Genomic DNA, 144179 nt, shown 5'->3' on the forward strand with positions numbered 1-144179 from the left:
AAGAACAAAAATATAAAAACTAAACATTACATAACAATTCAACCAAAAAATAAATAATTTTTCATAGTTTTAATAAAACCTGACTTGGAAAAAACTCTCTCGCTGATTGTATATGTTGGAGAAATCGAAAATAAAGCATGATAAAGAATATCCAATATATCAGATCTTTTTTTAATTTTCTCTAAGCATATAAAATCTTCCATTATACCATTGGAGTAGACCTTTATGGTTTTTTTAGATTTTGAATAATTGCGATAAGTTCTTACAAAAGACCCGTTTCAGTAATGTTTCCAGTTTCGTTTATTATCATGTCAGTTGTTATAGTCACTAAACATGTTTCATGGATGTTCAATTAAATATGTAATTCTACTTTGCCTTTTGTATTTGAATTAAAACGAAAAAAAAAATACAACAAATTTTTAAATGGCAAAAAAAAAAAAATTCGGTTAATCGACACAAATTAAACGGTTTATTTGTTATATGAAAATCGGCAATTTTGAATTATTCGAACAGTTAAAATTAATCGGTTAAGCGATTAATGGTTAATCGATTGAATACCCTAATACCAGTAATTACAATCGAATTAGGTGATAGTACGTGGAATCGACGATATTCGATTGGCAACAAATTCGGTAGCCACTACGAATCTGTTTTCTCTATCACAATATTATGAGTGTCAAAAACGACTTAAATGTGAAAAAATTCACATTTATTTTATATGTTCTACAATTGCGTTGAAAATACTCGTTATACGCCATCCAAAGGTCGTTCAAGTGATACTATATTATTTCATTGGTTTAGTATTATTATATTTTATATTTAATCTGTATAATTTCTATTTTAAAATATTGGATCTACACCGAGGCTATTGAGTTCAGTATTGTTTGTGAATGCAAAACCAAAAGATTATCGGTTAAGATCACAACGGTTTTCTCATTAACATTTTACTTATTTATTTAATTGCATGAGTAATTTTTTACAATAACTCTACACATTCCCATATAAATATGTAAAAGAAACCAGTGTTTAGCTACAATTTGACCAAACACTGATAATAGTTGTTCTAAAGGTCAGTTTATTTGATAATCCCTATTCGATTGTGTCTCTATCGCATTGCATTCATATAAGTATGTATTATATTGATGAGAATATTTATTAATATGTACGTACATATATATTAGGGTATCCAAATTCTTAGCTTTTTCTTTTATTCGGTTAAAATAAATATTTCGAATGAATATAATATGTATGCTTTGGAGTCTAAAAAATTTAAAACAAAAAAAAGCAAATCAGATTCAATATCTAAAAAAATGATCGCATTCAACTACTATGAATGTTACGTTCATGTCAGATTCGAATATTATACCACTTATAAAAGTAAAGGCCTAAAGGCTGCTTTAGTCGACCGTTGATGGAATGTAATCGCTATATTGACTTAACGTAAGACTTTAGTGCGATCATAGAATATTAAAAATGTGTACATAGTACAAATTGGACATAGAATGGTTGCTGTTCTGGTGTTACAAACAGTCCTTACATTATCAACTATCAATACAAAAGAGGGGTAGCTATCTTTTGGTATTCAAAAGCAGATGGAACTTTTGAAATACAAACAGAGCATAATATAACAAAGTCATGTATCAAAAGTGGTGTAAGTTGAATATACCACTAAATACATATGTATGTAGATTCGGGTTACACCACTTTTACACTGATAGCCTCATATATAAATAAGTGCAATATTGTTATTTTTGTACACAATTTTAAATTTATTTACAATAGAACTTGACAATAAAGATTGTTGTTTTGACGACCTTGGTAGGGTAGAACATGTATTCCAATTAGCCAATTGTCTAAAATGAATTTTTAGTGATATTCTTAGAATATTACAGAATAATTTAAATATTTATATTTGTAACACTCAAATATTATATATCCGAATCTATCTTAAATAAATGGTCATTTATTATTTTATTTTTAAATACCGAAATTCCTAAAACGCGGGAAATGTGTCCACTGTGATAGTAAAAAATCTTTTTATCTAAGTTACATATAGGAGTATACAAATATGTAGCTTTCTCGAGAATCGGTGATTTGCTTTTTTAGAATTTTTTTTTTCAAAATTGGACAAGTTTGGATAGAGCTGGGGTGGGGCTACGGCGACTTAATTAAGTTCTCTTTCCGGATTATGTATAAATTATAGGTATATAGTCCAAAAGAAAATTTGTTTAGAAGAAAAAATAAAGGAACTTTTTTGTGAAAAACGTCAACAATTTTTATTTATCACCCCTTAAATTATATCAAAATCTAAGATTATTTTGATTTTTTAAACTAAAATTAAGTTTAAAGCTTCCAGTTCGTTCAGAATTGTCTGTGTTGAGAAAAACATCCAAATGGACATAAATGGTCGGTTTTTCGGTGCTACCGAAATTTTTCATGTTGAATTCAAAATTTTAATTCTACTAAAGTCTATAGTTGTGAGAACAAAAAATATAAATTATTAATCGGTGACGCCTACTTTCATATGGGCGTGACTTTAGATTTGCATATGAGTAGGTGAGATGCAAAACTCGTTCGTTACATAAATTAAAATTGGACAAGTTTGGATAGAGCTGGGGTGGGGCTACGGCGACTTAATTAAGTTCTCTTTCCGGATTATGTATAAATTATGTTCATGTTGAATTCAAAATTTTAATTCTACTAAAGTCTATAGTTGTGAGAACAAAAAATATAAATTATTAATCGGTGATGCCTACTTTCATATGGGCGTGACTTTAGATTTGCATATGAGTAGGTGAGATGCAAAACTCGTTCGTTACATAAATTAAAAAAAAATTGAGATAACTATTGATTCTGCAAGTCCTTCTTTATGTTTCAGTTTATTTAATTTTTTCAACTGTGGAGTTTTAGTCAAGAATGGAGTAACATCTAAGAATTTAAAACATGTTTTTCGTGTCTTTCCAAAATTCGGATTATGTGTAATGAGTGAGTTTTGCATTTCACCTACTCATATATTTTTGTTAATATCTCGAATACTAAGTTATGTACATAGACAATATAGATATTTCTGATATCTTTCCAACAATGTATAATCCAATCTAGAAATTTTTACGGATATATATATACCGTTATTTCGAAAATGGAGGAGGTTGCACAATATATATTAACGTAACTCAAAAACGGTTTAGCTTATTGAATAAGCAATAAAATTTCCTTTAAGTAAAGCTTAATCTGCTCAGTCTTTTTAGAAATATACATTTTTTTTGGTAACATTTTCCAAATTTGTATGCCATTTTAAAAAACAAAAAATTCGAAATTTTCATAAATTATTATTTTTTTTTTGCCAAAAAATATTATAACGACTGCGCAGATTAAGTAAAAGTTTTGCGGAATTTCGGATTTTTTTTAGTTTCTTCAATAAGCTAAACCGTTTTTGAGTTACGCGAATATATATTGTGCAACCTCCTCCATTTTCGAAATAACGGTATATCTCGAAGACAAGAGCTAACCTAGAAAAACGGTTAGCACCACTGGATTCAGCGTACTCGAATTAGTTTAACCCGCCGGGTGCCCCGCTTGACAGAAAAAAAGTATCAATTTCGTGCATAGTGTAATTAATATGTTTTTACCATAATGTAAAGACAATTTTCTGATCGAGTAAATTTCAAAGTAGCATGGAAGCATATACGTCACATACAGCAACTTTGCATTATTTTAATCAATAATGGGTTAAATATTGGCTTATTATATTAATATTTAATATACATATATAGTAAATACATACATACTTATTGTATATTTATTGTAGTTGATAACAGATTCATAGGAATCAATAACATTACAAGTCGTTCAACTAATCAGTCATTTTTCATAATTTTTCGCAAACAGTTCGTATAAATTTAATTGGTCATGATAAACGGAAATCTGTATTCGTTTTACTTATATGTTTTGCTATTAGTTCTCTTACCAATTGTTGTGGTCCTAAAGGAGGACGACGGCAGAGATATATTTATATCTAACACAATACCCAAACATTCTCTATTGAATTTACGAAATGATAAAAGCGATCAAATGGAGTTGCAGGACGTAAATAATTTCATGGAAGAGTCTGATAATCGAAAGTATACATTGGCAGAGACACTACGAAGAACATTCAATGAATTTGAGGCATTATTCGAAAATATTGTAGATATTGTAGCAAAAAATGTACCAAAAATAGCACGAGATACCGAAATTTTTTTAGCCAAACTGTCGAATCGCACTGTGGATGCATTGAATATTTTTAGCAATAAAATATTAAACGAGGGCGATGATCTGCTCAACGATATGTTTTATAACATTGAACGTCAGTTGGATGCGGTGAGGATTGAATTTCAGAATTTAGCCATAAGTGTTGATGAACACTTCAATTGGGCAGTTACACAACTTAATCAGACTCTAATAAACAACACCGAAGAATATGATTGGTGGACCGCGCATATTAAACACAAATTACGCACCGTCAATGATACCAAATTGTACCAAGAGGGTTGTAAAGCCATTGACGAGTTCATAACCAACAGCACCAAGGAACTACACAATTGCTGTAAAATCACCATGAAGCCAATGCGATCATTATGTAAATCAGCTAGTTCCTTGATCACCGAGGCTTTACATACTATTGTGGACGCAATCGACAGAATGCAAGCTTGCCTGGAGGAGAAAAGATCGTATTTGGATTATATGTTACCTTGTATACATTTGGCATACGATGAAATAAGCAGTTTAGTTTCCCGAGCCGCACAAATTACTCACCAAGTGAATAACATGCTACCAATGAAAATTATTTATACTCGAAGCTGTTTTGCTATTGTTATGGTGGATATGAATGTTCGGCGAAATAATCTAGAATCTGACTTGTTTTCCAATTAATAATAGAAGAACTCTTTATATAACACTTAATTTTTGATTCGGGCTCAATGTATTTACAAAAAAAAATATTCTTATTCAAATCCATTTTGCTTTCGCATGGATTCTAAAAGATTCGAAGTCTCGGCGACAAACTTCATATTGTTTATATAACAGTGAATCCGGAAGAATGCTCTAAAATATGCTTTAAAAGTTCAGTGCAAACCGAAAAATAGACAGCAATATACATAATTTATAAAACAAATTATTGATTTATTAACAAATTGATACAATTCAATTTATAAATAAAATATGATAAATATTATGTAATATATAAATAAGAAAAAAATAAAGCTATTTAATATACACTTTAATGTATGTACGTAGAGAGGGCCAATTTTTTTCTCGACCAAGCTGTTGTCAAAATCGTAATCTACGACGAATTCTAAGAAGGTTTACCCATGGTTTGGGTTTAAAATCAAAATCGAGTTTCCCGTTTTTAACGAGAAATTTTTCATTTCGTATTTTTTAAATATGCTAAAATATTATTAAGTCTTCTAAGAAACTTTACAAAAGTGATAATGTTTGGGCTTGCTCGGAAAGAAAGGCAGAAAATATGAACTCGAGGATGGTTGAAGAATCTCATATCGTGGTTGTGCGAGAACCTAAAACCGAGCTTTTGGGTCAAAATGAGAGATATGAAAAAAAGTTGCAAATTAGTCTGTAACTTCTAAGCCCATAATCCCATTTTAATAAAATTTCCCACGACTATAGAGGAGGTGTTGCTGAGTTTATGTTTTGAATTTGGACTTTCAACTCTAAGGTGGGGCCTCAAATTGGGATGTCTCGAGTATATGAAAAATAAAAAATGATGCCAAATTTTTGTTCTCGATTTAAAAGATTTGTATATATGTAGAATCTATATTCTCCATTTGAAAAGATTCGTATTTTCTGCCTTTCTTTCCTTTCGAACTTTCTTAGAAGACTCAATAAAATTTCAGCATATTTGGGCAAACCTTCTGAGAATTCATCGTAGAGTAGGATTTTGACAACCGTTTGGTGAATTTTTTTAATACATACAAATTGAGCCACTCTAATGTACAGTCAATATTTACTTATTTTCCTAAAATTTTATATTGGACCTATTTTTATGCAAATTAAGAAAATTCCAAACTTTGAAGTCAGTGGTTATTCCAGTTTTTTAGAAAAACACCATCGGCGGAATATGTATACAAAATATTTCAAACTTCTTACACATAAATGGAGTGTGAATGCCGTATTGTATCACGTTTGTTTGATTTTTCTTGGTTCCTCTGTTTTTATTTGCTGCACATCTCGCAAACAAGAAGTTGCGATTTCCCTCTAATTTTTGCAATTCTGCACAAAGGACTGTGCAACTTACATATAATTCCAACAGCTGAGTATACAGCATTAGGAAAAGAGGCCAGCAAGTAGTTGGATATTACATTGTCAAAATACGCAAAATATAATTTTTGAAGCTTCACAATTTCCAGAAAACTCAGGATCACGGGAGCTTTAAAAAACTCCTAATTGGTCTTATTTTGGCAAAGGCATCCACCGAAATTCAAAAATTGTCCAGGCTTTTGGCACTATTGGAACACCTAGATTTAGCTACTAACTCCAATAGTTTTAAATATCAAAAATTCAATGAAACGTCACAACTATTGAACTGTGCACATACTGTCCAAACCGTTATTTTGTTTTGCTTACTCATTCGTATTCATCAGTATAAGTTCCATAATTTCTTCATCAAAAAATAAGTGAAACAGCTCCAAAGGCTACTTACTATCTCATGATCTGTTCAAATAAACCGTTATCATTGCAATAACGTACATAAGTTGATTCTGCTTTTGATGACAAAAATGTATGTAAACGCTTGTTCATAAACCACACTAAAAGATATACGTTTTTCGCCAATGGTAATTATAATCACCACCACAATATTCACCCTTATTCTATTTGGCGCCGTCGACATCGTCGTTAATATTAAGTGAAAAAATAGTATATATTTCGTCGATATCGATAACAAATTTATACTTTCATAAGTCGGGTTAAAGTACAAATCGCTGTCAAAAGTTTCCAATTGTTATCGATATCGGCGAAACATATACCATTTTTTGACTCAATATTGACGACGATGTCGACGACGAAAAATAGAATAAGGGTACATTAATTGTAGTGAATAGGGCTCAAATGAGAAAAGTAAACATTTAATTTTATAAATATGAACATAGTTGTTAGATTTTATAGGATTTTGGTTACTTTATTTCCATGTATTTTGATGACCTTTATTTGCTAATTTCTAAAATCCCCAATATAAATAGTTTATGTTGCTAAAGGAACTAAAATGAGTATATAATAATGAAATAAGATCCCAAATAATTGATAAACTAAATTATATTGAATAAAAAACTTTTTATTTATCAGTTATGAATAGTAAAAGTGATGGTAATAATCAAAACCACGATGAACCAATTGATTATGAATAAAATACGTATTCATAACCAAAAATAAAAATATTCCAAATGAGAATTTACACACAAAAAGTTAGAATCCGATTGTTCACAGCATAGAATAAACGCATAGAACGGAAGAGGGAGGAAAAAATTACTCTATTTTCACACATACGGGTGATACAAAAACAAAATACATGCAATACATTCTCATGAATTAGGTTTATGAAAACAGACTTAGGTTTTTGACTCTCAGTTACCTATCCAGTTGTTGTCTATGGTCAACAGTTTACAATTTGTTATGTCATTTTATTTTAATTTTGTTTTATGGAAAATATTCGAGTTTCAAACCCTTTTCCCAGTATTCCTCATACAAATTGCTTACGTTTCTGAACGCTTCGTTTACAACTCAAATCTGCAGACATTTTTTAATAAAAAATCATGTTTTAAAAATGTACCAAACTGTTTATCCGAAAGAACCAGTGTTTACAATTTTATCAAAATTGGTTCTATAGTTTTTTAGTTTTCCCATTAATATAATATTTTATTTAAATTGATATTTTAGTAAAATTAACCTTAAAAACTAAAAAAATTATAATATGGTGATTTTCCAAGAATAAAAATATAAAATTTGAATTAATGTAAAAAACAGTTAAAGATATCACAAAAAATTTGGAATCAATATAAACTCAAATGTATTTAAATCAATGGCATTAGAATTGTTGAAATTTTTTATTTTAAAATACCGATATTCCTAAAACGGGAAAAATGTGTTCCAAAAACAGAGTTTTTTTTAGAAAAGTATCTACTGTGACGTTATTTACCGTGTGATAGTAAAAAAACTTAGTAAGTATTTAAGAAACATATGGGGTCATACAGATATGGGGTTTTTTCGTGGATCGGTGCTTTGTCTTTTTAGTATTTTTTACTCAAACCGAATTTTTTTTTAAATTGGCCAAGTTTGGAGTGGTCTGGGGGGTGATATGTCCTCTTAAGTGATCCAAATTTTTCTTTACACGCTTTTGCATTAAGTTATCTTTCCGGATCATATAAAAATTCTATATAGTCCCGAAGAAATTTTTTTTCTACAAAAGAAAAAATATATGGGCTTTTTTGGGAAAAAACTTAAAAAATACGGCCCTTTTCAAAAGTTCTAAATTTGGATGCGTATAACTTTTTATAGGGAAGAGATAACTGTTAGCAAGTTCTTTTTATTTTATTTAGAATTTTATCGCCAATATAGCTTATATTTTAAAAATACATTTCGACCCTCGGCCCGCCATATCTTAAAAACCATAAAAAAGATCGAGCAAAATTTAAAAAAAAAAATCAATAAACCTGAATATCTCTTCAACTAATAGAGATAATCTACACTTGAAAGCGTATTTTTGGATCTTCTTAAGGATTATTAATATTCCAAATTTATATAAAAATTTTGAGACCCGAGGTGACCAACTTTGAGGGGCTACGTACTGGCCCCCATTAGCGCTAGGAAGGTGAACAAGCGTAGATCAACTCGAAAATACCTCAGCCCAATAGTTCCCAAGATACCGAATTATTTCCAAAAAAAAAGTTTCTAAACCACTGTGCGCTGGGGGAGAAAATTCTAAAAAGTGTGTTAATGTTTTGTTAAGAAATAAATTTCCCTTATAAATTGGTATACATTTTTATAAGCTTTCATATCAAAATAAGCAATGAAAAACGACTAAAATTAAAAAAGTTGATAAATTTTGTTTTTTTTTAGATATTCTTAACAAAAACAATACTTATAACTTACAAATACATACATATATCAAAAAAATGCACGTCATTTTAAAGCATAATCAGCTTTCATTCCAAACCCGTTAAATTTTAAGTCGGACAAAAACTGACTGAGTTACGTTACAGGTCGATAAGTTGACGAGCGTCACTGAAGACGGTTTTTTAAGAATAACATCTGAGTTTCTGAAATTTTTTGACAGAATTTGTAATGTACTCTGCAAGACCTAGGTCGTTTTCCAAGTTCTTTTCCATCGTAGCACCGTGTATAGAGGTTAGTCAGAGGATACGAAATGGTTAGATGTTGAATAAATCATTACTGGTGCTAGAGATGTGCGATCCCGTGATTTTTGAAGAACGTCGTTCTCAGTGAATCTGATTTATAAATCACTGTTCTTTTAAACAGTGACTGTGACCACGTTTTGTCTATGTTAAGCAAAATAACAATTATGTTAAGTAGAATACATTATTGTATTATTTGCCTGCTAAAAAACATAGGAAAATAACACACAGACAAAACAGATTCGTAGTAGCAACCTAATTTGTTACCAACGAATGATTCTGCCTTAGTGACCGAATTTTACAGTTGTGGCTACAAAATTTTAGAAGTGGTAACAAAAGTTTGGTTGCTTCAACCGAATTTCTTCTTTATCAACTGATAATGTGTTGCTACAAACGAAAAATTCAATGTGTGCAACCGAATCATTCGATTGGCAACAAATTCAGTTGCTATTACGAATCAGTTTTCTCTGTGCAGAATTAAACATAAACAAAACAAAATTTTAAGAGAACTAACTGATCTGTTAGTTAACATTTTATTTTATACACTGTGTTGGAGATATATAAAATTATGCGCCTAAAAATAGGCAGTAACTGTTACCAGTGAATGTTGCCAAATATAAAAAAGAACGACATTCAACAGTTTGTTGAAATTAGAGATGCCAAATGGGGAATCCCTTTTTCCAAATCCATTTTTTAATAAATAAATAGGGGAAATTGTCATTTTTGTATGCCTTTTTCATTAATTTTGACATTCTACATGCCCGAATATCGCAAAGTGATGTTCAGCAAAGTTTTTAAGCTCAATTCCTGCTACAATATAGTTAATTAGCGGTATTTTTGGTTTTCCTTGAGTGGGGCTCTAGAAAATCAATTCTTCACCTTTTTTTGTAAGTTATCTAACAAAACTCAATTTAAATCCTCTTCAAATGAAATTGATTTAATCTCAGATGAGGAGCTCGAACAAAATGAAAATATGTTCCTTGAGTGGGGCTCTAGAAAATCAAGTCTTCACCTTTTTTGTAAGTTATCTAACAAAACTCAATTTAAATACTATTCAAATGAAATTGATTTTATCTCAGATGAGGAGCTCGAACAAAATGAAAATATTTCGATTGCTAAAAGGCTAGAAGATATTGGCCCATAATCATAGTCAAACACAAAATTCGGTTCTTTTTAAAAACAACTTTAAAATAAAAACCAGCTTTTAATTATTTTGCATAATTAAAGTATTGTTACGAAATTGTACTTGAATTCAAATATAACGATTTTAAGGGCTGATTTAAAAGTAGCATAATGCTTTCAAATAACAGTGCTGTAATAGCAAACTGTAACATATCTGTGGGCATTATTAAATAAAAGCTTTCAGTTGACCATTGATCGTAAGTTGGCAATGCTGTTTGAATTCGAATATTCAGTTAAAGAACATTGTAGAAAGTACACCACAGATGGCGTATTATCTAGAATATTCGAACTTTGACAGTTAAAGAGCAATCTAGAGTGCAGATGGCAGTGTTATAAATAGTGGCAGAGGTTGCAGTCGTTAGTCAGTTTATCAGAGACGCTATTTGAATAAACATCAATTGAATGCCTTAAAGTGTGTTCTGTATTTTTCAAGTGAATTCGTATACATTATAACTTGTGTCTGTATTTCTGAGAATTTATAAACGTGTATAAAAAAAAACATTGAGTGACTATTTAATTCTGTTGTTGTACATTTTAAATAAATAAAGAGTTGTTACAATTTTCAAACTACTAAACGGCTTTTATTTGCAATCAAAAGTATCCGGTTTATTTAAAGGAAATAAACTAAAGTTTTGAAAAGGTTAAAACGTAACAGTATGTTTTAAATTGAACCGACTTTAACTGGGTGCCACCGCAATTGTAGAAAATGTTTTCATACAATATACAACAAAATACAGACAAGTGGCAACGCTGAACAGCTGACATACACAATTAAAAAAATAAAAACAAAAAAGTAAACAATAAAAGTAACCGGGACAACTAAAGAAAACATGTTGTTTGTTGTGGAAAAATGAAATATTAATATCAAAATTAGAATATTTTGGTACCAATTTTATTAATTACAAAATCTCTACCAATATCTTGAACATTAAAATTGTTTTTACTTTCTGCAGAACTTTTTTACTTGGTGCAGAACAGATGATGCTATTGTTAAACGAGTTAATAACTGCTTCAGCTAGTTTTATATTTAGAGTCGACTTCAGCGTCAGAAGTACATTTTAACTTGTCTATGATATACCTAAAGTCCACGCTTAAGTAAAGTCGAGTTTAATTCTCTAAAAGTATTCTTTATTTCTGACTATGATTATGGGCCATTATTAATAAATGTAAAAAACCCAAATAACAATAACGAAACCAAATTATAATGTAGATTTGCAACTTGCAAAAGAAATATATAATTTTATTTCTGAAGGAACAAGAGGAAAATATTTGCAAATTTGTTATAAGTATTTGCGTACGGGTTTGCCAACGTGAAAGATGGAATGTGAAAGATGTTTTTCGGCAGCATCATATGTCGGAAACAAAATTCGTTACAGAATGGCTGATGAAACCATAGATGCAATAATATTCTTAAGAAGCTATTTAAAATAACACTATTTTTTTTTTTAATAAGCTACTGTTTTTCACCATTGTACATTAGGCCGGGTCGATTTGTATGGAGGATCAAAAAGTAATAAATCGTATAGCAGAAACGCAATCTACGGAAAATGCTAAGAAAGTTTCCTCAATCTATCTTGCGCCTTTCGTCTTTTATTCAATAAAAAAAAATATTAAAAAAAAATTATATTGAAATATCATTGGATAAAAGACGAAATGCGCTAGATAGGATTTGATTTTAGACCTATGGTTTCTTGGGGAGAATTTCATAGAATTTTCCGTAGATTGCGTTTCTTCAATACGATTTTTCGTGAAAAAAATCTACCCACCCTAATGTACTTTATTGTTATTTCTTCTTATATAATGCACTCATGCAAGTATTTTATGCTTTTTACCCCCAGTAACACGAAGTCTAGTTATGCCTTAACTAATAGATGTACTGTCGGTTAAAATAATTTTTGTATGAACATTGTCAGTATAACTATTAGTTAAAACATAACCAGACTTCGTGTTACTGGGGGTTAGTGTCTAATAAAAATTAATTGCTAAATAAAAAATTTACTTTCAAATGTAAAGACATAATTATGTACGTTTATTTCTCATAATTTTCGGGATTTTAGTTTAATAATTTTCGGGATTTATATCACAGGTATAGAAATATCGCTCATCTCTAACTGGTGCTCATCTCTAACCTATCTGTTAAAATTGCAATATATTATCATGAAATGGAGGTGTGATGAAGGATTTACACTCAAGTTCTTCTGAAAAGTGTGCTCAAATGCTATGCATTCGTGAAGTCTACGAAAAGTTGACTGTTGTTCAAAGTCTTCGAAATTTATTGTCCAATTTATCATCTTCATTGAAACACTACCAAAAATACGAAACAAAAATTTGTATCATAGTTATTTTTAATGCCAACCGCCACGGTGCACAGTGTCAGATTTTGTCAGATTTAATAACAGTAATAAAGACTTTTTAAGAAATAAGTGAGAATAAGTTTTCCGGGGCGGTTCATGTAAAGCATTTTATTGTAAATATACATATCTGGAAAGTTTTTTGCATACACCATACATATTTTTTAAAAGTTCTGCAAGATAGTTTTCAGGGTTAAAGTTGCTTTTCAAGGTTATGTTTAAGGGTTAACGTTTTCCGATTTTAGTAAAACTTTCAGACTATATTAAAAATTATATGGACTATGGAATATTCTGAATAGGTTTTACTTAAAATTCAAAACAGAAAGAAAATTGGTATCATTTGCAAAAATATGGCCAAATAATTAGTTTTTCTCGAAAATCGCAAAATTTAAATCGCAGGTACGGAAAAGAAATAGTAGATATGTTCATACTTTTTTCATATTTTTATTCCCTATTAAATTCTCAATAAATTCCAATGTGATGATTAAAAAATTCTGAAATTTGCTTAACAAAATTTTTAAAAAATTGAGTTTTGAAACTGCAGTTAAAAAAATTTATTTTCATACCTGCGAATAGGTCAACGGTATTCTACGAAGACAAAAACTCATATACAAGTAAATATCGCACACCCAGTTAAAAAGTATAATAAAAACCTAATGGCTAAATTTTTACAAAAACTGAAAAAAATTATTTTTTCCCCTTGTAAAAGTACGTCAAAGCTTCAGCGTCGTTGCGCCACCAGTTAACGTTATCCTATCATCTTAATATTTTACACAACTTGTTTCTATAATATATAGAACAATTCTAGAGGGAGACGGTAAAAATTCTCAATTTTATTTTTTTGGAGCACTCTACTCTGCATATTTTTTCTTGCTAGTAGTAAGTTACTACTATATGACGGTGGTCGTTGCAATTGTCCGATTTCGACCAATTTTTCATGATAATAACGTGTTCAAAAATTCGTAGCTTTACCTTTACTCCACATGTTTGATTTATTTTTTTCTTACTTTTTATAATAAACTAACCTTGATTAAAGTAAAAATGCAATTGTTTTGATTTTAAACTTATACACAAAAAAGCGTGGCTGAAAGGGTTAAATATTGGCACATTACTCGGTGTTTATAAATTTAAAAATTCAAATCCAATCACAAAATTCATAAAGTCAATTGAATATTTTATTGAAATGGGACCTATCACAAAAATCACAAAATCAAACAACAAAATTTGTAAATATTTTATTGAAAAAAAAAAATTTTTTTTCTTATTAAAATATTTTAACTATCAATGAAACATTTATATGAAATTCCACATAAAATCAAACAATATTTTTAATAAAACCATAGAAACAAATAATTGGTTTTGACTAGATATTCAAACAATATTTTTTATTAAATCAATTAAAATATTAATAACATTTAAATTCAAAATCAATAAATATTTTAATTATATATTATAATATAATATTATAAACAATATTTTCTATATAAAATACTGTTATTCACAATATTTTCTAAAGAAAAACACTGTTATACACAATAGTTTATAAAGAAAATACTTTATACACAGATATCCCACTCACATCCCACTAAGCGACCTAAAATATCTTAAAGGAAAGGAAATTGTATGTCTTGAGCTACAAAATATTTATCTATTCAAAAGGGTATTCAAGGAAAATATCTAAGCTTTTGTTTGAGCTAAAAAAAAAATTAAAAAAGGGTCCATTTTGAAAAAAAGTCAACAAAGTTTTTGATTTTGCAAAAATGGTCAAAAAGTTTATGTTTTGAGTTACAAAACATTTATTTTGATAGATACCGAACTCGCATCCTACTAAGCGACCAAATAGGTCTTCAAGGAAAATATCTAAGCTTTATTTTAAAAAAAGCCCATTTTTAAAAAAAGTAAAAAAGTTTTTGATTTCGGAAAAAAATTATTAAATTTTTTTTATTTTTTTTTCGAAAGATTGAAGAAAGAGCTAACTAAACTATTTGGGACACATGTTGCTATAAATAATAGGTAATATGTTACAAAAGAAAAAACACATGCTTGGCAAAATGTCAAATTTTGACACCCTCTAACTCAGTTCTCGACCGATCTTGTTGAAAAATTGTGTCTGAATTACTATCCAAAAGAACTAACCTTGGTGCAAATTTCCCGATCGGAAGTCATCGATTTGAAAAGTTGGTTCACTTGAAATATTGTTTACTAGCTGACCCGGTGCGCTTCGCCACCCCAATTAGAAGAATGAAATAGTACTATTAAGTCTCCCTTTGTGAATCTAATTGTAAATATCTAATTTCATATTTCTGGGTCCATTATTATAGAAAATGCAAAAGAAAGTTACCATTCAGAATCATGTGTGCTTAATTTTAAATTTTTAGGTTTATTATTATAAAATATTCAAAAAGTACCATTGGAATAAAGAAATAGTACCGCCGATTATCACTTTTGAATTCGTATTCACTAAACCATAACCAAGTTTGAATTTTAAATTTGTATAGCATTTTCTACATTATTAACTAATTTTGTTTCTAAAACACTTAATGTTTAATAAATTATCACAAAACCGAAACCGATCGGTTTTTAATTTTTTAAAACCGAAACCGCGGTTTTTGAAATTCTTCGGTTTTTTGGAAAATCTAGGTCCATTATTATAGAAAATTGAATTTTCACTCACTTAGGACCATAGACGCCTAATTTATGTCCATTATTACAGAAAATTCAAAAACTACCATTAGAATATATAAAAAGTACCAAAAAGCCCCCACTTGTGGTTTCCCACTCACTCGGGTCCATATAAGCTTAATTTCATGCCTTTAGCTTCATTGGTGAAGAAATTACAAAAAGTACCATTCGAATAAAGAAAAAGTACCAAAAAGTCTCCTCCTAGAATTCTCACTCACTTAGAAACATATACGCTTAATTTCATGATTCTAAGTCCATTGTTACAGAAAATTTAAAAAAAGTACCATTATAATAAAGAAAAAGTACCACGAAGTATCCGCTTGAATTTTCACTCACTTAGGACCATATATGCTTAATTTCAAAACTCTAGGTCCAATAATACAGAAAATTCAAAAAGTACCATTAGAATTTAGAAAAAGTACCAAAAAGCAGCCACCTGTGGATTCCCACACACTCGGGCCCATGTAAGCTTTATTTCATGTTTCTAGGTTCATTGGTGAAGAAATTACAAAAAGTACCATTCGAATAAAGAAAAAGTACCAAAAAGTCTCCCCCTAGAATTCTCATTCACTTAGGACCATATATGCTTAATTTCATGTTTGTTATAGAAAATTAAAAAAGTACCATTAGAAGAATAAAAAAGTACCTATAGTTCAGTTCTCAGATTTTGGTACCTAAATATTATCCCCTATTTTTAATACTAACTTCACTCAGATACATATCAGCTAACTTTAATGACGAGAAGTGAAATAATTTAAAATATTAAAAAAGTACCAATTTCCCTTTTCTTAATTGAACACCCCTCAAGTTTGAAATTTAAAAATATTCCATTTTGCCTAAATTGTTTATGCTACAGACATGTCTCAAAAGAATAAAATCTGTGTTAATGTGCCCAAGAAAAATATGTTTTAAAAAAAGTACCAAACTGTTTACCCGGATTTCGCCCAATATCCTTGGCACTCGAGTTCCTAATAACACCCTGTTAGTTAATTTTTGTATGAATCCAGGAACCAATGTTAAAGAAATTATCAAAATTGGCTTAATAATTTCAAATAAAATGTATTTTCCCGATTTTATCCCCTTTTTGGTACCTTTTTTATCCCCTTGCGGTGGTAAAATTTTATTCAAATAAATTTCTGCATCGTGGTGGGAGCTCATAATAAAATATTCGTATTTCTATGTCAAATTATAGAAAAACATATTTTATGAAAAAGTACCAAAAATAAACTCGGGTTCGAATTTCCAAAAAGTACCAAACTTATATTTTTTATTTTTTGATGAGTAAAGAATACGATTTAAAATTTGTTTCCATGTTTATTGGTTTAAAAGATACATAGGGTGCCAAAAAAGTACCAAAATACAGTTTTTACCCTTTTCTCCCCCAAAAAGTACGAAACACCTGTCAGCTTATTTTTTAAATGTAGTAACATGCCATTTTAAGTTTTTTTTGTATCTTTATTAGATTTGAAGATATAAGGTTACCGAATTTACCCGTTTTTACCCTTTTTACCCCTAACCCAAAAATCCCTTCTTAGTGGATGGTTTTGGAGAGGGAGGAACCCACAGTTAAAATTTCATGATTCTACCTTCAGTCGTTTGGGCTGTGGGATGATGAATCAGTCAGTCAGTAACGTTACTCTTTTATATATATAGATTATTAATTGGAAAATCATTCTAACTCTATTTGGAATAACATTATAAACTATTTGTTGATTGTTTCTTTGAGATATTTTTCTTAAAATCTTTGTTTATATAAACTGTTTTTTTAATTTTAACATTAAAATAAATATATTCATGTTTTTGATTATTCCAAATCGAATAAAACATATCTTTTTTCCACGACTACTCGAATAATTTGTATTCGAATGACAACCCTCAGTATTTATACACTGAGTTCTTTATTCTTTGCTCAATATGTATGTATGTATCAATAACATTGGCCCATAATCATAGTCAGAAATAAAGTATATTTTAATAGAAATAAAGTCGTCTTTACTTAAGAGTGGACTTTAGGTCTACCATAGACAAGTTAAAGTATATTTTTGACGTTAAAGTCAACTGTAAATATAAAACAAGCTGAAGCTGTTATTAACTCATTTAACAACAGATCAGCTGTTCTTCGCCATGTAAAACACTTCTGCAAAAAGTAAAAAAATTAAGTTACAAAAATTTGGCAGAGATTTTGCAATTATTGAACAGTTATCAATAAAATTAGTACCAAAATATTCTAAATATGATATTAATCTTATCTTTTCCATTTTTCCACCACAAAAAACTTTTTTTCTTTAGTTGTCCCGGTTACTTTTATTGTTTACCTTTTTTGGTTTTTGTTTTAATTTTCTATGTCAGCTGTTCAGCGGTGCCACTTGTCTGTATTTTGATGTATATTTGACTATAGTTTAATTTTGACTATAGTTGGGAAATAATATAAAGCGGGTTTTTAATTTAAAGTTGTTTTTAAAAAGAACCGACTTTAGTGTTTGACTATGATTATGGGCCATTATCTTTATTAAAAAAATGTTAAAATACAACTTGCTTTACATTCAACAAATTTACAGTATGGAATTTCGTTAAACTTGATTTGAATATGGGAAATAAAAACATGTTTTTAAGCTGCTCATCATTTGAATATCTGGAAATCCATACGGTATACATTTGTCATACAATGCGTTGTGATTGGTGCCATCTTGCTGACGACGGCGACGACTGGAACGATCATTTGTTACTCGTCCACGTTTTATTTTTATATCGAAATACTGTTGTAATTCATCAAGTTTTGCAAACAGTTTTTCAAAATCAGATTCGGGTTTGCGTAGAAATTGACATCTCGTTTCGTAGTTGCCAAAAATGAAACAATTGTACAGACGTTGTATACGAAACTCTAGCTGACGCATGATGTATTTGGTCGATGTTTCAGTAGTGGCATAAACATCGTATGCCACTTGAAGATCGCTACTGACCGAACACTTGAAAATGTGTGCCGACCATTGTTGCAGGAAATCCATGTAGGTATTGCAGCACCATTCATCTGATTTAAAATTCCATGTGCGCAATGTGTCCCTCTGAATGTCGGCATAGCGTAAAAAAGTTATCTGAATCGATCGCAAAGTATCTACAATATATTCAAGAGCTTCATCGATAATTTCCGAAAACATGACGTGAAAAAACTCCATTTCGGCAAAATAATCCGTTAAACGCATTTTCATAGCGGTGGGCAGGAAACGTTTAGCGGATGGAACTTGTCGTAATTTAAGCAACAAAGAGTGACTCTCATTCTTGGACGTCTCGAAAAGATGCTCAGCTATTTGTGCAAAGCGTCCGGCTGTTTCAGATGAGTGTTGAAAGTAATCGGCCAGATCATTTAGTTTCCCCAGTTGATATCGATTCATTTCAATGTCTATTGGTTTAGCCACAACCGTATTTAAAATTGATGACGTGGACAGATTTCTCTGCAAATTTTCTAAAAAATTATGAAGCAAACTCTGCAAATCATTTTTTGCAAAATCACCCGATTCTACGGCTGCATAAAATCCTAACGATATATGTTCACCACTTATCACATGGGATGGAGCGCCCAAAAGAATGGGCGCCCTTATAGCGTTGGAAGCAACCATTTGTCCATTGGTTTGTATAATAAACGCAACGCATAAAATCAGTTGGAAATTGTAATTTTTTCGAATCATCAATCAGTAGTGCAATAACTTTCAAATATAATTTTTCACAATCTTACTATTTGGTGACAAAAATCAAACTGAAAACATTTTTTCTGTTCACACTGGCGACCATCGAAACGATCGTCATCAACATGTTGCCCAAAATAATTCTCTTCGAATTCTAAAATTAGATTTGTTTTTCATTTAGTTTTTTTATTAAATGTGTTCGGTGGTCTCTTTTTCTGGTTTCCAGTTGGAAAATTCTTTTGTTTAGTTCTGCTCAAAATAAACAACGATTAAATACAATTACGAATATTTATTATAAATACAATATATATATACATACATACATACATTCATATAAACATACATTTCGTCACCTAAAATGCCAAAGGGCCTAAATGGGACAAAAAACTAAATGTGTTGTGAAATGTGTTGTGTTGTGGTTACAAATATTATTTTCATTCTTTAATAAAATCGTTGTTTTAAAATATAGAAAGCTAAAAATTTGTGGAGACTTGTGCCTTGATGCGCTGTACCATTATCCATTAAAAACTCAATTTTGAATTTTTTGGTTGTTACGCGCTTTTGCATTTCAGGTAATTTGCATACAGTGATGGCTATAATAATAGTTGATATAATTGAAAACATTGTAATAAAAATAATTCTTCTGAAGTGAAAGCGCATGAGTTTGTGGTTTTAATATGCGAATAAAAATAAATCAATTGATCATTTAGTTCTAAATATGTATGTATGTATATTAAAGTCTTTGCATCAGTTGAGAGTAGATATTATTAGAGTTATTAATAATTATTTAATAGCTTTATATAAGTTTGAAGAAATACATTTTGATAAAATATTTAAATGATCGTTTTTTAAATTCCAAACTTATTTTAATTTAGATTTGAAAGTTTAAAACAATAACAATATATATACATATAAGCCTTACTGAGAGAGATTTGTAGGAGAGTAATTATTTTTAATATGTCATACTATCCAGAACTTTGAATTAATATAATTTGAGATTAATGCAGCCATTCATTCCAAATATCCATTCCCAACATTTAATTATTTAGCTTCATTCAATGGCTTTTATTTAAATAGAATTCATTCATAGTTGAATTAATTTATAATGGAATTAACTCATAACAGAATTCATTCAACCTTTAAAATAAATTGTTAATAATACAAATCTAATATAAATTGAATTATCTACTTACCTAGTAATCCAGCAAGTAATATTGAAGCTAAGTAATACTTATTTTTGTTCGCGATTTGAAAAAATACATGCTCACAAATGTATGTAGCTAAAAAAAAAATTGCCTCGTGTGAGAATCGAACCAACAAGATTGTTTTTTGTATTTGAAAGTCTAGCTGCTTACTCACTGCTCCATGTTTCAGTTATTTTATCGTAAATTAACAATGATTTTAACATAAACATATAAATTAATATAATTGGGGTATTCACATGGTCTGCTATTAGTAATATTGTCATAATGTCCTAATATATTATAATAGTTGTTGTTGTGTTTTAAACAAAAAAAGTATTATTTTATGACAAAACAATAAACATAGTTCAAATAGTGTTTTTAGTTTAGAACTTTTTTGTTTGAAACACAACAAAAATTTGTTATACTCTCCACCACCACAAGTGGTGAATGAGGGTATATATAAGATTGTCATTCCGTGTGTAACATTGAGAAATATTCATCTGAGACCCAATATACATATATTATTGATCCTTATGAAATTCTAAGTCGATTGAGCCATGTCCGTCTGTGTAAAACACGATCACGTCTAAAGTAGACAAACAAAATTGGTAGGCTTGCAAAAAAACTGTTTACTGTTGTCCTAAACAGTTTGGTATTGAAAATCAGCAAAATCGGTTAAGTAGAACCAGAGTTATGAACCAAAATGTGCGACAACATAAAAAAATGGATAATTTTCACATATTTTTGGTTATTTGTGTAAATATATTGCAGATAATTCCATAAAACTTTACACACATTATTTTTATGATAAAAGGACTAACTCTGGTGAAAATTATAATAATCGGTCCATGATTTCTCCTAGCCCCACAACACCCCACAAATTTTTTGTGGATCGGAACATATTTGACCATAGCTCCCATATAAAGTTCACTTCCAAAAATCACTTAAATAAGCATAAATGTCTTATAAATATAGCAATTAAGTTTAAATTCGTCATAAATAGTCCCCATATATGTATACCAAAATCGCTGTAACTAATTCTATGAAGATCGGCCTATAATTGGTTATAGCTCCCATATAAGAACCACTTCCTACATAAATATCTAAAAAATATCAATATCAAAACAAAATTTTACACAGATCCGTAATTTATATTTAGAAATCATACTACAAAATTTTGCAAATATCGGTCCATATTTGACCATAGCTCCCATATAAGGTCCACTTCCGAAAATCAGTTAAGTACTCATAAATCTCTTATAAATACCTTTATCACTCTAAAATTCGACACAAATAATACTCATATACATGGAAATCACTGTACCAAAATTGGCCGATAACACAGTGCAACAGTGAAAAAAACACAAGATCATGACAGTATAGGACTCTACTACCAAAGGATAATAAAACCCTATAGTTTTGGTGACCGATTTTTTTTTATGGGCCCCCAAAGTTTCTGAAAATCAATGAGGCCTCTAAAAAAGGTGTCATCAGTTTTTGGTTAACAGCTAATTCAGACTTTGTGATAAGGCTTAACTTTATATGGCAATAATATAGCTAAGAGTCTGCCAAATAAATTTTGTTAAATTTTTTTTCCAAAAAATAGCTTTTTCGTGAGCTTTCGTTGAAAAAATATGGGAAGAAACATTTTTTTTTACTTTTTTTAGAATAACTTCCAGGGTCTATTAATTTTTCACTAACAATATTTATCAAAGTTGTAGCTACGGTAAAGTTGAACAACTCTTGTGAACATATCAATGCATTCTGAATGTGTCTAGTCACTCTACATAGCACATAAAGATCACTTTGTACCTTAACAATTTTCGTTTTTCCTATTTTTTGACGCTAAAACAAAGATTTTTTTGTAAAAAATATAGATAGACCTTAAGAAGGTCTACAAAAAATATGGTTTTATCTGTAGTTATCTCTTTTAGTTCAAGAGATATTTAGGTTTAATATTTTTTTTAAATTTTGCCCGATCTTTTTTTCGTATTTTATATTTGATGGGCCTACGAAAGGTCGAAATTTGTTTTTTTATATATGACGTATATTTGCGATAAAATTCTAAAGATAATAAAACAAATCTGATAACAATTATTTCGTCCCTATAAAAAGTTACACGCATCCAAAGTAAAAGCATCTTTTTATATATTTCAACTTTGTATGAGTTTGTTTTTTACCAATATCACCAACCAATTTATGTTTAGAACAAAGCATAAAAGAAAATATGAAAAATTTAAATACAACAACAACTATACCAGTTTTAAAAACACAGACAAATACTGTTAATAAACAAGCTTGTGATCCACTAACAAAAAATAGTGAGAGTTTGAATATTTTTAACACTAAACAAACCACAATTAATAATGATGGTACACTGAAGGGCGCTATACCAAAAAAAAGATAAGTACATTGAAATCACCAGTACTACCAGGTATGCTTAGATATGTAAGTACTAGCTGACCCGGTGCGCTTCGCCACCCCAAGTAGAAGAAAGAAATAGTACTATCAAGTCTCACTTTGTGAATCTAATTGTAAATGTCTAATTTCATATTTCTGGGTATATTATTATAGAAAATGCAAAATATGTTCCTAATTTTAAATTTTTAGGTTTATTATTATAAAATATTCAAAGAGTACCATTGCAATAAGGAAATATTACCATTGATTATCACTTTTAAATTCGCATTCACTAAACCATAACCCGTCAAGTTTGAAATTTAGATTTGTATATCATTTCCTATATTATCAAATAATTATGTTTCTATAATACTTAATATTTAATAAATTATCACAAAACCGAAACCGATCGGTTTTTAATTTTTTAAAACCGAAACCGCGTTTTTGAAATTCTTCGATTTTTTGGAAACTCTAGGTCCATTATTATAGGAAATTCAAAAAAGTACCCATGAGAATAAAGATAAAGTACCACGAAGTATGCCTTTGAATTTTCACTCACTTGGGATCATATACGCCTAATTTCATATTTCTATGTCCATTATTACAAAAAATTCAAAAAGTACCATTAGAATATATAAAAAGTACCAAAAATTCCCCACTTGTGGTTTCCCACTCACTCGGGTCCATATAAGCTTAATTTCATGGCTTTAGGTTCATTGTTGAAGAAATTACAAAAAGTACCATTCGAATAAAGAAAAAGTACCAAAAAGTCTCCCCCTAGAATTCTCACTCACTTAGGACCATATATGCTTAATTTCATGTCTCTAAGTAAATTGTTATAGAAAATTCAAAAAAGTACCATTAGAATATAGAAAAAGTACCAAAAAGCCCACACTTGTGGTTTCCCACTCACTCGGTTCCATATAAGCTTTAGTTTATGTTTCTAGGTTCATTGGTGAAGAAATTACAAAAAGTACCATTCCAATAAAGAAAAAGTACCAAGAAGTCTCCCCCTAGAATTCCCACTCACTTAGGACCATATATGCTTAATTTCATGTTTCTAAGTTCATTGTTATAGAAAATTCAAAAAAGTACCATCAGAATAAACAAATAGTACCAAAAAGTCTCCCCCTAGAATTCTCACTCACTTAGGACCATATATGCTTAACTTCATATTTCTATGTCCATTATTACAGAAAATTCAAAAAGTACCATTAGAATATAGAAAAAGTACCAAAAAGCAGTCACTTGTAGATTCCCACTCATTCCGGGCCATATAAGCTTAATTTCATGTTTTTAGGTTCATTGGTGAAGAAATTACAAAAAGTACCATTAGAATATAGAAAACGTACCAAAAAGCCCACACTTGTGGTTTCCCACTCACTCGGTTCCATATAAGCTTTATTTCATGTTTCTAGGTTCATTGGCGAAGAAATTACAAAAAGTACCAATCGAATAAAGAAAAAGTACCAAAAAGTCTCCCCTAGAATTCTCACTCACTTAGGACCATATATGCTTAATTTCATGTTTCTAAGTTCATTGGTATAGAAAATTCAAAAAAGTACCATTAGAATAAAGAAAAAATACCAAAAAGTCTCCCCCTAGAATTCTCACTCACCTAGGACCATATATGCTTAATTTCATGTTTCTAAGTCCATAGTTATATAAAATTCAAAAAAGTACCATTAGAATATAGAAAAAGTACCAAAAAACCCACACTTGTGGTTTCCCACTCACTCGGTTTATATATAAGCTTTATTTAATGTTTCTAGGTTCATTGGTGAAGAAATTACAAAAAGTACCATTCCAATAAAGAAAAAGTACCAAAAAGTCTCCCCCTAGAATTCTCACTCACTTAGGACCATATATGTTTAATTTCATGTTTATAAGTCCATTGTTATAGAAATTTCAAAAAAGTACCATTAGAAGAACAAAAAAGTACCTATAGTTCAGTTCACACATTTTGGTACCTAAATCTTATCCCCTATTCCTAACACTAACTTCACTAAGATGCATATCAGCTAACTTTATAATGTCTATAAGTGTAATAATTAAAATATTAAAAAAGTACCATTAGGAAAGAAGTACCAATTTCCCTTTTCCTCCTTGAACACCCCTAAAGCTTGAAATTTAAAAATACTGGTAAAATTTTTTTCAAATAAATTTCTGTATCGTGGTGGGAGCCCATAATAAAATATTCATATGTCTATGTCAAATTATAGAAAAAAATATTTTATGAAAAAGTACCAAAAATAAACACAATTTTTATCCCTTAAGGGTTCGAATTTCCAAAAAGTACCAAACTTATATTTTTTATTTTTTGATAAGTAAAGAATACTATTTATAATTTGTTTCTATGTTTATTGGTTTAAAAGATACATAGGGTGCCAAAAAAGTACCAAAATACAGTTTTTACCCGTTTTCTCCCCTAAAATGTTCGAATTTCGAAAAAGTAAGAAACACCTGTCAGCTTATTTTTTAGATGAAGTAACATGCAATTTTAAGTTTTTTTGTATCTTTATTAGTTTTGAAGATATAAGGTTACCGAATTTACCCGTTTTTACCCTTTTTTGCCCCCTAAACGTTCGAATTTCCAAAAATCCCTTCTTATCGGATTGTTTTGGGGAGGGATGAACCCACAGTTAAAATTTCGTGATTCTAGCTTCAGCCGTTTGGGCTGTGCGATGATGAATCAGTCAGTCAGTCAGTCAGTAACGTTACTCTTTTATATATATAGATTAATAAAAGAAATTTAAGTCCCCAAAATAATGGAACGTCTGTCAAGAAACAGAAGATAGTTGATAATCCATTGATAGGCAATCGTTTCGCACTCTTGAGCGAGGATAATAATAAGAGTATAAAAGATGGTGCTTACGAAAAGAAATCATTAAAGCCACCACCAATATATCTGCGTGAGTCCAGCTCGAATAACATTTGTTGAACTCATTGGAAAAAATAATTTCCATATTGTTCCAATAAGAAAAGGCGGTGTGCAAGAGACGAAAATAGTCGTATACACTGAGGATTTTTATAGAAAAATCTCTCAATACTTGAATGATAATAAAAGGAATTTTTATACCTATCAACTGAAAAGTAGTAAAGGGTTGACAGTTGTCATTAAGGGCATAGAGTCCAGTGTTGAGACTAATGATATCAAGGAGGCCCTGCAAGAATTGGGCTACGAAGTAAGAGCTGTAGTTAATATATTTAACAAAGATAAAATTCCTCAGCCAATGTTTAGAGTCGAGTTGGAGCCAGAAAAAAATAAATTGAGGGGAAATGAAACTCACCCAATTTACTCAACACGATATCTGTTAAATCGTAGAATAACCATTGAGGAGCCTCTTAAAAGAAATCGTCCTGTCCAATGTGGCAATTGTCAAGAGTTTGGACATACTAAAAATTATTGTAACTTGCGAACAGTGTGTGTGGCATGCGGAGACCTTCATTCTTCATCACAATGTGATATCCTAAAGAATGGTCTCAGAAGAAAATGTGGTAACTGTGGTGGCGATCATTCAGCCAACTACCGCGGGTGCCCAGTTTATAAGGAGTTATTGAACAGATTGAGAGAGAGGCAAAAGCTAATAAGAGGGAAAACATCTGAAGTACCAGCCTACAAATTTGAAAACACCTATCCACCAGTCAATTCTGAGGTTCCGCTATTGAACAAGCAAGCAGCCTCAATAAAATTAAATTCACAATCCATTCAAATTGATCAGCCTAAGAATGTAGCAGGTTCCCCAAAATACGGGAGAGTTGGAAGCACTTATGCAAGCGCTTACCCAGAATATTACCTCTGTTAATCAAAATATGACAAATTTTATGTCATCCATGCAAAACACAATACAAGAGCTTTTAAGAGCGCAGAACCAAATGATACAAATCCTCTTAACAAAAAAATGAGTTATTTGAGACTATGTTTCTGGAATGCAAACGGTTTAAACCAACACAAATCAGAGATATCCCACTTCATGCAGAATAAAAACATCGACGTGCTATTGGTTTCGGAAACTCATCTTACCAATAGGTATAACTTTTATATTTCGGGTTATACATTCTACTGTACAAATCATCCTGATGGTAAGGCACATGGCGGCACTGGTATTTTAATTAGAAATCGTTTAAAACATTATCCCCTAGATGAATTCTCAAAAGACTATATGCAGGCAACATCCATTCATTTGGAAAGCTTTGCTGGAGATTTAAATATAAGCGCGATCTATTGCCCACCACGCTTTTCAATGACCAAGGAGAAGTTTGAAGAATTCTTTAGCACGCTAGGAGGTCGCTTTCTGGCATGTGGCGACTATAATGCCAAACACACTTACTGGGGCTCTCGACTAATGAATCCCAGAGGTAGACAGCTTTATAAAGCATTAGTTGATCGCAACAATGGCCTGGATATTGTGTCCCCTGGACAACCAACATACTGGCCTGCTGATCCTAAAAAAATTCCTGATCTCATAGACTTTGCCATAACAAAAAATATTAATCGAAATTCAATATCTACAGAAATGTCATATGATTTATTTTCTGATCATTCCCCAATTATAGTTTCTTATTACGGGAGGACTAACATTTCAAAATTTCATACTGAAACATATTACTTTAAAACAAATTGGCTTAAATATAAGAAATATATAAGCAGTCATATCCACACAGATCTTTGTATTCAGTGTGAGGAAGATGTAGATAAAAGTGTCAATGACTTTACGTCATTAATTGTATCGGCTCTAAATCATTCAAAGAGTCAAATATTTCCTAAAACTGATATGCAAATTTCCAACTCAGATATTGAAGGACTTCTTTTAGAAAAGAGAAAACTCAGAAGAGAATGGCAACAAAGTAGATCACCTGCTGCAAAGCAGAGGCTGTCTGCTGCTAGTAAAAATATGAAAAAAGCCCTTCAATTAGAGGAGGATCGCAGAAATAGAAATTACATTCAAAGTTTAACAAATACCAAACACACAAATTTTTCCCTTTGGAAGGCAACGAAAAATATCAAGCCACCGGTAGAGGGGCAAAGCCCTTTAAGGAAAGCTGACGGCACCTGGGCTCGCAGCACGGAGGAAAAGGCTAAAATATTTGCCGATCACTTAAGTACAGTCTTTCAACCAAACTCGCCAACTACTGTTTTTGAACTTGTAGAGCCACCTGTGTCAACATTATCTAATGATGACATATTAGATATAAGCCCAGAAGACATTAACGAAGTAATCAAGGATAATATAATATTAAAAAAATCACCTGGAAATGATTCTGTTACACCTACTATGATTAAAAACCTACCGAGTGTGGCAATAATTGTGCTGTCTACAATATTTAATGCGATCTTTAAACATGGAGTTTTTCCGACAAATTGGAAAACTTCTCAGATAATAATGATACCAAAGCCAGGTAAGGACTTGACCGTACCATCCTCCTATAGACCAATAAGCTTGCTTCCTTGCTTATCGAAACTGTTCGAAAAAGTGTTCCAAAAGAAAATCATACCATTATTACATGAGCAAAATATAATCCCAGTTCATCAATTTGGTTTCCGGGAACGCCACTGAACAATAGAACAAGTTAATCGTATAACCGGAGAGATAAGAAAATCCTTTGAATTAAAGAAATATTGTTCAGCTATATTTTTGGATGTCGCTCAAGCCTTCGACAAAGTATGGCACAAAGGACTGGTATATAAAATAAAATGTTTGCTGCCACCATCTACTCATAAACTGTTGGAATCTTATCTATCGGACCGTATATTTACAGTTAAGTACAATGATTACGTGACAAGAGAATATAGGATTGGAGCAGGAGTACCACAAGGAAGTGTTCTTGGACCTACCCTCTATTTGATTTACACCTCTGATTTGCCTACGAGCGATGAATTGACCATTTCTACATTTGCTAATGACACCGCAATTATTAGCTCGCATGAAAACCCATATATAGCATCTAGTGTACTAGATGGCTACTTAAGATGTGTTGAAACATGGTTAAACAAATGGAGAATACGTGTAAATGAGTTAAAAAGCAAACATGTTACGTTCACACTGAGGAGGGGATGCTGTCCACCTGTCACACTTAACAATGTTAATATACCTCAGTCCGATTATGTTACATACCTTGGTATTCACTTAGATAGAAGACTTACATGGCGCCGTCATATGAAACCAAGAGACTTCACATGAAGTTAAAAGCATCTAGCCTTCACTGGTTAATAAGTGACCAATCAAAGTTAAGCCTGGACTATAAAGTCACCCTGTATAAAATCATTTTAAAACCAATTTGGACATATGGAATGCAATTGTGGGGAACGGCCAGTAATTCCAGTATTGAGCTTATACAGAGGGCCCAGTCGAAAATTCTTAGGACCATGACGGGTGCACCATGGTACATAAGAAATGAAAACATCCACAGGGACTTGGAAGTCCAGATCAAGGCTTTGTAGAGGAGATCTACCACCCCGCTAAGATGTGGTCCATCCATCAAACAATGCTCTCTTTAGAGAGCAATTAGTTTTAATTTTAGTTATAAGAATTAATCACTTATTGTTAGGCCTAATGATATAGGCAGATTCAATAAATAAATAAAAAGTTAAAAAAAAAAAAAATATTTTTTCTTTTATAAAAAACTAATTATCTTCGGGACTATATAAATTTTTTTATGATCTGGAAAGAGAACTTAATGCAAAAACGTATAAAGTAAAATTTGACTAACTTAAGCGGACATTGTACCCCCCAGCCCTATCAAAACTTGGGCAATTTTGAAAAAAAAAATTAGGTTTGAGTAAAAAATTCTAATACAGAACGTTTTTACTATCATGCTGTAAATAACGTCAAAGTGGGCTATTATCTAAAAAAAACTTTGTTTTTGGAACAAATTTTCGCCGTTTTAGGAATTTCGGTGTTTAAAAACAAAGAATGGCAACATTAGTGATGCCATTGACTTAAGAATATTTAGATCTATATTACTTCCAAATTTTATTGTGATGTCTGTAACTGTTCAAATTTTACATTAATTCAAAGTTTTTATTTTTCTTGATGGAAAATCACCATTTTAAAATATTGTTAGTTTTTAAGGTAAATGACGTCCGAAAAATCACAAAATTAATTCATTTCACTAAAATGTCAATCTTTAAGTCATAAAGTTTCCACCGATATCAAAAACTTATATAAAAAGCTTATATTTACACTTCAGAAGTTCCACAAACCTTGCCCACTTTCAAAAATTTTAAAGTTTTTTTATATCTTGCATCAAGCTGGTCTTGCGTGATCAAGATTGTATAAAGTGATGCGCCCGGATCATACCGACAATGATTTGCCCATTCTTCGTTATTCCAGCACAATAGAGAAGTATACACTCGAACATACATTTTTAACAAAAAAATTTTGTTTCAGAGTCAAAAAATAGTAAAAAACTAAAATGTTTAAGCTACAAAGTGATTTTTGAAAGCTAACAATTGTTATATTATTTAAGTTGTTAAACCATCATATTTAGGTGGAGGGTATTTAAGATTCGGCACGGCCGAATATAGTATTCTTACTGTTTAAACTATCATAATATATTAGGACATTATGACAATTTGACCAAATAGTAGACTGCGTGAATACCCCAAATATGAAAAAATGAATGACTTTAACACTAACGTCTAGTTTTTCAGTCAAACACACTAGAAGCTGAGCTAAATGCGAAGTAGATAAATTGCTGGGTAACGACCGCTCATTACAAAGTAATGTATGATTTAACTAGTTGCCATTACTAAAATTCACAAAATTTTTTTGGGATCATAACCAACGCATTTATTTTCGTATATTTTCTATTTGTTTACATGTACCTACATGGTGTATGTTGTTAATAATTATGGTGACCCTAATATTATGGTTACACCTGACAACATAATCTAATGTCCGAGCACACGGCCAAAATAAATAATAATTTTGGCAACAAATTTAATTTAATTTGCAATTGCACATGTTTTTAATATTTGTAACGTCCAAATTGTTAGTCTTAACAATTACTTTATAGTAGGTACACTTCCGGAAATCACTCACGAAAATATTGTAAATTATTAAAATTAAAAAAAAATGATTTTACTCATTTTCCCCATGTAAGGAAATCATTCACGAAAATATAGTAAACTAGTTGAGCATTTACTAATGTTAGTTCTTCAAGTTTCTCCAACCCACATACACCTGCCTGTTATGTGGGTTGCATATTTTAGGGAGCTTTTTTATTACAGTTGACTGGACTCAACAAAAAAAATTTCGATTTTTACCCGGAATTTTTTAATTCTTTTTTTCTATACAAACCATCTCCTGACAATTTCGAATCGAATAAAAAAAATCAGCCAAATCGCTCCAGCCGTTCTCACGTGATGACAATACATACATGGACCATTTCATTTTTATATACATATATAGATAGAAGAAGATTATTAAAATTAAAAAATTAAATTTGCTATCACTAAATATACATTTGTACATTAGGGAAGATTCTACGAAGAATTCTAAGAAACTTTGCCCTCGAAATCATGAGTCTAAAATTAATTTTGAATATGCGGAAATTCAAGAATATGTTGTAAGTGCATCAAGAGTTTGTAAAAACAGTACTACTGTACTGAATACTGTACTGATACAGCAAATTCACATATAAATAAAATTCAAGAAATAACTAAGAGCTAGTTTCTTACTTGTCAGTTAAACTCAGCTTAACAAGCTGTTATATTAAACTTAAAAATTGCGGGATTTTCAAAACTTACGCTGGACAAACTATCCACAACAATCTTAACATGAGCGGAGTTCACTATTAAGTTCGAATGGTCTTGCATCATTGCAAATGCAAAATTTTAAAGTTTTTTTTATGTATTTTGTTATTGGATTACGGTAAAATTTTGCATTTACAATGATACTGTATTTTTCCCAAATTGTAAATTTACGCAATAAATGTGTAAATCTTATAAGAGAGTTAAATTAAAGAAAATTTCATCCTGTATAAAAAATACGTAACATGTTTTGTTCGTTTGTTTGTTACTTTAACTTGATTTGGAAATTTTCCATACAAAAAATAAAAAAGAAATATTGGAAAATATTAGGAGCCAAAATAACTGCACATCTTTTGAGGCCAAGAACGAATCAAGCCAATATCGGATACTCTGTTCCAAATTGAAGCGTATTGCAGAGAGAACGTTCTGCTTCAATCGAAACAAATAGAAGTCGGACGGGGCAACTATAAAGCGGATGAAGCTAAACTTCCCAACCATTTTAAGTGGTTTTTAACAGGTACTGCAGCATTTCAGACATAAAAAATTGTCTTTCAACGTGTTTCTGCTTCAATTCGTATTTCCCAGCTTTTGGATGAATCCTGCTTCCTGCTAACGTTTTGAAATTGCTGACTGAGTAGCTCCCAATGATTTCACCAGCTCTTGTTGAGTTTTATAACTATATTCATTGAGTAACGTCTCCAATTCTTGGGTATTTCAGTCACGGACAACCAGCCAGAAGATGGACATAATGATTTTTAATTATTCTGAGTCGATTGATCATTAAGAAATAACTGGTTAAGTATACGAACTCTTTTCTGAACAAATATTTGCTCACGGGAAATACATACATATCAGTTCCACTTTATTGTTTGTTTTTTTTTTTATACATTTTCAACATAATTATGTTCTTTAAAACTAGATATGAAGTAGTTATTAGATTTGGAAAATCCAAAAAAGCGGGAATTACGAATCCCGAGCGGTACGCGGGATTTCATGGCTAAAAGCGAAACAATGCAAAATTTTTCATATATATATGGCAATACTTAAAATTTTATAAGAAAAAGCAACCGCGTATATAACTTTTTTTGTAAATTTTAACTTTGTAAAAGAAAAAGTGACATTAATGTATATAAAATGTATATTAAAAATTATATTGATGTTAATAAAGCAAATCAAAACAAAGAGTTGCTGTGTTGAATTGTTTATTTTATTTTTCATCTGTTTGTGCTTTGGCATTTTATACTTAGGTTTAACTCACCAATGATGCTCAGTTAAGCCTAGTACTCTGTTCATATTTGCGAAAAATTATGGTATTTTCATGCGAAAAATTTTACATGCTGTTTGACAGCTGTTGGTTTTAATGTCGTGCGTAAGAAGTGCTGCGTATGTTATTTCGTGTGGAAAAATAAGGTTGCCAGATTTATTTCACATGTTTTCCACAATAAAAACAGAGTACTAAACATAGATTATAAATGTGTTCACGTACTTTCCAGTAAAAATTATCCAGTAACTTTAAATTAGAGCGTAAATATACATTTACTCTCAATTTAAAAAAATATCCAAAAAATACGCGAACAACAATTTGTAAAAAAGTTGTATTTTATTATAAATCAATTTAAACGTTTTTTTGTGTTATTTTACTTCTTTTCTTTGCAAGACTTGTAAATTGTGTTAATTTTCAACTTTTTTGTTATGTTTACATTTGCAACAATTTGTTTTAAACATATTTTTCATGTTGATATTTTTTACTGGACAAAAAATGTCCAGTAAGAAATATCATGTTCTCTATCTACGAACTGTCATTTTTAACACTCTCTTTCTCTCTAGTTACAAGTTTTTAAAAGTAAACGAACGGAATCCCGTAACTTCCAGTGATAATTTGTACAAATTATTACAAATTATCAAGTACGCGAACACAACTTTTAATAAACAATAAGTGAGAAACACTATTTTTAGTTTAATTTGGGTTTAAACGAAGAAACTAGCTCTATGTTCTCCTTAATCAAATTAATAGAAATTTGAAGCCGATTAAACATTGAATTGATATATTATAGTAAAAAAGTCCTGAATAATTATCCTTGTCCACAATACTTACCTGTTTATATACATTTTCACTAACATTCAGTGATGAACTATGTACTTGCAAAGCACTACTTAATTTTTTTAAATTACGCAAGGTCAAAATCCATGGAGGAATTGTTCACAGAATATCATTATTGACGAAAACACCCATTCAGGAGCTAAAGAATTAGACATAAGTTTATTCAAAAGCATATCAGCAACACATACATATGCATAAATAAAATATAATTCTTTTAAGATGAAGGTTTATCATCTAGTTTAGCTACAGTTGAGATGTCTAAAGTTTTCCTTATTAAAAAAATGTAATGTTAAAAATAACGATAAATAAAAATTTACTTTGTTCTAATTTATTTCTAGTACACAACAATCATGATAAAAATATTATTTTGTCTTTAAAATACAATGGAAAATCATTTGCATGGCCATCATGGACAAATGGGGGAATTGCAAAATCAGGATGGCTCGGCATCAATTTGTCAAGCGGTTGGTAACAGCAATAGTTCATCAAAAATAATGTCGAATACGAGCATTATCGACAAAAATTGTTCACATCAAAAAGAACAGTGTCAAGATCAAAAGCACTTTCAGTTGTGCGCCAATATGCCCGTTAGTGATTCCAAAGTTGAAAGTCTATGCCGAAGAACACCTGAATCAATTGATAACAACACAAGATCAATGCAAGCAAGTGGGGGTGAAGTTGACGATACATCAGCCTACGTTGAACATGATAATTATGATGACAGAAATACTGTAGTGAAACAATTACGAAATGGTTGTGATAAAAATTCTTTTGACCAAAAACAAGACATTTACATTCCTTCTGGCCAATTAGAAGGCATTAAGCTAAATCAGACATCTACAGATGACATCTTAAAAGAAAATATGCTTGAGAAGTCTAGAACCAACATTAAAGATTCTGTTCCGTCTGGCTATAGAACAATTTGCACATCTACAACTACTTCTTCCGCTGTGATTCCTTCAGCTGGCCAAAACACTACCAAAGCGAGAGATATAGATGAATGTAAATCGGAAAAAGACAACAAAGAGCCATGCATTAAGCAAAGGCTGGATGAAAGCGCAGCTCTTCAGAGCGTAAGAGGAGCAAAAAGAGGTAAAACTATAGCACATTATATAACTAATAAAAACACCGATGCCGTTCATGTGTCTAACTGTAGTACTAGTACGGCAGCAATCAATAATCAAATGACATTTAAACATGCATGTCAATCCCCATATATAACCGTACTACCTTTGCATGCTTGCAATACATTTAACCATTTTCATCAGAACCACCTTCACATCCACCACCATCACAACCATAATAATTACCAATCTGAAAGTGAAAATTTTGCTAACGAATTAACCAATGCTTTGTCCTCTCGATTGCTTTTTCAAATAACAAATAACTCCTCCTATTGCACTAATTCAGCTTCAAAGAGCCAAAGTAAAAGACAGTTCTCATTTTTAAAATCCCAATCGCTTGAAATTGTACAAGATTCACCATCCATTCTTTATCCTGAAACAGACGATGATGATGAGCATATATTTTTTCAACTGCCAGAAATTGATGGGGATGATCTACAATATAAACAACACATGGTCAGCGATCAATCCAAAGATCAACGACCGAAAAGCCCACAATTATCAAATCTTGAAGATGACCTCGGTACTTATTCGAGGACAACAAATGCTGACGACATTGATCAAGCTTCCCAGAATGTAGATGAAAGGATTGAAGATGAAGGTCTTGTGGTTACTAGATCATTGTCATTATCATCACAAAAGACTGGAGTAGTTTTTAAAACACAATCCCTCGAATCTCGACCCATATATCCGAATGTTCCATATAGTCCATATGCTAGTCCGTATAGTAGTCCTAGATCAAATAGGCGAAGACCACCATTACGTGAATCAAGGCGTATTTCAATTGAGCAAAGCGGCAGTTTTCTTCAATTGAATCAATACAAATTAATGGATCAAATAGGACAGGTAAGTAAACAAGATATTTTTAAATAAATTAATTGTTTAATGTGCTAAAACCTTTACTTTTTCAAATAAATTATTATTAAAATTTAAATGTATTATTGCTGAGATAACTAGTTCCGATGCTCATTTTGCTGGTTGTTTATGCCAATTTTTTTTACGAAAACCAGAAATCTGTATATTGGGGATTTCATGTCAAGTTAACCAACTTTTTAAATCGATGTCTTCTGATCGGAATGAAATTTGCACAATTTTTCAATAAGAACTGTGGAGAACTCTTTTAGTTAGAGTTTTCAAAATTTTACATTTTGGCCAAGCAGTTGTTTTGTCTCATCCATGTAACTTATTACCTATTGTTCTTAGCAAAATGTGTCCCAAATAGTTTAGATAGCTATTTCTTCAATCTTTCAAAAAAAATTGTTAACAAAAATAAAAAAATTGGTATTTTGAATTTTAAAAGGTGGCTGTTTTGTTAATGGGTGAGATGTATAAAAATTAAAAAATTACCATAATTATGATTCATACCTGTCTAGAGTATCCAAAACCGAAAACCGGTCAACCGGTTTTTTGACAAACCGGTTTTTGTAAGACGGTTAACCGGTTTTAATGAAATATATTTTCTTAAGTTCATTCAAACATATTTATGAAAAATAGTTTTTACTTTTAATCTATTTTCAGTAGAAAAATTCAAAATTTAGAAATTAGTAACAAACTTTTTCATCCAATATCCCTAAACACAGATCGATAAATATATCTTAAGATTTCTTTTAATTTTTTAAATTGTATTACTATAATTGTTTCAGATGATGTAGCAGGCTACCTTTCTCAGGATATGCAAGGAAACCTGTTAATAAAGAATGGAACAAACTCATTTAAAAATATTGAACTATAAGTATTTCCTGATAATTAAACCAAATTAAAATTTATTTTTTTAATTTAAAAAAAATAATTGTAAGTTTTTTGTAACAAAGACTTATGTAGTTGTTTTCAAATATCTGATAAAAGTATGGAGTACTAGCTGACTCGGTTGGAAAGAAAGAAATAGTACTATTAAGTCTCCCTTAAGGGGGGGTCAGACGGCATGTATTGCTTGTGTTTTGTGCCATGTATTGGGACATTTTTCCACGTGTAAACATATACATACCGTGTGATCCATATGAAACTTTGTGTATGTAAAATACATGTGTATTACTCGTGACATTTTTGAAATTAGAGCATGTTCTATTTTCGTGTGTATAACAGTGTTGTATTTTGAAATACAACACTGTGTGAGTGCAAAATAAAAAAAACAAAACAAAAAAGAGTAAAGAAAAATCATAACAAAATAAGTTTCATTGCATTGAATATATTTATTGTTATTTAAAAATATTTTAAATAAATATATTGTTAAAAAGAATAAACATATAAACTAATAGAGGTTATGTCACATGCAATTACATATGTACGTTTGAACGTGGAAATTATGAATCGTATGTATAACGTGCATTTTGACATACACATGGAATTCCATATGTATCGAATACTTGTCCCAATACACAAGCAATACATGCCGTCTGACCCCCCTATTAGTGAATTAATACTAATTCAGGATGACATGTCTCTAGTTTCATGTTCATTGATTCATTGTAATGTGGATTCTTGCTCATTCGAAACGTATTATTGAATAAAAAAATTACCATAAAGACCCACATTTTGTATTCCTAATCAGTATCATGATTCTGGGTCCATTATTACAAAAAATTATAAGGAAAGGTACAACTAAAGTCTCCTTTTGTGAACTTTAACTCATTTTGAAGATGGAAAAAGTACACCTTAGTTTGGTTTAGTTCTCCTTTTTATACCCTTCACCTTCGTGAGAAGGGTATATGTATATAAGTTTGTCATTCCGTTTGTAATTTCTACATTTTTCATTTCCGATCCTATAAAGTATATATATTCTGGATCCTTATAGATAGCGGAGTCAATTAAGCCATGTCCGTCTATCTGTTGAAATCAATTTTCTGAAGACCCCATATATGTATCTTCTGGATCCAAATCTTCAATAATTCTGTCAGACATGCTTTCGAGCAGTCATCCATAATGTTTTTAAAAGTGCACATCAAATGCCAACAAATGTCTTTAGAATAACGGTACATATGGATACACCACTTGTTCCCTTACTTTGTATATCAGACTGTAAAAAAAGTTTTTTTTACAATAAATTTAACTTATGTGCTGTTTTTCTATAGCGAACGAGTATTTTGAGTGCAAATTTAACATGTTTTGTTATTGTAACAAAAACAAAATAGTTTAAAATTACTACTATATTAGTCAAAAAATTGCTAATTATTTCATAATTTTACATGAAAACTGCAACAAATATTTAACAAAATAATATTTCATTATATATGTACATACTAAAAATATAAATACTATTTACGAATGCCATATATGCACAAGCTTCATGGTAGAAATATTTGTCGCAGTTTTTCCAAAAATATTTTGCCTTACAAAATATTTTACGTTGCTAGAAGACAAAATGAAAATTTTTAATTTTTAAAACATTTGCTGCCTAAATATATGTATATTTTTGGTTAGCAAAAACAAATGAAATTGCTTGTGTATAATTAGAGTGGTCAAACCAGTTTTCGAATTATTCGAAAAACCGGGTTTTTTCCAATTTTCCGGTTTTTATAAAAGGACGGTTTTCGAGTTATTCGACAAACCGGGTTTTTTGTCTCGAATTATTCGACAAAATCGAATAATTTTTTTATTTATTTTAATATTATGCGATTACTTTTAAGAATTAACAAGTTATACATCAAGATCAAGGCGGAATCGCAAAGTAGGTCTGGGCTGATTAACAACTCGTGTATCATTGTCATTATTTCTTAAGGCTCGTGTTCATATCGAGCCCTTAGCGCCAAATTATCGTAAGCGACAAAACACAAATTTTACAGGAGAAGGTTTTTTCGATTATTTTGAAATTTATACATAAAATTAAAAATGTTATGATGCGATATAATATAATTTCGTTCAAGCTATTTGTCTATTTTTCAAAAATATTTATAACTTTTGACAATTAAAAATTCATGGAATACTTTATTGAAAAAGATGACAAAAAATGTTTTTTATTGAATTTTTGCATAGATACAAATTTTTCGAATTGAAATAAAATTGTTATTTATGAATAGGTTTTAATGAAATTTCACAGTTATGTAAAATTTTCTATTTTAAATGGAAAAATAAAAACGAATTTTGAAATTTATTATCAGCAATCTCGCAATTCCCAAAAAATTGTTGATAAATCCCAAACATGGAAATTTTTAGTTTTTTGGCTATAATATCCATACCAGGGTCTGAGTTATTGGAACCCTTTACAGAATAATTAAAAGCATATTAGGCCATCTAAAATCGGTTACTATATTCTGATATCGAATATGCGATTTGAGAATTGTTGCCCAAAATTTAAATTTTACATAAAAAATAGGTGTTTTTTGAATGGTCCTGGTCCCCACGGTAAGAAATTTTTTTATTTTTTTACCAATTAAAATATTTTATTAAAACTTAGCTTTCAGAATTTCCTCTTAGAATTTTTTTGCGATAACTTAAAAAGAAAAAAAGTTCTTTTTTCACAAAAAATTAGCAAAAAATTGGCTTTTTAAAATTTTTTAAATTATAATGCATATAACGTTGGACTTAGTCATTATTTTTAAACACTTCTTTTTCTATTTGACACATACATATGTTGTTAGTCTAATAAAGGAAAACTGGAGAAAATCGGAAAATATTTGGATACGCTGTTATCAAAAAACTGGAGTAGGCTGGGTAAAACTGTTGAAAATTTAATTTTCAAATGCGAATATCTCCTAAGCTATAGGTTTTATATGTGTAATTTTTTGAAATCGGTACTCAAACGAAGAAATAGGATCATTTTAAATATGTAATATACCCGAGGTGTCCTACTTTGAGGACCCTTGGTCGCGGCACTGGTGGGCCCATGAGGTCCACGTTCAGAACTTAAACACGAGAACACTTCTTTGCTCATGTGAAATTTCATTCAAACCAATCTAGCCATTTAGAAGTTACAGATTTATTTCCCTCTTTTTTTTCTATACCACTATGTGTCGCTTACGATAAAATTCGTTTACTGTAAAATGTAAACATTGACTTACGATAAAATCTTACAACCTATAATTTTGAAGTTGTTAACAATTTTGATATTCTGAGAACGCTAAAACATCAGTCGGTCCATAATATTTTAATTTTTGCAATAAAAAAAAGTTTTGAAAATGTCTCTTACGATAATTTGGCGCAAGGGCTCGATATTATTTCATTCGACAATTTTGCGTCTAGTTCTGGCGCGTGTGATGTAGCTTCGTATAACTTATCCTGCTCTACGTAGTTCACATCAACCGCGTGTCTTTTAATTTTTATAAAACAACTGAGTTAGGACTTTGACAGGAGAGTTATCTATATTATTTTAAAAAATACAACTAACTATTAGTATTATATAAAAGTATGTATTGTTACGTTTTAACCTTTTCAAAACGCTGGTTTATTTCCTTTAAATAAAGCGGATACTTTTGATTGCAAATAAAAGCCGTTTAGTAGTTTGAAAATTGTAACAACTCTTTATTTCTTTAAAATGTACAACAACAACAGAATTAAATAGCCACTCAATGTTTTTTTTATACACGTTTATAAATTCTCAGAATTACAGACACAATTTATAATGTACACGAATTTACTTGAAAAAAACACAACACACTTTAAGGCACTTAGATGATGTTTCTTCGAAAAGCGTCTCTGATCAACTCTCTAACGACTGCAACCTCTGCCACTATTTATAACACTGCATTACCATCTAGAAAGCTCTTTAACTGTCAAAGTTCGAATATTCTAGATCATACGCCATCTGTGGTGTACTTTCTACAATGTTCTTTAACTGATTATTCGAACTCGAATACAGCGTTGCCAACTTACAATCAAATCAACTGAAAGCTTTTATTTAACAATGCCCACAGATATGTTACAGTTTTACAGCACTGTTACTTGAAAGCATTATGCTACTTTTAAATCAGCCGTTAAAATCGTTATATTTGAATTCAAGTACAATTTCGTAACAGTATTAATATTACCCAGCAAAAACTTTGCTTACCTAGTAAGCCAGCAAGTATAATTGGAGCAAAGCGATAACTACTTATTATTTGACTGAAACACTACTTACCGTTGTTCGAGATTTTTAAAAAATTCAGGGGTCAAGCTTACAAATTACTTACAATCAGTTGAGAAATAAGTAGTAAATTCACAACAAGAATATGTAGCTAAAAAAAAACACAAAAAATATTGCCTTGTGTGGGAATCGAACAGTCACATTATTTGCTTGTGTTTGATAGTCAAGCTGTTAACTCACTGCTCCATGTACGAGTTATTTTATTGTAAGTTAACAATAGTTTTAACATCAACATATAAATGAATATGATATGAACAAAAAAATTAATGGCTTTGACAGGTGGCGAACCACTAACCTCCCGTTTTCCAGTCAAACACACTAGATAGCTGTGCTAAATGCAAAAGTTCTTTACCAGCCTGCATAAAAATAAGTACTTATTCTAGTAAATAAAATAATGTGCTGGGTAACCACCACTCCTTACAAAAGAATGCATGAAATAACTAGTGGTCATTACAAAAATTCACAAAATTTTTCCTGGGTATATTAATATATGAGCAGCCGCAGAACAAAAGGTACTTTTGTGAAAATTTAAAAATATTGGGAAATTGATTTTTTCTACAAGATTGCAACCCAAATATTACCAAAAAATCAATTTGTAAAAAAAATCGAAAAAGTACTTTTTGTTCTGCGGCTCCTCATATATCCTTTCTTTGGATTTAACATTCTGAGTAATTCGTATGTCAAAAATTTGGAATAAATTTAAAGTTATGTTAAGAAATTTAAGTTATGTTAAATTAATTTTTAAAAGATTTAATTAGTTTTAATAAAAAAAAATTATTTAAGTATAATTTATACCTCAATTCATAAAGTGAAAAAAAGCTAAAAACCGGTTATTCGAACCGGTTTTTGATAGAAAAAACCGAAAACCGGGTTTCAAAAATTACGCATTTTCGAATTACCGGTTTTTTGTATATGTCGAATATTTGATCACTCTATGTATAATATACAAAAAATTTACTACAAAAAAGTCATACATGCAAACAAATTGCAGCGTGAAAACCATAAACTGCAAACGATATGCGCAGTAAAAAATTCAAACAATGAAAATATGGAAGATGCTAAATGTAAAATACGAAATTGTGCAAAGTTCAAAATGTTTAAAGCAAAAATGTTTATTTATAAAATATTTCCGCCAAGGCGTATTAACAAGGTGAGTGCGTCCCGGCAACAAATACAACAATGCAAAAACAACAGGCAATTTGCTTTTGTTAAAATGTACGTTAAATGTCAAAATCAAGGCGAATTAAAATATTACTATGTTATTTACAATAACAAATGTAAACATAAACAATGTTTGACATATAGTGTACATAAAACCACAGAGAATTAAGAAACAGCTGTTTTTATGCACTCACCTTGTTAATACGCCTTGATTTCCGCCACATACATATATGGAAACATTTCGCCGCATATAGTCACTGAGTAGAAAAATGTGAAAAAAACTATGAAGTTGATTTCGGTGTACAAAATAAAAAATTGTATTGAAATTTGTGTTAATAAAGAATTTTAAGATTGTGGACAAAGGATAGCGTAGGATTTATTATTAATTTTTTTGATTGAAATACGAATTCAAATCTATACGGAGTCCAGAAAAATTAGTGAACTTATATTTTATTGCACTAAAATTCTTTATTAACACACATTTCAATACAATTTTTTATTTTGTACACCCAAATCAACTTTTAGTTTTTTTCACATTTTTCTACTCAGTGACTATATGCGGCGAAATATTTCCATATATGGGGCGGAAATATTTTATAAATAAATATTTTCGCTTTAAACATTTTTAACTTTGCACAATTTCGTATTTTACATTTAGCATCTTCCATATTTTCATTGTTTGAATTTTTCACTGCGCATATCGTTTGCAGTTTATGGTTTTCACGCTGCAATTTGGTTGCATGTACAGTAACCCAATAAAGTCTACATACAGGAATTCAAATTAAATTTCTTTCGTTAAAAGCTGTATTTCTAAGTTAAAAGTAATGAAATATATTTGTTAAAAAAATAAATTTACACTAAAAAAAAATTAAAACGACATTACTTATGTCGGGTTGAGCAACTATCCTATCCTATCACGTCCAAAATTTCACCGTTATTAGAATTTTTGATTCTGATTCAAATAACGAAATTTTTTTGGTTTTTTGGGCTTTAAGGTTTAAAATATTATGAAACTTAATAGCCCCGCCCACCCTAAAGTAGGCGTGAAATTTTTCGTAATTTTACTCAGAATCAATAACTCTAATAACGGTGAACTTTTGGGCGTTATTTGATTTTTTTTTTGCTAAAATCGACATAAGACAGTTATTATTATATACCTCATAAAAAAACTAAAACAACTGCTTTAAATTAAAGTAACATAATAATTTTTCCTGTATGTAGACTTTCTTGGGCTACTGTATGATGTTTTTGTAGTAAATTTTTTGTATATTATACACAAGCAATTTCATTTGTTTTTGCTAACCAAAAATATACATACATATATTTAGGCAGCAAATGTTTTAAAAATGAAAAATTTTCATTTTGTCTTCTAGCTGCAGGGCAGTGTTGCCAGGAGCTGGCGAAAAAAGAAGCTATAAACCGCTTTAGAAAAAAAGCTAAAATATTATAAATTAAGAATTTTGGTTTATATTTATTTTTAAATAAAAAATTAGAAAATATGTTCATAAAATTCATCTGCTTTACTTAAAGGAAGTACTAAAAAGTTAAATACTAGATTAACCATGTCAGAAAATGGACATTGTTGGTTCTATATTTGTCCATTTGTAGTTTAATATATTCTGCCCCTGAGCCTTAAGCTTCGTAATTTTATTAGCACTTTAATTTTTCACTATCAATATGACATAATATATTTTTTTTGGTTTTACTACTTTATTATCAACGGGAAAAAAATTGATTTTGCGTAGAGTTTTCATATGGTAATCTTTGTCGCAATTGCTCAATTAGTAGTCATAATCTTCACTAATTAAAACGTTCTTTATTTTATCTCTCATTCATCAAACTAGTATGAAAAATGTGTCAAAAACATTAAACAATTTTCAATTGGCGACGATAATGGATCAAATTCCTTGAATTTTAAATCAGAAAACAGCAAATGATTTATTTACTTTTTGTACTTTGTGCAATACTGGTTTTAAAAAAAGATGGTACGCCAAATTATTATCAGTGTATTAATTACTTAAAAGTTTGGCTTTTTAGAATTGCTGGTTTGACGAAATTAAAACAAAATGGGTTTTAACTCGAAGCATAGATCCACAAGACGTTTAACGGCTATTGATCGCCATCGAGTATCACAAGCCTTCAAGAGTTTGTGGGGCTCTTGTCCATTATATAATGATGAATATAATGTGTAATAACAATTTTGTCTTGAAAGAGAATTTGCTAGACATTTAAGCTTTCAGATATAAAATACTCTACTTCATTTTGAACCACTTGATATTGGCAATTGTTATTTGTTCTTTTAATACTGCACAATTCTTGAGTATGTTGAAAAGCTAAATGAAAATCAGTAATGAATTAAAATGAAAATGGTTCACAAATATAAATTTAGCCTTTTTATTTACTCTTTAGTCTCGAAATGTTTAGCCTTTTTTAATTTCAAAAAAGGCTATTTTGAAATTAAGAAAAGGCTAGAAAAAAGCCACGAAGCTAAAACCAAAATTTCGAGGCTAAAGAGTAAATAAAAAGGCTAAATTTAGCCTCAAAAAGGCTAAACTGGCAACACTGCTGCAGGGTAAAATATTTTGTAAGGCAAAATATTTGTTTCTACCATGAAGCTTGTGCATATATGGCATTGGTTTATAGTTTTATATTTTCAGTATTTGTGCACATTAATATGAAAACGATTCATATTTATTGCACAGTCGGTAGTCAAATGTAAAAAAGTTTAACTAATAGAAAAACAGCACATTAATTATTCTATTTATGTCACACAAATCATAAAAGTTTTGGGACAATTCGGGATAATAAATTAAACTTGAATGTTCTCACTTGCTTTAAACTTTGCTCCGCTAACGAATTAGCGGGTTAAAATCTAGTATATGTTCACATTTGCAGAGTTAATCATCTCAAACGTGATTAAGCTCTAATCACTTCAAAATCTAGATGATTATCCATACATTTAAATGATTTGTTAATCACATCAAATTGACATGAATAAAACTTAATCGCCTCAAACCGACTATGATGTAGCATCGGCCACCTTTTAGTGTAGTACCGATAAATAAATTTTGACAGAAGTTTTTTTTTTTTTAAAAAACCTTAAGTAATTCATCAATGTTCACAATTTCATAATTAAAAAGTTTAAAATAATCTGCTGATATCTTTAATAAAGTATTTATTTTCATATTTAATGCCTTAAAGAAATATAAATTTGTTTTGTTGTTTTTTATTTGTCAACTTAATCATCTCAAATGTAATGTGAACGGCTTTGATTAACTTAATCAAAATAGTATTAATAGCAATAAAAGGCTTAGTTACGATAAACTCTATGGGCACTGCTACACGTTCAATATATATTGTGATATTTGGATCGCGATCCATTGTAATGGATCACGCAAAATTAGGTTATTCTGCGATTTGGATCGCGATCCATCAATACTACATGCAATAAATATCGCGATATTGGATCGCGGTTAATATATATTGCACGTGTAGCAGTTCCCTATGAGAATTAACCTTATAAGCATTGTACCAAGGCGAATTCATATAAGGTATACTCGTCCTTACAACAATACAAAAACAACATACATTTTGTTTTTGCTTTTTACCCAATCTGTCAAAAAACACAAGTAAGGCGAATTCAATATTAAAGTGGAATTTAACAACAAGCTATTGTAATATGTATATTTATTGCTTAATTTCATGTGGAGAATGTTAAACTGTTCGATGATAAGCTCAAACGCATGGAGAAAGATAAGAAATTAATAAGAAAAAAGTGGACGCATTAAAAACACACAAATACAAACACACACATGTATATGGCGCGCACCAAGGTATATTAATTATAAGGTAGTGTCATCGGCGAATTCAGAATACCGAGTGAATTGGTTATATTTTTTTTATATGTAGTTTGACATTGTGCCTGCATTTGAAGGTGAATTGGCTGTCAGGGAAAAATGTCAAAAACAGCTCACAAATAAATCAAAGCGAATTTTTGTTAAACTAAAAATGTTTAAAAATTTGAATCTGTTTGTAATTTAATTTGATATTCTTAAAAATAAAACTAATCTCGTGTAGTATTATTATTGTTTTTAAAACATAAACGAATTTAACAGCAAAACAAAGTTTGACATTTACAAAATGTAAACAAAGTTTGACATTTATACTGCACAACGGCGAAAAATTAACATAGTAGCAAAAAACGATCAGCTGTTCTGATAACACTTCCTTATAATTAATATACCTTGGCGCGCACCAACACAAACACAAACTTTGACAGTTTGGATAAAACAGCTGGGCTAATGAGGACACCTTATATGAATTCGCCTTGCATTGTACAAGATATTCAAGTTTAACAAAAAAAACAACAACACTGATTTTAGTTTTCCTTACATTCCATTCTACACTATGTCGACTTTTATCCAACTCTAAATGAACCTGTAAGGGATAAACAAAAAAGAATAAAAGCATAATAAAAAACACAATAGCGTTATTCACAATTTTGTGGAAATGGTCCAGCATCATTGCAAATGCAAAATTTTACAGTAATCCAATAACAAAATACACACAAAAACAAAAAACAATTTCGCATTTGCAATCACAAAGTATACAGAGGTCAAATTTGACAGTTCAAAAACACCAAAATCAGCATTTTGCATATAAGTGCACAAAACTTGTGTTTTGAATATTTATTTACCAAACTCCATATAAATTCGTTAATTTAAGTGCATTGTTCATACCTGCACCACAAAGTATACAGAGGCGACACGGCAAAAAAATATATTTGTCTCTTTCGCTCGAAACAATTTCAACTGGTTTGGTTTTGTGCTTATTTATATAGTTGTTTGTTTTAACGCACTGTCTGTATTAAACCGCAAATTTGTTTTCTCTTTCTATCGAAACAATTTCAAAAAAGCTGATTTTAGTGTTTTTGAAATGTCAAATTTGACACCTCTGTATACTTTGTGCCTGCACATTTAAGATAAGTGCATAGTACTTTTGGAAGCTATAACTGGTTTTCATGAAAAAAATTTATTTAGCTGCCTAATACAAAATTAAATCAAAACTAATAAGAAAAATACGATTTTGAATGAAAAAATATGTTGTACACTTCTTAATAATTTTAAAAGTAGCTAAAATATCAATTTGACGTTATTTTTAGACGGAAAAATCACAAAGCTTCGTGTAAATTATTTGCCGTTAGCTGCTTTTTTGGGCAGTAAACTGTAAATGCACTTACCAGCATCAATGAGCAGGTAAGTGCATTGAGGTTAACTGTATTTTTAACTTACCTGCACAAAATATCGTGCAAAGTGAAGGTTAGTGTGTCCAAAAAAAGTTTTTTTTCCACTACAAGTCGCAATTACAAAGATAAAATTTGCTACAAGCTTTTCTATTGCCACATGGAAGAAGCATATTGAATTTGGTTGGAATCGGTCCATTATTTCTACTAACCCCCATACGATTGCCCTATCTAAAAATAGATAAGCTCTCATAAATATCTTAGTTATAAAGATATCTAAACCAAATTGAGCACAAATAAGTTTTATATAAGCTAAACTCGCGCCTATCAAATTTTGTGACGATCCACTGTGGGAGATATCAACAATTTAGTGGCGCAAAATAAAAAAAAAAACTTTGGCATATTTGATTTATTGTTATGTAGTTTCAATCTATAGTTGTTGCTGTACTTAAAAATACTTAATATTTATTAATAGCTTCAGTGGTTTGGTATTGGCAACTATTTAAATGTAAAAAATTTTTCAGAAATTTTTTTTATGAAGAATTGTTTTCAAAGTTGTTATTAAGCAGGATTGGCGAATGCTATCTTTAAGTTGTATTTTTACTTTTTTTTATGTAGATGGAATATGAGGCTTGATAAATCAGAAAAATAAAAATATATTTTCCGCTGTTTGTGATAACCAATAGCCATATTCTAATAGAATTTAATTTTTTTACTTTTTGAATTTTCGGAAGGTTGCCAGTTACTAATGCTGTGAGATGCAGTCCTAATATTTTTACCAATATCAAGGCTATATTATAGACTACATATGGTGAAAAATTCAGCTGCGAAAAAGTGCGAGGTGAATTTATATAATTTTTTTAAGAAATTATTATCGTTGGGACGATGTAAAATCTCGTACTAAATTTGTTCCTTATTTCTCAAGATTGTATATAAGAAGTGCTATTGGTAATTACATTATATAAAAATGAAATTTATGTAATTCTAACTACTTACAAGTTGCTAAAAACAAATGCCCATATACCAAATTTGACATAAAATTATGAGTCCTTTTAAATATGGTAGTGCTTTATTTAGATTAAAAATATAACATTTGCAAAGCGTTTTATGTCAATATTAATATATTTGTTTTAACGCTGTGTTATATCCACATTGTCCAGAACTTCATCTGCAAGCTATAAAAAAGTGGAACCGTTATCGAAAGATGTTATGCTACTTTTGTTGGATTCATTACTTCCTAGTGATTCATCAGACTCCAGTTTTTTGATGACAGCGGGTCCAAATATTTCCCGATTTTCTCCATTCCGATTTTGGTTGTTGCACAGTGTAATTGTTATTCGTTTTTAAAAATAAACTTATTAATAAAACTAAAAAAAGTTTAATTTTATATGAATATTTCGACCTATGCCGGCAATAGGGTAAATGTCCAAAATCTATAGATTTAAATAGTTACTTGCTATAAATAAAATTACTTATAAAATTTAATTTTTTTGAAAAATATATTAAAATAATTTCATAAAATTGAAAATATTATAGAATTTCTTCCGAGGTAGTGTAGTTTAGCAGCCTCTCACGCTCATTCTACTGAAGTAGCAGCACCCATTTTGCATTACTTTATTAGCTTACCCCCTTGCCTGCAATACTTCCATATAAATGAAATTAATTTGGCCAAGCGTTTAGAAGATACTAATTTAGTTCCACTAAATTAGGGTTTTCTCCCACTGTGCGATCGGTCCATAATTAGTCATATCTCTCTTAAAAATATTCGTATTCAAATAAAATTCAATCCAAATATGTTATATGTATACAAAAGTCATGTCACCAAATTGTATAACGATTGGTCCATAATTAGACATAGCTCCCATACAAAGCCCACTTCCGAAAATCATTTTAACGAGCACAAATATCTTAAAAATGTTGGTACATTTTAATAGAAAACTGTTAAAAGAAAATTGTTATCCCTAAATTATTAAGAATTAATAGATCTTTCAAACTGCAATGTTAGTTTTTTTAATTTTCATAAAAATGTTTAAAGTTATAAAGCCTTATTTACAAAATTTATGGAAAAATTTCGAAAAATTGTATTAATGAGCCAATTAATTGCAAAAACTAAAAATGTTTGCACACAAAAATAAAGCATGGACATTTTTCTTTTAAACTGTGCCCTCAAAAGTAATGAAAATAGTGGGTCTTGACAGAGTTATGAAGAAAACTCAAAAAGAGGCCGACAAACCCGATTTTGTCCAAAAAATCTCAAAAATATTCTACGCTATAAGCTTTCAAATTATGCTTGAGCCCCAACAAAATTTTTTTTGGGACACCCTAGTGCAGGTAAGTCAAAATTACTGTACAACAAAAAACAGACAAGTGGCAACGCTGAACAGCTGACAAACAAAATTAAAAAAAAAACCCCGAAAAAAGTAAACAATAAAAGTAACCGGGACATCTAAAGAAAGTTGTTTGTTGTGGAAAAATGGAAGAGATAATATTAATATCATAATTACGATATTTTGGTACTAATTTTATTGATAACTGTTCAATAATTGCAAAATCTAACAATATCTAACAATATCTTGTAACTTAAACATTTTTTACTTTGTGACGAACTTTCTTACTCGGCGAAGAACAGCTGATGCTGTTGTTAAACGAGTTAAAAACAACTTCAGCTAGTTTTATATTTATAGTCGACTTCAGCGTCAGAAGCATAGGGTAACATAGAGACGAGACGGAATTGTCAAAAACCTAAGTCTGTTGTCAAAAACCTATCTCTTGCAACAACAAAATACATGCTAGTCAATGCATTTTGTTGTTGTATCACAAATATTATTTGTTGTATTTTTGTTTGACAAATCGGAGTGTCTGGTCTCTATGTTTAATTCTCTATGGTCAGAAGTATACTTTAACTTGTCTATGATAGACCTAAAGTCCACTCTTAAGTAAAGTCGAGTTTAATTCTCTTAAAATGTACTTAATTTTTGACTATGATTATGGGCCATTATGTTTTTGTTATCGTGTTTCGCGCTAAAACATAAAACCAAAAGAAAACCATAAAAACGCGCTAAAAAATAACCACAAAACAAACCAGTTCAAATTGTTTCGAGCGAAAGATACAAATATATTTTTTTGCCGTGTCGCCTCTGTATACTTTGTGTTTGCAACAGGCCCAACTATAATATTCATAAGCTAGCTTAAGGTAATGTCAAAACCAAACGAAAAGTCTGTCAAATGCTTAAGGAAAATGGTGTATTCAAAACTATTTAGACCCATTTGAACATTTATGTGCAACTTGCAATTAAAAAACAAAAATATACAACAAAGCATTTTAAAAAGATCTGGAGGAAAGGTATTATAATATCCAGAACAGATGCTTTCTGTCACAGATTGACTAAATGGTGTCAACATCGACAGGTCCCCTTAATATAAAGTGTTAGAACTAGAATCTGCCTCTATCACTTTGGAACTAGTTGCATGATACGTTTTGTGTTCCCTTCCGCCTAGCCAAGCTAAACACGAAAATGTCCTTACTTTCCTCGCCTATGAAAATATTAACATTAAAAAATTATGAAATTAAGCTCCTGTCTATACCTGATAAATTTTTATCATGATATACTTCAAAATGGTTGTCAAGATAAAAAATTATCTGGTTCTTCGTTATGACAAAATTGTTAGTGCTTTTGCTCAGACAACTTTGTCTTGACAACAAACGTCATTAATTGCTATGATAAATATTTGTCAAGTATAGACAGGGGGTTATCATTAGATATCTCAACAAATTATACTTTTAATTTATTAATTTGTTTACACCAAATAGCCAACAGAATTATGATTACTATGTGACACAGCTGTAAATGGATCAATCTTTTTTGATTTTAATTCGTTACGAATTAGCTAAATTTTGAATTAATTCTTTTCACAACAAAAAAGAATTGAATGAAATTTGAATCAATTCAAACGAATTTCAATTCATTTCCAATTCAAATGAATTTATAAAAATGAGTTGCAATTCGTTTCCAATTCTAATGAATTTGTAGAATTCATTTCTAATTCAAATGAATTTGTCAAAGTGAATTACAATTCATTTCCAATTCGTTTGAATTGAATTGATTTTTAATTAATTCAAATGAATTAGAACAATGAATTGCAATTCAAACGAATGAAATTAAAAATGAGTTGCAATTAGAGTTTTTCACGGGAATTCCCGAAACGATAAATCCCGGGAATTCCGCAATATGTTCAATCCCGAAATCCCGGGAAATTGTGCGATATTTCCCGGGAATTATTTTCCTTTTAAGCTTTTTTTATACCCTTTACCTTCGTGAGAAGGGTATACATATATAAGTTTGTCATTCCGTTTGTAATTTGCACAATATAATTTTCCGACCCTATAAAGTATATATATTCTGGATCCTTATAGATAGCGGAGTCGATTAAGCCATGTCCGTCTGTCTGTCTGTTGAAATCAATTTTCTGAAGGCCCCAGATATCTCCAGGATCCAAATCTTCAACAATTCTGTCAGACATACTTTCGAGAATTTTGCTATTTAAAATCAGCAAAATCGGTCCATAAATAACGGAGATATGAGCAAAAATCCGAGACAACCTCTGAAAATTTCATCAAAAAACACAATGTATTGCATGCTTTGACAAAAAAGCAACAAAACGTATGTTTGGATGTGCATGCTTTTTTTTTTTTTTTTTTGTGTTTTGTTTCTTTTGACGTTGTTGTTGTTTTTTATACAACTAAACGTATGTTTTGTTGTGTGTTGGTTTTTTTGCTTTGCGTATGTGGTTTTGTTTTGACAAAAAAGCAACAAAACGTATGTTTGGATGTGCATGCTTTGCGTATTTTGTTTTTCTTTTGTGTTTTGTTTCTTTTGGCGTTGTTGTTGTTTTTTATACAATTAAACGTATGTTTGGATGTGTGTTGGTTTCATTGCCTTGCGTATTTTGTTTTTGTTTTTTCTCTTGGTGTTTTGTTTCGTTTGGCGTTGTTGTTGTTTTTTGTGTTCTTGATAAATTTAGGATGCTGTACGCTGAAAGTGGGCAATGTACATACATATGTATGTATATACTAATTATTATAAAAAATAATAATGCATCCACAACAAAGGTGATGGTGATATAAGATTCGGCATAGCCGAATATAGCACTCTTACTTGTTTAACTTGATTTTCTCTAAAAGAAGCTTAAATCTTCAAAACAAATGCAGAAGATTCATACAAGAAAAAAGATTAAACCCAAATAGACCAGTAACAAATTCATTATTCAAAATATTCCAAAAACTCTTGAATGTTCACAGCTGTAACAGAAATCCGATCAAAAGTGGAATTATTTTAGTATTTAGCTTTTTCACAAAAACTAAAATTTTAGGAATAAAACCACCTTCCGTGGAATTCAATTTTGTTTAATATTACTGGATTTTCCTCAAAATATTTATTTTTTGCGATTTAACAGAAATAATTGGAATCTAACGAAGGTAAAACAAAATTTAATGGAAATTGAAGCCATGCCGATACAAATGACAAATGGTGCCAAGTTTGTGTATAACGAAAATTAGAAATCGTTTCAGTTTATCTTTTTATATTAAATTTTTATTTGTATCCAATTACATTTTTTAGATTTTTAACGAAGTCTACATTCTTAAAATTAAATAATTTGTTCTAGGCGGGAATTTTGAAATTTTTGAAGTTTGAAAATGAATCCCGATTTCCCGGGAAATGTAAAAGTGCGGGAAATGAAAAACTCTAGTTGCAATCAATCAAATTCAAAGCAGATCTCTAGGGGGAATTAAAAATTCTATATTTCTCCTACCAAAATGAAAACGTGGTGTTCAGAGTTTGTTTCTTCAAGAAGAACTGATTTTTATTTTGAAATACGCTGAACGACTAAACTTTCATTTGAATTAGAAACGAATTCTACAAATTCATTTGAATTAGAAACGAATTGCAATTCAGTTTTACCAAATTCATTTGAATTGACTCAAATTTCATTCAATTCGTTTTTTGTGTGAATGATTCGCGAATTAATTCAAAAATTAATGATTGATTTGAAGCTCTGCTGTGTGAATATTACAAAATCGAATTTCCATGGGTTCAAAAGTTATGGCTATTTTAGTACATTTATAGTCTAGTTAAATAAGGGTTTTAATGCGGAATGAAGTAAAAATTGGAATAATATACCTTCCTCATACTGTTCTAAATGTGATGATAAAATAAGTTAAGCGAAATATTGGATCTCAAAGGTCACATATAAATGGATATATTATTTTGCATACTACGCGATTAGAACTACATTTTGGTTAAAGATCACACAATTAACCGTGTTCGATTTATAACCAATATTTATTCCTTTGCAATGGATTTTTCTAACCTCAAAATATTGAATATTAATAAAGCATGTTTGAACATTTATTCACTATTTCAGGGTTAACGTTGTCCGATTTTGGTAAAACATTCGGGGTATATTTAAAATTATCTGCGATATCGGTTAATAGCAATTATAATATTCATATTAGTTAGTATTAAAAAAAATATTTAGAAATATATTACATTAATTGTTTAAATCTATTCATTAATTAAGAATTTTGAGTAACAAATCACGGAAATTATTTGTTTATAAATACACTGTTTGCCAAAGAATGTTGGATCATGTAACTTTAATTTGATTGGCTCTACAACATGTTGTTGGTTTCGGCAAACATAAGAAATGTTTTCCCAACTCTTCGATCTTGTGTACTCCTTTCGGAGTATAATGCCGAATATATTCATGTCGTCTTCCACTTGGTCTTCGGTCATCCCTGCCTACGCCTTCTGTGTTAGTTTGTTGTCTTAAACATTTATAGTTGATACGTTCTGGTACATTCCACTGCTATGTGCAATAGGCTGTCCCGTCTTTGGATGAGAAACATGTTTTTTCGAGCTACACTTTCACAAGAGGTATCAAAATTTGCGTAATTTTACACAGATTACGGTAAAAGTAAAAAAACATCGAATTACATGCCATCTTGAGGGCTCTACTTTTGAAAACGTTTTTACAAACCTGAACCGTAGGCTTAAAAAAAACGAGATACAATTTTTTTTATTTATATATTTTATACTTGCAATTAATGTACAATAAAATAAAACTTATAATAAATGACTAACCGTAATAATTGGTATATAATTTGAAAGTGAATGTTTTGGGACAGGAACAATTTTTTTCCGGATTTTTTTTTTTATAAAAAAATCGTTATACACCGGTACGTTATAAACGAACTCCACTGTATCTAGCAAATTTATAGAGTCGTTTTTATATATAGTCGTGGCATATTTATAATATGTGTCGAATTTAAGGATAGCGAAATATAATCATGAAAATAACTACTTTTCAAAACTTTGAAGATCGGTAGAGCCCTAAAGATATAGTTTCATTTTATTTTTAAAATCATGTTGGTAATCTACGATCAATTACGCAAATTTTAGGAGGTCTTGCGTTAGCGAAATCAAAAAAAAATCTCGGGACAACCTAATGTGCAATCCTACGTAATGCTCTTAAATACGTTAATGTCAGCATATCGGTCATACAACTCACGGTTCAATCGACGTATGTATATTTGGCAGCATGATCCTTGTCTTTATTTCGAAGCACAGCCAATGAAGATAATTTTGTCCGCTTATACTTGTAGCTGCCAGCCTATTTCTTTTTTCGTCCAGATTGTAAAGACCAACCGATCTGATCTGAGCTGACTGAAATACATACATTAAATTCGATTTTTAAAGTTTTGGAAATCCCCTTATTTAAAAAATGTGTTAGGTTAGGTTACGTGGGTTGCTCGCAATTTAGTGAGTTCACTCGGAGGCCTTGTGGCCCATTGTGATACCCTTAGAAATACTATTCCTTATGCTGAAAATTCGTACATAAAATGAAAAATGTGTTTGTATCCTCCAAATTAATTTCTTTTTGTATTTAATTTTATTTCAATGTATATTTTCTCATGATCTCGTTTTGTAATGATTTTTAATCAATAATTTTTGTTTTGTATTTTAATAATGAAAATAATAATAAAAGAATTTCACAATCGCTAACGTGAACAATTTCACTAACATGAACTGCCTTGGTTTTAATTAGTTCACGTTGCCGCGAGTGCAGTGTACATTCTTACCACTTAGGTTTTTGACAACTGATTTAGATCTTTGACAGGAGAGTTTCCGATCTACATACATACACACAGTTACTAAAGTATAAGTACGATTGACTTTTTGGGACTTTTTTTAAAAAATCTATATATTTAAAAATACAAGGCTTGACTTATTCATTCACTCACTCACTCACTCACTCCCTCATGACTGATGAGTCAGTGAATGAGTGAGTGAGTGAATGACTTCGTTAGGCCTTGTATTTTTAAATATATAGATTTTTTATAAAAAGTCAAAAAAAGTCGATCATATACGTATACTTTAGTAACTGTGTGTATGTGTATTTATCTATGTACCTAACTCTAAACAAACATGTTTCGTTTAAAAAGTACATAACTCAACAATGCGAATGCAGCATTTTTATTTTTATAATTTAATTACTTACATTTTATATGCAATTTCAAAATATAGATTATGTATATGAAATAAGTATTTTCATTATAGGGTTCATATGGTCTTGTTAAATTGGCTTACTCCGAGGAAGATTCAACTCACTATGCAATGAAAATACTTTCAAAACGTCGTTTACTTCGTCAAGCTGGTCTTATGAAACGAGGTCCAAAAAAAAGTACATCGCCATTAGATCGAGTTTATCGTGAAATTGCCGTCTTAAAGAAACTAGATCATCCGAATGTAGTTAAACTTGTTGAAGTGCTTGATGACCCCGTGGAGGATTCTCTTTACATGGTTTTTGAATTGGTTAAACAAGGCGAGGTATTGAGTGTTCCCACCAAAAATCCACTAAGTGAAGAAAGAGCTTGGAGTGTATTTCGTGATACCTTATTGGGTTTAGAGTATCGTAAGTATTTTCTTTCACCTTTATTTTCAAAACATGCTTATTATATATGTACATTAGTCTTATTTTATCCTTTAGTAGCTAAAACTAAATTATGCACAATTTGAGGTCAATCGGATAGCGAGAACCAGTGCCGGAAGTGGAATGAAAGTTGTAAAATTGGGTAAATAATGATACTTTTTTAAATTCTTAAAAAGTTAGCTATAAAACATTTAAATTAAATCTTAAATATCTTTCTAACTAGGTATAAAACATTAAAATCAAATTTAAAAAAATAACCGAGTTATTAACATTTTCCCACACAAACTGTATTGCATTGTTGTTTTTTACATGTAAAAGTGTGTAAACAACTATTTTCTACACAGAAATGCAGGTATATATGTATAATATACGTAAACTAAAAGTGTTTGCTTAATATATAATATAGTATGCTAAAATGTGTATAACTTGGATATTTTTTATTCGACATTCATGTTTTATACTTTGTTAGAAAAATAAGATTTATTTCAATTGTTAAACAATCAACATTTCTACAGACTTTCAATCGATTTTCGGCAAGGGTTTTCCTTATCCGACTGTCATGAAATTCTGCATAATAATGGCATTATCTTTTGTGGCCTTTTACACTTTATTTTGCCTTTTACACTTGCTTGTATTTTTTTTTTCAAATAAAAACCTAAAATACCTACATGCAGTAGCAACCAAAAAACACAAGTTCTAGTAAAAAAATTAATAAAAACTCGGTGTCAATCAATTACTACTACTACCACATTCACATTTTAGTAACAGTAGTTGTAGTAGTAGCAATAAATGACAAATCAAAAAGTAGCATAGTAATTTGTTTTGTATTGCTACCCTAAAAGAAAAAATTTTTTAAAGTAGCAGAGTCATTTTTTTCTATTACTTCTTCTACTTTTAAAATTTAGTAGTAATATAAGTAGCAGTTGACGTAGTAGAAGAAGTAGCAGTTAAGTATTAGTAGATGTAGCAGTTAACCCATTTCGCTCCGCTGTTCGATTTTTCGAACAGTAAAAATAACATTTTTCAAAAAAAATTTTATATGTCAAAAAGGTGGAATTTCTGAAAAATTTTGGTATGAATGTTAAGTCTCATCTTTTAGCTAATAAAAAAACTATATCCCGACGTGACCATCCCTCTCCCCCTCGTTGCTAGGGGCAAATTTCTACAAATACATTAAATTAAAAACAGTGTCTAAAAATACACATTTTTTTAAATTAATTTTTAAAAATAGTAAAAAAAAATAAAACTAAAATAATAAACATGAGGAATTATTGCCAACATATGTAACTGTTTCATAAAACATAAAAACCATGATTTACATGCAAATGAGGAACATCACATATGTGGAAACTTAAATTTTGAACTGGCTTTTCTGGGAAAACGAAAAATCGGAAAATTTTTTAGACCAGATATTTGCAATCACGGGGTCATAATTACCCTAAAAAAGTAATTTTTTTTTTAAAAATAAATAAAAATTTTATCTCGGAGCGAAATGGTTTAAGTAGCAGTTGAAGTAGCAATAAAAGCAGCAGATTTTAGACCTATGGTTTCTTGATGAAACTTTCTTAGAATTTTCCGTAGATTGCGTTTCTGCTATACGATTTTTAACTTTTGGATCGTCAATACAAATCGACCCAGCCTAATGCACATAGTTACCATCGTTTTACTCACATATTGTTTCAAAGCGTTGCCGTAATATTTATTTGAAATAAATCGAATTCTAAGAAAACAGATTTACTACTTTTTCCACAAAATGTTACCCCTAAAGAGAAAACTAAAAAATACCCACAAAAATTAATTCTATCATTTAATAATTTACATTGTTAAAACAGTTAAATGTACGAAAATTCATTTATAATTATGTAGAACATAAATATTTCCCATGCAAATTATATGGCAACGCACAGTGGTTTAGAAACTTTTTTTTTGGAAATAATTCGGTATCTCGGGAACTATTGGAGATATTATTACAAAATTTCACATGGTTAGAGCTGAGGTGTTTTTGAGTTGAATTACATTTGTTCAGCTTCCTAGGGGTAATACGGGCCAGTTTGTACCCACTCAAAGTTGGTCACCTCGGGTCTCAAAATTTTTAAAAAAATCCCCAAAAATATGATCCGAATGAGCTGAAATTTAAAATATAAATAGTCCTTGAGAAGATCTACAAAAAATACGCTTACATGTGTAGGTTATCTCCTTCAGTTGAAGAGATATTTAGGTTTATTTATTTTTTTTTTAATTTTGCTCGATTTATTATTTTTTTTTGGATATGGCTGCCCTACGGAGGGTCGAATTTTTTTTCAAAATATCAGCTATATTGGCAATAAAATTCTAAATAAAATAAAATAAACGTGGTAACAGTTATCTCGCCCGTGTAAAAAGTTACACGCATCCAAAGTTGGAACATGTAAAATGGGCCTAATTTTTTACGATTTTTCCTAAAAAAGTCCCTATATTTTTTCTTTTGTAGAAACAAATTTTCTTTGGGACTATATACAATTTTTATATGTTCCGGAAAGAAAACTTAATGCAAAAGCATGTAAAGTAAAATTGGGCTCACTTAAGCGGACACAGTATCCCCCAGACCTATCCAAACTTGGACAATTTAAAAAAAAATATTTAGGTTTCAGTAAAAAATTCTAAAAAGGCAAAGCACCGATCCTCGAAAAAATACAAATTTGTCAAAGCGGGCAAGGTTTGTGGAACTTCTGAGGAGTAAATAAATTATATAAGTATTTGATACTGTTGAAAACATTATGACCTGAGGATTGATATTTTAGTAAAATTAAATAATTTTATAAAATTTTGGGACTTCATTTACCTTAAAAACTAAAAAAACTTTCATATGGTGATTTTCCACGAATAAAAATATAAAATTTGATTTAATGTAAAATTTTAACGGTTAAAGATATCATAACAAAATTGGGAACTAATTTAGATCCAGATGTACTTAAATTAATGACATTATAATTTTTGACATTTTTTATTTTCAAATACCGAAATTCCTAAAACGGGGAAAATGTGTTCCAAAAACTGAGTTTTTTTAGAAAAGTGCCTACTGTGACGCTATTTACCGTGTGATAGTAAAACAACTTTCTAAGTATTTAAACAACATATAGGGTTATACAAATACGGAACTTTTTCGAGGATCGGTGCTTTGCCTTTTTAGAATTTTTTACTGAAACCTAAATATTTTTTTTAAAATTGTCCAAGTTTGGATAGGTCTGAGCCCAATTTTACTTTACATGCTTTTGCATTAAGTTTTCTTTCCGGAACATATAAAAATTGTATATAAGGAGTGAGATCGAAAAATTCTTAACACACGTTTTTCATTACATTTTTTAACCCAAGTATTATTTGAATTTTTTTTTGATCAAGTTACCTTTGAAAAACATGTCAGTTATTATGTGTAATGTCAATTATATTAATTTTTTTGTTAATCTGATTAAAATGAGTGACCAGAAAAAAGTGCGTACTGAAATTATTAAATATTTTCAACAAAACCCAACTTGGTCTTACAAAAAGTTGGCCAAGCATACAAAGGTCTGCCGTCAAACTGTTTCCAATGTTATTAAACAGTACCGGGAGAACTTGTCAGTTAATAGAAAACCTGGTTCAGGTAGAAGGAATGGTCCACATGATGTTTCTAAAGCCAAAAAAATAGAACGCATTTTCAAAAGAGCTCCCAACACATCCGGTAGGAAAGCAGCCCGGTTAGCTCAGTGCTCGGACTATTTGGTACGAAAAGTTAAAGCTAATGCAGGTTTAAAAACATACAAGGCTCAAAAAGTTCCTGACAGGAACGCTACTAAAAATTTAGAGGCCAAAAACAGAGCACGGAAATTGAAGTCAAGTTTTATAAAAAAATATTCTTGCTGCATAATGGATGACGAAACGTATGTTCTGGCAGATTTTTCGCAACTTCCAGGTCAAAAATTTTATGTTGCTGATGCTCGAGGGAATGTTGAAGAAAAGTTTAGGACCCAAAAGCAGACAAAATTTCCCAGAAAGTTCTTGGTATGGCAAGCAATATGCAGTTGCGGCAAAAGAAGCCACTCATTTGTTACAACGGGCTCTATAAATACCGAAATTTACATCAAGGAATGTTTACAAAAAAGGCTGCTTCCATTCATAAGACTTCATAATGTGTCCACTTATTTTTGGCCTGACTTGGCATCCTGTCACTATGGCAAACAAGCCCTTGAGTGGTACAAGAACAATAATGTGGTATTTGTACCAAGAGAGGCAAATCCTCCAAACTGCCCGGAGCTAAGGCCAGTGGAGAGATATTGGGCTCTTGTTAAAAGAGAATTGAAGAGTACAAAAAAGGTGTCCAAAAGTGTGGTAGATTTTAAACGGAGATGGACTACATGTTCGAGCAAAGTGACAGAAAGCACTATAAAAACGTTAATGGAAGGGTTTCCGAAAAAGGTTCAAAATTTCATCACTAGTGATTAAAACTATAAAAATAATTTTTTTTGTAAATTGTAATAATAATTTCAATCAAATAAAAAAAAATTAAAGCTGTAAGTTTAGTGGTTTCTTTTTTATAAACATATATGTATGTTAAGAATTTTTCGATCTCACTCCTTAGTCCCAAAGAAAATTTGTTTCTACAAAAGAAAAAATATAGGGACTTTTTTAGGAAAAATCGTAAAAAATTAGGCCCATTTTACATGTTCCAACTTTGGATGCGTGTAACTTTTTACACGGACGAGATAACTGTTGCCAAGTTTATTTTATTTTATTTAGAATTTTATTGCCAATATAGCTAATATTTTGAAAAAAAAATCGACCCTCCGTAGGGCCGCCATATCTAAAAAACAAAAAAAAATCGAGCAAAATTAAAAAAAAAAAAATAAACCTAAATATCTCTTCAACTGAAGGAGATAACCTACACATGTAAGAGTAGATCTTCTCAAGGACTATTTATATTTTAAATTTCAGTTCATTCGGATCATAAATGAATTTTTGGGGATTTTTTTAAAAATTTTGAGACCCGAGGTGACCAACTTTGAGGGGGCACAAACTGGCCCGTATTACCCCTAGGAAGCTGAACAAATGTAATTCAGCTCAAAAACACCTCAGCTCTAACCATGTGAAATTTTGTAATAATATCTCCAATAGTTCCCGAGATACCGAATTATTTCCAAAAAAAAAAGTTTCTAAACCACTGTGCAACGTATGAAATAAGTTGTTTATGTATTTTATACAAACAAAAACCCGGTCATTCTGTTATCAACACGAACATCTGAAACGAATAAAAACGAATTATTATTTTAAACCCATGGTAGGCGTTCATATTGTTCAGGTTACGATGATTTTCGTCAAACAACCCGAATGTGAACAAAAGAGCGTAATAGAGCATAAAAACACACACATTTCATTCAGTTGCTTGATGTTGTAGATATTTTATTTTTTACCCAAAAAAGCACACAAATTAAATGCCTCTTTTTGCCTACCAATGTTTTAAATACTTTCAAAACAACAACAATACACAGTGTTTATTTATTGTATTTTTGGTATTATAGCTGAAGATTTTCTTTTTTGACTTCTTCTATTGCTACCTCAACTGCTACTTCAATTACTACTTAACTGCTACTTCTTTTACTACATCAACTGCTACTATAAACCTTACTGATACTTCTAAATAATATTAATCAAAACTCTATGTAGAGCAGTAGCAATGATTTGTATTTTAATGCTACTACTCCATTTAAAATTTTTGCTTTATTACTACTGCTCTGTTTAGAGTTTTATTTTTTGAAGGTAGCAGCAGTATTAGAAAAAACAAGAAAACGAAAATAGATAAATGCTACCGCTACTGAACATTTTTTGAAGCATTAGTTTTTGCAATAGTTAAAAAACTTTTGTTAAAGTAGCTTTTTAAACACTGGTTTCACTTCCAATTTTATCAAATGGTTAGAAATGCAGCACTGTTTAAACAGCTGTTCTTGATATTCTTTTGAAAATAACTATGTTAAAAAAATTGTTCGTTTGTGTTAATGAAATAATTTTGTTATTTGTATAAATACTAGGGTATTCGAATTATTCGATTTTTCTCTTGTTCGAATAAAACGAATAATTCGAATAAGAGATTTTAACTTGTTCGAATAATTCGATCACTCGTTTAAAATTAATCGAATTATTCGAATAATTTAATTTTTTTTAAAAAAGTAAAGAATGAAGTTTTGATGTAGGTTTTTTAATATTATATTGTTAAAGAAAAACAAAAAATAACGTTAAGGTTAATTCAAGTATTGATAATGTTAAAAAACATTCGAAAATAAAGTCCATCATTAAATTTTCAACAGAAATATTCTGATCAGATTTCCTCCAGAACAATCTACAAATGAATTGACTAGCAAACACTTTAGATTCCTTTTTGGAGCTATGTTTTAAACAATTTGAACTAGTTGGACATGATCCTGAATTCAAATATAATATAGAACTTTAAGAACTTTTTTATATCTTTCATTAATTCGGGGTTTAAATTGAGTAACTAATTCTTTAGTAAAATAATTATTCACTATTTCTAAATTATTTATGTATAACAAATTGTATTATACATCAAGCTCTATTAACGTTGCCGAATCTTTGCTTAATAAAGTGGTCCTGGGGAATTACACAATAAAGGGAATCTGTCCAAAGTTTGATATCATTGTCAGTGAAAGTGGCTAATTTGAAGTCAGTATTTACAAATACGCAAAAAGTTTATTACCAAGATGTTCAACGATGTTCAAAGTCATGTATAAGACGAACTCCATGCTTTTCTTGCAACAAAACGTTAGTTTGCAATTTTTGTGTTTATCATTCGATTTATTGAGAATTTTTCAACACTTACGTACGCGGTTAATAACATCATTTATATACATATATTTTAAGATCATGGCCTTCATCTATATGAATGTAATCATTATAAATGTCATCCTCAATATCACTTTCGACGACTGTTTCAAAATCACATTCAACTCCACTTTAGTCTAAGTTAATATTTTAATTATTAATTTCGATTCTTCTAATATTTCGCCAGCTAAATAACAAATATTTTATTCCGTAACTTTTATTTTCATTGGTTCAAGTCCTAAGTTAAAAATGTTGAATGATTTGTTTTTAGAATTGTAATTTCTTGCAGTAATATTTATATATTTATAGTGAAATAGTGATCGAAAGTCGAAATAAAAATTTTTTAATATTTTTTTTCCGAAATCAAAAACTTTTTTGACTTTTAAAAAAAAAAAATGAAATTATCTTAAAGGAATGGATCGGTACCGTGAAATAGCTCCCAAATGAAATAACTCCCAATGAAATAACTCCCTATGAAATAATTCCCATCAAAAATGAAATAATTCCAAAACTTGAAAAATGAAATAACTATCAAAGGGTAAAATGAAATTACTCCCAATAATCGGCGGTTTCGTAATTTTAAAAATATTACTCCCAAAAAAGCGAAATAACTCCCAATAGAAATGAAATAATTCCCAATCCGAAGCAATTTATTTATATAATCTTAGAAAGGGAACTTCAAAACTGAAATTATTCTTAGCTTACCAAACATTTTTTGCATTGTGGGCCTATGTTGTAGCGCAGAGTTTTACTCCTCTGGGATGTGTCAAAAACTGTCTTCACTCAGAAAATTTGTTTTGCAGAAAAAGGTTTTCTCCTCCGGGGTGTATCAAAATCTGGCTTCGCTCAGAAAAGATTTCTTTCATTGCAGAAAGGTTTTATGATATTTCAGAATGCTGATTTTCATTTCGCACCAGATTAAGAAATCGTTGCAAGCTATATAACATTCTTAGAAAAAAAAATATCAGTATATTTGAGAACCAGGTTTAAAGGACTATAACAGGAAAATGGATAGGCCCATAAATATAAGATATACATTTAATAAAAGCCTATATCAATGTTTATCTATGTTTTGAAGTATGAATTTCTATATGGTAAAACCATTGAGAAAACAGTAAAATATTAAAAAAAATTAACGAAAATATGATTCAAAATTTGTTGAACTTCTGGCGCTTCTGTCGAGAAAACGAAATGTCCAATTGAAAAACCCATTTGTATTGGAGGAGAGCAGATTGTCAGCTTCCGAAAAAACTTAGTTTTTCCAAATTCTGAGATACCGATTTTCATAATTTTGTCCACCTAGATTTTGATTTGGAACCACACGCAATACAGTGAAAAAACTCCTAATTTCCAAAATAAAATGAAATAAAACCCAACAAAAATTTCATTGGGAGTTATTGCATTATGAAATAACTCCCAACAAAAAATTATGAAATGAAATAAGTCCTAAGTTGTATGAAAAATTTGTTGGGTGTTATTTCATTTGGGAGTTATTTCACGGTACCGAATGGATCTAAATCTAAAAATTTTAAAAAAGGGCACATTTGAAAAAAAAGTTCGATTTTGCAAAAAAAAAAAATTAAAAAATTTTATGTTTTGAGTTACACAATATTTATTTTGATAGATATCCCACTCGCATCCCACTAAAAATATTAAATTTTTTTATTTTTTTAAAAAAAAAAATTTTCAAAAGATTGAAGAAAGAGCTAAACTATTTGGGACATATTATACTAAGAACAATAGGTAATAAGTTACAAGGATAAGAAAAAACACCTGCTTGGTCAAAATGTAAAATTTTGACATCCTCTCATAGAGTTTTCGACCAATCTTGTTGAAAAAATGTGTCTGAGTTACTATCCAATAGAACTAACCTTGGAGCAAATTCCATCCCGATCGGAAGATATCGATTTCAAAAGTTTGTTCACTTGACATGAAAATAGTTTTATAAATAGCATGTTCAAGTAATTCGAACACCAATCCATCACAATATCAGCTAACTACGCATCATGGTAACGAAATAGATCCTTCAAAGTTTTGCGTATTATTATAAGAATAATGTTTCAGACAAAGATTGAATAATCTCGCAATTTTAGTTATATAGATACTCAAACACTTGTATAGAAGTGTTTTCGAGTTCAAGTTTTGAAGTTGGACCTCATGGGGCTACCAGGAGCGCGACCATGGGTCTTCAAAGTAGGACACCTCGGGTATGTTACATTTTTAAAACGATCCTATTTCTTACATGTACCGATTTCATATATAGAATCTCCACGTCGCACTATAGGTTAAACGGCTACCAAAACTGTTCTTAAGTCCAATTTTTCAAATGCAAATATTGCACTTTTTTTAATGCCATTTTGTAACCAATACTCCAAATTAACTAAGTCAGCTTTCTGTTTTTGGTAAATATTAAATTCTGTTTGACAACACGCAGTCAAATACATTGCATTGTAATCACTTAATAAATTTTGTTGAAAAGCCTGTATTACTTTCAAACTTTCAATTGCATGTTTAAATAATTTCGCGAGTTATAAAGAAGAAAGTGAAAATGGATAACAATAAATTAAGAAAGTAAGTAAGGTTTTTTGTTAAAAAATGTGATAAAATTGTTTAACTTGGTTGAAATAAATCCACTTTTTTAACATAACCATAAAAGTGCTGCGACTGTTTTCAAAATGTAACTTCGTGGAAGCTTTTAAAATGTCGGCAACGTTCGGCAGATTAAATGCAATCAGAAATGAATATATTGAAATGTTATAAACCAATTTTCATTTACATTTAATAGCCATTTTTAGCCGTTTTCGAATAATACTATATTTTTTAGGTTATTATATATTTTCAGATGAAGTGGAGAAGCGTTTGTGCAGATGTTTCTAATGTCCAAGAATATTAGTCTAAGACCCACCTTTATATGGTACATATAATTTTTTTCGGCCCAAGGACGAAGCCTATTTATATTGGCTGAAATCGGTCCATTATATAACCTAGCCCGTAATTGCACTTTATCGGTCATAAATGTTTAATTTATATAGGTATCTACACAAAATTTGCTCCAAATAAGTTTTATATATACGGAATTCATGTCACCTAATTTTATGATGATCGGTCCTTAATTAGTCATAGATCCCGCTTCCGAAAATCACTTTAACGTGCATAAATCTATTAAAATTTTTGGTATACACATAAAATTCAACAGAAAATTCAAGTCCCATAAAGAAATTAATCACTCGACCTAATTTGACCCACTTCCGAAAATCACTCACGAATATAAATTATTGAAATTTTAAAAGCAAATGAGACTCTTACCAAAGTTTCGTTGCAATCTATTTTACTGCATATTGCTGAAAAAATGTTTGAGATGCAAAAAGACGCTGTAATATTACAGCAAAAACTTCGCTTACAAAGGCTACAATGTCTTTTTAATAATGTCTTTTTTAATAACTTACTTTTTAAGTAGTAAAGTCTAAAAAAACAAAATAAACAAACAAAACAAAAAAACTGTTACTTTTTTTCAATTTGCCCATTTTTTTTATTGCATGTTTATTTTTAGAAAAACAGAAAAGAATATTGCATTACTGTGTGAAAACCATTATTTGATGTACAATGAAATAACTAAGCAGTGGTGTAGTGAGCACAACGGCAGACTACCAAACAGAAGGTTGCAGGTTCAAATCGGGTCTGCGACTTATTTTTTTTATTTTTATTTTTTTGTGTAAATAAAAATTCTATAAATAACTCTACTAACAAAACAACTTATTTCCGGCCAAAATATAAAGGATTACTTTTGGGACATCGCGAACAAAAATAATGACTTCTTACAGTAGAAAAATAAGTAGTTGAATCGTCAAATTCCCCTTATTTTTCGGCTTATTTGTAAGAAAAGTTTTTGCTGGGATGTAAGCGGAGAAGACAGATTTTTTAAGCTCCGAATTAATATTAAGCTGTACCTCAAATCCATTAATTTCCACATCATTTTTATATAGGCGCTTACAAAAGCGGAAAAGTTCCACGCTTCCACCTAAAGTAATTCAACTATTATGTTGCAGTGAACCCATGGAAGAATTTCACTATACCCACCAAGACGATGATATTAATGAAAGCTAAGAGGACCTTTTTGATTTAAATTTACAATATGAATTAGATTTAAGCAATTACTAAAAGTTTTAGTATAATTAAAATAAATTAATGTATTAATTTTGCATTAATGATTGCAAAAGGGTTAATTTTTGGTCGTTAGTGGGTTAAATTCCATTTTTTTAATAGAATTATTCTTACTTATGAAATTCTTTAAAGTTTTGGTTTGAATACCATGATTTTGTAGTCGTTATAAATTTTGCACAGAAAAAGTTGTCATTTAACCTATAATGCGTCGCACAGTGTTTTGATTTCATATAACGATTGGCCAAAAATAGAAGGAGTTGTCGTACAGATACAAAATTTGACACACTTACTTGACCTGATAAAAGACAAATCCAAAGTTTGAAAAAAATCGGAGCAAGGATTCGTGTCCTTCTCATATATCCTGAAAATTAAAAATACTAAAAAATTTTAAAGAATGAATTAAAATCTTGTACAATAATTTTCTAGAACATTTTTAACGTTTTGACCAAATTTGGTTGAATTTGGAGTAAGGATTCGTGTCCATTCCATATATCCTGAAAATTAAAAATACTATCAAATTTAAAAAAGGAAATCAAAATTTTGCACAATATATTTTCTGGAACATTTTTAACGTTTTGAACAAATTCGGAGGATCAAAAATGTCCTTTTTCAAAAATGAAAAAAAAAATTACAAAAACTTAAATTTTCATAACGTAGTTTTGTAATTGAAACACTTATAACATTCCCAATATGTCAATAAAATATTGTTTCCGAATGGGAGGAAGGACATACCCATACTTATTATTTACATAAATGGATTAACCTCCATAAAAATAAGGTTTTTTTACGTTAATATTATCCGGAATAAATTTTTTTTTAGCTTTTAAAATTAATTAATAAGACTTCATGAATAGAACTCACTACTTTTCACATCATATTATATTGCCTATCAGAGAGATCTATGTCTATATAGAGCTAATGCTTATTCCACCGATAACTTGTTAACTGTTTGTGCATCAGATCTTTTTTGTGCTACTTTATATATAGTCTTCTTTTCACTCGCCTTCTTTTCATGCGCTGTGATGCTTCTTCATAACTTAATTTGGGTCGACCTGTTTGTTTGTAATTGGAACCTATACCAAACGCCTACTCAAACTAGATTTGTACAAGTTAAATTAAAATAACTCACAGCACAAGCTTCTTCATTAAATAAGTCAGTATCTAGCCAATCACTCGACTCAGCTTCAAATCAGCTTCTTGTACGCGAGTGTTTCTTCCAATATTTGTTGAAAAATGTAAATATATTTTCTGCTCCTCAGAATACAAAACATAATTCCCTTTAGAAACAATTTGCATATATTGTTTAATTCATCACAGTACTTGTTTTATTTTGTTTTACCTTTACACAGAAGTCGGAAATATCACGAAACTGAAGGGATGTTGACACTAAAAAACATTTACCAAAAAAATTGGGGCAAGTAGGGGCAGCTGAATTTTATATATGTCATAATACATACTTGTGGCAATAACATAGAAATTCATAAAAAAGCATGTTGCCTACATAATAACATTTTTATGAATGTAAATAACAGTGCTAGGTAAATTCTCAGCGAGTTGTTAAGTTTTCCCTAATTTATTTGACACGTAAAAAACATAAGGTAGACATATTATATATCAATGGATAGAGGATTTTGTCTACTTTTCAAAAATTTTCAAATGCGAATATCTCCTAGCTATAAGAGATAATTGATAGCTACGAGGAGGTTTTATGTAGTGCTCGACGAGGAGATTCTGTATGTGTAATTTTTTTTTTTAATTCGGAACACAAACGAAGAAATAGGATCATTTTAAAAATTGAACATACCCGAGGTGTCTTACTTTGGTCCCGCTCCTGGTGGGGTCATGAGGTCCAAATTCAAAACTTAAACTCGACTACACTTCCTCTTTGCGCATGTGAAATTTCATTCAAATCGGCGTAAGGGTTTAGAAGTTACAGATATATTTCCCTCTTTTTTTTATTCTCATACCACTGTGCATCGTTTAATCGACTCAGAAAGTGATTCTAAGTCTACCGATCGACTTAGAATCACTTTCGACTAATATTTTTGGGCGTTACAAACATCTGCACAAACGCATAATTCCCTCACCACTATGGTGGTGTAGGGTATAATTAAGAAGCAAACGTTTTGAATAACTATGTATGTACCTGTTCTATTTTCAGTACATTACCAGCGAATCATTCATGCCGATATAAAGCCGGGAAATTTGTTATTAACCGAATGTGGTCGAGTGAAAATAGCCGATTTAGGTGTTTGCAATGAATTCATTGGAGAGGATGCTACAATGACTAATGGTTCAACAGCTGGTACACCAGCATTTAGAGCTCCAGAATCATTAAACGTGGGACAGGTAAAAATCTACTACAATATTTATCCATTGTATACACACATCCACACATATTTTTTTAACTTTGCACATCCATCCATACATACGTAAATATACATTTTAAAAATGCAATGTTATTTTTACTTTCCACTAACAAAATATACAGAATACAAAATACATATGTGAATACCGCTACTGTGTTGAAAAAGTGATGCAATGTTTATAAGGATTTTAGAAAACTGTCAATAGATTTTCTGAACATTTTAGAAATTTAAAACAGTTTTTTGTTTCATACATAGAGTTGTCAAATATTCGACATATTCAAAAAACCGGTTTTCGAATAATTCGAAAAAGCACAATTTTTAAAAACCGGTTTTTACCTAAATTCGGTTTCTGATAGAAAAAACCGGATCGAATAACCGGTTTTTAGCCTTTTTTGTCAATTTAAGAATTTAGGTATAAATTAAGCTTAATTTTTTTTATATTAATTTAACATATAATTTAAATTTACACATTAACTGTTAAAATTTCATTGTATAAAAGATTTAATTCAATATTTTTGAAAAGTTATCCAAATAATTAAAATCTAGTTTTAAGTAGCTAGTTCTTGCAATATTAGTTCTTTTGTATGGATTTTGAACTTCTTTTAATGTTAAACTGAACTGAGGTTCAATATATGATTTGAACTTTCATTTAGTTCTGACCAAAAAGTCTATTAATTAAAAAATGTTACTACATACTGTATAACATGGTGAATTTAGGTGACGTTAAAAAGCCAGATTATTTCAGAATTATTGGGTCGCTAGTCTGTTCCAGAAATGCTGTTTTTTTTACAGTGGGTCAAAGTTTTAATTTTTTGATCGAAAGTAGCATTATACTAACTGAAAAAATGTTGTAAGTTAATATCTGAAAGAATTCTTATTCTCAGAGTTATATTGTAGAATTTTATTAGGGGTCCTTTCTACAAAAAATGATCTACTAAACATGCCCTTTCAGAATTATAGGGTGGCTAGTCTTTTTCAAAAATGCTGTTGGACAGAGTTATTAAAAGTAATCATATAAAATCTAAAAATAACCTTTAACTGTCGAGGTGAAATTTTGTGACATAGTTAATGTCGTGGTGGTAAATTTTACCCCTCTTAATTTTACTAACAAAAATTTAGTAAAAAATATTTTTTTATAATTATTTGCTTAGAAGATAAAGGTTTTAAGACAAAAAATGTGATAAACATTAGAAATCTCGAAAAAAAACACCAACCACTCTTCCGTGTTGAACTTGAACCCGGTGTCTTAAATCTGAAAAAAAATGAAACACATCCCATATATAACCTGAAGTATTTATTTCATCGTAAAATTACGGTAGAAGAGCCACATAAACGATGATATGGACATACCAAGGCATATTGCAAATTGCCACCCGTATGTGTTATTTGTGGAGAGTTGCATAACACATCCCAATGTAACAAATCCAAGGATGATCCTAAAATGAAAAAATGCAGCAATTGCGGAGGTAACCACACAGCGAACTACAGGGGTTGTCCTGCCTACTCAATTGTTAAAAAATCACAAAGCCATGAACCGAAGATTTTCCCCGCTCAGCTATTAAATAACATCAATTTAAACTACCCCCCGTTACAACAGACATATGACAACAAAGAAACATATGCAAATGTACTAAGAAACAACCAAACTCAGACGCAAATCCGTCAACCACAAAACCAAAATATGAACCCAGAGGTAAGAGAGCAAACGCCAATTTTCAATTTTACCAGACTAGAATCTACAATAGAAACTCTTGTGCAATAGGTAAATAACTTTACAAACTCAATGAGTAACATGATGCAAGAAATGCTTAAGATGCAATCAATGTTATTGCAGGCCATGAACTGCCTAAGAATATGTTTTTGGAACGCTAACGGCATTCGCCAACATAAAAACGAACTCGAGTATTTTCTTAAAAGTCATGAAGTTGATATAATGTTAGTTTCGGAAACCCATTTGACGTCTAGAAGTTTATTTAAGATAAATGGATATGTTTTTTATAGCACAAATGATCGAAGAGATAGAGCATGTGGAGGCTCTGGAATTTTAATTAAAACCCGTATCAAACACCATTCAATGTGTGATATTTGTGAAGATTATCTTCAAGCTACGACAATCTGTTTGGATGAATGCTACAGAAACCTATTAATTTCGTCGATATGTTCTCCTCCAAGGTTTTCAATTACTGAAAACAAATCTGAACATTTTTACGAATCACTAGGACCCCGATTCCTGTCAGGTGGAGATTATAATGCTAAGCATACTCATTGGGGATTAAGACTTGTAACCCCGAAAGGTCGAGCTTTGTTTAATACAATTTCTAAATTGAATTTGAATGTGCTGTCGAGCGGAGAACCAACATACTGGCCTACTGACCCAAGCAAAATACCCGATGTCATTGATTTTGCAGTCAAAAAATTTACCAATGGAACTAATGCAGGTTAAATCTTCATTAGAATTATCCTCGGATCACTCACCCACCTTCGTTACTCTATTGAACGCCCTAGAAATAGTATCCCCGACTGGTCACTCTGCAATATCAAGCACGAAAATAAATTGGTTGAAATATAGAAAATATATTAGCACACACTGTACAGAAAATATATCGCTAAGAACACCAGAAGATATCGATATCTCACTCAAAAATTTTGAACAAAACTTAAAACTTGCTGTTGAACACGCCACTCAAATAACCCAACAAATAAGATACAATAGACTCTATTCTGCAGACATTGAACAGTTATTAGCTGAAAAAAGAAGAGTTCGGCGGGAGTGGCAACTCTACTGATCCCCTCAACTTAAAACGGAGCTTAGAAAATGTCGCAAACGCCTCAGTATGCTTCTTCACAAACGCAAAACTGACTCAATTAATAAATATCTGGAGAACTTAGATGGCACCCAGTACTCAAATTACTCTCTATGGCGAGCTACAAAAAACGACCTGTTATGAGCAGACCTCCTCTACGAAATTCTAGTGGAGGCTGGGCTAGAAACGATACTGAAAAAGGAAACCTGTTTGTTAGTCATCTAAAGAATGTATTTTCCCCAAACGAGTCAAACGAAATAATAGAGTTACCATCTATTTTACCTCATATTACAGCAGCTGAACCACTTCGTTTTGAGATTTCAGAGATTGACAAGGCTATTGTTGATTTAAACTCCAAAAAATCACCCAAATTGCATTAAGAATAATCCTATTTATTTTTAATGCTATATTACGCCTTGAATATTATCCACCAGAATGGAAGGTTTCTTTAGTTACAATGATACCTAAGCCGGGAAAAGATCACAGTAAAGTAGAATCATATAGACCCATTATCCTATTGTCAAATATATTAAAGCTATTCGAAAAACTGTTAATGCACAAGTTAAAGCCGATAGTGAAATCATCAATTCGGATTTCGAGAAAAACATAACACCATAGAACAAACTCACAGGTTGGTAGAAATCATATCCAAGACATTTGAAGAAAAAAATATTGTTCTGCACTCTTCATCGACGTTTCGCAAGCCTTCGACAAAGTATGGCATGAAGGATTATCAATAAAAATAAAACAATATTTACCAGTGAACACACACAAGTTTCTAGAAAGTTATTTAAGTCATCGAAAGTTCGTTCTCAAAGAGGGAGACTTTATATGTTCATCACAGCCTATTGAAGCAGGCGTATACTGGTTCCCTTCCTATATTTGCTTTATACTTGTGATATGCCTACAAACAGTCGAACCCACATATCAACTTTTGCTGATGACACAGCTATACTAGCCATTCATGAAAACCCCCAAGAAGCATCTGTACTTTTACAAGACCATATACTCGACATAGAAAGGTGGTTAAAACAATGGAGAATAAAAGTAAACGAGCAAAAATGTATACATCTTACATTCACATTGCGTAGAGAATCGTACCCTCCAATCATAATAAATAATAATATAATACCTCAACAAACTGAAGTTAAATATCTAGGTCTGCATCTAGACCGACGTCTTACCTGGAAAAACCAAATAGATACGAAATTGACTCAAATGAAGTTAAAATTACTACAAATTTACTGGCTAATTGGTAAAAACTCGAGATTGAGTTTAGATTGCAAACTTTTGCTGTACAGCTCAATAATAAAACCCATATGGTGCTATGGAATTCAATTATGGGGCACAGCCTCAGCTTCTAATATTGAAAAAATTCAAAGAATTCAAAATAAAATATTACGAATGATAACATCAGCGCCTTGGTATGTGAGAAATATTAACATTCATAAGGACCTAGGTGTCTCCATGGTGAAAAATGAAATAAAAAAACAAGCGGAGTCCTATTTGAAATAGTTAGAAGTTCACCCAAACCCACTTGCACAAACATTAATGAGAAGCTACATCCGACTAAGAAGAAGGAATCTAACAGACCTGCGCTGATCTATAAATTAAACATAATTTTTCGTCCAACTGTGGTGGGACGTAAATTAAAATTAATATTTAGATTTAAGATTTGAAGAAATTATTGATAGTTCACATTATTTTGTGAAGATACAATAAATAAAATATAAAAAAAAATAATTATTTGCTTTTTAAAAATAATCTACCACATTTTTAAATACAATAAATAAAGAAAACAAGAAATATTTTTATTTGTTTTAAAAAAATAGGTACTTTACTTTAGAATAACAAAAACGTTATATCAAAATCTAAGAATTTAAAGAAAATCAAAAACTTAAAGGACATTTTCTCACAGCCAAATGTATACATTTAAAGATATAAAAGAGATCATAAACAAAAATAAACAAGTGTAGAAAATACAGGTCATCCTTTTTGGAGGATTTTACTCATCAAAATCTGTGTTCGCACATTTATCAAATGTGGTAAAATTATTTGTCTTGCAAGCTTTTTTAAAAAGTCTAAAAAATAATGTAAGAGTTGACACAACAAATATCCAAAATAATAATTATATGAAAATATTACGTTAATTTTGATGTGGGGTAAATTTTTTTCTACTGATAATTCTATGAGAATATTACGTTAATGTTAATGTGGGGTACAATTTTTTCTACTGAATACTTACGCTAACTCTGACGTGGTGGTAAAATATTTTCAAAGACAATATTACCTAAAAGCTGACGAGTGATAATTTTGTCTAGCTCTGCCAAAACACAACTGAGTAACAACCAGCGTTGCCACTCATAAAATATTTTTCCTACCAAATTTCAGATTAAAAACTACCAAAACCTACCAAAACCAACCAAATTTTAAATATTTCTGAAATGCTATTTGGATTCCTTTCAAAATCAAATAGTTAAATTAAAATTATATTATTGCTGCTATAGCGTTACACTGAGGATGAATATTATTTAATTACACTACAATCATAAATATGTCATATCTAAAAATTGTGTGTGAATCGTTTTATAATTGACCATAAGCATATAAGGCCCATTTCTAAAACTTATTTTAACTAGCATAAAACTCCTAAAAGTGTTCGTATCCCGACAAAATTCAACATAAATAAGTTTCATGGCGATCGATACATAATTGGTCATAGCTGCCCACTTCTGAAAATCACTCACGAAAATAAATTATTGAAATTTTAAAAGAAAAATGATTTTGCTCAATACTTATTACTTCTTTTAACATGACTACACACAATTTAAATAATATGTGTTATAATTTTGAAATATTTAAAATGTGTAAATTAAATGTATAATACGTTAAAAGTTTTAGTATTGCAAGGCCTTTGGCATTTTATGAACTGAACACTACTAAATACGTACACATTTACTTCACTAAACTAAAAATTTAAGATAATTCTGTCTTCATATTTTATAAATAATTTTATTATTTTGGATTAACATAGTTTTTTTGTTAAGTTTTTTGTTAAATTGTTCTTAAAAATACGTATTCAAAAAACCTACCAAAATGCGACAAAAATCGGAACAAACCAACCAAACTACCAAAAGTCAATTTGTTAACTTAAAACTACCAATTTTGGTCCAATTGGACCAAAGCGGCAACGCTGGTAACAACGATCACGATATGAGAAGATACTAAGAGAATTTAATTGATAGAGTGCAATGAAAGAGAGTATTTTTAAAAAAATGTAAAGAGAGGGTAAAATTTTCGATTTTGTCGAATAATTCGAGACAAAAAAACCGGTTTGTCGAATAACTCGAAAACCGTCCTTTTGTAAAAACCGGTTTAAAAAAGGCGGAAAATTAAAAAAAAAAAACCGGATTGACAACTCTATTCATACATCATTAAGAAAGTACTCTTCGATAACTAAGAACAAGACTTCTATTGACTTTCCTTGTCTTAATATGTATATGGATATTTATACCCTTCACCACCATAGTGGGGAGGGTATAATGCGTTTGTGCAGATGTTTGTAACGCCCACAAATATTAGTCTGACACCCACCTTAAAGTATACCGATCGACTTAGAATCACTGTCAGGTCGCAATTTTGAAGATTTTTCGATCACATTTGGTACATATTATTTTTTCGGCCCAAGGACCAAGCCTATTGAAACTGGCTGAAATCGGTCCATTATTTCACCTAGCCCCCATACAAATGTCCTCTCGAAATTGGACTATATCGGTCATAAATGTTTATTATATATGTATCTCCACAAATTCCGCTCCAAATAAGTTTTATATATACAAAATTCATATCACCAAATTTTGTTACGATCGGTCCATAATTAGTCAAAGCTCCCATATAGACCCGCTTCCCAAAATCACTTTAACGTGCATAAATCGCTTATAAATGTTGGTATACATACAAAATTCAACATAAATAACTTTCATACAGACATAAATCACAGGACCCAATTTCATGGTGATCGGTCCATAATTGGTCATTGCTCCCATATAAGTCCCACTTCCGAAAATCAATCAAAAATATAAGTTATTGAAATTTTAAAAGAAAAATGTTTTTGTTCTTTTACTTAGTGTAGGGTATTATATGGTCGGGCTTGACCGACCATACTTTCTTACTTGTTTTACATTAAGGTCATTGCCTCACTTTTGCACCAAAGTAAAAATGTTTTATAATCAATACATTACACTGTGTAACAAATTAAGAATTTCTTTCTAAATACTCAATTTTTTATGGGCTTATAAAGATTCTGAAAATCAGTGGGTTCTCAAAAAAAGATGTCATCAGTTTTTCATGAGCACGCACAGCTGGGTTTTTTGAAATAATGAATATTTTTAAGGTTGCATATGAAAAAATGTAAACAAACTGAATATTTCGAAAACTAACTGATAAATTCAGCACGATAAAAATACGCAAGGGGGCTAACAAAATGACGTATAAGACATGCAGACAAAATCTTGCTTGGATTAATTTTAATTTTGCGGTAAGCCTTGTGCCACCTTAACGATTAAATTTTACAAAAAGCCAAATCTTGTTTCGAAACATTATTTAAATGAATTTCACTGATAATAAAATTGTAAACAGTGTCAGATTTTTTCTTTTTATTTTTTTCACAAATCCAAACATTAGAAAGTTCGCTATATTTTAAGCTGAGGCTGTCTGAAAGAAAATTATATAAATCAAAATCCGAAAAAAGCCGAAACGAAAAATAAAAAAATAAATTCAGAATTCTTTTATTAACATTTTTCATCAATGAAAAATACGGCAGTCCACGGCCAACATTATCAAACGCTTATGCAAAGTTAACATTTATGGAAAAAATCATTAATTTGATGTTAAGTTAGAATTAAACGTTTTGTCAACAAAAACAATAACATCCACCAAAATATTTTGTTTTTTGCGTATTATGCACGATTTCTTCTATTTCTTTAATAGCTGATTAAAAACGTTTTAATTTATATCAAACATTTTCTCCGTTTTAGAAATTTCGGTATTTGAAAACAAAGAATGGCAACAATTGCAATTCTATTGACTTAAGGACATTTAGATCTATGTTAGTTCATATCTAGAACCGTTAAAATTTTAAATTATTTAAAAGTTTTCTTGATGGAAAATCACAGTGATCTTTGTGAGTTATTTAGAGTGCCTAGTAGGGTATTCGAATTATTCGATTTTTCTCTTGTTCGAATAAAACGAATAATTCGAATAAGAGATTTTAACTTGTTCGAATAATTCGATCACACGTTTAAAATTAATCGAATTATTCGAATAATTTAATTTTTTTTAAAAAAGTAAAGAATGAAGTTTTGATGTCGGTTTTTAAATATTTTATTGTTAAAGAAAAACAAAAAATAACGTTAAAGTTAACAAATCAAGTATTGATAATGTTAAAAAACATTCGAAAACAAAGCCCATCATTAAATTTTCATCAAAAATATTCTTATCAGATTAACTCCGTTTCCGTTTTGGAGCTATGCTTTAAAAAACTTGAGTTAGTTGGACATGATCCTGAATTCAAGTTCAATATAAACGTATTAAGAACTTTTTTATGTCGTTCATTAATTCGGGTTTTAAAATGAGTAACTAATTCTTTAGTAAATTAATTATTCACTTTATCTAAATTATTTATAACAAATTGTATTTTATCCTCAAGTTCTATCAGGGTTCCGAATCTTTGCTTAATCAAGTTGTCTTAGGGAATTACACAAATCTGTCCAAAGTTTGATATGAACGTGGCTAATTTGAAGTCAGACAGTGCATGATTTATGCATTTAGAAATACGCAAAAAGTTTATTAACATGTTAGACAAAAGGTAGGATCACACGATTGCCGCAATGAACCAATTTAATACAAATTTTATTGTGCTGAATTGGGGCCCAATAAAGAAATTGTCCCAATCAAATTCTCTGCAGTCACATGATTGCTTCATTTTATATAAATTCGATTGTCGTAAATTGGCGCAAAGCGATTTAGTGGCAATAATTGTCGCATTTCAGTCACACGATTGTTCTAGTTTACGGCAACTCAGAGAAACAGCTGTTGTGCTAGATGTTAAATTTTGTTTTGTTTACATAAATGTAAAACCAATCTATTTTTGAAAAAAATATTTGTTAAATAAAACAAGTAAGAAAGTATGGTCGGTCAAGCCCGACCATATAATACCCTACACCAAGTAAATGAGTAAAAATATTTTTCTTGTAAAATATCAATAATTTATATTTTTGAGTGATTTTCGGAAGTGGGCCTTATATGGGAGCTATGACCAATTATGGACCGATCACCATAAAATTAGGTCGTGTGATTTATGTCTATATTAAAGTTAACTATGTTGAATTTTGTGTGTATACCAACATTTTTAAGCGATTTATGCACGTTAAAGTGATTTTCGGAAGCGGGTCTATATGGGAGCTATGACTAATTATGGACCGATCGTAACAAAATTTGGTGACATGAATTTTGTATATATAGAACTTATTTGGAGCGAAATTTGTGTAGATACATAGATAAATAAACGTTTATGACCGATAAAGTCCAATTTCGAGGGGACATTTGTATGGGGGCTAGGTGAAATAATGGACCGATTTCAGCCAGTTTCAATAGGCTTGGTCCTTGGGCCGAAAAAGTAATATGTACTAAATTTTATCGAAATATCTTCAAAATTGCGACCTGTACTCTGCGCACAAGGTTTACATGGCCAGCCAGCCAGCCAGCCAACCAGACGGACGGACGGACGGACGGACGGACATCGTTTAATCGACTCAGAAAGTGATTCTAAGTCGATCGGTATACTTTAAGGTGGGTGTTAGACTAATATTTTTGGGCGTTACAAACATCTGCACAAACGCATAATACCCTCCCCACTATGGTGGTGTAGGGTATAAAAAGAAAATTGCGTCGGCCTTAATTATCATATAAAAAAATTAATAAAGAAATGTTAAAAGATGTACAGTGAGTGTCACTCAAAATCGTACAACATATTTTTTTTTTAAATATTATGAAATTATACAGGCAATAATAGGTGATTATATAAAAAATTAAAAGTCATTTTATTAATTGGAACAAAAAATATGTATTTCAACAAAAAAGTTAACAAAACCTCATTTCGTTAAAAAAATATTGATGAAAATTAAAGAACATCAGAAAATTCATATTTCACTTAAATTCGTAAAATTATATTAAATTATAATTAAAACTTTAAAAAAAAATGTTAATATTAAATAATCCTAATACTTTGTAGGGTATCATTTGCTATTTTTTAGTGCCTTTACGATTTTAAATGAAGCGTTGATATTCTGGGCACTGACAGTCTTACCCAATTATTTTATTTGTGGATAAGGGCAATTAAAATTATACCCAATTTTCTGATAGGTAATAGCACACACAATATAAAAATAGCATTTTAAAATATTTCCAAAACATCAACTTTCTAAAACTAATGAATAAAATTTGACTACGATGGTGTACGATTTTAAGTGACATTCACTGTATGTGGGTCAGAGAGTGGCTCACAAAAACAATATTTCATTTACAAAAATTAATATTGGCGCTAATTGTCTTCTTTGATTGCCGCACTAGAACACAATAAATATTGGTGTATTTTTAACTTTTTTATTGGTGCATGTTGCCTATCAAGCATTCACATGATTGCCGTACCAGGGTTGCATTTGATTGGGCCAAATAAGCACAATATTGTTGTGGTTTGACATATGAGCCAATAAGTTGTGAAATCACACGATTGACGCATAAAATAGACCAATAATTGGTGCATTGCGGCAATCGTGTGATCCTACCTAAAGATGTTCAACGATGTTCAAAATCATGTATAAGACGAACTCCATGCTTTTCTTGCAGCAAAATATTTGTTAGTTTGCAATATTTGTGTTTATCATTCGATGGATTTGCGGTACGCGGTTAATAACATCATTTAAATATATTTTAAGATCATGGCCTTTGTCTATTTCAACATTATCATTATAAATGTCATCCTCAATATCCCTTACGACGACCGTTTCAAAATCACATTCTCCATCACATTCAACTCCACTTTAATCTAAGTTAATATTTTGATTATTAATTGCGATTCTTCTAATATTTTGCCAGCTAAATAACAAATATTTTATTCCGTACCTTTTATTTTCATTGGTTCAAGTCCTAAGTTAAACATTTTTAAAGATTTGTTTTTAGAATTGTAACTTCTTGCAGTAATATTTATATATTTATAGAAGAAGCTATCGGAACACTCATCTACAGTCTTTAGTTATTCGTCGAATTTCAGAAATAATACAATTTTTGTGAGTCATTATTACTTATTTAAATTTGGAATTATGAAAAATTGTAAGCAATTTAATAAATTTAAATATATGTGAACATTTATTCGTTTTATTCGATTATTCTACATAAAATTGTTCGAATTATTCGTTATTCGAAAATGGCCATTTTTAAATTGTTCGAATAATTATTCGTAAGAAATTATTCGATTAATCGAACGATCATTAGTCGAATGAATACCCTAGTGCCTAGACACGTTCAGATTGCATTGATAAAGAAGTGGCCACTTAAAATCGGTACACACTGTATTAATCAAACATCAAAATGGAAAATGATATATGTTTTTAACAACAAATCTACTGTTACTCTACAATGAATTGCGAGTCATTATGTTTAGTTTTAAAAAGTGTAGACACAATGGAAAAATAAGCTAGAGATAAAATTGTGCACAAATATCTAGAAAATCCGAATTTTGTCTGGTTCAAAGATAGCCAAAATTTGATTTTCTGCAGATACCAGTAGCCCGTTTCTGTATTTCTCGAATCGAAAAACTTTCCGCATGAAACAATTGAATTGCAACAAAAACAGTGTAAAATGAAACAAAATATGTTTTTTCTCGTACAAGTATTTCTGTATCTTGAGTTTGCGAGAATTATCTGTCATTTAAATAATTTTCCAGCAATTATTGGAAGGATGTGAGAAAAAGTGTTTCTGTAACAATATTTTGCGAAAAGTTTCTCACAAGAACTGTCAAAACAAGTCACATTTGAAATTGGTGTGAGAAAAACTAAATTTTAAAAAATATATTTAGATATTTTTAATTTCGTATGTATAAATATGGAACTCAAATCAGCCGAAAATGTAAGTAGCACAGAGTTTTAATAAATAATTATATACACACATGTAAGTACACAAAAATGTGTTTCTAAATAATTTTTTTATATTCAGCAGTTATAAGCGCCACACTATACTTTTTGTTTTACATATACAGTGACTCAAACGCAAAATCGGACAAGAGTTTGTCTAATATAAATGTGCTCTAAACATAAAAGGATGTACCAAAAAAATTTTTTTTTTCGCTTCTATTTACACTTCACATACCTTTTTTTTTTTTTTTTTTTTTTAACGTTTTATTGATTTATTGAATCTGTCTATTTTGACCTTACAATAAGTATTTAAATCTTATAACTAAAATTAAAACTATTTGCTCTTCAGCAAGAGAGCCATTATGGTAAACTGTCACTCATCTTAGCGGGGTGGTAGATCTGCTCTACGGAGCCTGGATCGGGTTTGGGTCTGCACAAGTTGTCTTGCAAGCGTATTGGGATGGTTTCGCAGCTTCACAATATATTTCTCACGGACTTTCTCGAACTCTTCCTTTACCAATGTCACTTCTAAGTCTCTGTGGATGTTTTCATTTCTTATGTACCATGGTGCTCCCGTCATGGTCCTAAGAATTTTAGATTGGGCCCTCTGTATAAGATCAATACTGGTGTTGCTAGCCATTCCCCATAATTGAATTCCATATGTCCAAATTGGTTTTAAAACGGTCTTATACAGGATGACTTTATATTCAAGGCTTAATTTTGATTGGTCACTGATTAACCAATGAAAGCTAGAGGCTTTTAACTTCATGTGAAGTCTCTTGGTTTCTATGTGTCGGCGCCAAGTAAGCCGTCTATCTAGATGAATACCAAGGTAGGTGACATAATCAGACTGCGGTATATTAACGTTGTTGAGTGTGACAGGTGGGCAATTTCCTCTCCTTAGAGCGAACGTAACATGTTTACTTTTCAGCTCATTTACCTTTATTCGCCAGTTTTTCAACCATGACTCCACACGTACGAGGTAATTCTGTAGTTGACTAGATGCCATGAGTGGGTTTTCGTCTGAGCTAATAATGGCGGTATCATCAGCAAATGTTGAAATTGTTAGTTTATCGCACGTAGGGAGGTCGGAGGTGTAAATCAAATATAGCGTAGGTCCTAGTACACTTCCCTGTGGAACGCCAGCTCCAATCTTGCATTCTCTCGTCACATAATCATTGTACTTAACTCTGAAAAGTCTATTCGATAAATAAGACTCCAGCAATTTATGAGTACATAGTGGTAGTAAACATTTGATTTTATGTATTAGACCCTTATGCCATACCTTGTCAAAAGCCTGAGCAACGTCTAAAAAGATGGCAGAACAATATTTCTTTAATTCAAAAGATTTTCGAATCTCTCCAGTTAAACGATTGACCTGTTCAATGGTGCCATGATGTTCACGGAAACCAAATTGGTGTACTGGGATAATGTTTCCATCATTCAAAAAAGGTATTATCTTTTCCTGGAATATTTTTTCGAATAACTTCGACAAACAAGGGAGTAGGCTAATAGGTCTATAAGAAGATGGCAGGGTTAAATCTTTACCCGGTTTAGGTATCATTATTATTTGAGAAATTTTCCAATTTTTTGGATAAATTCCTAGTTTCAAGATCGCATTAAACAATATAGATAGCACAATTATTGCCACATTTGGTAGGTTCTTAATCATTGATGGCGTTATTAAATCATATCCCGGTGATTTTTTCAAGTCTAATTTATTTTTAATTACTCTATTAACATCCTCAGGACTAATATCGAATTGGGCTGCATTAGCCATTGTTGAAGCTGGCAGTTCTTCTAGTTCAAACTCATTTGCCGTGGAGTTGGGTTGAAATACTTCACTTAAATGTTCAGCAAATACTGAGGCTTTTTCTATAGCACTTCGTGCCCAGGTTCCGTCAGCTTTTCTTAAAGCGCTTTGTGCCTCTACCGGTGGCTTAATGTTCCTCGTTGCCTTCCAAAGAGAGAAATTTGTGTATTTTGTACTCGTCAAACTTTTAATATATTTTTCGTTTATGCGATCCTCCTCTAAATGAAGGGCTCTTTTCAGTTTTCGTACTGCTGCTCCATTCTCTTCTGAGTCTTCTCTTTTCGAGAAGAAGTCTTTCAATATCCGAACTTGAAATAGGCGTATTAGTTTTTGGAGGGATCTGGCACCTAGAGTGTTCCAGAGCCGAAACAATCAATGACGTGAAGTCATTAACGGTCCTATCTATGTCTTCCTCACACTGTAAATTAGGATTTGTGTGGATATGACTGCTGATATATTTCCTATATTTTAGCCAATTTGTCTTAAAATACAAAGAGTCCTTAGGAAATCTTGGGGTGTTGGGTCTCTCACAATAATTAATAATTACAGGAGAGTGGTCAGAAGATAGATCATAGGATATTTCTGTGGATATTGCATTCCGAATAATATTTCTGCATATGGCGAAGTCTATTAGATCAGGAATTTTTCTAGGATCAGTTGGCCAATAAGTTGGGTGTCCAGGAGACACAAAATCTAAGCAATTTTTGCGATCAACTAGAGCTTTATACAGCTGTCTACCTCTGGGATTTACCAATCGCGAACCCCAATATGTATGTTTGGCATTGTAGTCTCCACATGCCAGAAACCGATCTCCTAGTGTTATAAAGAATTCTTCAAATTTTTCCTTGGTCATCGAAAAACGTGGTGGGCAATATATAGAGCTCAGAGTTAGGTCTCCAGCTGGGTATTCAAGGCGAATAGATGTTGCTTGCATATAATCCTTTGAAAACGCTTCTAGGGCATAGTGTCTCAATCGGTTTCTAATTATGATACCGGTACCGCCATGTGCCTTACCATCCGGATGGTTTGTGTAATAAAATGAGTATCCTGATATATTAAAGTTATATCTATTTGTAAGATGTGTCTCCGAAATTAACATCACATCGATGCTTTTATTTAACATAAAATGGGAAATTTCCGATTTGTGCTGGTTTAAACCATTTGCATTCCAGAAACATATCTTCAAAAAATTCATTTTCTTGTTAATAGAATTTGAATCATTTGGTTCTGTGCTCTCAGAAGCTCTTGTATTGTGTTTTGCATGGATGACATGAAGTTAGTCATATTTTGATTAAGAGAGGAAATATTCTCAGTAAGTGTTTGCATAAGGTTTTCCAACCCTCCCATATTTTGGGGGACTTTTGGCTTTTGATAACCCGTTTTTAAAATACTGGCGTATGAGCTGGCTCCAGCATTAATTGTAGCTCCCTGGCCATTTTCCTGTGATACTGGATGAGCCGCATTTATTTTATCATTTGAAAAATCTACTCCAGAGCTTAGTGGTCTAGATGTAGATACCGAATTTGTAGGTGTTGATTCAACTATTTCACCTCTCATCAGCTTTTGCCTCTCTCTTAATCTTTTTAGTAACTCCTTGTAGACCGGGCATCCGCGATAATTAGCGGAATGATCTCCACCGCAGTTACCACATTTCCTACTGAGACCATTCTCAACTATATCACATTGTGACGAAGAGTGCAGGCCTCCGCATGCAACACATACTGTGCGTAGGGTACAATAATTACGTGTATGTCCAAATTCCTGACAATTACTACACTGAACTGGACGATTACGCTTAAGAGGTTCCTCTATATTTACTCTACGATTCAACAAATATCTTAGAGTGTATATAGGGTGAGTTTCATTATTTTTTAATTTCCTATCATCAGGCTCTAACTCAACCCTAAACATTGGCTGAGGAACCTTGTCTCTATTAAAGATATTGACTACATTCTTTGTCTGATAGCCCAATTCTTCCAGGGCCTCCTTGATTTCGTTTGTATCTACACTGGACTCTATACCTTTTATGACCACTATCAAGCCCTTGCAACTCTTAAGTTGATATGTATAAAAGTTTTTCTTACTGTCATTTAGGTGTTGAGAAATTTTTCTATAACAATCCTCAGTGTATACAACTATTTTTGTCTCTTGCACACCTCCTTTTCTTATTGGAACAATATGAAAATTATTTTTTCCAATGAGTTCAATAAATGATTTCACTAAGCTATTAGAGCTAGTTTCCCGAAGGAATATTGGTGGTGGTTTTAACGGTTTACGGATGGATTTATCATCATTTTTTTGACGATTAGAATCTTCCTCACTCAAGAGAGCAAAACGGTTACTTTTCAAGGGGTTATCAGTAATTTTTTGCTTCTTCTCAGAAGGCAGACTTTTCTGGGGACTTAAATTTCGCTTATTAATTCTTATATATCTAAGCATACCTGTTTGAACTGGAGATTTAGTTTTACTTATCTTATTTCCAACCTTAGGTATAGCACCACTTGATGTTCCATTATCTTCCATCACGGTATTTTCAGTGTTAAATACATTAAAACTCACACTAGGTGTTGTTAGTGGATTATCATAAGCTTGTGTATTTATCATTGTCGACTCTGTTATATCTACTGCAGTATTTGTTGTTGTACCAGAACACTTTTTATTTTCTTTTATGCTTTGTTCTAAACAAGCATTACTAGGTGATGATGTGTGTGCAATATTGTTCTCATGTATTTGTATCACGGGGGAACAAGAGCGCGCTCTCTCAATCGGTTTGGCGGTTAAATAATTTTTGTTAAAGTCTGGATCTCTTATATTTTTGTTAGCACTTCTATTTTCACCCTCCCCGTTCAAAAATATGTAGGCATTTCTACCGTTTAAACTGAGTCTACTCTCATTATGAGAGTTCATATGCTCACAGTAATTTAACGAAATTTGAAAAAAGAAAATAAACAAAGCACTTTTAAACAAATTTCTATTTTTTTTGTTATATTGTATATTTTTTTTTTGTTTGTTTATATTAAACACTTAGAGAAATATTTTTTTTTTTGCGTCCAATCGCTAAATTTTTCCTTTTTTATTTAAATTTTCACTGAAACCACTTAAATCGCGGAGCGAATAAAAAACACGTCTGCTTCTCATAAGAATTGCATAAGAATTGCAGTGAGACTTCACATACCTGTATCTCTAAAAAATAACAAAAACTTAAATTTGCATAATTGAAACTGTAAACTTTTGCATATAAACCAAAATAACTACATTTTTTGCGTCAAACACAAAATCGGACAGAGTAAAATAGGTATTCAAAAGTGGGCGATAAATATTTAGTTGCATATTCTTTGTTGTCTCGAATGACCTGTAATCGCTTTTGAATCGATTTTACGATGTTTTGGCATACTTTTGACTCTTTTGAGGTCCATGCTTCCAGTAAGGACTCTTTTATCTGAACTAACGTGTTAAATTTTATTTGATGCACTCTCCTAGTTAATTCCTCCCAAAGATGCTCAATTGCATTAAAGTCTGGGCTCTGTGCATAAGTTTCTGTAAGTTTGGGACAGTTATGGATCAACCAAAGATTTGCAACACCTGATGTGAGCTTGGGTTCGTAGTCTTGATAAAAGGAAAAGATGTTTTCTGTACCCACTTTTTCGCAATTTGCTCTAAATTTGGCTTCAAAATGTTAAGATAGACAAATTGTCCATTTTGTCATCGATAAAATACAAATTGCATAGTCCGGCACTCAATATTATAATGTTGATGTTATACCAAAACACATCAATTAAACAAATTGCAAAATCTTCGTCCAATCGAATGGGCAATTGTTAAACGTAAATTGAAAAAGAGTGCAGGTACAGTAAATAACTAGATTTTGATGAGAACAAAGTGGAATAAATATTCCAGCATAAAAGTTGTGTAGCTATTAATGGGAGGCATAAAAAGAAAAGCCAGAAAATTTATTCGCAAGGCTTATTCGCAAATAAAAATATTGTAATTAGAAAAATTTCCCGTATAAACAGTGAATTAATTTTTTATTTGCAAATAGCTAACTCACGAAAACAATTCCTGATCAAGGACACTATTTGCAAATAAGATTTTAAACATTGCCATATTTTTTAAAGTTTTTAGTTTTTCTTTCGTTTTTTTAAATATTTCATTGCGTTTTTGCATTAATTGGATGGCAATACAAACAAAAATGTTTAATTCTTTCATTTTTGCATTTAAAAAATAAGAATTTTCCGTAACCAAAGTGACATATAAACAGAGAGTTAGTTAATTGCAAATTATTTTTATTTGCGAATAGGCTACATATAAACAACATAAACCTACAGTTATATTTCTTTTAAAGCTTAATAAATTATCTTTAATTTCATGTATAAAGCTAAGTACCTACTCTGTTCAAAATTTCGTGCGAAATGCTGTCAAACTACTTATAAAATATTTGCGAAATAATTTCTCAAAAGCAATACTCTGTTCTTTTAGTGAAATACATCTGGCAACCTTATTTTTCCACACGAAATAACATAAGCAGCACTTCTTTCGCACAAAATTAACCCTTAAATGCATGATTTTTATTTTTCTATAAAGTATAAAATATTTGGTTGATTTTTATTTATTATATTTCCTTTAGCTTTAGTTTGATTTAGAATTTCGTCAGCTGAAACTTTTCGTACTCCATTTGATTTTTCTGAAGTAGAATCTGAATTAGTATCAAGCTTATATTCATCTAAAATTAAGTGGAACTGGAATGTAGACAATGGGCAACAATATGCATTAAAGGGTTAAAACCAACAGATGATCATGGTCGCACTAAGCAACCATTATTTTTCCCAAATATGAACAGAGTACCAGTGTTGCCAATTTAGCCCTTTTTGGGATAAATTTAGCCCTTTTCAATCTTGTTTAGCCACAGAAAAATGAATTTAGCCTTTAGCCTTTTTTATTTTCATTTAGCCATTTTTATGAATAAATCAAAACTTATATATTTACTCTAATGATCTGAAAATTTTGCTGTTGAAAATTAGTAAAATCAGTTCAAAAAAATTGGTAGGGATATTATGACAAAAATCAACTAAAAATGTTGAACCAGTAAACAATTTAAGCACATACAAATTGTTGGACCTTCCATACATTAAAAAATGCTATAACTAATATAGAGAAAATGGACGTTGTTTGAATAAAAATTGTTAATAAATATGTTAATGTTTTACGCGCAGGTCCGGGCGTTTATAAAATCATATATAGGGTTAAAGAGAATACTTTTAACTTTATCTGGGCGATGTATTGACATAAATATATGTAGTATACCTTTTTCAAAGACTACAATCCAACCAATTTAGAAAGAAAAATTCAGTTCATTATCGATAATAATTTAGCTATGATCATTTTTATCTGATCAAATATAGATAATTAACTTTTTTCCAAATTTAAATTAAATATTTATGTTTACATATTATGGCTACATTAGTTTTGATATGTTTACTAACTAGTGGCTAAATTTAGGTTTTTGCCAATGAAAATCAATTCTGTCGGGCGACATGTATAATTTTTAGAATATTTTTTTTCTGCGTGAGATGCAAATATGCCATATATTCTCCATCGACGTTATCACAAAGGATTACTTTATACATAATTTGTCTTTCATATAAAAAAATTTGCCTAGGAGCATTTTGCAGGCCATGTGATAAATACGAGGCTTTAAATACATCGACATATGATATACGTGTGGCCCCATATTACGTTATTTTAAAGTTAATATATTCTTATTTTCTTGCATTTGAACGTGTGTTATATTCATACATTTTTGTTTGTCTATTCGGCATAGCCAAATGTAACATTCTAAGTTGTTTTTTGTGTCAAATGTATGTATTTTTTTAATTAAAAATTTTAGCCCTTTTTAGCCACTTTTTAGCCCTTTTTAGCCTTTTTTTCTAAGTACAAGGTGGTGCAAAAGTAAACTTCCGATGTTTTTTTGGCTGTAATTAAAAAAAAATTAAAAACTTTGATTCTTCTTGTGGATTATTTTTATTGGGTCTTTTAATTTTTTTTACATCAAGTCGAGAATATGATGTCATGTAAATGGCCGCCGCCACAGTTGATTGTCATTTGAGCCCTTTTTATGGCATTTTCCATCACTTTGGCCAAAACTTCCGGCGATAGGTCCTCACATTCTTGACGGATATTGTCTTTAAGAGCTGCAAGAGTCTGAGGCTTGTTGACATAAACCCGCGACTTCAAAAAGCCCCACAAAAAGAGGTCTGGAGCGGTCAAATCAGGCGATCTTGCTGGCCAGTGCAAATCGTCAAAACGGGAGATTAGGCGCCCGGAAAATGCATGCTTCAGCATATCGGTTGTGGCACGTGCAGTGTGTGCCGTTGCACCGTCCTGTTGGAACCACATGTTTTCCAAACCCTATTCATCAAGTTGCAGCAAAAAGAACTCGTTGATCATTGCTCTGTAGCGCTCACCATTCACAGTAACCGTTTGTCCCGCGACGTCTTCGAAGAAAAAAGGTCCGATGACTCCTCCAGCGAAAACAGCACACCATACAGTGACTTTGAGCGGGTGTAATGGCTATTCGTGGGTTACACGCGGATTTTCAGTGCCCCAGAAGCGTAAATTTTGCATATTTACGTACCCGCTAAGATGGAAATGGGCCTCATCACTCATGATTATTTTTGATGAAAAATCATCTTCCTCTTGGTGGTGATTAAGGTCAAATAAATAGTCAGCAATATTCCGCGTTCTGGAGCAGTGTAGCGTAACATTGTTTATTAACGTGTATTTCGCATGTGTTTACTACACAAATGTCAAAACAGAACTGATATTAGGGGCCAATCGCAAAATGTATAGCATTTTCTGATAGGAGGATTACTTTTGCGCCATCTTGTATTTAGCCCTTTTTGTTCACCATGAATTGGCAACACTGCAGAGTACTAAGCTTAAAATAAACCATACATACGTTGTTTCATTTAAAAGTTATGCTCGCTTTAATCCGTACCGATTTAACAGAATATACAGAAGTGTCAAATTTGACGTTTAAAAAACGCCAAATCAGATGTTAGGGCAGTTCTCATAAAAAGAGATAGCAATATATTTTGTACTACAATATCAGTGATGTGTTAAAGCAAAACGCTATATACAACACGAATTTGGTAGACAAAGAAATGTGAACAAAACAAACAAATAAATTTGTAAGACTATTTTTTCGTAGTCTGTGGCACAAAATTTTTTTAAAATGGAAAATTATAAAAATGTGTGTATTGTTTACGTGTAAATTAAAATTTTTTTTTTTTTTTTATTTCATATTTTATTTATTGTATCTTCACAAAATAATGTGAACTATCAATAATTTGTTCAAATCTTAAATCTAAATATTATTTTTTTATTTACGTCCCACCACAGTTGGACGAAAAATTTTGTTTAATTTATAGATCCTATCATTAGCGCAGGTCTGTTGGATTCCTTCTTCTTAGTCGGATGTAGCCATTACTTCCCATTAATGTTCGTGCAAGTGGTTTTGGGTGAACTTCTAACTTTTTAAAATATGAATCCGCTTGTTTTTTTATTTCATTTTTCACCAGGGAGACACCTAAGTCCTTATGAATGTTAATATTTCATACCAAGGCGCTGCTGTTATCATTCGTAATATTTTATTTTGGAATCTTTGAATTTTTTCAATATTAGAAGCTGAGGCCGTGCCCCATAATTGAATTCCATAGCACCATATGGGTTTTATTATTGAGCTGTACAGCAAAAGTTTGCAATCTAAACTCAATCTCGAGTTTTTACCAATTAGCCAGTAAATTTGTAGTAATTTTAACTTCATTTGAGTCAATTTCGTATCTATATGCTTTTTCCAGGTAAGACGTCGGTCTAGATGTAGACCTAGATATTTAACTTCAGTTTGTTGAGGTATTATATGATTATTTATTAGGATTGGAGGGCACGATTCTCTACGCAATGTGAATGTAAGATGTATACATTTTTGCTCGTTTACTTTTATTCTCCATTGTTTTAACCACCTTTCTATGTCGAGTATATGGTCTTGTAATAGTACAGATGCTTCTTGGAGGTTTTCATGAATGGCTAGTATAGCTGTGTCATCAGCAAAAGTAGATATGTGGGTTCGACTGTTTGTAGGCATATCACAAGTATATAGCAAATATAGGAAGGGACCCAGTATACTTCCTTGGGGTACGCCTGCTTCAATAGGCTGTGGTGAACTTATGAAGTCTCCCTCTTTAAGAACGAACGTTCGATGACTTAAATAACTTTCTAGAAGCTTGTGTGTGTTCACTGGTAAATATTGTTTTATTTTTATTGATAATCCTTAATGCCATACTTTGTCCAAGGCTTGCGAAACGTCGATGAAGAGTGCAGAACAATATTTTTTTTCTTCAAATGTCTTGGATATGATTTCTACCAACCTGTGAGTTTGTTCTATGGTGTTATGTTTTTCTCGAAATCCGAATTGATGAGTTGGAATACAATCAAAATGATTCACTATCGGCTTTAACTTGTTAATGCACAAGTTAAAGCCGATAGTGAATCATTTTGTTTTCGAATAGCTTTGATATATTTGACAATAGGCTAATGGGTCTATATGATTCTACTTTACTCTGATCTTTTCCCGGCTTAGGTATCATTGTAACTAAAGAAACCTTCCATTCTGGTGGATAATATTCAAGGCGTAATATAGCATTAAAAATAAATAGGATTATTCTTAATGCAATTTGGGGTAGCTCGGGGAGCATCTTGTTACTGATTTTATCAATACCAGGTGATTTTTTGGAGTTTAAAACAACAATAGCCTTGTTAATCTCTGAAATCTCAAAACGAAGTGGTTCAGTTGCAGTAATATGGGGTAATGTAGGTGGTAACTCTATTATGTCGTTTGACTCGTTTGGGGAAAATACATTCTTTAGATGACTAACAAATAGGTTTCCTTTTTCAGTATCGTTTCTCGCCCAGCCTCCACTAGAATTACGTAGAGGAGGTCTGCTCATAACAGGTCTTTTTAATTTTTTTGTAGCTCGCCATAGAGAGTAGTTTGAGTACTGGGTGGCATCTAAGTTCTCCAGATATTTATTAATCGATTCAGTTTTGCGTTTGTGAAGAAGCATACTGAGGCGTTTGCGACATTTTCTAAGCTCCGTTTTAAGTTGAGGGGATCTATAGAGTTGCCACTCTCGACGAACTCTTCTTTTTTCAGCTAATAACTGTTCAATGTCTGCAGAATAGAGTCTATTGTATCTTATTTGTGGGTTATTTGAGTGGCGTGTTCAACAGCAAGTTTTAAGTTTTGTTCAAAATTTTTGAGTGAGATATCGATATCTTCTGGTGTTCTTAGAGATATATTTTCTGTACTGTGTGTGCTAATATATTTTCTATATTTCAACCAATTTATTTTCGTGCTTGATATTGCAGAGTGACCATTCGGGGATACTATTTCTAGGGGGTTCAATAGAGTAACAAAGGTGGGTGAGTGATCCGAGGATAATTCTAATGAAGATTTAACCTGCATTAGTTCCATTGGTAAATTTTTTGTAACTGCAAAATCAATGACATCGGGTATTTTCCTTGGGTCAGTAGGCCAGTATGTTGGTTCTCCGCTCGACAGCACATTCAAATTCAATTTAGAAATTGTATTAAACAAAGCGCGACCTTTCGGGGTTACAAGTCTTGATCCCCAGTGAGTATGCTTAGCATTATAATCGCCAGCTGCCAGGAATCGGGGTCCTAGTGATTCGTAAAAATGTTCATATTTGTTTTCAGTAATCGAAAACCTTGGAGGTGAATATATCGACGAAATTAATAGGTTTCTGTAGCAATCATCCAAACAGATTGTCGTAGCTTGAAGATAATCTTCACAAATATCATACATTGAATGGTGTTTGATACGGGTTTTAATTAAAATTCCAGATCCTCCACATGCTCTATCTCTTGGATCATTTGTGCCATAAAAAACAAATGGGTTTCCGAAAATTTAAATGAAACAAAATTCTTGGTTGTTTTTTACATTTGCAAAATAAAACGCCACATGTACAAAAGTGAAATATTACAAAAATAAATGATTGCATCAAACTAAATCGGAATGAAATTGAATTATTGCGGCAAAAAATTAAGACTAAAACAAAATGAAAAGGGCAGTTACTAAAAATGAAACAAATATAGAACTATATTATTTTCTGTCTCGTGACGCCTCTGTATACTTTGTGCCGATTTTGAGTGGCCACTTCTTTATATATACTAGAGGGCTGCACAAGCATATTCATTTTGTCGTCTTCACCGAATGACCTGCTTCACTTCACTCGACAATACTGTAAAATTCCTACGCTTGTACTCTATATCATACACACATTGAAAAGCGAGTATTGTGCGCAACCAGTATTGTCAGATTAGGGGATTTTATTTTGTAAATGGGGATAAATAATTGGGGAACAGTTGGGGAAATATTGTATGTTTTGGCGATTTTTGGAATCTTTTTGGGGATTTTTATTTTTTCGTTTTAGTTTTCGTTACACTGAATTGTTTAATTTAATTTATGTAAGAGATCATTTTAAAATCGAAAGAAAACATTGAACTTTAAGTTTGATAAGTCGTAAAAATTCAATAATTTGCTATTTGACATTTTATACTGGCAATTCTTGTTATTATGTGTTATCAATAGACGTGAATGTTTGTTTTAGAAGAAGAATTTGTAACGTTCAAAATGGCAAAAAAATAAAGCTGCAAAGAAAGCATAATTCCACCTGAGAAATTGAATATTGGTCTCATATAAAGAAGGGTATTCATTTCAAAATTAAATGGAAAATTACACTCTGAGTTCTCTTACAGTTGGTTATAGTTTATTAAAAATACAACTTTTTGTGTAATTTTTCATTTTTTCTAAAATAAGTAACCTTTATACATGTATTATAAACTAGATGACCGCCCCGGCTTCGCCCGGTAGCATTTACTAATGTTAGTTCTTCAAGTTTCTCCAACCCACGCACACCAGCCTGTTGTTAATTATTTTGCAAATAAAATATCTAAATTTGTACTGCATACTTTAGGGAGCTTTTTTATTACAGTTGACTGGACTCACAAAAAAAAGAATTTCCGAGTTTTACTCGGAATTTTTGAATTTTTTTCTTTACAAACCATCTGAAAATTTCGAATCGAATAAAAAAAAATCAGTCAAATCGCAAACCGTTCTAACGTGATGACATTACATACATGGACCATTTAATTTTTATATATATTGATGTAACCTTTATATATAAATTTTATTTTTTAAATTATTATACATATTGTTATGTTTTAACCTTTTCAAAACGCTAGTTTATTTCCTTTAAATAAACCGGATACTTTTGATTGCAAATAAAAGCCGTTCAGTAGTTTGAAAATTGTAACAACTCTTTATTTATTTTAAAATGTACATCAACAGAATTAAACAGTCACTCAATGTTTTTTTTATACACGTTTATAAATTCTAAATAAATACAGACACAAGTTATAATGTACACGAATTTACTTGAAAAACACAACACACTTTAAGGCACTCAGTTGATGTTTATTCGAAAAGCGTCTCTGATAAACTCACTCACGACTGCAACCTCTGCCACTATTTATAACTCTGCCATCTGCACACTAGATTGCTCTTTAACTGTCAAAGTTCGAATATTCTAGATCATACGCCATCTGTGGTGTACTTTCTACAATGTTCTTTAACTGAATATTCGAATTCAAACACCGTTGCCAACTTACGATCAATGGTCAACTGAAAGCTTTTATTTAATAATGCCCACAGATATGTTACAGTTTGCAATTACAGCACTGTTATTTGAAAGCATTATGCTACTTTTAAATCAGCCCTTAAAATCGTTATATTTGAATTCAAGTACAATTTCGTAACACTGCCCCCCGCTTAAGCCTGTTCGTCCCGAATATGCATAGATTCTCTTCTCCCATAGGCGGCTAGTCGTTTCAGATGTTCAACTTTAATTCCCGATATCGGTCCTCCACATTTCCGTATTCTATAAACCATGTCGTCCAATTTCATAATTACCCTATGTGGTCCTTTGCAGTGATTCCTTAATTTGGATGACAAACCCTTATTACGTTGTGAGCTATATCTGGTTTTCATTTGGTCATTTGTCATTTTAATTCGTCTCCGAACGAGGTCATGCATTTCTTTTTCTGCACCTTCACCCATCTTGGAACCCGGCCTGATGATCTTTTCTCTGCGGGACACACCAGGCACTCCAACAGGAACCATTCCGTCGTTGCACTGTTCAACGAGGGCCTCCATTGTTGCACGGCCACTTCTCACATCCGCTGGTTCCAACACCAACAAACCATTGTCTATACAATCCACCACTTCCTCATGCCTTTAAAACTGCCTCTATTAATTCCTTTAATTCGTTGACCATACTTCTATCATTTTCAGCGACAACCTCGATCTTCCGCACATCACACACCTGGGGCTTTGAAATTATCTTTGCTGTTTCTTGTACCAGCGCGAATGAAACGGTTTCAAAGAATGATGACTTTGGTGTGGCACATACCGCATATTTTATCTCTGGATCGCGAATACCATTCACATATGGCTCTATCTTCAAATGCTCCAAAATCGAATGGTTCTCCCCTGGATAAATAAGCTGTAGCAAACGCTCGATTTCCATCGCAAAATCTTGTAGCGTCTCATTGGCATTCTGCACTCTACCACGCAATTCCATTCGGTATAATTCTTTTTTATGTTCACCACCGTACTTACGTTTTAGCGCCTCCATTATGTCATCATAACAATTTCTGTTGCTTGCTGGCACGCTTTCAAGAACTACTGCGGCATTCCCTTTTAAGGCCAATATCAATTCTATAGCTTTTTCTTCATTGTTCCACATGTTTCTAATGGCAACTGTATCAAACTGGAATTTGAACACATTAAATGGTGTGGTGCCATCAAAACTAGGGGCCTTTATTCTACTAGAGGATTCTGGAATAATTCGTACCGCTCCTTCTTGATACTGATGACTATTCACTTTTGTTACCAAGTCGGACACCTTTTTGTCAATTTCATCCATTCTGTTGTTAATAACTGCTCCTTCTTGACATTGAACATTATTCACTTTTGTTTCTAAGTCCGAAACCTTTTTATCAATGACATCCACTCTGCAGTTAATAACCTCAGACATTTCCTGAATTTTCTCATCTGTTACTCTAGAAGATTCTTGAAGTTTCGCTTCCATTTCCGCTAAGTGTTTAATAGTTTCTTTGACTTCAGCTTTAACCTCAGAACGAAGTTTCTCATTGTCGGCAAGAAGTTTCTCGTTGTTGACTCTAGAAGTTTCTTGAACTTCATTAAATTTCTCCATCATAGCAGCAAACATTGTGGATAAATCCATGCTGTTCGTTGTTGCACGGGTAGAAACTTCCATTTCTTCTTTATACTCAAATTCGTAGGCTCCGATGTCAATATCTCGCCGCTTGAATTCATCTATGAGCCTCTTCTGCAACTCTGCTTTGTTACCTGCAGTTGGTAGCTCCAACTTACTGAGTTCTTTCTTGAGTTGTTCAACTTTTAGTTCCTCAAACTTCATGCTTATTAATTTGCAATCCCACTTCTGACACCAATTGTTACGCTTTAACCTTTTCAAAACTCTAGTTTATTTCCTTTAAATAAACCGGATACTTTTGATTGCAAATAAAAGCCTTTCAGTAGTTTGAAAATTGTAACAACTCTTTATTTATTTTAAAATGTACAACAACAGAATTAAACAGTCACTCAATGTTTTTTTTTTATACACGTTTATAAATTCTCAGAAATACAGACACAAGTTATAATGTACACGATTCGAAGATGAAAAGTACCACGGTACACCAATGACTCATTTGGTACAATTTTAAAATAATTTTTAGCTTAAGAAATAAATTTTATTTTTTTACGTATTAAAAATTGACTTAGTAAAAAGTTGCATTAACGAATAAAATGTTAATAAGTTTGCTGTTTAAAGTTATAGCAATGTTTGCAAAAGTTGTTGAAATAGGAAAGGAATTACTTCAGTCGATTATTATTTTTACTGTTGATCTATATATAAACGGTTGTCAGATCTTACAATATTTCTGTCAGTGTTAAGAAAATGTATAAAAATTGTGTGAACTTATAATTTCTGTCTTGCAACGTTGTCAGAAAAAGCATTGTCAGTACATTGTAAAACAATAATAATAGCTATGTTCAATAACTAAAAGTTGTTACTAGTTAGTAACAATTGTTACTGGAAAAGCGTTCATTAACTCAAAAACTTGCAAGTAGAGAAAAAATCAAGAGCGTATAAATTTTAGAGAGTGTTCTCTCGTTGCAAACTATTACAAGTTCTATTTTGAACTCGTAATAGTTAGCAGCTTATATTTTATATGTTTTGTGTTATTGTTTATTTATTTAAAATTTTATTTTTGTGGTGAAAAAATGTCAAAATAAAAGAATTTTCAATAAAATTGAAGAAAATGTGAGTATTTATACATTTTAAAAGGCATAAAATAAGGAAATTTTGTGTATAAAACAATTGTTGCTGGAAAAGCGTTCATTTACTTTTTACTATTTTTGAGAATTTAAGAGAGTAATTTTGTAAATTTTGATTTTATTCTCTCGTTGCAAGTATTTACTGGGAAAGTAAATGAACAGACCTAATGTCAGGCATCTGAAACATAATATTTATCAATGGAAACAGTATACAGTCACTCACATTAAAACTCGGGCAGACGCATAATAAAACTTCTACTCACAATATATTTGTGTTGATGAAAGAAAATATGTTTTTTTTTCTTATAAAATGTACACGATGGCTTAACTTAAATAAGGTCACTTTTCAGTCTCACATATAAATTCGGGTACTACATAAAAATCAACAATATTTGAATACAACGACAAGTTAGTTGTTGCTCCACCTTTTTGATTTTCAACAGTTTGTAACCGACTCGGCATCGATTCTACTATTTTTTTGCAAACATCAGGGCTTATTTTATTCCACTCTTCCTGCGGAGCAATTTTCAAGAGTTGAATTGATGTACACTGCCTGTCCTGCATCCGGCGACCTAGTTCGTCCCACAAATGTTCAATAACATTGAGGTCGGTACTTTGTGCAGGAGTTTTGATTACCTTCGGACAGTTATACACGTAATTGTGAAATGTACACGTAATTGTCGTTCTAATAAGATATAAAAGACAAAAATTGGTTGAAAAATTTTAAAGTTATTAAAAAATCGCTTCATTGTGACCTGAAATCACATACCATTAATTCGTTGTATATTTACTCTTATTGTCAGATACTGTCTCTCATTCTATACTCTGTCGTTGGTTGTTATTGTTCTTCATTCACACTCATTATTTTGTAAATAAATACCCAACGATCTGAAGTAACTGTTGTGCTGGTGAATGTCTTGAGTAGCATATGAATGTGCTTGTGCAGCCCTTTAATATATACCCTTCTCACGAAGGTATAGGGTATAAAAACAACAACGCCAAACGAAACAAAACACCAAAAACCAAATACGCAAAGTAATGAAACCAACACACATCCAAACATACGTTTTGTTGCTTTTTTGTCAAATCATGCAATAAATAGTCTTTTTTGACGAAATTTTGCAGAGGTTGTCTAGGATTTTTGCTCATATCTCCGTTATTTATTATTTGATTATTATTATTGAAGATTTGGATTCCGGAGATATCTGGGGTCTTCAGAAAATTGATTTCAACAGACAGACAGACGGACATGGCTTAATCGACTCCGCTATCTATAAGGATCCAGAATATATATACTTTATAGGGTCGGAAAATTATATTGTGGAAATTAGAAACGGAATGACAAACATACATATATACCCTTCTCACGAAGGTGAAGGGTATAAAAAGTGAAATAGTACTAAACAAGGTATACCAAGTAGTCCGACCCTTTGACAGCAGTACCTAACTCTAGACATGTGTTAGTGAAAAAGTACCTAACTCTAAACATGTGTTAGTAACAAAAATTTACATGTGTTGGTGACTTTTTAATTTTCACCAGACACACAGAGTTTTATAAAAATGTTTAAATTTTAATTTATTTAAATTTTGTTCTATGTATTTTCAATACCAAAAATTTAAAATCTGTTATATATGTAATTGAAATTTACTATAAATAAAATTAAGTGTCAAAAATTAATAAAAAATTATTTTTTTCATTTGAACACGCTAATTTTGTGTTTCGGAAATAAAAGTATTTTAAAAATTTGACAAATATTGTGTGGAGGTGTAACAAAGCTGTTCGGTATATATTTAGTCGGAAATCAAAGTTAAAATTTCTAGTATATTGAAGTGTTCAATTCTCTCACAAGGGTGTTGAATTCACACCCTATATGTGATAGAGTAATTTAAAAAATAGAGAGTCGGACTACTTGCTATACTTTGCAGCGTTGCCACTCATAAAATATTTTTCCTACCAAATTTCAGATTAAAAACTACCAAAACCAACCAAATTTTAAATATTTCTGAAATGCTATTTGGATTCCTTTCAAAATCAAATAGTTAAATTAAAATTATATTATTGCTGCTATAGCATTACCCTGAGGATGAATATTATTTAATTACACTACAATCATAAATATTTCACATCTAAAAATTGTGTGTGAATCGTTTTATAATTGACCATAAGCCCCATATAAGGCCCATTTCTAAAACTTATTTTAACTAGCATAAAACTCCTAAAAGTGTTGGTATCCCGACAAAATTCAACATAAATAAGTTTCATGGCGATCGATACATAATTGGTCATAGCTGCCCACTTCTGAAAATCACTCACGAAAATAAATTATTGAAATTTTAAAAGAAAAATGTTTTTGCTCAATACTTATTACTTCTTTTAACATTACTACACACAATTTAAATAATATGTGTTATAATTTTGAAATATTTAAAATGTGTAAATTAAATGTATAATACGTTAAAAGTTTTAGTATTGCAAGGCCTTTGGCATTTTATGAACTGAACACTACTAAATACGTACACATTTACTTCACTAAACTAAAAATTTAAGATAATTCTGTCTTCATATTTTATAAATAATTTTATTATTTTGGATTAACATAGTTTTTTTTGTTAAGTTTTTTGTTAATTTGTTCTTAAAAATACGTATTCAAAAAACCTACCAAAATGCGACAAAAATCGGAACAAACCAACCAAACTACCAAAAGTCAATTTGTTAACTTAAAACTACCAATTTTGGTCCAATTGGACCAAAGCGGCAACGCTGATACTTTGGTACAAAACTTGTTGTTTGTCAATTCACAATCGGTGTCGTAGCCATAGAGAACATTTAGTGCCGTTTTCGGATATCGGTTATATGATAATGCCGTATTGATATACTACATACATACATAACACAAATGCTGAAATTAATACAATGAGTGGCGGTGTATGTTTAATAAATAAGTTTGCTTGTTGGTGAAATTATTGCTGTATTTATATTGTCTAATTATAAAAGAATATCTTGTTTGTTATATTTGTGTATACTCGTACACTTCATTTAACACTGTATAGATAATCTACATATTAGAGACCAACCATGTGTTCATCATAAAAGAAAAAAGAGTGTTATAAATAAATAGATATGCATATTCAATCAATTACTCTACACTACGATGGTTTTCATTTTTAAATATCCCTTTTTATTTTCTTGTGCGTTGATGAGAAATAGCAATTCACGCTGTTTTAGGTTAAATATGTACAATAGAGTGGGTCAATTTTTTTCTCGACAAGCGGTTATCAAAATCGTAATCTACGATGAATTCGAAGAAGTTTTGCCGAAGAAACCATGGGACTAAAATCAAAATGGAGCTTCCCATTTTTAACGCGAAACTTTTCCTTTCGTATTTTATATTTTTGTTTAAATATGCTAACATTTTATTGAGCCTTTTAAGAAACTTGACTATGATGTTTGGGCTTAAATTGAAATAGTAAGCATTTATCTCGTAAATTAGCAAAAGTTTCCTTAAATTTTTAAAGATGTTAAAATTAATAAATACCTATAAGATGATTAAATAAAAATTCTTTAAATTTTCTAATTGCCAATCTGTCTAAAGTAATTGTAGACAATTGTTGTTATATCTATTTCATAAATACGCTTTATGACAATTTTATAACCAATAGCATATATCAAATAATATACAATACTCCTCTAAGCCAACAACTTCCAGCAAATAGCACTTGACCACGTTAAATCGTTCAGTGGATTTAGTTGAAACAAAAAAAAATAAGAAATACGTATTCGTACGTATTTTCTCAACTTAATTAATAAACTACTAAATAAATACAAGTGTTTACGAGTAGATTTTTTAATAAGAAATAAAAACCAACTAAACTTTTGTCAGTTCAATTAACTGTCGTTAAATATTATGACTGACTGACAGCTACGTCGAGCGCTTTAACATTCATTCGTTTCTATTTACTCTCTCCATAACCATAAACCATAATGTAGAGAAAAACACCCAGAGGTTGCTGCCTACCAAGTTGATCTCTTCAACATCCTACTACACAGTGGCTTGCTGTGTTTCTGCGTATGTTTAATACAATAAATTATTAAATTGTTAGTAACACAAACTAAATGATAAACTTAAAAAGTTAATAACAAATATCAATTATTTTTTCTAACATGTTATTTAGCTAACAAACGTACCGATCTATTACAGTTTTGTTAGATCATGGATAATTGCATTGAATGTGTGTGTTTTACGGGATTGTTAGGGATGGAGAAAAGATTTTGGGACATTTTAGAAGATTTTCTTATATAGTGTAGACTTTTGGCTTAACCAAAATAGAGTACAGTGGAGTCGGGAGAGAGTGAACTAATTAATGCAAGGCCTGCTCACTTTATCCAATAAATTCACTTTATCGAGACTGAAAAAATTATAAAAAATTCATAAAATTTTATGTCAAAAATGTACATTTTATTATATTTTTATAAAGAAACACCAATTTGACACCCCAATTGGGGTTCTTGAGACTCCGCCCACCTTAGTGTTGAAAGTCCAAATTCAAAACGTAAGCCTAGCAACACCTCCTCTATAGTCGTGGGAAATTTTTCATTTCCGCCACTGTGACCCAAAATATCGGTTTTAGGTTCTCCCACAACCACAATATGAGATTTTGTAACCATCCTCGGGTGTAGTTTATTGATAATCTCCTCCATTTGCAAAGATTCATCTTTTTTGCCATTCTTAAACATACTTAGAATTCATCGTAGATTACGATTTTGATAACCGCTTGTTGCATTTTTTTGGCTCCATACAAATTGACCCACTCTAATGTACAAGCAAATTAACAAACGAACTCGTATTCTTTCCAAAAAAAATTAAATACAATTTCGTAAAATACTCATTTGGATAATTTAATGTTTTTATTGTTATTGTTACATTCATTCATACATATTTATTAAGTATTCATTGTTAGTTATATTATTGATTATCATTTACAGAATATCTATTGTGGTAAAGCTGCTGATATATGGGCATTGGGTGCAACACTGTATGCATTAGTTTATGGCAATGTCCCCTTTGTAGCCTCTTCCGTTCCAGCATTATATGAGAAAATAAAAAATCAAGAACTATCGTTTTCTGAAAATCCAAAAACTTCTGTTGAGCTCAGAGACTGCATTCAGTGTATGTTAAAGAAGGATCCAGCGGATCGTATAACTTTGCCACAATTAAAGGTAAGTTGAAACACTTGTAACGTATACGGAATGAAATTGCAACAAAACATGTATTCATATGTATGTATGTATTCATATACTTTTGTGGTACTTATGAAGAAATTTATATACAGGTGTTGAAAATATCGATGTTTGCACTTTTCTGAGCTCCTATTTGAGTTTCATGGTCTTATTTTTTTGATTTTTATTTTTAATAATCTACAAAAACTCTTCTATTTAAAAAGGTCGAAAAACGTTCAAATTATTTTTAATTTAAAAAAATATGGACATTTTTTCACTTTAGAAAGTCCGGAATTTCAAGGGTGTTGGAAACACCATAATCATCTGTGCGTGACAGTTGGATGATGGAACAGTTAAGAAGAACTTTCTTTTTAAAAATAATCCCTGATGTTTCTTTTTATCAAATGATTATTTTTGTCTACACATTTCATAATATATTAATTAGAATTGATGATCAAAGCCAGATTTTCAAATGGTGTTTTAAAGTATTAAGGTAAAACATAACGTAATTCAAAATAAGTCCTAAAACACTAATAGCTCATATACTTTTTCTTTCGGGCGTTGTCAAGCAGTATTCGAGTTTATGTTATTAAAATGGACCCTACTAGGTTAGACCTATTGGATAGTAATGCAGACACAATTTTTCAACAAGATCGGTCAAGAACTCTCTGAGTTAGAGGTGGTAAAAATTTGACATTTTGGCAAAATATGTATTTCGTCTCATCCATCGCGACGGCTCAATTTTTAATATTGCAGGTTCTATACGCGACAGTTTATGAAATTTTCGCGACTTTAATCTATTTTTTTATATGATTACAATGCCTATTACCATAAAAGGGAAATCCACGTCTTTTGGTATATAACCTTTTTGGATGATTTTGATCTTCAATTTTGTCAATTTATTCATGTCATTTGCTGTGTAAATATAGCTCTTAACCCTCCATTAGTCGCAATCATTTTCAATTGAGACTAGTCGCAATGTATAAAATTGATATCAACAAAAGAAAGGTGCGTTTGCATTGGCGTAGATAGGGGGGTGCAGGGGTGGTCAAAACCACCCCAGACTCGCATCTGCCCACCCCAGATAAAAATTTGGAAAGTCGCAGAAAGATTTTTTTGGATTTGTAGATTGTTCCGTTATGAGATTCCTGTGCCCTAGAACATTAATAATGGGGTTTTTGGAACCCAAAGAGTTAAAAAATATTCCAATGCCAATCGTACAACGGAGCACATGTAATGTTTGGTTTTTACAAGCTAAAATAAAGGAGTCAAATCTGCAAGCCATTTTGGTTCATTGTTTATCCGACAGGCTAAACTTAGTTATTGTGGATTCTAGTTCACACATATCATCAGCGCAAACATTCTTAGCATAGAGGCTTTATGCATTCACTTTTCGAAACCAGAAAATAATAATGATTTAAAAAGCCTAAGCCAAGCTCTTCAAATTAAACAGTATTAAATTTCAACAAACATGCGTGTGCATTTGCTGCAATACCCTTCTGCCGAAACATTGTCAAAACAATAGTTGGACATCGGAAATGGAAAAATACCAATTGATCCCCCACAAATGAGATTTCCTTCCCAAAATTCTGCCAAATTCAAATGAATATTCAAGCCGTTGTTGACAATGTATTCCCAAGTCTTACAACCAACTACAAAAATTCGGATTGGCTGTGGGAACATGCAATTTTGGCACCAACAAATTATTATGGTAACAAGTTCAATGAACAAATACAATTGAAACTGCCTGGCGAAACAATAAAATACAAATCGATTGACACAGTATTGAACGATGAACAAGCCGTCAAGTATCCTACTGAATTTTTGAATTCATTGGAACCAGCCAGATACATGTGGCGGCACATGTATTAACATTGAAGGTTGGATCACCGACTTTATCCGACACTGTATATTAAAATCGAGATACAATATAAATCAGATGTTTTCTAAGGGCCAGCAACGTGGACCGGGTTTCTTATAAAATTATTTCATATTTCTTATTTTACTACGATATGGGTAGCGAAGCTCACTGGGTTAAGCTAGTGGTTTTATAAATATGGCGTCTTACAGATTGCAATATGGAAATTTAAGACATCATAATATCTTGAAAGATAGTGATAGAATAAATAAAAAATCTATTTTTCGATCTCCCTAACGTATTCCTGGTACATCACAAAATTATGAACTAAAGCTTACTATATGTATCTACTTTTTGTGTAGGATCGAATGGTAAAGTATGATTTCAAATCACTGGTTTTAGCAGCAGAAGGAGTTGGAATTTTAAGAAAATAATTACAACTTAGTGATCAGTGATGCGAAAACCTTCTTAAAAGGTATGATAACACAAAAACCAAATTAATTGTTTTTGAAATTAAGCCTTACATCTGTATACTAGGGTGGTCCTTAATAAACGAAAGTTGGATTTTTACCAGTCGCACCCCCTAGTTTGGTGAACATTGGTCCTCTGAAGTTTTGAGATGCATTTACAAGTGGAAAAAAATGCAATTTTTTCAGTTTTTGTAAAAATTTTGCCATTAAAAAATTACTTTTGCAATTTTATTTAAAAGAATAGAAATGTGTACGTAATTATCGTTCTAATGAGATATAACAAACAGAAATTGGTCAAAAATGTTAAAGTTGTTAAAAATTCCCCAGGCCATTGACGTGTCTCTGGCCACTAGAACAAGAAATGTAGAAACAAAATTAACGTATTTTGAGAAATATTAAAATAAAAACTAATTTTTACTTAAAGTATATCCATATTTACTTACTTTAAAAATTTGAAAATGGAGTTTTGAAACTGCCGGTAAAAAATTTTTATTTTTTTGGTCATACCTGTGAATAGGTTAACGGTATCCTACGAAGACAGAAACTCACATACAAGTAAATATGGATATACTTTAAGTAAAAAATAGCTTTTATTTTAATATTTCTCAAAATATGTTAATTTTGTTTCTACACTTCTTGTTCTAGTGACCAGAGACACGTATGGCCTGAGGAATTTTTAATAAATTTAAAATTTTTTGACCAATTTATGTTTTTTATGTCTCATTAGAACGACAATTACGTACACATTTCTATTCTTTTAAATTAAATTTCAAAATTAATTTTTTAATTGCAAAATGTTTACAAAAACTGAGAAAAATGCATTTTTCCCCTTGTAAATGCATCTCAAAACTTCAGAGGGCTTGCAAAACTTCTTAACCCCAACCGATTTACCTAAAATTTTTTTCAGGATGATTTTTTTTACTAATGTTCACCAAACTTATGGGTGAGAATGGCCAAAATCCAAATTTCGTTTATTAAGGGCCACCCTAATATACATATGACGAGCCGCAGAACAAAAGGTACTTTTTTACTCATTAAAAATTTTTGAGAAATTGGGTTTTATTTATTTCGCAATTTAAAAAACAACATGAACCTGGAAATGGTAACAAGTTTCTTACTTATAAATAGATACATCTAACTGTCATAAGCAGGGCAACCAAAAATATGCTCTAAAAAAAGTGTTTTATGCGCATAAAATATGCACTTAAAAACCAAAAATATGCTGTTAAAATATAAAAAATATGCACTTAAAAATAGTTGATTTTGCTTTGATTTCAAAGTTTTATTAAAAAAATAAATAATAGGTTAATGAAATATTGAGCTCATAAATTCAAATTGGTTATTAAAGAATTAAATTTCGATTTTAAAATAGTTTGACTCAATTCATTTTATTATTACAATAAATAACTATGTGTTTACTTAAGTTTTAAAATTTTCAAACTAAGCAAAGTTTCATAGACAATCTTAATCAATTAAATTTTAAACTGCCTAATACTTCAAACTGTTTTAGTAATTTACTTTCTGATTTCATGTGTCCCAATGTTTGTAGGATCAGTAGAGAGAGGATGTTCTGTATACATATCTCTAACTGTTTCTATTCTATATGGAGCTTTAAAACCCATTTGTTTATTATATCAATTATGTTTCAAAAACTAAATTATGTGTAATTTTTTGGTAAAAAATTGCAATAGATTTTGGAGCGTTCATGCATGTAGATTAACATCTAAATAAATTTGGCTTACAAAATTTAAATTAAATTATCAAAAAGCCTTACAATGCTGCGATTAAAAAAACATTTTTGTTGCAGGACTCAAAATACCATGTCATTTTCTATGTTTCTTCCTTTCTTATCCATTAAGTAGCTTAGGCTAATTATATTGGACTTTAACAAAATACTTAGTACAATATAAAAATGAAAAATTGCAATAGAATTAAGAAAACAAAATAATGAAAAAAAATAAAATATGCAACAAAAACATGCAGTTATGAGTTAAATATTCACAAATATGCTATAAAAAGCAAAATATGCTAAAATATTCTTTAAAGAGCAAAATATGCAAAAATATGCACTAACAAATCGATGCCAAAATTCTTAAAATTGTCTGAAACGGATAAATAACTAACTCATATGTTTATACGACGCACAGCAAAAAATATGATATTGCATATTTTTGGTTACCCTGGTCATAAGTCACCACATTAAATGTTAAAGATGTTTGATATAAAACCATTTTAATATCGGTAAAAAAAATTAAACAAAATTTTGCTAACTTGATTGTTTCTAGAAGATTTCAACCCAAAAATTATAAAAATACCAAAAAACCAATTTTTGAAAAAATGCGAAAAAGTTCTGCTGCTCCTCATATGTATGTACATTAGTCAGTAAGGAACATTGTTCCTTAAAAATATTATATATAATTATGCTATTATTTTGCGTTGAAATAGTACAACCAAAATTTCATTGTTGAACTGTGAAGTCTCTCATTTTAGATTTGACATATTATGATGTTATGATTATATATTATGAGGAGCCCAGATTGTTTAAATTGGAAATTTATATATATATATTTTAATAACTTGTTTAAAACTTTTAGGAACACGCTTGGGTAACTGCGAGTGATTTACATCCATTGCCCAGTGAGGAGGAAAACTGTCGGCTGGTTCAAGTCAGTGATGATGACATTAATTCCGTTGTGCGCAGCATTCCCAAGTTGGATACATTGATTTTAATTAAAACAATGCTAAAACAACATTCCTTTGGCAATCCATTTTCACGTGGCATATCTGGTCGAGCCCCTCAACGTGGTGGTTCCCGCTTAGAAAGATTCATACGTGCGGGTCGTTCTAATTCAGCACCTGGATCCTATAATATGATTGTTGATAGGTATGTTTCGTTTTGTAAAATATTAAAATGAAAATTCATTTTAAATTGTTTTGTTTTTTTTTTTAATTTTTCCAGGCAACTATCTAGTGATAATATACTTCCAGCTCTTTGTGAGCATTCTCCTTCAAATTGCACAAATGAGGAATCTCAGTAAAAGCTAAACATAAATTTATTACACAAAAATAGAGACACACATTAAAGTTATAAACGATATATTATAATTATAATAATTAAACAAATGCACAAATACTAATTATAAAAGCAAATAACTTGGGATCTGCTCTAAATTCTTCATTAATTAATACATAATATTAATAATACATAAATTATGTGTTACAAACACTATAAAATATGTATTACATTCAGTTAAAATTATACAATACTCGTATATATTACCATATTTTTTTAACCAATATCTTTTATCTTTAGCAGGGATGATTTAAAAATTATGTTCTAATAGGTGTATTTTCCAGACATTTTAAATTATTCCGAAAACCAATTTTTACCTCAAACGTAGCGAAGGGCCGATATGCCGATTATTACAGCAAAAATTATATATTTGATCATAATTTTTATTTATTTTGTTTTTGGTTTTGTTTTTCCCGAATTCTGCATAATCCAATTTTAGGTACGGCCAAACTATGAGAGTCTTATGTCCTTAAAATATTAAAACAAAGAATAACAAGAAGGGATTTTTCTACAACAACAATAACTTCTCTCTCTTTTCACATACAAGTAGTATGTGAATTCAACACACTTGAGAGAGAGATTTATCTTAAAAACTTTTTATTGAAAATTGCAATTCTAACACACACTTTCACAATCACATACAATTTTTTAATTTTTTTTACACACATTTAAACCATTAAATTAACCGAAACATATGTATTTTACACAAACGAAAAATATATTTTTTTATTTTTTTTGACATTCAATTTTTGGGTGTTGAAGTTAAAACTGACAAAAAACACATTTGTAAAATTTCGTACTGAAAATTAATACAAAATTCAAATAAGTTTAATTTTTGCACAAATTATTGAATAAAAAGATGAAAATTCTATTTATAAAACTTTTACAGGTCAAATATAAAATAAATAATTTGAGAATTGTTCGATTTTTTAAATTTAATTGAGGAGTGTGTTGAAAGTGGTTTAATCAGCAATACATACATATAAACAATATGTTACCACTACATTCATAGTGTTAGGTTTCTTTTGACAGCGTTTCACTTCTTGTTATTATTCTTTGTATTAAAACTTGTTTAAAATATTCAAAATAGAGTTTTTAACCCTCCGTTAGTCGCAATCATTTTCAATCGAGACTACTCGCAATGTATCAAATTGATATCAATAAAAAAAGGTGCGTTTTAAAATAATCTCTTCACTTTTTATAGCGAATGAGCGTTTTGAGTGGACGTTTTACATGTATTTTGTTTTTGTTACAATAACAAAACACATGTTAAATTTCCACTCAAAGTACTCGTTCACTATAGAAAAACAGCACATTAATTTGAGAATAGAATGACGTTATCCAACAATAACAAAAACTCAAATGTATTCGAATAATTACGGATAACTATGATTAATAAATTAATTTGAATTTTGATTTTTTAAATTTTAATATTTTTGTTCTGTACACAAAATTCAAATAATTTATACATATGAAATTATTCACATTTTGAACAATCAAAATTATGTAACTAGTTTTATGCATAATCGAATAGATGATTAATCAGAAATCCCAAAAAATGTAGTTTTGTCAAAATATTTCTAAAAGCATGTAAACATTTTTCCTATATTTCTTATCCAAGACTTTTGGATCCAATTTTTTCCATTCGTATCTCGTTTTTAAACTCTATTGAACATATGCATAATTTATATTAATTTTTTACAATTTTTAAATTTAAAATCCAATATTCTCACAAATATACAATATATAAAATTGATTATTGCTAAATAATATATAGTATGAATATTAATATACAATATCCCTTATGTGTGTGACAGGGTAGCCGGGTAACTTTTTGAAATGTAATTGCAATTTTCTCTGTATGTAGAATTCCTAGGCGCTTGAAACTTTCTGAGAACTCATATCTTTTTGTTGTATTTATTTTTTATAATGGACAATTTTCTGTCTCGACTTGGGAGGGAGTGGTAAATCATTTTACATTTTACAACCTTAACAGGGTGACATGGCACCCGGGTACCACATACAAAATATAAGGAAAATATTACTCATACGCTCACAAAACAATATTGAGTAGTCTTTCTACTTGCTGAATTTATTTGGGTACTGTGTATATAAATGAGAATACCCATTTATTGAGATGACTTTAAACCCATGGTAGGCGTTCATATTGTTCAGGTTACGATGATTTTCGTCAAACAACCCGAATGTGAACAAAAGAGCGTAATAGAGCGTAAAAATACACACAATTCATTCAGTTTCTTGATGTTGTTGTGGATATTTAATTTTTTACCCAAAAGAACACACAAATTAAATGCCTCTTTTTGCCTACCAATGCTTTAAACCAAACTAAAACATTTTTCTTGCATTTAATAATATGGAGCATTCACATATATTGCGCAATAATATGAAACGTCATTTGTTATATGTGTGGGTACCCGGGAACCCTGTCACCCTGTTAAAGGTGTTTTTTTGTCACACACATAAGTATATCGAGGGAGGTATCATATATTAGTTGAATAAAATACTTGCTAGGACTGTTATTTATTTGGGGTATTCACACTGTCTGCTATTTGGTCATATTGTCATAATGTCCTAATATATTATGATAGTTTAATAAAATGTTTGTTGTGTCACGACTCGGCAGCTAGGCTTAACCGACTCTTAGGCATTCGGCGCTGGTTGGTTACGATAACACAGTAAACATAGCATACAGAGTAGTATTATTTTAGTACATTTTTTGCATAAAAAACAATAAAAACCATTGTGAAATATTAGGACAATATGACATGATAAGAGACCTTGTGAATTGACCATATGTTTATTGTTTTGTCATAAAATAATACTTTTTTTGTTTAAAACACAACAACAACTGTTATAATATATTAGGACATTATGACAATATGACTAATAGCAGACCGTGTGAATACCCCAATTATATTTTTAATTTGTATTAGTTTAACAGAATAAATAGTTACAAACTTCAAATTCTTTATAAATATGTATGTATCTGGAAACCATTCATGCCATTGGACCTAAACCATAACGAATTTGGCATCAAAATTCCATATTCGAGAAATCAATAGATAGCTCTTAATAAATACAATCCCTCGATATTTATATGTACATATATAATTTAGCAAATAAAAAAGAAACAATTTTTTTAAATAAAATAATACATTGTAATACACTCTTATTATTAGCTTCACCTATGAAAAGTTGTATCGATTTTTTTGTGAAAAAAATCGTAGAAAAAAATTTGTCTTTTATAAAAAGCAAGTTTTTAGTTGTTTTTTTTAACTAATTATAATTTATTGCGTCAGTGCTTTAACTAGATTTAAATACACATGAAAAAGAATTAAATAAAACAATTCAATGCTTTTATTTTTAAATATATATGTATATTTTTAATTCTTTCGTTGTTGTTTATTATTATATACTATGGCTTTAATACCATTTACAAAACATTATTTAGCAATTAAGTACATACGTAATAATATACTTAGTTACTTACAAAATATTAACATACAAGTAAAAAAAAAGATATAAAAAAATAATATACATATTTAATGTACTCTAAAAATTGATATCGGACCATTTGTCTGAATTGTGAGATTATTCAATCGTTTACCAAATTTATTGTAAAATGAGAATAAAAAGAAATATGTAGATATCATACCATTTGTCTGAATAATAATTTAAAAGAAATCTTTTACCAAATTTATTGCAAAATGAGAATAAAAACAAGTAAGAGTGCTATATTCGGCTATGCCGAATCTTATATACCCTTCACCTTTGTTGTGGATGCATTATTATTTTTTATAATTAGTATATATGTATGTACATTGCCCACTTTCAGCGTACAGCATCCTAAATTTATCAAGAACACAAAAAACAACAACAACGCCAAACGAAACAAAACACCAAAAGAAAAAACAAAATACGCAAGGCAATGAAACCAACACACATCCAAACACACGTTTAATTGTATAAAAAACAACAACAACGCCAAAAGAAACAAAATACGCAAAGCATGCACATTCAAACATACGATTTGTTGATTTTTTGTCAAAAAAACCAACACACAACCAAACAAAAGTTTAGTTGTATAAAAAACAACAACAACGCCAAAAGAAACAAAACACAAAAAAAAAACAAAATACGCAAAGCATGCACATTCAAACATACGATTTGTTGTTTTTTTGTCAAAAAAACCAACACACAACCAAACTAAACTTTAGTTGTATAAAAACCAACAACAACGCCAAAAGAAACAAAACACAAAAAAAAACAAAATACACAAAGCTTGCACATCCAAGCATACGTTTTGTTGTTTTTTTGTCAAAGCATGCAATACATTGTGTTTTTTGATGAAATTTTCAGAGGTTGTCTCGGATTTTTGCTCATATCTCCGTTATTTATGGACGGATTTTGCTGATTTTAAATAGCAAAATTCTCGAAAGTATGTCTGACAGAATTGTTGAAGATTTGGATCCCGGAGATATCTGGGGCCTTCAGAAAATTGATTTCAACAGACAGACAGACGGACAGACAGACAGACAGACAGACAGACAGACAGACGGACATGGCTTAATCGACTCCGCTATCTATAAGGATCCAGAATATATATACTTTATAGGGTCGGAAATGAAAAATGTAGAAATTACAAACGGAATGACAAACTTATATATACCCTTCTCACGAAGCTGAAGGGTATAAAAATAAATACATACATACATAATTATACATACATGCATACAAAAAGTGTTTCACATCCCATCCCGAACTAGTGATTTTAGCAGGTCTAAAGTAGAGATGAGCGATCCCGTGATTTTTGAAGAACGTCGATCTCAGTGAACGTGATTTATAAATCACTGGTCTTTTAAACAGTGACCGTGATCAAGTTTTGTCTATGTTAAGCAAAGTAACAATTATTATAAGAAGAATATATTATGTATAATTTTCATTCGTATTTGCTGATTTAAAAACGTCTGTTAAAAAAATAGGAAAATAACAAAATTAAGCAAATGCAACAAAATTTTAACAGAACTAAAGGTAGGTTCACACATGACAAATATTTGACGAAAAAGACGTAACCACTAAAAAAATACATTTGAAGTCTTTTATTTATTTGAAAAACTTTTTTTACTTAGGATGATGCAAAACAAAAAATTTAGTTTTATTTTATTTGAAGCTGTTTGATCTTACAAAACACTTGTAAGAGTAAACATGTCAAACAAATTCGTGTTGAAAAAAGTGGTGCAAATATTGGTAATAGTAGTTAAGATTATATTTTATACACTGTGTTGAAGATACGGCTATGGAGCGGATTTTCATGCATTTATGTATAAATAAAATTATGCGCCTAAAAATAGGCAGTAAATGTTGTTACAAGTGAATGTTGAATAATATTACGGAACGACACACAGTGGGGGATCTGAGAAAAAAAGTAGAAATAAATCTGTAACTTCTAAACGAATAGATCGATTTTAATAAAAATTCCCATGGCTATAGCGGAGGTGTCGATAAGTTTAAGTTTTGAATTTGGGCTTATAACACCAAGGGGGCGCCGAGCCACAATGCACCTCGGAATGATGCCAAATTTTTGTTTGCGTCCGATTTGAAAGATTTTTATATATGTGGAATCTACTAGATAAGATCTACAAAAAACATTGCTTTAGTCATATATTATCTCTTATAGTTTACGAGTTATTCGAATTTGAAAAGTAAAATTTTATGTTTTTTACCTACCTTGGTCTGCTTTTTTGCTAATAACGGATCCAATTCTATCCCGATTTTCTTGAAGTATCTTTTTTTGAATTAACAAATTTTTTAATAATAGTCAAAAGTTATGTGTATTCAAACTTAAAAAAATAAAAAAGACCACGTATTAGTGCGTGGTCCAGAGCCTTCCGAAGTAGACCTATTTTTTATGTAAATTTCAACTTTAGACAACATGTTCTCTAATCGCATAGCTGCTTTCAATAAATTAAGACCTGCTTTGTATGTCCCAATATGTTTTTCAATATTGTGCAAAGGGATTTCATAGCCCCGAACTTGGTGCCTTCAATAGATCCAAAAATCAAAAAAATCCCAATTTTGAGATTTTTGAAAAGTTTTTTGGGAATTGTGGGATTGTCATTAACAATTCACAAATATCATTTTCACTTTTGGATGAGATATAAATGACAAAATTTGGTTAAAAAATTTTAAAGTTATTACAAATTCGCCAGACCATTAACGTGTTTCAGGCCACTTGAACAAAAAATGTATGAACAAAAATTAACATATTTCGAGAAAAATTAAAATAAAAGCTAATTTTTATTTAAAATATATCCGTATTTACTTGTGCATGAGTTTTTGTCACCGTAGGATACCGTTAACATATTCGCAGGTATGGCCTTTTTAAAATTTTTAAAAATTTTGTTAAACAAATTTCAGAATTTTTTTTAAGAGAATTGTTCTTCTTTTAAATTATTTGAAAAAAAAATTATTTTTTTGAGCTAATACCATTTTTCAGAAACTTCTCGATATTTTTTGTATTATTTTATCAAGAAAACAGTATCAACTTAAAATAAAACCAAATTTAAAGAAAATAATTTGATTATTTTTAAATGAAAATAATAACATTTTTATTTATGAATATTTTTTAATGAAATTTTACGGTAATATAGTATATAGTATATAATATATAAAGTGGAAAAATAAAAACAAGTTTTTAAATTTGTAATCCGGCAATTCCCAAAGAAGTGTGAAAAATAAAAAAAAATGGGATTTTTTATTTTTTTGGATATAATATCCATACCAGGGGCGCGGTTATCGGAACCCTTTACAAAATAATTAAGAAAATATTTGGCCATCTAAAATTGATTACTATATTTTGATATCGATTTGGGAATTTTTGTCCTTTGAATTGAATTTTACATAAAAAATATTTTTTGGGAATAATTTCTTCTTGCAATTCATGTTTTCTTACTAATTTTTGCATTCTGAACATGAATTTTTCATTTTTCAATCATTTATCAAAATAGCGAATGCCGATTCTGAATTGAATTACCATGAAAATATTTTACCTTTCTGTTTCTGAAAAATATAATGTCCAAGATATAAAAATAAATGGTTAAAGTTGGAGTTTGCTTAAAATAGTGTCTACTTTTAAAGTGTCGTCTATTATTTTACGATAATTTACACCAATCAAACTCCAAAAAATTTAAAAAAAGAAAAAAAATATTTTTTCTATAGATTTTTGTATTTTTACTAGGCCAAGTACTCTACATTGTGAATACCGCTATTATTTATTGTTAATTGTTATTTTTATACCCTTCACCATGAGTGAAGGGTATAAAAATAACAATTAACAATTTGTCATTCCGTTTGTAATTTCTACATTTTTCATTTGCGACCCCATAAAGTATATATATTCTGGATCGTTATAGATAGCGGAGTCGATATAGCCATGTCCGTCTGTGTGTTGAAATCAACTTTCCAAATCCCCTAAATAACTCACAAATATGATTGATACATCAAAATCTCCGGAATTCTTCCAGCTCGGTTGCTATTTAAAATCGAGAAAATTGGTCCACAAATGGCCGAGATATAAGCAAAAAACCCATGTATTTTGTTAGTATTTCATGAAATCATGTACATATATAATAGCCCAGTCGGACTTTGAGTTAACTTAAAACTAACTAATGGTCAATCAGAAATGAGTCACAGGTGACTAAAAAACTAGCTCATTTCTCTTGTAAATCCCTATTCAGTTTTTCCATGTAGTATCATCACAGCGAGTCAGTACTCACTCACTATGCATAAGTTTCAGCTAACCACAAGCTAACTCATTATGAGTTAGCTTGTGGCACATAAAGTATGAGGGCACTATAAGTTAGCTATGAACTGACTAATTAATGATTAGCTTTTACAAGTTAACTTATAGTTAATTTAAATAAGTCATTCTACATAAGTTTCAGCTAACCACAAGCTAACTCACAATGAGCTAGATTGTGGTTAGCTGAAATTTTTTTTTATCATTGTTTTATTTTATAATTTAATACTAATTTGGTTGGTTTTCATTTTTTCGCTGAATATATAGGAAAATCTAAGTACCCTGAAATTTTGGTTGAAATCGGTCAACCCGTTTCCGCAGTTAGTGTTGACATCAAAGTGTACACTTCTTTTTATATATTAGATTGTACTTGCGAGTGACTACATTAATTTTCTACTTATCGTATCATTTAATAGATGCAGTTCGAGATAATGTAGAAGAAACCAGACAAAGTAATTACAAATGTGCTGAAATTAATAAAAAGCGACATTTTTAAGCCGTTTGCGTATGTGGTCCACCTCAAATTTCTAGAAAAACTGATTAAAAATATAAACAAAACAAATATATACAGTTTTAACTGTCATGATTATGAAGAAAAAAATATAGAACTTATTTTTTCTTATTTGCTTTTTACTCTCTCTAATGCTTGTGTTTTTCTGCATCAGCTTTGAGTGTGTCAAAAGTTAGCTTAATACTTATCGAGATGAAGTCAGTTGTTATAATAAAATAGCTCATCTATGCACAATTTTGCAGTTATAAGTTCCCAATATTGGTTTAATTACACCAGCGGAAGAACTCACAGTACTTTGTTACACTTATTATTTTTCAGTCAACTCGCGTTTTCGAAATATCGATTTTTTTATTTTATATTCACATTAAATACCCTATTTTTTGGAGTTTCCTTCTAAATTTTGGGTAATACAGCACAGAATATGAAAGTTTTTACCATTAAACTGGTCTACGTAAACATATGATTCTTTTTAGTATAATAATTCTGATGAATGTTTGTTTTAAGCTTTATTGAGGATAAATAAAATGTTGTATTCCGAAAATTCTAAACAAGAATTTTTATTTTTAATATTTAGCTAGGTTCAACCTTTTCTATTGTTTTAGATTTTATTAAAAATACTCTAATTAAAACTACCAATGTCGTATGCATACAAACATCTGTATTTACATGAGACAATAATATTTCAATTCAATTCGTTTTATTTATTAAAAATTTCATTAATTATTTATTTATTAAAAATGATAAAATAAGACAAGTAAAATGAAAAATGTTCAGCAAAAACACAGCAAAAGTGTAATATTTGAAAATCTATGCCACTTTTTGAAAATATATATTTATGTCAAGTATTTCATGTAGAGGTTAGACAAAATAAAATAAATTATAAAAAAATTTAAAGATTTACATTCAGTAAAAATAATTGTGTAAAATAAAAAAAAATATCAAAAAAAATTCATGACTTTTTTTTGGATAAAATATTTTTAAAATATTTAAAAATTATTTCTGTCGATTTTTCAGAATATTTTGTTATTAAGAATTTATTTTCATAATATTCTAAATATTGAAATATAAAAACCTGTGTAAAATGTATTAAAAAAATTTAAATTTCATACTTCTGTTCATATTTAAAAAAAAGTTAAAAACATGACGTTTGCAATAAATGTTTTTGGTTACTTTTTTAGCATTTTGGTTATTTTTTTAATCAAATTTGGTTACAAATATTTTGAGGTTGTGGCAACACTGAATGAGAATTACAAATCAAAGACACGAGTGCATAATTTGTATATATTTGAGTGCGTCTGGTTACGTAGTAAAGACGTATATATTTATAAATAGATTTGTTTGTTGTTGTTTTTTTTTAATACACAAACCTTCATCACTGTAGGTCTCGTATTTAGTATTTATATTAAGGTATACTTTGGTGAAGGGTATATAAGATTCGGCACAGCCGAATATACCTCTGTTACTTGTTTTTATCTTATGTTGTATTATTGGCCGTTATCTTAAATAAATCACGTTAAAAACTGACAGATGGCATAACTGAAATCAAAATAATTAAATTTTATTGAAATGCAAAATTCTCTATCTTATCATTTTCATGCATACACATTGAATATTTTAAAAAGAAAAATCCTCTATCTATCATAAAGTCCAAAATAATGCAAAATTTTAAAAACCAATTATATGTGAAATTCAGTAGTTGCTTTAAAAATATATTGTAGAATACCGAATTTTATTACAGTTTTTTGGCTTTTTTTCCAAAAACTATAGCTGTTATCAAAAAACTGGAGTAGGGTGGGTAAAAATTTTTATAATTTAATTTTCAAATGCGAATATCTCCTAAGTTATAAGAGATAATTGATAGCTATTGATCGATAGTAGTGCTCGTAGTGAAATCGGAATAGAGACGAAGAAATAGGATCTTTTTAAAAATTTAACATACCCGAGGTGTCCTACTTTGGGGACCCCTGGCCGCACCCCTGGTGGACCCATGCGTTCAAAATTCAAAACTTAAACTCGACAACACTTCTTCTTTGCGCATGTCATTCAAATCGGACTTAGGTTTTAGAAGTTACAGATTAGTTTCCCTCTTTTTTTCACACCACTGTACGGCGTTAAATCGCATGATCTTGGTGCCAGTTTACATCAGAATTTCTTGATATAATTTGTTCTGGAAAAAACACATTAAATGAATTTTACCACACATATTACGGCTCCATAGGGTTCCTCAAATCTATGACTATTTTATCGGCGAACCTTTCCATTTCAAAAATATCGCGATTTGAAGATTGAAAAATTTTTTATAATTCAGGTATGTTCTGCAAATCACATTTTATAGAAGTGGTTTGAAACCACAAAAATGGTGTTCAGTGCACATAATTTTGTGATTTTAATTATTTCTGATTTAGTTGTTGGACAATACATTGGCAGATAATTCGATCAAGAGAAAGAATCGATTTAAAGTTGCCCGGATTTTATTACAATAAGTATGATGACTACAGGAATCTCAAGGATGTACTAATTGGCGCAATGAACAAACATTACTTACATTGCAGCATTTTGAAGTTCCCTAAGGAATCCCCGGGAATGTGCTGTTCGAACGGTAAAGTTATTCTGCCACCAGTTATTGAGCCGTCTGAGCTGCTACTAAGTTACATTTCCGGCGCGAATCCTATTTCCAAACACTTCCTTCAAAATATCCAAAAGTACAACACATGCTTTCAAATAACATCGGCTTGATCCCTCCACAAATTAGATTTCATTTCCGGACTTCTGCCAAATGCAAATGAATATTCAAGACGTTGTCGACAAAGTATTCCCAAGTCTTACAACGAACTACAACAATTCGGATTGTCTGTGGGAACATGCAATTTTGGCACCAACAAATTATGATGTTAACAAGATCAATAAGCAAATACAATTGAAACTGCTTGGCAAAACAATAAAATACAAATAGATTGACACAGTAATGAACGAAGAACAAGCCGTCGATTATCCTACTGAATTTGTGAATTCATTTGATCGCCGACTTTGTCCGAAACTGTATATTAAAATCGAGATGCAATATAAAACAGATGTTTTCTAAGGGCCAGCAACGCGGACCGGGTTCAGCTAGTAAATAATAAAGAGATACGAAAAAACAAAAACAATTTAATAATAGGAATCAATCAATAACAAATTAAAAAACACATGTTTTTATTTTAATGACGATTTATTAAATTGCAATGCAAGGTGCTTACAAATAGTAATGATCTGACCAACAACAAGCAATTTACATAAAATGAGTTTTATTTTCTGACGGAAAAAATAAAAGTCCTCAAATGACTTTTATTTTATGACGGATATTTAAAACCATGGAATAATATATCCATAGAAGCGCTACTGAGAGGGAAAAAACCTAAGTCTGTTGTCAAAAACCTAAGTCGTGAGAATGTATTAGTACAAAGTATTGAGATTGTGTTGGTGCCTTTTTAATTTTCACCAGACACACTGAGTTGTATAAAAATGTTAAAATTTAAATTTATGTAAATTTTCTTCTATTTTCAATACCAAAAATTGAAACTCTGTTCAATAAATTAAATTCCACCACAAATAAAATTAAGTGTCAAAAATTAATCAAACATTTTTTTTTTCGTTTGAGCAAAATTAACGTGTTTCGGCTAAAAAGTGTCCTGAAAAGTATTAAAATAATTTGCAAAATATTGTGTAGAAGTGAAATAAAGTGGTTCGGTCTATATTTAATCGGAAAATCAAAGTTAAAATTTCAAGTATTTTAATGTGTTTAATTCTCTCACAGGTATGTTGAATTCACATATCACAAGTACGTGTGAGAGAGTAATTATTGTTACTCTCAGCTTACTCTCAGTTGCGCCTCTAGTTGTACCCTATGTTTAAAACTCTTTTTTTTAACAGTTTCATCGGAACTTTTATTTTTACGGTGAAAAATAACAGTTTTAGATGGATTTTTATTTTGAAAGTCACAAAATAACGGTTATAAAATAACTTTTTTGATATCCCTTATAACCGTTACGGTCCCTGACTTATTGTGATAAATATGAACGTGCACTTGTCTTTTGTGTTTTTTATTCCAACGTATTTTTTTTTATTCAAACAATGACCTGGTATATTTTTTTACCTCAAAATAAAATTGGCCGGTTAGAGGGTTAAGGAGGAGTTCAGTTACTAACATACGTACAGAAGAATTATATATGTATATAAAGATTTAATGGAATGTAATTGTGCGTACTTATTGTTGCATTGAATCCAATGTGGAAAAATATATTTTTTCCTTTATTCCATTAGATATTTTTAAACATTTATACGTTTTTTAAAAAAAAAAATCACTCATAGTGTAAAAAATTTTCAAAAATGGCCTAACTTCAAGAAGCCATAAAAATTAAATTCGAGCTAACTTTTCAAAACCCTTTAGCAGTTCTGTTTACTTAATGGTCTACTTTTATTTCCCATTGGAATTGTTGAGGCTGGTTTTTCTTGTTGCACAGTCATATTAAACAAATTTAAACGAATTTGGTCAAATTAAGAACGATGCCTTTGATTGGCTGCATAATGTTCAAGAATCTTTGAATTCTTTTGCATTTTAATGCAGTACATCATAATAATAAAAATCAATTCAAACTGAAATCGTCAAGAATACATACGTTTTGTTGCATAGAGAATTATAGGTAGAGGCGAGACCATAGAGAATTATACATAGAGACGAACACTCCGATTTGTCAAACAAGAATATAACAAATCATATGTTGGATGTAATAACAAAATACATTGACTAGCATGTATTTTGTTGTTGCAAGAGTTAGGTTTTTGACATCAGACTTAGGTTTTTGACAATTACGTCTCTATGTTACCCTATGGACGAGACACTCTGATTTGTCAAACAAAAATAGAACAAATCATATGATACAACAACAAAATACATTGACTAGCATGTATTTGGTTGTTGCAAGAGTTAGGTTTTTGACAATTACGTATCGTCTCTATGTTACCATATGTTTTGTTGTTTCTTAAGGTATTTATAGACGGCAATACTGAGTATTAATATTTGTCAAAAACTCAAGTATCATAATACAATTTCATCGTCTAAACAAAATTTGTATTATATTTTCAAAAATACTGTGGCACTTACTGTAACACATATTTTAATTTTATACTTTGTTTTTAACTTTTTAAATTTGTTTAGTAACTTTTGATTTTTATTTTTCTTAAATAAAATTTTATTGATAGTTAATTTTGAAACTATTTGAGTCGGACGTATTTTATTTGTGAATAATCCCACAAATTTGGTGACCCCATGTCCTTATTACATTCTCCGACTCCTCCTGCGGATCAAGCAATCCTACATAATCCTAATACAACTGGACAATCAACACGCAATCTTCAACAAGATGATTCAGCAAGATTTCCAGAAGCAGCAGTTACATCTACAGCTACAACTACAACTCAAAAACTTCCACCATTTTGGACTGAACAACCCCAATTATGGTTTATTCAAATTGAATCACTATTCCAACTTTCAAGAATATCTCGAGATGAAATAAAATATTCGCATGTGGTTGCTACCCAACGATTTGTATGGACATCTATAAATAAAGATTGTAACAAATGGGTTAAAATGTGTAAAATTTGTCAAGCTGCAAAAGTGAATCGTCACACAAAATCAAGATTTGGTGTCTTTTCTCAAGAAACTCAACGATTTGCAACAATCCATATGGACATTGTAGGACCACCATCAGAAGGGTATCAATATATGTTGACTATATTAGTCCGTTTTACCCGATGGGTTGAAGTTATACCATTAAAAAGTATTACGTCTGAAGAATTATACAGAAAATTCATTTAAGGTTGGGTGAGTAGATTTGGCTGTCCACATAAAATACATACAGATCGAGGAAGACAGTTTACCTCAAAAGTTTTTGCAAATATTGCTAGAACTATTGGAGCACAACATCAACAATCCACAGCGTATCATCCACAATCAAATGGAATCATACACTAAAAACAGCTCTAATCTGCAACGAAAACTTACAATGGACAAAAACACTACCTATTGTTCTACTAGGATTACGAGCAGTTTATAAAGAAGATATTAAAGCATCTTCTGCCGAACTAGTTTATGGAGAAGTCCTTCGATTATCAGGTGATTATTTTAAAAGCAACATAGACTACAATACAAATCCTTCAGAAGTGTTAACACATCTTCGACAAACTTTTGAAAATGTCAAGTCAGTAAACGAGAGGTTAGTGGTTCGCCACCTGTCAAAGCCATTAATTTTTTTGTTCATATCATATTGATTTATATGTTGATGTTAAAACTATTGTTAACTTACAATAAAATAACTCGTACATGGAGCAGTGAGTTAGTAGCTTGCCTATCAAACACAAGCTAATAATGTGACTGTTCGATTCCCACGCAAGGCAATATTTTTTGTGTTTTTTTAGCTACATATTCTTGTTGTGAATTTACTACTTATTTCTTAACTGATTGTAAGTACATTTGTAAGCTTGACATGAATGAAATTGTTGAAATTACAACTGTCTCAAAAGATTCAAGACCTGTTAAAATGATATCGTTTAAGTCTGATTAAACTAGGAAGGGGTAATGCGGCACTTACTGTAACACATATTTTAATTTTATACTTCGTTTTTAACTTTTTAAATTTGTTTAGTAACTTTTGATTTTTATTTTAATTTTATTTAAATAAAATTTTATTGATTGTTAATTTTGAAACTATTTGAGTCGGACGTATTTTATTTTATTTGTGAATAACCCTACGAATGATTTTTTTGTTTTTTTTTTTTAACTTTTTATTTTCATATGTATCGGGTATGTATTTATAAATACGAATAAGGCAAACAAAAATGTCAAGAAAATATAAAATAAAAATAAAGTTTGCAGAAAAATATCAATCAACAAAGAAATAAAATATTTGTAATACTATCGTGTAAACAAACAATAAATGTTTTTTCGAAACAGTATTGCCATCTATTAATACCTATAATATTTATTTATAATACATATAAAATCAAAATGTCTTATTTATACACAGAAAAAAATATTTATAACAAATTTTTCGCAAATATTCCTTAAAATAATGAATGCACTTTTAGATACCACTAACTAATAAGTCAAAATACACAATAATTTTAAAGTTACGTATTTCAGATAATGCATATGTACTCGTATGTATGTAAATTACACAATAACACAGTACTTTTTATTTTTATTTTAAATATAAATCTTATTTTAAATGATAAAAATCTATTTTATTAGAATGAATAAAGCTTGGTTAATTTTTAACCATTATCAATTAAGTTTTTGCAATTTTTGATAAAAATATTAATAGATTTTTTTACCCTAATCAAATTCTAGAGTAATCCATTTAATTACACTTGTTATTGAATATTTTTCTACAATTTCAAAAACTTTTAGTAAATTAATATACAATTTATTTAATAAAAAAAAATAATTGAAAATGTTATTTTCGTAATTGAATTTACATTTTAGTTTTTTTCTGTGTCTATTATATCATTTATTAAATTTTTATTCTCTTAAAAAAAAATATGTAAATAATTTAAACAAAAGTATTGAATCTTGGAAAATACAAAAATATATATGTATGTATGTATGTACAGTGACTCTCAAAAGTGAGTAAACACCAACAACTATTTGATTTTTTTCAATCCATCGATTAAAATTTAAAAGTTTCGGTTTGTTGGAGATTGGACTATAATGATTTTCATGATCTAAAAAAAATCGAAAAATCACTGGTGTTTACTCACTTTTGAGGTTGTGTGTATATTGTAATTACATTGAACAGAAATACATTACACTCCATCCGAATTATGAACTTTAAATCTGGCTTCAAATATATGTACAATAGGCTGGGACGATTTGTATTAACGATTTAACCCTTAAATGCATGATTTTTACTTTTATTTTTGTATAAAGTTGATTTTTATTTATTATATTTCATTAAGCTTTAGTTTGATTTAGAATTTCGTTAGCTGAAACTTTTCGTACTCCATTTAATTTTTCATAATTAGAATCTGAATTAGTATCAAGCTTATATTCGTCTAAAATTAAGTGGGCCTGGAATGTAGACAATTGGCAACAATATGCATTAAAGTGTTAAAAGTAAAAAAATCGTATAGCATATATAAATAAAAACTATTAAGTACTGAAATATCATTGGATAAAAGACGAAATGCGCAAGATAGGATTTGATTTTAGAACTATGTTTTTTTGGGTAAACTTTCTTAGAATTTTCCATAGAATGCGTTTCTGCTATACGATTTTTCGTGAAAAAAATCGACCCGCCCTAATGTACATACATTTTGTTGGCCTCATGTTGACAGGCCCTACACTTCGTCACAAACATTTAATGGAATAGTATAGAAATAACGGTTTTATAAGCAATTGTATAAAAAAGATACATTTTGATAATACAGTTTCTATTTTGTTTTTAACTTCTCCTGTAAATTTTAAATTATTTAAGTTAGGGCCACAGAGAAACAACAAGATCGGAAACTAGAACAAAATTTTACTCAAAATAATCACACATACGAGTGTTGTTTTTGTTTTCACATAGTTTTTTTTACTAATACATTCTCAGCACAGGACAGGAGACAGGAGAGTTTTCGCTCTATGTATATTTCTCTATGGTTAGGGCCTTTGTACATGAGACCAATGATAATATCGTTCAAAAGATCCTTTAGTTGTATCCAAGTTTCAATTTGTAAGGATGTATGTATGTCGAATTTAATCAAAAACGGAATAAGTCTAATAGCTTAGATTATGAAAATTATTTTTGGGACCATTTGAAACTAAAACCAAAAAAAAAATTTAAACTTACATTGATACATTAGGATAAAAGGTAATATAATATAATAAATACATTTATATTATGCATGTAAATTTAAATACGTATAATACAAAATGTTGTTAGTTTTTATGTAATACATTATTGTGCATGCATTCAATTTACATGTCATACATAATTTAAGAAGTTTATTTTAAATCAAATTTATTAAGAATTATTCATAAAAATAACAACAAATATATATGTATGTATAATCAAGCATTTCAAAAACGTGCATAAAATTATATTGAGCATTTAGCTTAATATTTTATTATTATTATTTTTCTTGTGATAAATTAAAAATATATACATACATATGTACATATGTATATTTATAGTATGTAATGAATGATATTAACTAGTATGAATACATTTAAATCAAATTAGTTGCATTCAAAATAAATACATATTTATATGCATATGCATATTAGACAGACCGAACGCCTGGTTACCCGTTAAAAATAAAGTTTGCTTCATTATCAGATGCTATTTCAAAAATATTATTCTAAAACATACTCTTGATTAGCTAAATTTTTTCTAAACGAACAATACACAGTGGACAAGGTTTTTTGGAACTTCTGAGGAGTAAATAAAGGCCTTTTATATAAGTATTTGATATTGTTGTAAACATTATGACTTGTGGATTGATATTTTAGTAAAACTAAATAATTTTATAAAATGTTGGGACTTCATTTTTCTTAAAAACTGAAAAAAATATAATATGGTGATTTTCCACGAATAAAAATATAAAATTTGAATTAATGTAAAATTTTAAAAGTTAATGATATCATAACAAAATTTGGAACCAATATTGACTCAAATGTCCTTAAATCAATGGATTTAGAATTTTTGACATTCCTTATATTTAAATACCAAAATTCTTAAAACGGGGAAAATGTGTTCCAAAAACTGAGTTTTTTTAGAAAAGTGCTCACTGTGACGTTATTTACCGTGTGATAGTAAAAACACTTAGTAAGTATTTAAGAAACATAAGGGGTTATACAAATATGGAGCATTTTCGTGGATCGGTGATTTGCCTTTTTAGAATTTTTTACTCAAACCGAAATTTTTTAAAATTTGCCAAGTTTGGATAGGTCTGGGATCATGTAAAAATTCTATATAATTTTTTTCTACAAAAGAAAAAATGTTTGCTATGTCCGCGTTAATGTTTCATTCTGCCCCACAGTGCACCATTAGATATGTCTCCCAAATACCTTTTACAGAATACCATCATGTAATGTTGTTTCATTAATTTTTTAGACTGGCAAAGTAACTATTGACCAAAGATTAATTTTATACGAATTGGTATCTTTAAATAAGCCAAACTTCATTTGCATGGGGTGACTGAAAACGCAAAGTTATTTTGTATGGGCAGTCAGTGAATTGTTCGTATGTATTAAAAATATATGTAGTACATATACAGTGAGCCTCAAAAGTGAGTATACACCAACAAATATTTAATTTTTTTTAAGATAATGAAAATTCTAAAATTTATTAATAGATTAAAATTTTAATGTTTCGGTTTGTTGGAGATTGAGTTGAATAATAGATTCTGTTGTGAAAAAAAAGATTTAAGTCGGACTATAATGATTTTCATGATCCTAAAAAAATCAAAAAATCGCGGGTGTTTACTCACTTGAGGCTGTGTGTATATTAAAATAATTAGCTTTTAAACACATAAATTAACAACGAATTATTCCATATTACTTATAATAATTAGCTTGAATTCTACGCAAATAAATTATATACTTTTATTATCGATTTAAACAAAATGAAATGAAAAAAAAAATTAAATAAATATGTAAAATATTCTAAATTAACGCATGTATTTTAATTGCTTAGTGAAATGTAATCGAAGTGTGAGAGAAATGACCACACACACACATGAAGTTAGTTATGGAATTGTGAATAAATGTTAATAAATTTTAAATACATTTTACAAAATCAAAGAACTAAAAAAATACTTCCTTTTTCTCTCTAATTTTATCCAATAAAAAATTGTTAATAAATACACAAATTATAAAATAAATAAATAAATAGAGTAAATGCTATTGAAAATTAAGTCTTTTTTTTAATAACAAAGAAAAATAAATGGTAAAATATATACAATTCTAATTTTCCAATCTTTATTCTTTTGAATTCGATAATATTATGTACTAGGCTATCGCTAACAGCTTCTACCTGACTGATACCTGTGCTATTCTTTAAAGCGGAGATTACCAGAAGTTGTTCATCATCTCCTTTGCTTACCAATATTGCAACAACAAACTTTAAATTAATATTTCTCTGTAAGTACTTTTACAAGCGACAAGTCGAAACCAAAATTGGGATTCCCAGATTTTTACTTTCTGCTGTAATACATGATTAGTAATGAAAAATTAACTAGTAGATGTCAGATGTTGCAAAATGGCGTAAAGTTCAAGAGATTCCAGAATAGTTGAGAAAATAAGTGAGGTCAAAATGAGAAAAAACAGTAGTCATTTTAAAACTTCGAGGCACTTTCGGCACGGGAAGGCAAATTCCGATTGAGCTAAAACTTTAACAATCCTTAATTATAAGCCATTACGTGATTAATTATAAGCAATTGTGTGATTAAAAACATATGTATATAAAATTCAGAATAGGACCATGGTGATTTATCGATATAATTGAAATTTAGAAATAAAGTATAACAACCCTACAAGAACAGTGACAGTCATTTGATGCATCATCTGATGGGGTGCTGATGGGTTTATACATCAGTAGTTCCCATCATTTTATTAAGGGCAATACGACAAAACTGATGTAAACATCCCAGCAGTTTGAAAAGTGCCAATTGGAAACCTTGCGCTAGCTATATTACTACTTGTACAACGAACTAGTTCGATGTGGCTGCTAAAGTGGTAGTTAAATGGTTATCATTTGCACTACATTTCACCAGCATATTCAGTAATAAGCAATAGTTAGCTATTTGTCCTAAGTTTTTGAAAATAAATTCAAGAAAAATAAAATCTTCTAAAATATACCACTCCGATAGCCACATGTAATGCTGAATGTGGCCGTTTGTGTTTTCATTCTCAGTGATGATGTAGAAAATGCAAAAATAGAGAGTAGACTCACATGTTATTCTTAATAACAATTAGAGAGCAGTACAAATAAGAGCTCAGTGGTTTAGTGGTTAGAGCATTTGACTAGAAAACGAGAGGTTATGTGTTCAACCCCGCTCTCAGAAAAATTTACTTTGTCTTTTTTTCTCAAATGCTGGAGTATTTTCACTATTGAATTTAATAGTGAAGTGTTATGCAGAGTGTGCCAATCGGTCACTTGCAATGACATCCCCGTGTTAAATTCACCAGTCAATAACGTTGCGAGTGGGTTGAAAATTCACTAGTAGTAGTTCTTAGTGGCCAACGAATTCGACGTAGCGGAGCTAGTGCAATGAACTGCACACAGACTACGAAAAAATTGTCTTACAAATTTAGTTGTTTGTTTTGTTCACATTTCTTTGTCTACCAAATTCGTGTTGTATATAGCGTTTTGCTTTAACACATCACTGATATTGTAGTACAAAATATATTGCTATCTCTTTTTATGAGAACTGCCCTAACATCTGATTTGGCGTTTTTTAAACGTCAAATTTGACACTTCTGTATATTCTGTGGCTCAGCGATAACAAATGTGTGTAAATTTTTCAAACAATTGTTGTATGGCGTGAACATCACTGTTTTAAATGCAACTGCAAAAAAAACAAAACAAGTTATGCTTTGACTAACAAATAAAGAGACGGAAGCGTTAGTCGTCCACGTGCCTTGATAAAAAATATTTTGTTTTATTAAAATAAAGTAAAATTAGTGTAAAAAAATGAATTGTTATTTGTGTCAAATATATTTACCTAATGAAACATTCATATCTAAGCATTTTAGACTAATGCACAATAAAAAAGAAACTAGCACATATAAAAATTGTGGAAAATACATTACAAAAATTCAACATTTTGCAAAGCATCTCACCGAACTTCCATTGACTTCAAATTCTACAAGTGTTGTCGCTGCTTCCAATGCTACAAACTATGAAACATTTAATTCTGAATCTACTTTAAACGTTCATCAAACTACGTCAAACAAACAAAAATGGTGTAATGTTTTCATTGTGGTGTCATAACAAATCCAATTTTTGCAGAAAAGATGTCAACGAAATTCAAAAAAGAGTTATAGATTATATAACATTGCCTATAATAAGCAAAATTAATAAATTTGTCATCGAAAACGATTTAGAAAATAATATATCAGCAAAGTTAAATATTTTATCTTTGAAAAACGACATATCAAATATTTTTTCTGAATGTTATAATGATCACCAAATGAAAAATTGGTTACTATTAACAGGAACGTCGTAACAGGAATATTAATGCCACTTTCATTCCAAATTGGATTTTTTTAAAAAGCGTCTTTATACTATTTAATGCAATTTTGTATGGTTAATACGCAATATGATTTTATATAACATAATGTTATATAAGTAAGATAAAATTACATTAATTTTAAATAATGATATAAAAAAAAAACAAAAATTATTTCATTGCAAGAAATGAACATTGTTTATTATATAAAAATTATATAAACATAAATTAAATGTGTATAATCTTATAAGTATGTTAACGGTAATATATAATTACGTGTGCATAAAATATCGACAATTGTTATACATGTTAGAAGTTACTATATGGATCTATAGTTAAATCATAGTTTTCTTACGAAATATTACAATTTCCATAAAAACAACATTTCTTACTTTATGCCATAAATATATGAATGTTGAAAAAAAATTAAAAAATGTTAACGATGTGGACAGTATTAATATATACAGTATTAATATTAAATACATATAATGGACCAATATTTCAAAATACTTTCTATCATACAAAGTATAGAAGAATGTAAAAATCTCTCTTATATAATAAAAACAAATAATACAATTTAGGAGAAAACTTAGGTTAGGTTTTCCAGGCAGCCACGAAATGAGGAAGAGAGAAAGAGCAGCTCACATGGGTCCAGCAATGGTCCTTTTGTGTTACCTGAAAGTAGAAGAAAGAAGAAGAAAGAGGGACAGATATAAGTGAAAAAGGGAGAAGAAGAAGATTGAAGAAGTTAAGGAGATGTAAGAAGAAAAAGAGAGGGAGGAGATCTTGAAGAATTTACGTGCCAATGAGTCGGCGATTATTGGGTCACTTTAAAGTGATCCCGGTGTCTGGTCTTTTCAACCAATTAGTCCTACCTATAAAGGCACTAATGCCCTCAAGCCTCATATTCGAGAGCTCAGAAAGACTATCTAGGGAACGATGCCCCAGAAACCTTAGGCGTAGATCTTCTAATGCCGGACAATGACAAAGAAGATGAAAAATAGTTTCATCCTCCTCCTCGTTTTGACAACTTCTGCAGAAGTCTCCTAGCGTGGTTACCAAAGGTGCAGTGTCCAGTTATGACCGCCACTACACCACTCAATTGTGAGCGTGTAAAGCCAAGATGATGAATTGTCCGTCCCCGATTTAGTAGGGGCCATATCGTCCTGGTTATAGTGCATGTGGGTTCACAGTCCCATCTTGCCTGAACGAGCTCATAGTAGAAGTTACTAATTTGTAGCTTGCATTTGGATAACGGAATCCCACATAGGAAATCTATGTCTCCGTCAGGTAACATGGCGCCTTTTTTCGCCAGATAATCAGTTGCCCATAATAGTAATATCCCCGTGTCCCCGTACCCACTTGAGTACGACTGTTGAATGTCTCGCCATCCTGTTTAAGGATGCCCGGCATTCCTGGACTAAGTTAGATGTTGTGTATACACCTGTCAGGGATTTTATAGCTGCCTGACTGTCAGTATATATACAAATATCCCTGTCAGATATCTTGTTATAACTAAGCCAGTTAGCCGCCCTTTTGATGGCCGATAATTCAGCCTGAATAATGCTACATTCGTTCGGAAGTCTGAAAGATAACCTAATATCGAGTTCCCGAATATAGACACCTACGCCAACTCGATCTCCCTTCACAGAACCGTCCGTATAGACTGAGAGACCCGTTGTGTCATGTAAGGGCCCGTTCATTGCTTCCGTACCGTACGGAATTGAGAAATCGAAATTCCTCGCTATGAAGGGCCTAGAAATGCAGTAATCGATATTCTCCGGAAGAGTCTGAATACTACCTATTATGCTGGCGTGACCATATGAAGCATGTTTCCACGCACCAATCGCGTTTAGCCTAAAGGCAGAAGTAAATGCCATTTTTCTTGCCATAAGATCTACAGGGATCCAGTTCAATATAGTAAAGAACGACTTTATTGCGGTCGTTCTTAAAGCCCCTGTTATCAGTATTGCCATTCTCCTTAACACCCTCTCGAATAGCATACACGTCGAGCCACTGTTTAATGCCTTCCACCAGACAGAAACTCCATAAAATAGTGTCGGCTTAATGACCGCATCACATAGCCAGTTGACGAACTGGGGTCTAATACCCCATTGCGTACCTATCGCCTTCTTACAGACATACATAGCCATCAAGGCTTTTGACGTCCTTGAAAGGGTATTGGGTTTCCAGGATAGTTTACTATCCAGAATAACTTCTAAGTATTTTGCATTGTCCGATAGTGTTAGTTCAACACCATTTAATCGGGGAAGCGAGAAATGAGGAATCTTGTACCTCCTTGTGAACAGTACAAGTTCAGTTTTGCCTGGGTTTACACTCAATCCACTGTCCGTACTCTACCGACTCAGTATACTGAGTGCGTGTTCCAGGCGTTGTGATATCGTGTCCAAGTGGATCCCAGAGACTGCCACCGCGACGTCATCCGCGTAGGCGACAGTTTTATAACCTAAGAGATCCAATTTCCTGAGCAGACAATTTATGGCCAAATTCCACAGAAGTGGTGATAAGACGCCTCCCTGAGGTGTACCCCTAGTGGCCATTCTCGTGATCACTGCCGTTCCCTTTTCGGAGCGAATGATCCTGTATCGTAAAAGGTTTGTGATGAACCTTACAGTTGATTGGTCTAAACCAAGATCCTGTAGAGCTGAAACGATAGTTGCAGATTCTACGTTATTGAAGGCTCCTTCTATATCCAGAAAGGCCACTAACGAGAAATTACCAAATTCGAGGGATTTCTCAATATATCCCACTAAGGAGTGAAGTGCTGTCTCAACGGATTTGCCTTTCATGTAGGCGTGTTGAGAAGGAGATACTGATCCTTGTTTCAAAGACACTCGTATGTGGATGTCGATGATTCTTTCAAGGGTTTTCAGCAAGAATGATGATAGACTTATCGGTCTGAAATCTTTTGCTTTGGTGTGTGACACTTTCCCTCCTTTCGGAATGAATGTCACAGTGCATTCGGTCCACCGTTTTGGTATGTACGACCATGCAAGACAGGCATGATAGATAGTTATCAGCCAAGGAGTGACTAGATCTATATTATTCTGTAGATCAGCGGGTATTATGCCATCTGGGCCCGGGTACTTGTAAGAGTCAAAACTCCGTATGACCCATTTTATCAAATGTTCGTCAAGTATAATTGACGGAGTTGTCCGATTGTTCGGTTGGGATGCACTAGCCATATCTGGAGGCAAGTTCCCCGGAAAATGAGTGTCCATGAGTACTTCTAGTGTCTCACGTGCATCAGTAGTCCACCTATCATCCTGTTTCTGAATATAACCTTGAACAGTTGGTGTTTTCGATAAGATCTTGCGCAGACGATTTGTCTCAGAGGTACTTTCGACGACGCTGCAGAAATTCCTCCAGGACTTACGTTTCGCGCTCCTGACCATATTCTTAAATTTGTTCAACATAGACTTGTACATTGACCAGTTGCCTGATCTTTTCGCCTCGTTGAATAGTTTACGACAACTACGCCTAGTGTTCGCTATGTCTAAAGACCACCATGGAGGTCTTACCTTTCCTCTGCGAGCAGAGGGAGTGCATGTACGTCTTGTGGCCTCACTGAGAGAAAGTGTGAGCTTTTCCACAGCGCTTTCAATGTCCCTAGTGTCACCTATAAGAGGGGGTGAGGGAAGTAAACCATCAAGGATCCGCCTGTGATCATCCCAATTGGTTTTCCTCCTATTTAGAAAAGGCTTTTCCTTCTCAACTTCCAATTCTATTAAAAATGTCAGATACCTGTGATCAGACAGAGAGCAATCATCTGAAACCTTCCAATTCCTTATGAGTTGCGAATGGCTTGCACTGACAAGCGTAATGTCCAGAACTTCTTGCCTATTTGCTACCACAAAAGTAGGTTCTGAACCTCGATTGACAACTACCAGATTAAAGTCTAATATGAAGTCTAGAATGTACTCACCTCGTTCGTTTATATCTGAGCTACCCCAGATTGTGTGGTGAGCATTTGCATCAGCTCCGATAATTACCGGAGTTCTGGCCCGGTTTGCGGCACGCATCATGTTAGATACCAGGTTGTTCGGTGGTGGTTCAACCTGGTCGTGCGCCATGTAGCTCGAGAGCAGCCACACCTTACCTGCACCTGTCTCCCAAGCAGCAGCTACTGTATCTTCATCGCTGTAATCAGGAAGAATGAAGATATTAAGATGGTTCTTAACCAAAATGCAAGATCTTATTTTACCTGTGCGTCTTATGTACAAAAGTTTGTACTTTTTGGCGTTGAGTCCACGAATTTCGCCATTGTGTATCCACGGCTCCTGGACCAACGCAATGTCCTCCCCATATCTAGCAATGTGGAGGAGCAGGGCAGCCGAAGCTGCCTTAGAGTGGTGAAGGTTCACTTGGATCGCCTTCACCATGGTCTGGATCATATATGACCGTAACGTCGATGTCTTCTGGGTCTGATTCCAGAAGAACATCTTCATCCTCCACATCGCCCAGAGCGCAGAATAGGTCCCCAACCATACTGGAGTGTGATTGGGTCTCCATTTTGTCCTCAGAGCTTGCGGGGTCATCCAGTTTAATTTTGCAGTCCATATCCTGCTGAGCTTCCAGTTTAACACCAGAAGTTTCGGGGTCGAGCTTGTCGTCACCACGGTAGATGCGCAGCTTGATACTATCGAAACCATAGTAAATCTTGCTTTGCCTCTCACGTAGTGGCGCCAAGGATTCCTTGTTAAGGACTACGACCACCTTTCTATGCGCACCTTCAGGAGCGGAAACCTTAACCACCTTCCAGTTATGGGTTGGTAGATCGGAATTACCGCTCTGAATGTATGCCAGGTTCATGTGGTTCCGCCGGAATAACTATTTGTTGATTGTTTCTTTGAGATATTTTTCTTAAAATCTTTGTTTATATAAATTGTTTTTTTAATTTTAACATTAAAATAAATATATTCATGTTTTTGATTATTCCAAATCGAATAAAACATATCTTTTTTCCACGACTACTCGAATAATTTGTATTCGAATGACAACCCTCAGTATTTATACACTGAGTTCTTTATTCTTTGCTCAATATGTATGTATGTATGTATGTATGTATGTATGTATGTATGTATGTATGTATGTATGTATGTATGTATGTATGTATGTATGTATGTATGTATGTATGTATGTATGTATGTATGTATGTATGTATGTATGTATGTATGTATCAATAACATTGGCCCATAATCATAGTCAGAAATAAAGTATATTTTAATAGAAATAAAGTCGTCTTTACTTAAGAGTGGACTTTAGGTCTACCATAGACAAGTTAAAGTATATTTTTGACGTTAAAGTCAACTGTAAATATAAAACAAGCTGAAGCTGTTATTAACTCATTTAACAACAGCATCAGCTGTTCTTCGCCATGTAAAACACTTCTGCAAAAAGTAAAAAAATTATGTTACAAAAATTTGGGAGAGATTTTGCAATTATTGAACAGTTATCAATAAAATTAGTACCAAAATATTCTAAATATGATATTAATCTTATCTTTTCCATTTTTCCACCACAAAAAACTTTTTTTCTTTAGTTGTCCCGGTTACTTTTATTGTTTACCTTTTTTGGTTTTTGTTTTAATTTTCTATGTCAGCTGTTCAGCGGTGCCACTTGTCTGTATTTCGTTGTATATTGTATGAAAACATTTTCTACATTTGAGGTGACACCCAGTTAAAGTCGGTTCAATTTAATATTGATGTTAATAGTGTATTTTTGTTAAGATTTAGTTAACACCCTTTTTGTACTTATATTTTGTAGAACCTTGTTTTGTATTTGAGAAATGTTTTTTCTTTAAATTAATATTCATTCAAAAATAAACTTTTACAATAAAAGGTTATGAGCCCAGGAAGCTCTTGAAAAATAATTAAAAATATTTTCTGAAGTGAAAATTTTTCAAGTCAAATAAAGAAAATTTTTTCAAGATAGAAGAAATTTTTTTTTTTCAAGACAAGAAGAAAATACTAAACCAAATATGGATTTTAGCAAGAACATCAAGACTCTTAAAGGTGAAACTGAATGGCCAATGTGGAAGAGAAAGATTAGAGATCTTTTGGATTATCATGAAGGAACTTTGGATGTAATTGATAGAATATTACATAAGCCAACTCCTCTAGAACCAACAGCCACAGCAGAACAAAAGAAATTGTATCAAGAACAAAGCGGTTTGTACAGAAAAGCCAACAGTTATGCAAATGTGTGGGATGCTCTTAAAAATCTTTTCGAAGCAACAGCAAAAGATCAATTGTTCAAGGTATGTGCATATTTTTTCTCGTTCGTTTGGGATGACAATCAAGATGTCACAATGCATATTGCCAAATTAAAAGGATTATGGTTAGAATTCAACAATGGACTAAAAGAAAAGAATTTAAATGAATTACCAGATCTATTGCTAGTGGGTAAGATTTTGCACATACTACCATCAAAATTCGACACATTCAAATCAAGTTGGATGATGTTAAGCAAAAATGAAGACAAAACATTTGAAGAGTTATGTATGCAAATAACTATGTATCAAAGGAACTTTGGAAAAGGCGACATTACCTCCACTGAAGAAGCACTTGTTGCAAAATATAAATTTAAGAAATTTGAAAACTCTAACACAATTAACAAGAAGAATAGTGATGTTTGCAACTATTGTAAGAAGAAAGGACATTGGGTACGTGATTGTCGTAAGTGGGCAGCTGATGGTAAGCCTAGTAAAGGAGCAAATGAAGCCAAAGCTGTGAATCAAAAGTGTTTGCCTGTTTTTTGTGAGGAAGCAAATGTGGTGCAAGATGCCGATACCACATGTTGGTGGATTGACAATGGAGCAACACGCCATATAACTAATAATAAAGACAATTTTAAAGATTTTGAGTCGTTTTCAAGTCCAAATTTCATAAGAGCAGCAGGTAAAGAAGTACTGCAAGCCATTGGTAAAGGTACAATAGAAATTGAATCGAAAGTCAAAAACAAAACAGAGAGATTGTGTTTAACAGACGTTTGGTATGTACCTAACATCACAAGGAATTTATTCTCAGTGCTATCAGCTCAGGATAAACAACCAAATAGCAGATTTATATCGACAGCTACCAGCTGTAAACTATTTGTTGATAATGAAATAGTTTTATGTGGGTCAAGATCAGTAGGTGGTTCACTTTATAAAGCCAATATAAAAGCGATAAAGCAGTATGGTATGGAACAAGTTAATGAAGTTCAAGATTCCGATTTACTTCAACTTTATCATGAAAGATGGGGTCACCAAGACAAACGACACATACAGAAGATGCTTAAATTAGAAATGGGTATTACTGTTAAAGATGATAAAACTGTATGTGAACCGTGTATCTATGGAAAAGCTCATCGGTTGCCGTTTGGTCATAGAAATAAAGCTACATGTCCCGGTGAACTCGTGACAGCTGATGTCTGTGGACCATTTAGTGAGTCATTTTCTAAAAAGAGGTACCTGGTGATTTTTAAAGATTCATATACAAAGTATCGTTTCGGGTTTGTTGTAAAACAAAAGTCTGAAGTTAAAGACTGCTTAGAAGAAGTTCTAATGTTAGCAAATAATCGTGGTCATAATATAAAAGAATTGTGTAAGAAAAGCAATATATGTACTAAACAGAACTGGCAAGTCATCAGTAGAAAATAAAAGTCCTTATGAATTATGGATGGGGAAGAAACCTAGAGTGCATCATTTAAGAATCATATCATGTGAATGTTATGTTCATATACCTAAGCAAAAGAGAAAGAAGATGGATGCTAAAGCTACAAAAGGCTTTCTTATTGGTTATGACGATGATGAGCGTTACCGAGTTTACATCAAAGAGAAACAAGAAGTTATACTTTCCAGAGATGTCAAATTTGTTGAGAAAATTAAATCATGCCTGTCTGATAATCAAAATGATAAAGAAGATGACAACAAAAATGTAAATGCTGAAGATGATAATGAAGTTAAGCTTAAGTTTGAAGATTACAGAAGTCCAAATACTAATAATAATGCCAATGAAGAACCTGAATTGATAGATGAAGAACAGCAAAATGAAGAATTGATAGAAGAAGAACAGCAAAGTGAAGAAGAACTTTTTGATGATGCTATAGAAGATGACTATTTAGATGAAATCGTAATATCAGATGATGATGTTCAAGAAGTTATTACTGATAGAAGATTACGAGGAAAACAAACAAGAGATGCTGACTATGATGATAATTCTAATTCAATATTATCAAATCGATTAAGAGATCGTAGTTTGATATCAAATCCTAGATATGATGACTTTGTTATGGAAATTCAAGATTTTATAAATAAAATTGAAACCCCTATGAGCTATAAAGAAGCTATAAATGCTAAAGAAAGTAATCAGTGGATGGCTATGGATTCTGAAATTAATTCCCTAAAAGAAAACAAAACATGGGAATTGTCAGATCTTCCAAAAGGCGCAAAAGCTTTACCGTCAAGGTGGGTGTTCCGTTTAAAGATGAATCCAGATGGTACCATAGAGAAGTTTAAAGCCAGATTAGTTATAAAAGGATTTACACAGAGAAAAGGCATAGATTACACAGAAACCTTTAGTCCAGTAGCAAGATTAGCAACAATACGTGCAGTGTTGAGTATAGCAGCTAGCAATAATATGCACCTATTTCAATTTGATGTTGCAACAGCTTTTCCTTACGGCGAATTAGAAGAAGAAATATTTATGAAACAACCTGAGGGCTAGAAGTTTGTATGGGTTAAAACAAGCTCCTCGTTGCTGGAATAAAAGATTAGTAAAATATTTATTAAAGATTGGATTTAACGTTTGTGAAGCTGATCCGTGTCTATTCATAAGAATCAAAAATGGAAAGAAACTTATTTTGGTATTATATGTAGATGACGGTTTGGTTGCAGGAACAAACGAAATTGAAGTTCAAAATTTATTAAAAGAGTTACGAGCTGAATTTAAAATTACATCTAAAGAAGCGAATTATTTTTTGGGTTTGGAGATAAAGAAAGAAAATGGTGCAATACGAATATCTCAAACAGCGTATGTTAAGAAAATACTTGAGAGGTTCAATTTTCATGAATGCAGACCAGTATCAACTCCAATGACCAAAATAGTAGAAGATTCCGAAACAGGGAAGCTGAGGACTTATCTAAATTTCCCTATCGACAAGCAGTGGGAGGAATTATGTATTTAATGCTTGGTACTAGACCAGATCTTGCATACAGTGTTGGTTATTTGTCTAGAACTTTAGATAATCCCTCAAAAGAAGATATCGTCAGAGTAAAAAGAGTATTAAGATATATTGCTGGTACAAAAGAATATGGAATTACTTATACTGCTGACAATAACTTAAAGTTCGAATGCTACAGTGATGCTGACTTTGGAGGCTGCTTAAAGACTGGTAGATCGACATCAGGAATAGTAATAAAATACGCTGGTGCGGTAATTTCATGGATAAGTCAAAGACAGCCGATAGTAGCAACTTCTACAACAGAAGCTGAAATTGTTGCTGCTACTGAAGCTACCAAAGAAATGGTTAAAAAGGCTATATTCCGAGTTAATTGGATACAAAGATGTTCCTGTATTGCAAGTGGACAATAATGCTGCAATAAGATTAGCTCAGAATCCAGAGTTTCATCGTCGTACTAAACACATTGCGTTGAAACATTTCTTCATTCGTGAAAAGGTATCTGAAAATGAAATTTGTGTTACACGAATATCAACTGAAGATCAATTAGCTGATTTGATGACGAAACCACTACAAGCAACAAGGTTGAAATATTTAATAAGTAATTTGGGACTTTCAAATGTTAACAAATTATCTTAACAAGGGAAAGTATTGATGTTAATAGTGTATTTTTGTTAAGATTTAGTTAACACCCTTTTTGTACTTATATTTTGTAGAACCTTGTTTTGTATTTGAGAAATGTTTTTACTTTAAATTAATATTCATTCAAAAATAAACTTTTACAATAAAATTTAAAACATACTTTAATTTTGACTATAGTTGGGAAATGATATAAAGCGGGTTTTTAATTTAAAGTTGTTTTTAAAACGAACCGACTTTAGTGTTTGACTATGATTATGGGCCGTTATATTTATTTTATAATGTACACTTTACCTAGATAGATGGCAAACGAAATCCACACTAATAAATTAGAAGAAAAATAATTGCCAAATATTTTGTTTTCATTTATTCACACTTGATTTTTTTGATTTATGAAAATCACACACATGTTGATACGTAGTTTTGAATTATGGATATAAAATCGTTATTTTTGGACACAGAAGTATACAAATTTGTAGAGGTATGTAGTTTTACCTTATGAATCAGAATCAATCAAAAACACGATTTTGATTTTTTTTATGATACGTACTTTTGGATTTTCGAAGGCGATATAATAAAGTCAATGATCATCTAGAGATTTTAAAGCTGCTTCACAGTTAATTTTGACGTACAGTGCAACTTCGACAATCCGGACATATAGTTTTAGGCTCTGTCGAATTATCGAGTTGTCCGGACTATAGTTACCGGGTCCCTTATAGGTATTCGAAATAAATTATTTTATCTTCTCCTTATTTTTTTAATCACAAATATAACAGAGAACATTCCTTTAAAGTTAGTGTTTTATGTTTGGTTTATTATTAAAAAACATGGCATTTGGTAGTAATGTGTCAGTCAATCAGCTGAATACTTTTTTTCTTCTTTGGTTCTAACAAATGTCAAAGCTTGTTTTTATATTTAAATATCTACATAAAGCTTATTAACAAAATATTTATTTTTTACATAAATAGGTAAAGACACCACCTTGTATAAATTCGCCTTGGCCAGTGCTAAATGGACAATTCTCCGAGAATGACACCCACGACTACAAAAACAAAAACCCTTAAAACTTTTTTTCAAGATGATTTGAATAGGAGAAAACACTAAAATGTTACTATGTGCAAGTATTTAGAGATTATTACATTTTACAGGCAAAATTAAGAGCTTAACCTAACTATATTTAATTTAATTGGTACGTTTTAGGCTAAGATTGCGGCGAAAACTAAGCTCCCAATTAGCATGTAGTATGAAATTAAATTGACTCTGATTATTTTTTTGCTATTATCAAATTGTTTATTGAAACCTAATATAAAATTAATCCGGATTGTAGAGTTATAAAGAATATTAATAAAAGCGTGTTACCAACATGTTATGGTTTAAATAATTAGAAATAATTATTTACAAAAGAAAATATAAGTTTATTTAATTTAGAAGTTAAAACAAGAATGAAAATATTTTCATACAAATAGAAAATATAAGTAAATTTCAATGAAGAAATGTTCCTCATATAAATTATTGAACAAGTAAAATTATTGAAAGTGTTTATATTACAATATCTCCCTTTCTTTAAGATGTACTGTAATCTTTCAGCCACGCTGGAGGTCTAGAAGTTTCTGCGGTGGAAGGTTTTATGGTTTTAACTCCTATTGAATCAGATGTCGAATGAAACGAAGAATCGGGTTCATTTTGAGCATTTGTATTAAAGTCGGTTTCTTCATCCGTATCTGTTTCAACTGCTGCATTCTGTTCCGTAAAAATAGGTGGATCAGGTTCTACTAAAACTAAAGTTGATTGGTGATCAGGTTCCACTAAAGATGATTGGTGATCAGGTTCTACTAAAGTTGATTGTCGTTGCGTTGCTGGAATATTTTCAGGTGTTTTGTATAAATCAAACATTTCAAATAATAAATGTGTTGAATTTATTGGTTCTTTATCAGATAAAAATCTTTTCTTAATTTGATTTGCATGTGAACGAATTAGTTTTTGTTTGTTATTATCATTTACTAACACATTGTAGTTAACAGTTCCCACATGTTCCACTATTGAACCACTTACCCAAATAAACTTGTTGTTTCTAAAAATTTAGACAAACACATTTTCATTAGCTTCGAAACTTTTAGCTTTTGCACCATGTTTCTTATTGAATATCATCTCCTGTTGAATATTACGTTTAATAGGTGCTACTTCCTTTGGTTTGAGTAAGTCTAAAGTGGTTTTGATTTTTCGATTCAGAAACAACTCTGCTGGTGATTTTGAATCCGTTCTTGGTGTAGATCTATAAGTTTGAAGAAATGTTTCCAAGTCTTCCTTACTTGTCACCTCTTGTTTGAGTTTTTCAAGAGCACGTTTTAAAGTTACAACGAAACGTTCAGCTTGTCCGTTGTGGGTGATAAGGTGCTGTTCTTAAATATGTGATCCCACGATCTGTCACAAATTTGTTGAACTGAGAACTTACAAATTGAGTACCATTATCTGAGACAATAGTATCTGCGTCACAATATCTAGCAAATATTTCGGTAAGTTTTGAAATTATAGTTGTTGATGTAATATTTGAAATTTCAAAAATTTCGGGCCATTTTGAAAAAGCATCTATAATTACAAAATAGTATAAACCGTGCCATAGGTTTATTTGTTAGAGGCCATGATTGTAGTGTATGCTTCACTGGTGCGGAGCATGCTACAGCAAATTGGTGACAATTTCGTACATAAGTAATAATATCTTCATCGATACCTGGCCAATAAACATGACTTCTTGCTAAAGATTTCATTCTTTCTTTACCTGGATGTCCACGATGAAGTTCTTAATTTTGGTGGTATTACAATTCTGTCATTAAACATAAGACAACCTTGAACCACATTATGTTGATCTCTTCTGGCATAAAATGGACTGATCTCTGATGATACGTTGTTGCTCCAACCATTTTGTAGTGCTGATATGACTGACTGTAGTGTTTTACATTTATTTGTTGTTTTTAAAACCATATTAAATGTAATTGGAAGTGAATTGAAATGATCGTTAAGGGTTGTTGAACAATCTTCTTCTAACATAGCACATGCAATTACTATGTCTTCATCAGGTTTCATGTTGGTGTCGACTAGTCTTGATAAAACATCAACGCATCCAAATTCTTTGGTGTTAATGTATTCAATTTTAAAATCGTACATCATAAGTGTTAACGCCCAACGTTGAAGTCTATTTGCAGCATACGCTGGAATTCCAGATTTTCTACCAAAAATCTTTAAAAGAGGTTTGTGATCAGTACACAAGGTGAATTGTCTTCCAAATATATAACGAAGAAACTTCTTTACGGCAAAAATCAATGCAAGTCCCTCTTTCTCTATTTGAGAATAGTTTTTCTCTGCTGGTGTAAGTGTACGTGAGGCATGAGCAATGACTTTCTCTGACTTATCTGAATATATGTGACATATGATTGCGACAATACCTATACCTTGATTGGTAATTCTGGTTTATAATGAGTTAGCAGCAAATCTGAGTTTAAAAGATCTTTGAATTTTTGGAAAGATTTTTGACATGCAACTGTCCACTCAAATTTTACGTTTTCTTTCAATAGGTTATCAAGTGGTGCTCTCAGATTGCTCATTTGGTTTATATATTTACCATAGTAATTTATTGATCCAAGAAATGACCTTAATTCTGGTGTATCTTTTGGTGGTGATAAATCTAAAATGGTTTTTATTTTGTCAGGATCTTGACGTAAACCATCTTGAGACATTATGTTGCCAAGATATTTGACTTCTTTGGCGAAAAATTTACATTTTTCAAACTTGATGTGGAAATTTAATTCCCGTAGCTTTTGAAGAACTTTGTTAACATTTTCCAAATGCTTTTAAACAGTTGAGCCACCAATTATTATGTCGTCTATATACGCTGCAGCATCGTCTATACCCATAAGCATTGTATCCATGATTTGTTGGAAAGCGCCAGGAGCACTTTTAACGCCAGGAGCTAAACGATTGAACGTATAAAGACCTTTGTGGGTGTTTATGGTAAGTAAATTAACTGAATCTGCTGTGAAAGAGGGTTCTTATGAGGTTCCAAACTATCATTCAATCCAGTTGAATAATCCCCACATATCCGTATTTTTCCATTTGGCTTCTTTACAGCAACTATGGGTGCTGCCCAATCTGAGAAATCGACAGGTGAAATTATTC

General features: G+C 30.9%; 4 protein-coding genes across 5 annotated transcripts; 3 read left to right on the plus strand and 1 right to left on the minus strand.

Annotated features, from left to right (window-relative positions):
* Positions 1-3884: 3884 nt before the first annotated feature.
* Positions 3885-5255, plus strand: LOC135949203 (uncharacterized). Its single transcript, XM_065498686.1, has one exon. It carries the CDS (start codon positions 3910-3912, stop codon positions 4909-4911), a length of 1002 nt encoding a protein of 333 aa, XP_065354758.1. The 5' UTR covers positions 3885-3909; the 3' UTR covers positions 4912-5255.
* A 12851-nt stretch (positions 5256-18106) lies between these two features.
* LOC135949207 (uncharacterized) lies at positions 18107-19347 on the minus strand. Its single transcript, XM_065498693.1, has one exon. It carries the CDS (start codon positions 19297-19299, stop codon positions 18187-18189), a length of 1113 nt encoding a protein of 370 aa, XP_065354765.1. The 5' UTR covers positions 19300-19347; the 3' UTR covers positions 18107-18186.
* A 14731-nt stretch (positions 19348-34078) lies between these two features.
* Positions 34079-108686, plus strand: LOC135963046 (calcium/calmodulin-dependent protein kinase kinase 2). Of its 2 annotated transcripts, XM_065514834.1 has the most exons (7): positions 34088-34828; positions 35243-35706; positions 55937-56291; positions 69478-69665; positions 102972-103205; positions 108128-108417; positions 108493-108686. In XM_065514834.1, the coding sequence occupies exons 1-7, from the start codon at positions 34120-34122 to the stop codon at positions 108569-108571; spliced, it is 2319 nt and encodes a 772-aa protein (XP_065370906.1). In that variant the 5' UTR covers positions 34088-34119; the 3' UTR covers positions 108572-108686. The 2 variants fall into 2 exon arrangements, with proteins under 2 accessions (XP_065370900.1, XP_065370906.1); XM_065514828.1 differs by having other exon boundaries at positions 34079-35706.
* A 30680-nt stretch (positions 108687-139366) lies between these two features.
* On the plus strand, positions 139367-139783 carry LOC135949041 (uncharacterized). Its single transcript, XM_065498502.1, has one exon. The coding sequence runs from the start codon at positions 139367-139369 to the stop codon at positions 139781-139783; it is 417 nt and encodes a 138-aa protein (XP_065354574.1).
* The last annotated feature ends 4396 nt before the right edge of the window (positions 139784-144179 follow it).

The sequence above is a fragment of the Calliphora vicina genome, chromosome 1, assembly GCF_958450345.1.
Source record: "Calliphora vicina chromosome 1, idCalVici1.1, whole genome shotgun sequence".
Taxonomy (NCBI): Eukaryota; Metazoa; Arthropoda; class Insecta; order Diptera; family Calliphoridae; genus Calliphora; species Calliphora vicina.

What these genes read in the sequence shown, in the direction of transcription:
- LOC135949207 (XM_065498693.1), bottom strand. Translation starts at nt 19,299, where the DNA reads ATGATTCGAAAAAATTACAATTTCCAACTGATTTTATGCGTTGCGTTT.
- LOC135949203 (XM_065498686.1), top strand. Translation starts at nt 3,910, where the DNA reads ATGATAAACGGAAATCTGTATTCGTTTTACTTATATGTTTTGCTATTA.
- LOC135963046 (XM_065514828.1), top strand. Translation starts at nt 34,120, where the DNA reads ATGGAAAATCATTTGCATGGCCATCATGGACAAATGGGGGAATTGCAA. An exon ending in AATCATTAAACGTGGGACAG is followed by an intron (nt 69,666 to 102,971) that starts GTAAAAATCTAC and finishes TATCATTTACAG; the next exon opens with AATATCTATTGTGGTAAAGC. An exon ending in TATAATATGATTGTTGATAG is followed by an intron (nt 108,418 to 108,492) that starts GTATGTTTCGTT and finishes TAATTTTTCCAG; the next exon opens with GCAACTATCTAGTGATAATA.
- LOC135949041 (XM_065498502.1), top strand. Translation starts at nt 139,367, where the DNA reads ATGTATTTAATGCTTGGTACTAGACCAGATCTTGCATACAGTGTTGGT.